At 53.3% G+C, this 141,975-nt stretch overlaps 6 protein-coding genes across 7 annotated transcripts in view; 2 read left to right on the top strand and 4 right to left on the bottom strand.

Annotated features, from left to right (window-relative positions):
* Positions 1-19,523, top strand: part of LOC119089333 (uncharacterized) — a 66,230-nt gene extending 46,707 nt beyond the window's left edge. The window contains exons 5-11 of the mRNA XM_037212005.1: positions 5,421-5,586; positions 6,079-6,166; positions 9,165-9,299; positions 9,890-9,968; positions 10,433-10,493; positions 16,470-16,651; positions 18,077-19,523. Coding sequence (XP_037067900.1) covers positions 5,421-5,586; positions 6,079-6,166; positions 9,165-9,299; positions 9,890-9,968; positions 10,433-10,493; positions 16,470-16,651; positions 18,077-18,238 — 873 coding nt within the window. The 3' untranslated portion in view covers positions 18,239-19,523. The remainder of the gene's footprint in view (positions 1-5,420; positions 5,587-6,078; positions 6,167-9,164; positions 9,300-9,889; positions 9,969-10,432; positions 10,494-16,469; positions 16,652-18,076) is intronic.
* A 5,912-nt stretch (positions 19,524-25,435) lies between these two features.
* Positions 25,436-34,855, bottom strand: LOC119094869 (uncharacterized). The gene is made up of 4 exons (XM_037217784.1): positions 34,787-34,855; positions 29,543-29,637; positions 26,419-26,582; positions 25,436-25,899 (listed from the first exon to the last, which is right to left on the bottom strand). The coding sequence occupies exons 2-4, from the start codon at positions 29,601-29,603 to the stop codon at positions 25,705-25,707; spliced, it is 420 nt and encodes a 139-aa protein (XP_037073679.1). The 5' UTR covers positions 29,604-29,637; positions 34,787-34,855; the 3' UTR covers positions 25,436-25,704.
* Positions 34,856-36,545: 1,690 nt separating this feature from the next.
* On the bottom strand, positions 36,546-43,201 carry LOC119092147 (uncharacterized). Its single transcript, XM_037215126.1, has 5 exons — positions 42,935-43,201; positions 40,282-40,443; positions 38,155-38,248; positions 37,241-37,413; positions 36,546-36,916 (listed from the first exon to the last, which is right to left on the bottom strand). The coding sequence occupies exons 1-5, from the start codon at positions 42,947-42,949 to the stop codon at positions 36,719-36,721; spliced, it is 642 nt and encodes a 213-aa protein (XP_037071021.1). The 5' UTR covers positions 42,950-43,201; the 3' UTR covers positions 36,546-36,718.
* Positions 43,202-50,493: 7,292 nt separating this feature from the next.
* On the bottom strand, positions 50,494-78,823 carry LOC119099652 (protein spaetzle 3). 2 transcript variants are annotated; one of them, XM_037222821.1, is made up of 6 exons: positions 78,395-78,823; positions 59,377-59,504; positions 57,424-57,514; positions 54,079-54,191; positions 53,224-53,349; positions 50,494-52,030 (listed from the first exon to the last, which is right to left on the bottom strand). In XM_037222821.1, exons 1-6 carry the CDS (start codon positions 78,401-78,403, stop codon positions 51,874-51,876), a joined length of 624 nt encoding a protein of 207 aa, XP_037078716.1. In that variant the 5' UTR covers positions 78,404-78,823; the 3' UTR covers positions 50,494-51,873. The 2 variants fall into 2 exon arrangements, with proteins under 2 accessions (XP_037078716.1, XP_037078648.1); XM_037222753.1 differs by having other exon boundaries at positions 56,962-57,514.
* Positions 78,824-129,562: 50,739 nt separating this feature from the next.
* On the top strand, positions 129,563-131,862 carry LOC119094265 (uncharacterized). Its single transcript, XM_037217343.1, has 4 exons — positions 129,563-129,599; positions 129,898-130,070; positions 130,623-130,731; positions 131,490-131,862. The coding sequence occupies exons 1-4, from the start codon at positions 129,588-129,590 to the stop codon at positions 131,652-131,654; spliced, it is 459 nt and encodes a 152-aa protein (XP_037073238.1). The 5' UTR covers positions 129,563-129,587; the 3' UTR covers positions 131,655-131,862.
* Positions 131,863-133,299: 1,437 nt separating this feature from the next.
* LOC119089344 (zinc finger protein 431-like) lies at positions 133,300-134,819 on the bottom strand. The gene is made up of 4 exons (XM_037212016.1): positions 134,800-134,819; positions 134,194-134,492; positions 133,724-133,946; positions 133,300-133,315 (listed from the first exon to the last, which is right to left on the bottom strand). Exons 1-4 carry the CDS (start codon positions 134,817-134,819, stop codon positions 133,300-133,302), a joined length of 558 nt encoding a protein of 185 aa, XP_037067911.1.
* Between the last annotated feature and the right edge of the window lie 7,156 nt (positions 134,820-141,975).

Below are 141,975 nucleotides of genomic sequence, written 5' to 3' on the forward strand. Positions count from 1 at the left end.
GGATGCCGCTGCCAAACGCCGCGCTCATAGTTGCGCTCACGACCCCTGATCCCTGATCAAAGGCCCTGCACAGCCCCGGTCACTCATGATGAGAGTGCGTCATGCCCGTGTGAGTGAAACATTACGTTGGTCCGGCGGCTGAGGGTCATTGGGTTAGACGAGGTCTGCAGTCTGGTACGAGTAAAGGTCGGTTTGTAAGATAAATATGCCGCACCCCAAGAGCACTGAGAGTTCTTTCGAGGCACAAGCGCAGCCAGAAGGGTGTCTGAATGTCGGACGGCTAGTCGATCATCGGCCCGAGCACCACCAGCGTCTTAGACTTCAGGGCAGAGCCCGCCGTCAGTCAATCCTGCTGAACATTGAAACTCGTCCAACCGGCCGGCTTTTCAGTCTTGTGGACTTCCAACAGCCGTACCGCGTTTCACGGCTGACTGAACTTGCCGGCAGTGAAGTTAATTTGTGACCCTTCAGCGGACACAGATTTGAAAGGCCCTTGTTGCGTTGCAGCTGCACAGCCTGTGAAGTGAGTCGGAAAGGGGACACATCACTGTCGCCGTTTTGCTGCAGAGATTGTGCTCGAAAGGGGCCAAGGCATACTAGAGGTTGTGCTTGGAAGGGGCCAAGGCATACCAGAGGTTGTGCTCGGAAGGCGCCAAGGCATACCAGAGGTTGTGCTCGGAAGGCGCCAAGGCATACCAGAGGTTGTGCTGGGAAGGCGCCAAGGCATACCAGAGGTTGTGCTCGGAAGGCGCCAAGGCATACCAGAGGTTGTGCTCGGAAAACGCCAAGGCATACCAGAGGTTGTGCTCGGAAGGCGCCAGGGCGTACTAAAGGTTGTGCTCGGAAGGTGCCAAGTATACCAGAGGTTTGTACTTGGAAGGCGCCAAGGCATACCAGAGGTTGTGCCCGGAAGGCGCCAAGACATACCAGAGGTTGTGCTCGGAAGGCGCCAAGGCATACTAGAGGTTGTGCTCAGAAGGCGCCAAGGCATACCAGAGGTTGTGCTCGGAAGGCGCCAGGGCATACCAGAGGTTGTGCTCGGAAAGCGCCAAGGTACACCAGAGGTTGTGCTCGTAAGGCGCCAAGGTACACCAGAGGTTATACTCGGAAGGGGCCAAGGTACACCAGTAGCTCAAGAACTACCTGGAGAGGGCCAAAGAACGCCTGACCAGAAGCATATGAGTGAAATGCCTTTTCAATCCTACATCACCGGCGCTCATGCTCCCGCGCGAAGGGCGGAAGACGGCTTCCTCCTTCAGCGGCACTGTTTCAAGGCAGTGCTGCCATCTTTATTCGTGGCAGGTCACCACAATTATGCCCGCTAACTGACCTGACATGTGAGACGCATGAAGCACCTTCCCTATCGTGCCAGGGAGAAGCCGCTGGTGGGCACGCACGCCTGGCAACACTCGGACAGCGAAACTGAACTGCCAGCAGATCAGATGCTGGTTGGCCATGGTCAGCTGCTGTGCCGCGTCATCTGATCGGTTCCTGTGACCGCAGCAGGCCTGCCTGAAAGTCTGAAGACTCGACTGGCTCACGACACTACTTACCCCCCTCCCCTCTCCGAAGGAGCTTTCCTGCAATCCCTCACCCCCAGTGAAGGAAAGCTAGACATATTGCCAACGTCGGTTAGAGCTTTGAAGTCTCTATCATACCGGCCGCTTCAACAGGGCATGCAGCGTTGCGTGCTGCAGCCACGACAGTTACAACACAGGCCTTTTGGCGTACGGACTACCACAAGCATTAGGGAGAAATCGCACGCTTTATCCGTTACACCGGCAAGTGGACGGACATCGGAGACAGCGAAGGGGAGATGGGTGTGCATGGTGATGCTGACTATGAACAGTAGTAGAGGAATGTGACGAATGCTGGCTGCTAGTATTGCGCTCAAAAACTCTTTAGATGTCGTGACGCTGTGCGTCAAAGGCCTCTTCGAGTTTGATAGTTGTCCTCTGATTGGCATGAAATTAGACCTCGTAGTTCGAGACAAAGCTCAGAAATTGACTCGCCACTGGTGATAACGCCCATAATGAGATATTGCATGACCATTTGTGTCATCAAGGTCAAAGGTAATTGAGCATGTAAGAAAATTAGTTGTCATTCAAAATGTCGCTGGTCGCCATCCTGAACTTCTAAAGATGATGAAGGCTGTTCAAATAACAACGCCGTTAACTTGGATCTCCTTATGATAAAAAACTTAGTTCCGTGAAGAAGGGTGCGATATCTAACGTCGCAGAGTAAACATTTCGACAACTTGACTATATGAGCTACCCCCATGGAGCTAAGAGTGACTAATTAACATATTAACCTTTACACGCGAGGGCTTTGGTATGGAGGACAGTGGGCAGGAAAAGCCGTGGTGAGGCGTGCAATATGCGGCCACATGGTATGTTAAGCTGGGACGGCGACAGCAGCAGTGAACACATACCTTGCTTTGACCGCAGCCAGACGGCTATGTTTCCCAACCGGTGCGGACTTAGCGACCGAGCAGCACCATATTAGTTGTTATCAGATCGTCCAAAGGCGTCCGGCGGTGGCTGATGTCAGCAAACATTCATCTCGGTCGGGATGTCCAGGTTTAAGCGGCTTTCGCTTTTGCACCAGACTTCTAATGTCGTCATCCTACGCTTTGTATGTGTAGACATCATAATACAGTTGTACCTGCCAACAGTGAACTCTGTTAAACTGTCAACAGAACCCCTGTTGACCGGTCAGCAAAAGCCCCTGTTGACCTATCAACGGTGACCTCTGCTGACCTGTCAACAGAAGTCCCTACTGACCAGTCAGCACTGACCTCTGAGAGTCTGTCAACAGTGCCCCTGTTAACCTGTCAACGGTGCCCCTGCTAACCTGTCAACAGTGCTCCTGCTAACCTGTCAACAGTGCTCCTGCTAACCTGTCAACAGTGACCCTGTTAACCTGTCAACGGTGCCCCTTGGTACGTGACGTATCGTCCATCTAAAGCCTCAGCGCCGGGAGCCGGGTAATCTGGCGCCGGGCCAACATGAGGCCGGCGCTGAATGCTGCGGCTCGAGACGCTGAGACGCACAAGGGCGTCCCCACGCGTCCACAAGCCACATCCGGGCGTCGGGCAATTAAACGGTACCCCACTTCACATACGCCCGTTTCCGTGTTATCGTTCATAGAACCAGCAGTGGCAATTGCAACATGGCGCAGCCGGCAGGGTCCATCGCCATTGACCCGGACGTCCTCGCCCAGACCTTCTCCCGTCTGACAGACATGCTGCAGGACCAAGCCAAGGCCTCGGCACAGCAGGGAGCGGGTACTGGCGCTGGCCAAATCAGCCAGCCAGGCCAGATTGCCGTGCTGGCCATACGGAGACGCCCCCCGCTGCTGCCTTTGGTCTAGAAGACCCCAGCAGCACGAGACGGCTGGGTGCGACGCTGACACCCGTCCACCGGCTGATGGAGGATGCCAGCCTCCGTGAGTTCGCGTCATGCCGGGACAAGCTTAAGGGATGCGCCTACCTTACCTGTTCGTGCCAGCTCCCGCCGAAGAGCCGCACCGTCGGACTCGTCGCTCTGTCAGATGACCGGCACGGGTCTGTCAGCGGACGCGAACACTCCGGCACGGCCCGGATGTCCGGCCGCTCGGGCTCTCGTTCGCTCTGGCTCTCGGGCCCCAGACGCCGGACAGGTGCGCCGTCTGCGGCCGACGCCCCCACGGCAACAGGCAGACATGGTCCGCACGGTCGGCCCCCTGCCACCAGCGCAATCGTCGCGGTCACTTCCACTGCATGCGCTGCCAGCGTGGCGCTGTGGCGCGCGGACGTCACCGTTCACGACACGACCGAAGCTGGAACAAGTCCAGCGCTGATGTGACCGACGTCCGCCTTTGTGGCCTATCTCCTCGATGTACTCCCCAGGTCCGGTCGTCAGTGATGAATCATGTAAGACCGGCTCAGCACTCTGGACGCCTCATACCGGTTCAGAAACGTCGTGCATGAGCATTGCTTAAGCTGAAGCCTTGCACATGGACGTTGACGGTCTGTGTCCGTCCGTAAACAAACTGTAAGCAGCCGGTGGATATGTACAAGGTTGCTGTGGCACAGTCACGTGCAATCTTGCCCTGGACGCAATCACAGCTGCTGTGACTGTATCTGTAGTGCAGGGCCTCGACACCGCTCTCCGGCTATGGCATAATCGCATCCCTCTCGGAATTCTGCTGCCGTTCTTCCCGACACAGACGGCGATTGTTGCGCCCGGCACCGCCGTTACTAGGCCGCCGCGCCGCCGGCACGGGGGCCGCTGTGTGACGTCAGCACAGTCGAACGAGGCGCGCTGCCACGGCCGGCGGCCGCGAGCACCTCACCGCACACGTAGGGGAGGCACCGGAACGTCCCCGCGCCGACGTGGCACCAGCAAGCACCGCACGCAGAGAGATCGGTCGCAGCACACGCCGAGTGGGGTCCAGCTCTCCGGTAGGCCTCCCAGGCCAATGTCCAGCTCAGCTGTATGTGGCGAGCGGGAGGCAGCCGTACATGGTCAAAGTTAGCTGAGAGAAAACGTAGTGGTGAATTGGCGCGTGCCGTATCGTCCATCTGAGACCGTGGCGCCGGGGATGGAGTTAATCTGACGCCGGCCTAGCATGGAGCCGGCGCAGAATGAGTAATGGTGTGACTCGAGCTGTTGAGATATCCAAAGGCGTCCCCACGCGTCCACCAGTTACGTCCGAGGCGTCGAGGAATAAAGAGGCACCGGTTCACATACGCCCGTTTCCTTGCTGTGGTTCCCCGAGCCAGCAGCAGCAACTGACACCCCTGCTGACCTGTCAACAATGCCCCTCTTAACTTATCAAGAATAGCCGCTGCTAACCTGCCAACGGTGGACCCCCTGATCTGTCAACAGTGACCCTCCTGACCTGCGAACAGTGGACTCCCTGACCTGTCAACAGTGGACCCATGGTCTGTCAACATTGCCCCTCTTGACCTGTCAACAATGACCCTTTTGACCTGTCAACATTGCCCATCTTGACCTGTCAACAGTGACCCTTTTGACCTATCAATATTGCCCCTATTGACCTGTCAACAGTGACCCTTTTGACCTGTCAACAGTGACCCTCTTGACCTGTCAACAGTGACCCTTTTGACCTGTCAACATTGCCCATCTTGACCTGTCAACAGTGACCCTTTTGACCTGTCAACATTGCCCCTGTTGACCTGTCAACAGTGACCCTTTTGACCTGTCAACAGTGACCCTCTTGACCTGTCAACAGTGACCCTCCTGACCTGTCAACAGCGGCCCCTCCCGACCGGTCAACAGTGGAACCTCCTGACCTGTCAACAGCGGCCCCTCCTGACCTGCTGACAGAAGCCGCTTCTCACCTGCTGACCTACGGACAGTGGCCCATGCAGACCCACGGCACCTGGGCTGAGACCTGCCCTGACCTTCCCACAGGGTGACACCATCTTCACCTCCTACACCCACTGTCTGGCCGGCACTCTCACCCGGCGGGAGCACATCAAGTACAGCAAGTTCTTCGACTGCACTTGCGAGCGTTGCGCCGATCCCACAGAGTTCGGCACCTTCTTCTCCGCCCTCAAGTGCTGCAGCTGCGGCAAAGGTAGAGCGGTCCGGTCGGCGAAACACAGGAACACTTTTTACCGGATTTTAGTAGTCTGTGGAATAACTTACATAACGCATAATGGTATATTATTACCAATATATGGTGTAGTACTACATACAGTATTCTATACACATTAATATCCTAAAAAGGATGCAGTAGTATTGTTTCCCAACGCAATCCTGGGGATCTTGAGCCTTGGAATTTGCATGCACACGTTCTTTTCTTATGCTTCTTCATCGCACTTCTTGAGCGTACAATGACGTGTTTTGGTGTAGATTTAGCCATTTTACACCACTCAGACCGCCCCCCTCCCCCTCCCAATTTTCCAGAGACTACGCCCATACCTTTGCCTTTTCTCCACCACTCACTTTTATACTCCTTCTCCACCACCGCTCGACTATTCGACGCCGCTCTCGTCAATCCGGCGCCACATCGCTCGCGCCCACATTCTTCTCCAGCTGCTCCAACGATCGCCGCGCCTGTTTTCAGGCACCATTCTACCCAAGGACAGTCTGGACGCCAAGTCTGAGTGGAGTTGCGGCGAGTGTTCATACGAAGTTCACCCGGACAACGTCAGGTGAGTTCAAGTTTACCCGGACAACGCCAGGTGAGTTCAAGTTCACCCTGACAACGTCAGGTGGGCTTAAATTCACCCGTACAACGCCAAGTAAGTTCAAGTTCACCCGGACAACGTCAGGTGAGCTCAAGTTCACCCGGACAACGTCAGGTGAGTTCAAGTTTACCCGGACGACGTTAGGTGAGCTCGGCGCGCGATAACGTTCACTATGCATGGCACAATGCTGGTCGCATGACCGCATGGCTAGCACCTTTGGCACCCACGTGGGTGCCCGGGTTCGAACCCCGGTGTAGCCATGTTCCCTTAACGCTAATAGGATCTCTGCAGTTGCTGGGGCTCCATTAACCGCTGCCCACCATGCGCGTCATGTTGGCTGTTTTTAGAGTCGCTAGTCTCGGGTCATCTTCTTACCCTGAGTTTTTCATAAGGAAAGACCACGCACTTCGGTGTACACTCTTTTATGGAGAACCAGCGACTGCAAAGGCCAGATGAGCGCTTAGGAGCTGTCAGCAGCAAAGCCATACGAGCGCTCAGCAGCTGTCAGCAGCCAAGGCCATACGAGCGCTCAGGAGCTGTCAGCAGCCAAGGCCATACGAGCGCTCAGCAGCTGTCAGCAGCCAAGGCCATACGAGCGCTCAGCAGCTGTCAGCAGCCAAGGCCATATGAGCGCTCAGGAGCTGTCAGCAGCAAAGGCCACATGAGCGCTCAGAAGCTGTCAGCAGCAAAGGCCATACGAGCGCTCAGGAGCTGTCAGCAGCGAAGACCATATGAGCGCTCAGGAGCTGTCAGCAGCAAAGGCCAAACGAGCGCTTAGGAGCTGTCAGCAGCCAAGGCCATATGAGCGCTCAGAAGCTGTCAGCAGCAAAGGCCATACGAGCGCTCAGGAGCTGTCAGCAGCAAAGGCCAAACGAGCGCTTAGGAGCTGTCAGCAGCCAAGACCATATGAGCGCTTAGGAGCTGTCAGCAGACAAGGCCAAACGAGCGCTTAGGAGCTGTCAGCAGCCAAGGCCATACGAGCGCTTAGGAGCTGTCAGCAGCAAAGTATAATGCCTTTCGTGAAAATTTGAAAACTCCGCCGTGAATTGGGTAGAAGCTTCAACACCTATTCGACACCATGCTAGTCACTTTTTTTGCCAGGCGCCCGATAACGAACACTTGGACTCGTATCCCATCTAGGCACCAGGACTCTCATGTCACACTATTATAACTTAAAAATGGATTCAACTTGGATACTGACTCGGTTACCGAGGACCTCGACTAATGCATTTGGCTTTCGTTACAAGCTCATGATCTTGGACACGCTCTTGGACTCATTCCACGTGAAAAACGTAGGACGCAGGGCGTAAACTGAAGACGGCAGAAGTCGGACGAGAGCATGTACGCTGGGGACGTAGGCTCTGGGCACTCGGACCCGCAATCAAGAGGCTTGGTGGCAATGGGCAATAAGTTGACTAATTAAAGACGGGGGACTAAATGTGAGATATGCAGTCAGACCACAGTTGTAGGCTCGAAACAGACGGTGCTTTGCACGACGACCTTGGGTGATATTAAATAAACGCACAGCGAACCGCGTTTTTACATAACTTTTTTCTACATACGTGTACCATACCAAACCTAAGCAAACCTTGGCTGGTATTGAGCCGGTCTTCGTACCTCTCAGTTTATCAATGACACATCATGTCAATACAGCTGCGTGGATCCTGAGATACGAGCCATGTGTGGACATTGGAATATTAATAGCAAAGTTCATTCGATTTGAGCCCGAGTGCGCAGAAACTACAGCGTGTGATGAGGTCCCGAAGTACTAGAAATAACCAAACCTTTGCTGCAATCCAGCCTTCCTGGTGTTTGCGCCAGGTGATTGATTACTTATAGAAAGGGAGCAAATCATTAGCATTCGTGATCATTTCTGCGGGGTTTCTACGTCTAAGAAGCAAAACGTATGGGGCTTAAACACCTGAACGACCCTTCATCCAACATACTTCAATCGCCACATCTCTCTAAACCCCGCACCTCTCCAAGCTCCACACCTCTTCAAACCCCGCACCTCTCCAAGCTCCACATATCTTCATGTCCCGCACTTATCCAAGCCACACAGCTCTCCAAGCCGCGCACCTCTCTGAGCCACGCACCACTCCAAGCTCCACACCCCTCCAAGTCTCTCACATCTCCAAGCCCCGCACATCCCCAAGCCCCGCACATCTCCAAGCACCGCACATCTCCAAGTCCCGCACATCTCCAAGCCCCGCATATCTCCAAGCACCGCACATCTCCAAGCACCGCACATCTCCAAGTCCCGCACATCTCCAAGTCCCGCACATCTCCAAGCCCCGCACATCTCCAAGCACCGCACATCTCCAAGCACCGCACATCTCCAAGCACCGCACATCTCCAAGCACCGCACATCTCCAAGTCCCGCACATCTCCAAGCCCCGCAGATCTCCAAGCCCCGCACATCTCCAAGCACCGCACATCTCCAAGCACCGCACATCTCCAAGCACCGCACATCTCCAAGCCCCGCACATCTCCAAGCACCGCACATCTCCAAGCACCGCACATCTCCAAGCACCGCACATCTCCAAGCACCGCACATCTCCAAGCACCGCACATCTCCAAGCACCGCACATCTCCAAGCACCGCACATCTCCAAGCACCGCACATCTCCAAGCACCGCACATCTCCAAGCACCGCATATCTCCAAGCCCCGCACATCTCCAAGCACCGCATATCTCCAAGCACCGCACATCTCCAAGCCCCGCACATTTCCAAGCACCATACCCCCTGAGTCACTGTCCATGCCTGTCAGTCGTGTTTGTCAAGAAGCTGAAGATTCCTGGCACCTTCTGTTGGACAAGAAGCGGAGCGATGACTATGATGACTTCTGACCTAGCCTTGTTCAGGAAACCGGACAGGTCCGGAATCTGAACACAACGTTCCCCAGCCCCCGATGTTTCCAGGAACTTCCGAAGGTGGTCTACCAACTCCTAATCTGTTACAGGAAGCTGAACATGATGCTGCTGAGAGAATTGGACAGTCTTGACGGCCACGACTTCATCGACCACGAGATGTTCATCAGGAAATACTCCAACCTGTTGCACCCCAACCACTTCCTCATCTTTGACACCAAACACAGGTGACTGGTGCAAGCTGCCTTGGAGCCATGTATCGGCAGCTGCCAAATTAAAGCCATGCATCGATGGCTGCCAGATTGGAGCTGTGCGTCGGTGGCTGCCAGATTAGAGCCGTGCATCGATGACTTCATTTTTGTGGCTTCTTCATGCCTACATGTATTGCACCAGCCTGCATAACACTTCACGTCACAGCTGTTATTTTTTGCCTGAGTTCTTTGTAGAAGTCAAAGTCATTCCCAAGAAATCCCAAAAAAAACTGCCGTTGTGTCATTCAAAGCCGCGTGACCTCTGTCCTGACACCGATTAAAGTAATATGACTCCCGCATGCCAGCAGACTGTATCTTTTATGTCGACCGTCTTTATCCTGACATGTGCCGAAGCCAACGCCAAAGTAAAAAACTTCATCGCCTTGGAAGCCAAAACTGACTTCGAAGGCGACGCCCGCCTCAGATCTACTAATCTACTACAATCTACGACTAATCTATTACAAATACCTAGCTCACGGTTTTGGTCGTGCCAATCCCATTCAGCGAAGTGTCAGCAGTTCTCCAGACAGCGAGCAGCTTGCTCTACCACACCGTCTCGGTTGCAGGCTGTCGCAGATGTACGGCAGGACACCGGACTACTACCTCCAGGACCTGACCGAGGTGCACCTGAAGCGGAAGGTCGAGGTCGGTGTCTGCACAGCGGAGAGATTCACTCCTCGCGGACCGGTGCCAGATCATAGACCGGTTCCAGACTGGGTGGACCTGCACTGACAGTCCAGTCTGGGAAGGGAGCTGGGCATCGCTTCCTGCGGGAAGGCCGCAGAAGCCTGTGTGCAAGGCGACTCGATGGCTACACAGCCATCTCAATTGAGAACCATTTGACAAACTCACTGTTCTTTACTACTAAGAGCCCCATTTTACTTCCAAAAGACGTGGGTGTCGGTCTAGTCTCACAAGCGCCTGATGGCTTGTTGTTGTTTTGTTCGTTTTTCGCTGCTGAGAGTCATAGTCTCTCGCTGCTGAGACCCATATTAACACTCTGCTCAAGTCTGACCCCTGCCCTAACCCTGACCCTGACCCTGACCCTGACCATGACCATGACCATGTCCATAACCCAACGGTAACGATGCCTGTTCCGTCCTTTCCAGCTTTGTCGAGACGTGCTGGCTCTTGCTGTCAAGAACGCACCAGGCATTGCTCGACTGACAGGTGGGAGGAACTGCAGGCGATCCGCTCAGGCGACGGGCGCTGCTTCACCAATGATGTCTGCTACAACATAGTAAAATTACCCTAAAGATAAGGCGATTGTAATACCCTTATTCCTCGTAGACAAAACCAAGGTAATAGAGATATAGATGCGTTGATATGTCGGCAACATGCCTTTATCGACACAAATAGCAGTAGTAAACTCAAAATTGCTTGTCGATTGATCCTATCCCATTTTTCAGGGTTTATCTTTAAAGCAGCGAGGCAAGTGTTTTTACAAGTCATCAACATTTAGGGGATTGTACGAGGAGCAATTTCCAGTCATTACTGCGATACTGTGTATATCTAAGAATAAGAATGTGCCAAAAATATGTGAGCATGCAAATGAATTAAACAGGCATGGCGCGTCACGCTTTATTGACACCTGGAAGTGATTTCAAGTAACCAGGCGTCACGCATCCCACATCAATTATACAGGCATCGATTTATACGAATTCAGTGAAATATATACGATTTCAATTAAACAGGCATCGTGCATCACGCGTCAGGCATCACACATACATGTAAACGATTTAAAGCTAGTACGCATCGCACATCAAGGCACTATCATGTTTGTACAATCGGCCATGATGAGCCCTGTACATTAAGGTCTGCTCGCCGACTTTTTATAAGAAAAGATCCCATCATTTTCCTGTCCGCATAGTTCTGCGCTCTCTAGACGACTTTGAGCTCTAAGTGTAGTATAGGGTCCATACCTCCCTGGAATTCAGCCTGAACGTGTTTTGCAAAAATAGATGTCACCGAAAGGGGCACTTCCCGTTTTTTGTTTTTAGCGTCTCACATGTGTTCGTTATATCTCAAATGAATAGGGCGCATGAACTCCCCGGCATGGACTATGTCTCTGCCATGTTTTTTCACACATTTTACACTTACATTGTAAACCTCATTTGTCGCGCGCAAACACCTTGAAACTCAGACTTGCATAACTGACATCGATTGTCACACGGGGTTCAGGCTTCGAGATAGAAAATTTCAACATAGACCGTTTAAGCTTAGTGTCCTTCTTACAAGCAATCCGCACGCCCAGTTTTGATTTCCTAATTATGCGTTTGATTTTCCAAGGTAAGTGCTCATCTATGTAAGGTAATGGTAATGTCAAGAATCCGCTGTCCGTCAGGCCGTGTTCTCGCCTATTGCTACTCATCCCACCAAGCGCTCCACATTTTTTTATCTCTTTCAACATTCTACATAAAAGTCGCGGAGAATGTCTAGTGCCCAACAGCGAAGTCCACATCTATTTATGCTCTTCCTTTTTCACTACTTGATGAGCTGTTAAGAGCTTTGTTAGACATGTTACGAGTTATATTGCGTGTAGGAGAAGCTAGATGCGCAGATCCGCAGTGCAGCGTTATGCAAGAGTTGGTGAGCTTGATAAGGAGCTCCGTTTCCAATGTTGGGAGGTTGTTTCTCCTTTCCACCGTCACTAGCATGCAACATGTAGGAACCCGTTGCCGTGTCCTGTACGCTCCATTGTGAAGCCTAAATTTAGATGCTGGTTTTTCATGAACTCTAAAAATTATTGAAGGACACGCTGCTCGTGCGTCCATAGTCGAGGATAGTTATCGATGCATCTAGCTAAGAAAGTTGGTTTATTTGGCTGGCGGCAAGGGCCTCCGTTTCAGTTTGGTCAAAAGATATTACCGTCAAAGGACTGCATCAATTCCCCATTACTATTCCCAATTCCCCATTACTATTCCCAACTTCTATCGATGGTATTCATCTCCGAACGAGAAAATGTTATCCTGGAGACACCGCGCTTTAAGACCGCAGATATCCCCTTGTGATAGCTCTAAAGCATCAATGACCGCTTGAATGATGTTTAACATGATACATAATATGATACGTGACATGAATGATCATGATGCTTGAATGACACAAAAATCACCGCTGAAAGACCGCTCTCATGTTCTAATGAAGCGTGATGCGCGATGCCCGTTTGCTTCAATTCGTTTGCATGTACATGTATTTTTCGCGCATTCTATTCTTAACAGAACATGTATTATATCGTAGTAATGGCTGCTAATTGCTCCTTGTTTAATCCTCTGAATGCTGGTGGCCTGTACAAACTGTGACAGAGAAGGGCCATCGGCAGGCAATTTTCGAGTTGCTACTGCTATTCGTTGTGACATGGCACCTTGCCAAAATATCAACACATCGATATTTCCATTCTCATATGTTTTCTACAAGGAATAAGGCTATTACTACTGCCTTATCTATATGCATAGCTGTGATGTTCCTTTCACTAACACAGGCTTATTACTTTATTCTTAAATAAAACAATTGCTTGCATTAATGCGATCCCAACAAGCTCGGCACACAGCCCGCAACAGCCCACGGTAGCCAGCCGCGCCGCACCACACAAGACAGCAACCCGTGCGATGGCCGCCGCCCCATACGCAGACTCCGCAACGGTGACGTGACCAAACACAGGTTCCTGTAACTTCCGCTAGGCGGCCGAACAACTTCGGTCAACGTCAACTACGGAAACAAACTTCCAAAACACCTGAACACTACATTCCTCCCCCTACAACAAGCGGTAATGTTCGGGAGCACACACGCTCCGTCCCGAACGCCTCAGAGCAGCGCCACGCACGTCACCGTTAACGCCACGCACCTGGTCCAGCTCATCGCCAGCGCCGCCCGTTACCACCAGCTCCGCTCCTGCCGTCGCCCCCGCAGTCGGCTGCTGCTCAGCATCTCCTGCTGGCTCTGCATCTGGCAGAGATGATGCTGATCCGGCCCGGCCCGGGAAAGCCCCGGCTCCGCCTGCACAGCTCCACCAGACGATACCGGTGCCGTAGTCACAGCTCCGTCATCCGCGACCGCCGACGCCGACGCAGCGCGACAAGGCGCTACCGCCACCTCCACTGCCGGCGCAAGGAGACCAGGCGCGACCGCCAACGTCGTCGCCGCCGGCACACGCGGTGCAACTTGCTGAGGCGACCAGGATGTACTTTCTCGGCTCCGCTGGTGCTCTGGCTGCTGTCCCACAGACAGTCAGCAGGCTGCACCGCCGGCTGATGATCAGGTGCAGCCGTCCAGCGAGTGAGGCACTCGACGTGCACCATGATACCGCAGTCCAGTTCGTAACTAGATACCCCTCGGTAAGCCGCGATCTGCCCCGGCTCGGAGAGTTGATGGCGTCCCTTCCTCGACCGGAGTACCAGGCCGTACCTGACCCCGTCCCGACGTCGTGCGAGGGTGGCCTGGCGTTCCTCGTGCGGTCAGCGTACTTCCGCTGATACTCCTGCCGGCTCCCCACACGTCTTCGTACTACATGCTGCATTTTCGTCTCGCTGTGAGGCGACTCAGTGGCTGCCGCGTGTAGCTTGGTCCTCAGTCGTCCGCCGTGCAGCAGCTCAGACGGGCCGACTCCGGTGGTGGCGTGCGGCGTGCTCCGGTACTGCTGTAGGAGCTTCTGCAGGTACTGGACGTCGTCCTCGCCACTCTGGTCCGCCGCCTGCAGTGCTGACTTCACAGTGCGGTTGGCCGGCTCCACCGCACCCGACCCTGCCGGGTGGTACGGAGTCACGCGAGTTTGACGAGTTCCTACACTCTGCAGGTACTCAGTGAAGGCTACGGACGTAAAGTGCGTCCCGTTGTCGGAGACAGACTCTTCCAGGTAGGCTTCTCGCGAATCGATCACCTCCACAAACTGTAGCGGCTTCTGAGCCCTCCACAAACTGGAGAGCGGCATCTGAGCTCGGTTCTCCACAAACTGGAGGGAGGCTTCTGAGCTCGGCTGTCCACAAACTGGAGAGCGGCTTCTGAGCTCGGTTCTCCACAAAATGGAGAGCGGCTTCTGAGCCCTCCACAAACTGGAGAGCGGCTTTTAGGCTCGGTTCTGCACAAAACCCTTCTTCGATCCACTTGGAGTTGTAGTCCACCAAACTATCGCGAACTGTTGGTTCTCGGGTGCCTCCATGTAGTCCACCCCGACCTTGTCCCATGCCGTTTGTGGCAAAGGTACGGGCTGCATCGGCGCGCTGCGTGTCCTGGCCGCCTTGTCTAGCGTTGAACAAACGTCGCAAGCTCTGACAGCAGCTTCCACCTTGGTGTCCACTCCCGGCCACCAGCAGACTTCTCTAGCTCGCTGTTGGACCGTCCTGGAGCGCAGTCTCGCTGGGACGACCTCCCGCTGCCCGCGCAGCACCAGGTCGGCCGCCAGACTGAGCTCAGCTCGGCAGCGGTAGAACGGCTGGAGCTCCTCCCAGCAGTCTCTGCACCGCCGCGGCCACCGCCCCGGAATCTGCTCCGTGAGCTTGCGCAGCACCGGCTCCTCCAGCGCTGCCTTGGCCAGCTCGTCCCGTCACACGGTCTGGAGCTGGGCCGTCACCGCTGCCACGGCCACGACGTCGTCCTCTCGAGCCTCCTCAGCCCGACCTGGAAGTCTCGATAGGCCATCCGCTAGGTCATCCGAGCCTTTGACGTGCTCGACCGTGGAGTGGTGCGCCATCAGACGTGACGCCCACCTGGCGATCCTTTGGCCGGCTCGACCCACACCTGGTGACGTCATCAGGGGCCATCAGACGTGACGTCCACCTGGCGATCCTTAGGCCGGCTTGACCCACACCTGGTGACGTTATCAGGGGCCATCAGACGTGACGTCCACCTGGCGATCCTTAGGCCGGCTTGACCCACACCTGGTGACGTCATCAGGGGCCATCAGACGTGACGTCCACCTGGCGATCCTTAGGCCGGCTTGACCCACACCTGGTGACGTTATCAGGGGCCATCAGACGTGACGTCCACCTCGCGATCCTTAGGCCGGCTTGACCCACACCTGGTGACGTTATCAGGGGCCATCAGAGGTGACGCCAAGCTGGTGATACTTAGGCCGGCTCGACCCACACCTTGTGACGTCATCAGGGTGCAGAGCGCAGCATGGTCCACTCGGAGACAGAGCGACCGTCCCCACGGGTACTCCCTCCACTTCTCCACCGCCCAGGCACACGCGAGTGTCTCCCGCTCCGTCACGCTGTAGCGCCGCTGCGCTGAGTTGAAACTGCAGGAGGCGAAGCTCACCACCCTCTTCCCCTCCGGATCCAGCTGGACAGCACTGCGCCGAGCCAGACGTCACTGATGTCGGTGTTGACGCTGGTCGGCAGGGATAGGTCGCACATGGCGAACACCCAGCTCGTCAAGATGCTCCGCCGTATCGCGTCCATCATGGCCGAAAGGTCCGGGGTGCGCTGGAACGGTGATGCCCCCTTCCTCGGCAGACACTCAGAGGCTCTACCCGTGTGCTGTAGTCCGGCACGAAGCGACTACAGAAGCCGCACAGGCCGAGCATGGCCTGGGGATCCTTGAGCCCGTCTGACGGCTGCAGCTCCGTCAGGGCCTGAATCCGCCCTAGGTTCACAGCCACATCCCGTGGAGGGACGGTGAAGCCCAAGAGCAGTCCAGCTGGTCCAGTCCGGCTTAACAGTCCTTCACCATACATTTGTCAGTGGCCTGCCGCTCGCTTTTGGTTTTGTGGCGAAAAGAGCCTTTTCGGCCAGCTCTGACCATTTAACAGACGCCGATGAGTGGAAAGCACCGGGTGAAGACCGCCGGCACCTGGAGGTTACCCATTAGTGACACTTACCCCGATCCCACGAAGCCTCCAGGGGGCATATGCGCGCGCTTGAGTGGCCTTACGCTGGGTGAGCCCGAAAGTTCTCACTGGACTAAAACCGTGAGCGGGCTACGCATGCAACTTGCGCCAGATAAACCGAGTGTTGCAGGGTTAAAGCGGCGAGTGCGGGAAGAAGGCGGAGGAAGCCGGACAGTTGACCCAGTTAGCTGCGCGTGCCAAGCGCAGCTTCATCAGTCGTTATTTCGTTATACGCTGCATTTCCTGCCATCAGTCTGAATCTCACCACAGCTTACCATGTGTCAGCCGTTAGCAGACAGTGTGATGATGTCATTTGCCGGCAGGTCTGACGTATTACGAGCTGCACGCCCCTCTCATGGTGCTCGCCCAACGCCAGTACGGCAAGGGTGCCATCTCGCGGACAGAAATGAAAGGACTACTTGATGAGGCATCCGAAAGTCTGCAGAAGGCGATCGGCATGCTGAAATATGAGCCGACCGATTCGCTCGAGGGGAAGATTCACGCGGTACGTCACGTTGCATGGATAGGATTTGTCGTAAGAGACCTGTGTCATTAGCAACTGGTAGTTGAACACTGCAACGCTACTCGATGTCGGCACTCACTGTACCAGAGACGCATTCCATGATTTGTGTAGTTGTCTTGGATCAATGGAATGAAGTGGAATCAATCAATGCAATGAAGGGAATTGGGTCAAAAGTATTGTTTTGCATTGAAACATATTGAAGCAACCATCTTATATGATGAAACAAGCTAACTTGTACCCATTCGTATCCCTTTTATATTTGAAAAGACTGCTCTAGACAGCACAATTACCTGTTTAGAAAGTATGCCTCCCAAGGTGTCATGGTTTTATTATGTCATCGTACCTTGCACAAAACAATAAAGAGCCATATGATGATCGTTATATCTGGAAATCGTGCTTACGAACGCCAGATAGGAGCGCCACAATTACATTTTTCTTGGCCTTGATCGCCGCATGACTTGTGGAATGACAGGATTTGAATGGCGTTATTATAACGTCATGAATGCCAAGGTGACTTCGAAATACTCTCCCTGAAAAATCCCCCCAATTTTCGCGGACGTATAGCTCAGAAGCTATAGAGGCTTGGGTCTTGAGATAGGCAGGTATGTGAACAGCACCTAAAGGTCTTCAAGACTGCGATTTCAGTTCAGAACACAATATAGATGTGGGGCACTCCCTTTAACCCGCGCCCCGCTGGGTGTCTGGGACAACCGCACCTGCCGACCGGAAGTGACATGTGCGTCCAGCGCCTGCTTCCTGGATCCAACCCTGCATGACTTCTCTGTTGCTTGAATTAAAGGCTTATAGATTATACAAAGATTAAAAACATATATTACCTCAAATCAAAATAAAGTGGGCTAAATCGAATGAGCCTAGTGAACCAAATCATGAGGGGCAGGCTGTAGGACCTTCGGCTCAGCCCCTCCGCCCCAACAATTTCCAAGAAATGATACCCGCCCCCCCCCCCCCCCCCCCCCCCCCAGCGCTGGGGCGGCCACTGCGCGTGTTGCCGATTTGAGTAGTTTTGCTTTGAAATGTCGTGGTTAACCCCGTCTTTGTGAACTTTGTACATGCAACGCACTCGATCCAACCCATAAACGATTATCCCCTGTAAACGCTAGGACAAAAGGACAAAGAGGAAGGGTTAAAGCGGAGCTTGGCACCGATGTCGTCAGCGTCACCACTGGGGCTTTGCGACGCGCCCAGCTGCTGAGGCTATACGGTGTCACCCGCCTCTCACTCTGACAGGAAAAGTGGGTACCATAGAGAATAGAACTCCGCAGCTCTGGTTTTCCACACGCGGTGTGGTGACACCGGTGGTAGTTGTTATCGTCATCTGGAGAAACGCGGTGAGTTTTTCTCCGCTCGGACCCTCCCGTAACCAGCGGTTTTCTCGGTCGCCAACAGGCAGCGCTGCAGAATGTGACGGAACTGGAGGATCTGCAGCGGACAGTAGAGCACCTACCCGAGACTGGCCGAGGACACATGACACCAGAGCACATCGAGCAGCTGGTGGGCTCGTTCAACGCCATCCTGGAGCTCATGGATGACTACCAGTGGCGCGTCTAGAGCTGTTGTCGGCGATCAGAGGCATGCTTGTTGCCTGAGGCTGAGTAGGACCGCAAATATGGAATTGTCTAGCTGACGTCCTCTGTCTGCGTGTGTAGGACTCACAAATGGCATCGGAAGTGTCTCTAGTGCTGAAGGAGTCTAACATTGCGCGCCTAGAGCTGGTTTTGCCAACCTCGTGCTGCTGGTGCTGTCAGAACAATAAGTGCTGGTGCTGCCGGAGCGATGCGTGAAGGCATTTGGCAGCATGTGAGAACGGAAACGACCCTCGCCTTTTGTACCCTGCCGTTTTGACCATACGTGCTGCTGATCCCTCAAGGTGTCGGCCTCTGGCGGCGTTGCGTTGTAGTGCCTTTGTAGTGCCGACGTGGTATCGGTGCACGCTGGCCAGATGTGAACGCTCTCAGTCAGCCCCCGGGTGGCGATGTTGGCGACATTGCTCTGCTGTATAGAGGCGTGCTTAACTTGAAGACAACGCTTTGGCGTGCCATTCAGATGACTAGCCTAGCTTCAGGTAAACTTTACCCAAATGTTTCCGCAGTCCCGCAGGATCTGCCATTTTTGACAATATTAAGTGATGCCGGTCAAAACGAGGCACATGTGTTGCGTAAAGACCTGCAGTGCAATTGTTGGCAGTGGTGCGCGATCTCCGACCGATTAGAGCCTCACCTATAGCTCTGATCTCAGAGTATCAGAGTCGCGCCCTCTACCAGCGGGAGCCGAGGGGCTCGTGGCCACTAGTCTGCGTCTCCCCTGGCGCCTCCCCTCCTGTCCGGTGTGCTGAGGCCGCCGAAAAACTTGTCCGCTTTTCCCCACATGGATTCGAGTAGACCTGTGCGCTGCTGTGGTCTACAGAGAAATGGGGCACGTGCTGAGCTTCTGGCCTTCAGAAGAAGAAAATCACGCTGCCAAGTATCCTGTTTGAAACCGGTTATTGTCAGCGGTGCGATCCTTAGATCGTCTCTCCTGCATCGACAAGCCTGCCTGTCCAGTCGGGGCTCCCTTGTGACGGGTGTCCATATCTGGTGGCGCCCAGCGGCCACTGCCTGCTGACGAGACAAGCCAGCTACCAACCGGCTTCTGTTTGCCGTCCCGAGGGGTATTAGGACGCGCTTGTCGTTTGATCGGAGCAGTGAAGTGCCGTTTGTGACCCAGACCTGCGTGCAGACTGTCGTCAACATGCGGTCTTTGGACTGAGCAAGCCAACTCGAATGATCCAGGGTGATATACTTCATGTTTTCAAAAGCCGCGAGTTATTTTCAAAATGATAAATACATTTACGAAGGTCAGCGTATTTGACGTCAGTGAGCTTGTGTTTTTGAACTCCGTCAATTCCCACAAGCAGCAGCGAAATCAAACCACAGCATGTTTCCAGTTAAACCGACGGAAGACTCTGCCTCGGCGAGGCGCGGTTGGCTGCCAATGCCAGTGCAGTGTGGATTCAGTAAATGTCAAAACTTCAGTGCTGATTCATGTCAGGTGTCGCCTGTAGCGTTATGCTTCCAAGTGACTGAGTCAGCAGATATGGTGGCATATGGACGCCCTCAAAAAGACAGTTTCAGTCTAAGATAGACAATCTTTCAATAGCTTAGGTGAAAAAACTGTAGTGTTTATGACCCGTTTACTGTTGCCATTATGTCCCAGTTTGGGACAACACTGTAGGTCAAAACTGAATTTCTTCGGATCGTACGCGTTCAAGCAGTGACCTCCTAGATGAATGCAAGCGATTGGTGTTTGATTTGACAGCGTGCGATGAACAAAACATTTTGAAAACTAGCGAATAAAAGATGACGAACGCTAACATCAGCATGTATAAGATCCATTGCTCATGTCATCGAAATGGTCTCTGCATCTCATTCGCCTCTCATAGGAGTAGGAGTTGTGTACATATTTTTTTCTCAGTGAGCTTTCAGCGAACATTGTACACTACCCCTCCCTCAGCACCCGGCGGCACATTTAAAGCGAAGAGCAGCGTGATGCAAGTCATTATGTCACGATGCTGTTCAGAGACAACGGTGATGTGACAGCTCACGAGCACGAAACGGATGTAAAGATGTTATCACACAGAAACGCTCTGAATGCCTAGGAGGCGGACATGTGCTGCTCGCGCGGACTTGGAGAGTAAACAACTTCAGCGTGTCGATAGCACTCTTCTACGCGGCGGGATATCTGCCCTGCTCGAGTCATTCGGCATCCGCGCTAGCACCTTAGTCACAGCCCGGTGCGGGCGGTGTTTGTTCCGTGCCCCATGTGCACATCTCAGGCGACTCTGCACAGCACTCTCGCATGTCAGGCGGCCCGCCAGACGTCGCTGGAACACCGTGCTCCCCGGAGCAGTGTTCCAGCGACGTCTGACGTCTGACGGTCCCGCTCAGCAGTCTGGAGTTGGCTCAGCGGCGACTGACCCCCGGCATGACCTTGCCATGTGAAGATCATGCGAAGTTGACATTCAGCGGCCATGGCGGGGTCGGAGGTGGACATTGCTTCGTGGAAGAATGCTTCCTTTTTGGAGAAAGCGCGGTGGCAGGCGCCTCAGCTATCATCAGCGAACTTCAGATAAATACTTCAACAATGTTTTCACGGGCAGCCCGTGTTCCCTGCCCAGGACACACCCTTGCCCCGCGGAGAGCTCTTGCGTGACCTTCGACGACCGCCAGCCCTCCCGCTGGCGTCGCCTGCCGGGTGCGGTCCGCCGCTGGCGTCACCTGCCGGGTGCGGTCCGCCGCTGGCGTCACCTGCCGGGTGCGGTCCGCCGCTGGTGTCACCTGTCGGGTGCGGTCCGCCGCTGGCGTCGCCTGTCGGGTGCGGTCCGCCGCTGGCGTCGCCTGCCGGGTGCGGTCCGCCGCTGGCGTCACCTGCCGGGTGCGGTCCGCCGCTGGCGTCGCCTGCCGGGTGCGGTCCGCCGCTGGCGTCGCCTGCCGGGTGTGGTCCGCCGCTGGCGTGGAGGTCTCTATGAGGTATTCACCGACGCTTGCCAGCTGTTGTGGTTCTTAAAGAGAGTGTATGGGGTTTTTGTCCACATTTGTATGAGGTTTTGAACTGAAATAGCCATTCTGAAGACCATCCGGTGCAGTTCACGGTCTTGTCCTTCTTAAAACACAAAACCCTCTAAATCCTGAGCTATGCGCCCGTCAAGATGTGCATACAGTCTCGTAGCGAATGTCCAAGGTTACCCAAGCATGCACGTAGCCATAATGAAGTCATTCAAATTTTGGCAATCCACTGGTTACAGGACGTTCAAGGTCAAGCAAACATAGTTGTCAAGTCGCTCATATCTGGCATTCGTGCGCACAATTTCCTGATATCAAGGCCATCAACTGGCTGTCAACTAATGTTGCATATGCCACGCAAGGTGCTGAATTATGCGTTGTTCTACATCATGCGGGAAGTTATACATTTACCAAGATATTACCGAAACGCGACTTGTAGTCGAATTAACTCAGGCCGTAACCGAGCATGTGAATGTAAGTAAACTTCTTAAACTCACGGATGGATATGCATGGTAGAGGGCTAAAGCACGAGCACACAACGATATTTGGCTCAGCGAAAACTTCAACCACGTGCTGCCATCTCTCGGTAGGTTTGAAGTGCTAACGAGTAAGCGCTAGGGTGACAGCGTATATTGAATCATTGGTGTAGTTGAGCATGACCATCTGAGAATACACCACGGGCATGGCGAAACTATCTAAAACTACTGCATACCACGCTACGGATTGATCATGGACTGCGCACTGGCACGAAGTCACGTGCATGTCCGATTGGTAGGATTGATCTGTAAGACGATCGCCTGCTCTCAAACTGAGAAATAACCCGGCACAGGGGTGTAGTTGCGCAAAATCAGCTGGACGGAGTAGCTGATTAGCCAAACACGACTCAACCTACCACGAAAAAAGCACGAACAAACGGGTTCCTCTCCGGATTTCGCCCCGTCTCACGTCGAAGTTGTAGGGACCGGAAAGTAAGTTGGGTGAGAGGGGGGATCGCTGAATGGAGTCTCGTTAAATAATGAGTTAAATAATAGATTTTAATAACGTCGTTAAATAATCTTTTCTCGTTAATTTTGGGGATGTTCTCTGCAGATTTACAGTAACAGCAACACTAAAAGTTATAGATCATAGATGTTGACTCTTTCCAGATTCCACCATAAATTCGCGGTGCTGTAAAGGCTGGTGCGTTCTTACTTTAGATCAAAATGTCGCACAGGTGAAGCTTATGACGCACTGACTATGTTCCAAACGTACAGACTGATGCTCTAGCGGGCTCAAAGATGCTTATTTTAGACGCATCATCATTTTTGCTGAGTGTTAGCCGCGGTGTCGGGGCGGGGCCGATGCCGCGCGGCCTGCAGAGACTGCAGCGCCGACTGTGGAGGTTTGTGCTGCTAAAAATTGCCAGCACGCATGCTCAAATCTTAAGTACATAACATCGTCATTTATCAATTTTGACTCAATGTTGAATAATTTCATACAAACATGGCTTGGCCACGTACTGCAAAGCTTTTTCAACCTTCTTTTCACAGGCCTTTCGCCATCAGAGAGCATTTCGTTGACCATTTATCCCCATGCCCATCCCACCCCATCGTCAAAATTCTGGCTGTGTTCCTGCAGTGCACATCAAGCAGAACATTTATGCGAGATGAAACGGCACTTTGCCAACTCCCGCACAACTTCGAGAAAAGATAGGCCCAAATCCGGGTAGGAGCCCGGAGTTTGTTGCTTTTTGCGGGTAAGGCAGAGCCTTTTTTCGCTGTTCAGCCCCTTCTCTGAATTCATCTCGCGAAACTACGCCTCTGTGTTCGGCCGTCCTCCAGTCTGACAGACGGCGATGATTTTACGGATCTACACGACCAGTCGGACACGCTGGTGACTTTGTGCCGGCGTAGTCGGTAATCCACACGTAGTGTGACCTGCAATAGTTTTAGATTGGTCATGCTTCACTACACGAATGTTTTAATACATGCGGGAAGGCAATTTCTTGCGGCAAGTCTGGCGGCACCACAACACCCTACACATGTTTCATAAGGCGATAAAAAAACGACGCGTTGAGGGGCATATTTACTAAATAGATAAAGCGTGTCATATAGAGCAGTATTTTCTACTCAGAAGCATACCAATAGTCACAACTGAGCCTATTTCAGGACATCGGGAGCTTGCTTCAGTATTTTCAAATGTCGAGCACTACCTTTCAAGCAACTCGAGCACGTGCTGCACTCGGACTCCAGCGTCGGAAGCTGGCAGTCGAGCGGCACTGCGACCGGTGGTCCGCTGTCTGCAGGCCTTTGGTGACGCGAGCCTCTGTTTGCAGGCCCTTAGTGGCGTGACCTTTGTCTGCAGGCCTTCGGTGGCACGAGCCTTTGTCTGCAGGTCCTTGGTGACGCGAGCCTCTGTCTGCAGGCCTTAAGTGGTGCGAGCCTTTGTCTGCAGGCCTTTAGTGGCGTGAGCTTTTGTCTGCAGGCCTTTATTGGCATGAGCCTTTGTCTGTAGGCTTTTGGTGGCACGAGCCTTTGTCTTCAGGTCCTTCGCGATGCGAGCCTTTGTCTGCAGGCCTTTAGTAACATGAGCCTTTGTCTGCAGGCCTTCAGTGACGCAAGCCTTTGTCTGCGCGCCCTTGGCGATGCGAGACTTTGTCTACAGGCCTTTGGTGGCGCGAGCTTGCGTGAATCCCGTGCGATGGGATCATCGCAATCTGACATCCAACAAATAGTCTCGTTGTTCGAGATCCTGACTGTAACAGCAACGCACTTGTCTGTCCGAGCGGCGGTGGCACCGACTGCGACCTGGTCCAGCATTGGGACTGCCAGCGGTGGCGCGTGGTGTCCGGTCAGCAGGCTCGAGACCAGCGGATCGAATGTTTCCAAAAGCTGCGTGCTTGCTGCCTTCTTTTAATGAATTTATGGCATGCATTTGGGGAAGAGGTTCGGTGCATGTGTATTCTGATATTGTGTCTGACATAAGCCTTCATATACATTGGCTTTTATCTAGATCAAGATGCTTCGACATGTCCCATCAACACGTCCCATATTACATTGGCTTTTATTTAGATCAAGATGCTTCGACATGGCTCATCAACATGGCCCATATTACACTGACTTTTATTTAGATCAAGATGCTTCGACATGGCCCATCAACATTGAAGCAATGATGACAACATGATAAGGGGGGCATAGCTAACTACCACAAGTTTCAAGGTGAGAATATTAATAAAGCTGAACGCTGGGTGATTCGGACGATAAGGAGATCTGCTTATATATATATATATATATATATATATATATATATATATATATATATATATATACATAGGTATATTTATAAACAGTACAGGAATATTAAACGTCCTTCTCCAAAACACCGCCATCTCCTGACAGTGCTGGCTTCACGCCATGAGTTATGATGTCAAGCTCGACGCCATAAGTCACGATGTCAAGCTCGACGTCATGAGTCATGGTGTCAGGCTGGACGTCATAAGTCATGGTGTCAAGCTCGACGCCATGAGTCATGGTGTCAGGCTCGACGTCATGAGTCATGGTGTCAGACTGGACGTCATGAGTCATGGTGTCAGGCTGTACGTCATGAGTCATGGTATCAAGCTGGACGTCATGAGTCATGGTGTCAGGCTGGACGTCATGAGTCATGGTGTCAGGCTCGACGTCATGAGTCATGGTGTCAGGCTGGACGTCATGAGTCATGGTGTCAGACTGGACGTCATGAGTCATGGTGTCAGGCTGGACGTCATGAGTCATGGTGTCAGATTGGACGTCATGCTCCTGCGTCACGTGCAGACAATTTGCGTCCGGTCCAGGTGCGGCCAACAACAACGACATGACCCCAGTTCGCATGTCTCAGCATGACTTGTTTAGACATGTCCTTGTTTCACCCGCATGTCCGCCTGCCAGTCGCAGCGCGTGACCTGACAAAACACGCGTTCACAGCGTCTGCGGTCAGCCTTTGCCATGCTCGACACATCTGGTCCCAACCACTGCGTCCAGCATTGCGTCTTCCGACGATTTTCACGAGCATGCCCACGCTTCAGGCATCCGCTGAATGTTTCCGGGTCGATTCAGACATTCGCTGGGTGTTTCCGGGTCGATTCAGACATCCGCTGGGCGTTTCCGGGTCGATAATCACCGACTTCAAGTTTGGTCAGAGTTTTGCTGAGTCCATACATTGAAGCACCAGCCAGTTGCGCTGTCGCCGGCCCGGAGCGACAGCTGTCAGAGAGCAACGACCGCACATCGGCGGCGCACCGCTCGAGCATCGCACGTGCCAATGGAAAACTCCGAAACAATGGCGCATACAACAGCGGCAAAACCTGCGTTGGCGCATAACCGCCCATGTAAGGCCGGGTTCAACCTTCCCCAAAAATAACGACGCCTCGCAAACGCGCAGAAACCTCGCAAAACCTACCGGGAACCCACACAAACATTTTCGCAAGACCGCAGCGGCGACAACGGTGCGGCGTCGCCGCTAGTTGCGCTTCTTGGATTGGTAACCGCTGCCTAGCTGGTCGGGCGGGCTGGAGTTGCAGCCGTGCTTGGTGCAGCAGCGCGTGCAGGTGGTGTGGGTGATGCCGAACCCGCGCGGGCGGCACCCGGCGTAGCAGATGGCCGTGCACTGGCGGTGCACGGTCCACAATACCCCGTTGCCCGTCAGAAAGTCCTCCTGAAACACGCAGACATACACACTCGGAGTCGACAGCGCGCCTTTAGCCGTCAGGAAGTTCTCCTGAAACACGCAGACAAATGCACATCTGGCATCACGCCGTCAGCCGTCAGAAAGTCCTGAAACACGCAAACGTACGCACAGTTGGCAACACACCGTTAGCCGTCAGAAAGCTAGTTCCCTGGAGCACACACCCAAGAGTCCTGCCATGATCTTCCGCGTTCACTTTGATGCTCGCACTCTACACAAAGCACTCAACCACACATACGATTTAGCTGGAATGGTGAGACATGTTCGAGAAATAAAGAACATGTCCACATCGGCCACGTTCTAAGCATCAACAGGTGAAATTGCCACGCCAACAAAGCGACCTTCATAGTCAGTACCCGCAGCTGGAAGTTGTAATCACAGCAGCGCAGCAACACCCACTTGCTTGACCCCAACCAAGGGGTTGTCACGCGCTCCAGTGGCTCCGCTACTCCAGCCTGGCCACGGTCGTCGCTCCCCGTGACCTCTTACCTTGCAGAAGATCTCGTTCTGCCCGCAGCGCACCAGGTTGGTCTTGTTCAGCGGCTCGTACAGCCCTAAGCAGGGATCGCGTCCGTTGAAGCGCTTCCAGCGGAAGTCCAGCGAGCAGCTGAAGCAGATGAGGTTGCCGTAGCTGGCATCCCAGATCTTATACTCTGCGGCACACGTGGGCAGGACGCCGGTCAGATGCCGCACAAATCTGGTAAGGTGCCGGACAGAGAACAAGTCAGGTCGGGTCAGGAGAATCGCCCCGGGTCGATGCTCTATCAGACCCGGAGATTTCGAGAGGACATCTCCCACAAGAAGTCGAGGTTACTAATGTTTATCCAAAATGCCTTATGCGCGGCCGGCAGGCGAAAGCGATTACTTCCGCTGGACAAGCGGTTTTCTCATTTCGTCGTCGGTCGGTCGGTCCGGTCAGCTAGAAAGTTAAGCGTGTGAGAGCCCAATTGGGTGGGTCATGGTGTAGTGCATGATGAAGGTCATGATGTAGTGCATGATGTAGGTTATGATGGAGTCCTAGTGCACCTTCGCCTGCTCAACTACATCATTAGACGCCAGTGCAAGATGTTTTTGATTGGCCAACCTAGGACATCGGACTGGAAATTGTGTACTTGGTGTGAGAAAGAAAGGGTTCAGCATTTGACTGTGAGCATCCTGAGACCGTTTTTGTTGTTTTCGAGCATTTGCCATGGGCATGAGCACCGATTCGTCACGTCAAACTTTCTCATATTAGCAACATCGATTTCGTTCGATAACGTTGCTTAAACCGGTACTTTCTGGCATGTCGAAGGAAGGTAATTTTCAACAACAAAAATAAAATAGCTCAAGTTTGTTATGGCACTATGGAAGATCCAGCAGTCACAAAAAAGTTTGTGGCATGGTCTTGAGGGAATGTTGAATCATGGAAGCAGGGTTAATGCCTAATGAGACAGTAATTGACTTTGAACGAGTGTTTAATGATGGGAACTAGGTTAATGCCTAATGAGACACTAATTGACTTTTTAAGCCCGGAATTACTTGCAGAGTTTTGTTGTTATGTCCTTAAAGGGGGCGTTCCACGTTTGCCAATATTGAAGCGAGCTCCAGTTATGATAAAATAAGCTCATTTATAACCATACTACATCATACTTTTAGCTGGAACAAACTGTTCTAGACATTACACTTGCTCTGCCTAGTAAATATGCCCCTGATGCGTCTTTTGTTGTTTGCGTCATCGCACATTGCACAACATTGTTTGAGAGTCCATTAGCGGCCCTTAAATATGCAAATCGTACTCGCGAACGCCAGATATGCTATGTAGATATCCACAACTATATCTGATCTGTGTCGATCGGCGCATGGCCAATGGATTGGCAGGATTTAAATTAAGTTATTATGGCGTCACGGATGACCGTGCGACCTTGAAATAGCTTGCACAAAATGGTGTGCACACCTTAACGGGCGCATGGTCCAGAAACAAGAGGGGGCTTAGGTCTTTAGAAGGGCAGGGCTGTGAACTGCACCAAATGGGGTTCAAGCTGACCATTTCAGTTCCAAACCCCATCCAAATGTGGGGCACTCCGTTTAGAACACCAAAGATGCTTAACAAGGACCCAGTAGACAGAGTAATCACGTGTCAACTACACTGTATTCCGATAATGCGACTAAACAGGTGCAAAGTGAGTTAACCAATGCTATCAACGCAGGGAGTATGCCACCCTACGTGTATGCTAAACCCAGGGAGTAGGTTATCTCACCTACATACAACCAGTATGCCGTGTACAACCAATATGGTTCTTTTCAGCTTTGATCGTTAGCGAAATGCCAACTGTTGTCTTCCTGAAGCACTAAATGGTGACTATCGCGTCCCCGTGCACGTCATTTCCCGGCACATGCCATGTCTCGTGAATATCGTTTCACAGTGAATGGTATGTCCCAGCGGATGTCATGTCCTAGTGATTGTACTTGCTGGGGTCGGCACCAACTTTCAAAAGGTCAAACGCGTGGCAACGTGTCAGCCGATAATTTTGCTAATATCGGTTTTTAGATTTCGCTAACTGGGCCGATTAGCAAAGGCTATATACATGTACTGAGAATGTATGTTTACTGGCTCCACAGCGAAATCAAATGGCATGACCACGTGACACGTTTGGTCATCTTTGATACGAGAAGCCAGTTTCAGATGGCATGTTCCGTTCATTTTTGTTTTCAATCGCGGGTTATGGTTGTAGAGCTAACTGTAGCTAATATTTTAAGCTATACGCCTGCTGTACCATCTCCGATACATCCATCTTTGTTTAGCATAGGACCTGCAGGGATGTCGGCATGTCTGCCAGCTGAGTATGGTTATAGCGTTTTCACCTAACTGCTCAAACAATTCAGTGAATTTTTAGCCTAACTGACGAAAAACGTACGCCCAAAAACCGACGTATCTGGTAAGCCAGACCCCCTTTCTACAAACTTTTGTTATGGAAAGCGATGTCGTGCATCTTTAAGAAGAAACAAAAGCTTTTTTGACACGACACAGTTTCTGGCAGGTAAATCCAAGCGTCTACCACGAATTCGGCACGCTTCACTCCATGCATTGAGCTACACAGAGCTACAGAAAGCTACAGCTGAGATACAGCTGAGCTACAAAGATCTTCAGTTGTGCTATATGAAGCTACAGCGTTGAGCTACAGAGAGCATCAGGGAACTACAGCTAAGCTGCAGTTGAGCTACAGATGAGCTACAGAGAGCTGCAGCTGAGCTACAGAGAAGGTGTCAAGCGAGGAATGGGGTGGGGAGGGGGCTCTGGTGCCGCCCAGCCAGGCTCCCGTAAGACATCGGCGACGGCGAACGGATGGCCGGCAGGGGCAGCAGCTGCACCTCCCGGACAGGACAGCTGATACGACATTCCGTGTTGTCAGTCCGGTTATAGCTGTGGTCCGCATGGCCTTGCGCCCAGCTGAGGCCCTCCGGTCCGGTTATAGCTGTGGTCCGCATGGCCTTGCGCCCAGCTGAGGCCCGCCGGTCCGGTTATAGCTGTGGTCCGCATGGCCCTGCGCCCAGCTGAGGCCCTCCGGTCCGGTTATAGCTGTGGTCCGCATGATCCTGCGCCCAGCTGAGCCCCTGGCGGACCAAGCAAACTCACCACGGTCCTGAGCGATCGTCAGCGTCGCCAGCTGGCACAGGATGGCCAAGAGGGCGCGCATGCTGATCCACCTGGGGCAGCCGATGCTGGAGATGCTGTGGAACAACAATAGTGCATATTGAACGGACGCGACTTTGCGCCAGACGGCAACCATTACGACGCAGTGTGATTTGCTCTTTGCCTTTGGTATCCGTTTTAGCTTTGCAACTGTTAGGTTATATAATTAATTTTACAGTCGATGTCTGTGCCAAATAGCCACCATCGAGCGTCACACCTTCCATCATACAGAGTTAACAGGACGTGTATGCCTGTGTCCGCCCCTGCAGCCGCCTCCTCGCCGCGCCTGGACTCGCTACTGGCTCCGGCGCGGTCGCGTGTCTGCGCGCCCGAGGCGGGTCACGTGTCCAGGATGGTCGCTCGATGCCCTGAGGCGGTGGTGCACGCGACGCCCCGGCGGGCCACAGGCGGCCGGCCAGAGACGGTTGCCTGCGCACGATGCTGGCCTTGGTACTGACTGTGGTATCAAATGAGCTAGGCGGTGACTTTCAGAGGCCAAATGATGGCGCGCTGAGGTTTTGCGGATGATTGTAGGCCTATCACTTAGCAACAAATCCGGCGTAAAGGGATCGATTGGTGCAAAGAGATTGTGAGTAAAAGGATTCATGACATAAAAAACGGTCCCATTCGCAGTTGGACTAGCGACGCGATGAAAGACGCATCGCCTAAGTGCGAATAGTTAAGCTGTTCCCTATTCCTAAGATTAAAAGGTGACATATTCAAGGTATAGTTTTGAGTGCGCTCTTGGGCGTAATTAGCTACCCTTTGGAGTGAACGGTTGCCGGTGCGTGCCATGGCAATGCCAGCAACAATCATAATCGTATGGTTTAAAATCGATATTTAGCCGTTGGATATGTCGTGGAGATGCGAATGGTGACCAGATGGGCGCCCAATGCGTCCGTTATGAACGCTGTGAGCAAAGCAAACCCTGAGTTTCAAAAGTTGGATGGCAATCTAGTTTTGTTGTTCTTCGTAACATCGTTCGGCGAGCATGCTGATATTTAGGCTCCCACGGACGTCATAAACTTAGATCCAACTGTTTCATTTATAGCTTTGAACTGTTGTCACCTTTTCAAATCGGGTTATTCTCCTTTGGAGCTGAGCGACCACGAACAAGAAGATTACACCGATTCAAGAAAGCCGGTATGATTTAACACGCGCCCTAGTGGCCGGTTGAGTACCGTTCTTTCGTAGGGGGGTCATTTTGACCTCCCGAGATCTCAAAATTAAGACGGCTAGAAATGCCAAATTTACAGGGTGTATATTTTGTATTTGCTGTATGCGAACTCATTAGTGTCAAACTTTGAGGCTCCTAGATCATGGCCTTCTAGTTAAATAAGGTCAAGCAACGACAAACTCCAAAGTGGCACCCAAAGTGTCCCAAACCGCATGCGACCGCTGTGAGCCTGGATACTCGTGCTAAGTAAAGTGCCACTGGTTCTCATTTAAAGCCAATGACTGTTTGGCTTCAAGATGTTCATGGTGAGCAAAATGATACAAGATTGCACTGATTTTTGCATTTGAATAAACATCAGGGCTTATGCTAGGCGATATGTTCCTATCACACCAAATACTGACCTGGGTTATTTTAGGTCAGTGACTTTTCCTGACCTTCCAGAAGTCCATGGAAGATGAATGAAGCTTTCCTCGTTATTGCCATATCAAAAATGAGCACAATAAACGACCCTAAAAAGGAAACTTTTCGCAGGTTTGTTTTGACCTTTGTCTGACGTTCTTACCGGGACCTAGGTCATAGCTTATTCAACTGTTGTGTTGCCTTAACACTCCGTGTTTGCACCTGATTGAATGATTCCCTGGAGATTGCCTTCGCTGAATCCATGGCCTGACTTTGACCTGCCATAAATCAGCAACCTTACAAGGTACATCTACATTTTTGACACCAGGCAATGCTCTATAACGATGGAAAATTTGACATGGCTAAGCGGCCGTTCGAAAATGAATTTGAAAAAGCTTCGGAATGTAAAACCGCCCCCACCCGAGTGCGTGTTAAAACGCGTCCTCCTGGTGACCGATTCAATACGTCACGCTCGAGCGGTGGGGGAGACCGATTGGCGCCCCCCGCACCCTGAGATTCAAGGCTGTCATGAAAGTCAGGAGCACCACATTCACAAGATAGGTAGGGATCTCTGTGATTTACCTGTGTCATACTTTAAGGCGCTTAGGTTACATTCAGGTCAAATAAGGCAAAACAAGGTCATATTCCAGATTGGTATTTAAAGTGCATTCAGACCTCTCATGCTGCCAGCTTTCCCATAATTCTCCTTTTAAAAGGGTCGCTAGCATTCGCATCACATCAGTGACCACAGACGACCTTTACAAGGTAAAAGGCGCCCAAATCCTTCGAAACAATTTGGATGTTTGAATTAGCAGCCGGTGCCAAGTGCTACCATTTGTGGCATGCACTCCAAAGCAATAGGTTGATCAAGGTCATTTTAGATCAGTGACCCCATCTGACCCGCATGCAAACAAAATACGAAAGCTTTGTTGCGTTGTCATCTATGAATTTGATATGAGCAACAAAACGTACGGCATGCAGTAAGTTTTTCAATAAAAAATCGGCTTGGTCTTGAACTTAATCTGACATTCATACTTAACCAATCGTCCAATACCTGACTAGAAACCAGAGTCTAATTCTGACCGAGAACTAGCTGTAAACCTAATTTCAGCAGTACGATTGTTTAAGAAAAACAATTCGCTTAACTGCCTTCCCTGACAGACATGGTCTGTGTAAAGCCTGCTGGTCAGCTAAGAAACCTTACAAGGATGTCTACTTGTTATGATGGAAAGATTGGCTATTGTATTACCCACAGCCCTACAGAGCTTAGCAAGGCTACGCCACGCCATTCATACGTTAGTTCAGAAAAAAACAGCTGTTGGAGCTCTCTCCAGACGTCATTCCAAAGATCGCTACACCAGTGTGCCACCTAGGAGGTGCTGTAAGACCTAATAGCTTCTCATGTGAAAAGACCACTTTCGAGCACGCATTGGGTTTTTAACGCAGAAACAAAAGCTGAGTGCCCGTAGCCGCATACCTCTGCCCGCTGTACATACCCGCTCATAGACACACCTGCGTCGTCCAAATGTATACAACAGCTACTTGTTTCAAACGACACGGGCAGGATTTCAGACGCTGCTACCACTTCCATCCTTCGCCGTATGCGTACTGTGATGGGCTATCTTGCCTGCAGTTCTAATGTCAAAACCTGGTAATGGGATTCCCTGACCAGCACGGACCAGCAGAAGCAACTGTTTGGGAGAAGCCATCAGCCATCAAGACCGTCTCGCTCCCAAACAGCTCACTCACCGCGACCGGATAACCTCGAGGACTCATTCAACTCCTTGCAGGCACGGCATTGGTTTGCCTGAGAAGGATGGCTTAAAGGTATGCTAATGCTATGTGTGAACGGCAATGCGAACGGGAGTGCATCCGCCTGATTTGCATCATAGTCCCATTGTGAATATAATTACAAGGAAAGTGTGTCGGGGATCACAGCTGTGGAAGGTACCATTTAAATATTCATTCGAACCATGGAGGAACATGCTTGCCGTACGTCACGAGGCTCCAAGCAAGGAAGCGTGATCGAGCAGTGTCGGCTGTGTCCTGAAGGATTCATGGATGAAATCCCAGGCGCCGAAACGTGTTTAATACTTCAACATGTATTTCCTTTTTAGCAGGATTTTAAGCCAGATTATTGGCTTTTTTCTTCACAAAACTCTACCCTTTCAGCACCGACATTAAACGGAGTGTTCCTTATATGCATGGAGTTTGAAAAGCCCTGACCTTTTTAAGACCTAAGCCATCTAGTTTCTGAGATACACGCCCGCGAATATGCGCGGATTATTTTGGGAAAACTATTTGAAGGACACCCTGGCATGCATGACGCCATAATGACGTCATTCGAATCCTGCCATTTCATTAGCCATGCGGCGATCAAGGCCAATAAGTTTGCAGCTGTCAGGTCTGTTACATCTGGCATTCGTGAGCAGGATTTCCAGATAAAACGGTCGTCAAGTGGCTCTCAATCAAATATGTGCAAGATGCCGTGACATAATTAAGCAATGAGGTATTGACCAGCGTTTGTATGAAACAGATAAATTGTGTTGCCTAGAGCAGCCTTTTCCATTCAAAAGCGTGCCGATAGGTGGAAGTGAACTTAGTTCATGTTTGATGCACGCTTTAAAATCTTCGAATGTGAAAGATTTCCTTTAAACAAAACGTGATAACGTTGCAATCACTGGTAAGACGTCTGCTGGCCCGAGCGGGAACAAAACAACGTTTTCTGCGGGTGACAGAATGCAAATTGTATTTAACAGTTTAATTATTTTTTAACTCTGCAAATCTGTGCCTCCTTCAGCCGTGGAACTGAAAATGGCAAGGATTTGTCTGTTTTAAATGCATCATAAAAATAATGGAGGTTTATAAAACAAGAGCGCTGTCTAGAGCGGGGTGACCCAGAATAGTCGTGACACCTATAGTGCTCTGGTTTGGTGCACAGAGCTATTGGCCCTGAGCGACCGCTGCACGAGTGGTCTGTGGGTTTAAGGAGGGCGGTAAGAGGTGGGGAACGCTGGCCTACTATGAACTGCATCCATCGTAGGGTACCTCCCGCTCCAGGGGGTGTGAACGTGCTGCGATGGGACTTATGATCGGGGCGGCCTCGAGCCCTCCTCTCGGCCGACAGGCGCGGCACGCCGCCAACGGGGCGCACGGAGGAAAGGAGAGAGACGTTTACTGTGGAAAAATATTGTATGTCTGTGCGTGTGCGTGTGTTTGGTCCTGTGATTTTCTATGTCAAAGCCGGCACCTGCGGAGGGTTTGCCGTCGTTCTCAGCTTTTCAAAATAGCAAACATGACGGCAACTTTTTAACCCGGGGCATGTTTGCGGCGCGATCGGTTTTATCTCAGCCCATCAGGCTCTATCAGCGGCCAATTCCTGAACATCTGACCTCAAGTCACCGGCTACCTGACCTCACATGACCTCAGGTCACCATTTTCGTAATCTAATCTGGCCTCAGGTCACCTCATACCTGACCACATCTGACCTCGGGTCACGACCTACCTGACCTCACCTGACCTCAGGCTACCGCCTAGCTGACCTAACATGACCTCAGGTAGTCGCATACCTGACCTCTTCTGACACCAAATCACCGTCTACCATTACTCACCGTGCAGAAGACCAGCACCGGAGGAGCGGAGACACCTGCTGACTCCCAGCCCCGCCGCCCCGTCCTATAGCCCCGGGCAACTGACCGGCTCGCGTGTCGTGGCCGGGCCATTCCTCGGATAATCAGCCCGACCCGTGACGTCCGCCGAGGGTCGTCACCGTAGAGGCCACGGCGCCGCGCGGGGCCGGCGGCGGTTCGCCCCTGCGGCACCGGTCGATCGGCGTACCTTGCACGGATTTGGACGCGTGTTTGTTGAAGCGGGCGCTGCCGTCGTCGGCGCGGGACGATCGTTGTGGGATAGCTGTATGCAGTGACCGGGCCAGCTCAGACACCGTTCTGCGCCTCTGACGAGGTGTCGAACGGTGTCGCTGTCGCTGTCGCTGGTGGTGCGTCTCTTCACGCTGTATACCATGAATACTGGCGCTCGTGGGTAGTCATAACGTAATTATCGATAATGTTCGCATCATAATGTTTCCTGCCTTGCCGAACTAGGGCCGAGGTAATCGGGGTTTTGGTAGTTGGCTACGCGCTCACGTATTCGGAGATGATCGACTGGACCTGATGGCTCGATTTTGTTTTTAAGCTAGTGCTTAGACCATTTCCACGTCAAGCGACGGTATCACACACCATGTATGGTATAGGTGGCCGTTAGAAAAGACGATTGCAATGTTGGACATAACGGAGCAGCGCGCACTGTTGTTGGACAGCTACATCACGTCCTCTCCCTCGCTCTCTCTCCCTGTCTCTAAAGTGGCAAAAGCCCGGGCGCAATGTTCGATTGCAGTTTATTCACACGGCGCGCATACAAATGTACAAATAGAAAGGTGAAGGCCCCAGAGAAGCTCACAGAGGGGATGATCATCGCGTTAAGCTACACAGCTAACCATACATGTTGATAAACAAAAGCTTAACAAAACCAAAAAGGCCTTAGAATCCTGTCAACAGCGTTACTTCGGATCATTCATCACCAGACAAAGGTTAAAGTATCACTTTCCCGCTTGACCTGGGTGTGTCGGAGCATCGCGGAGCGTTCAGTCTGTGACATCAGACTGTGGGTGCTACCCAGGTCAGGACTTGAGCACACGAGATTGACATGATAGCAACCATGCCCAGGACAGAGGCAAACTAAACAGCACAGTTGTTATGATTAAGTACTCGTATCAGAATGCTCACGGCACACGGTTGTTGTGACTAAGTACTTATATCAGAATGCTCATGGCACACAGTTGCTGTGACTAAGTACCCATATCAGCATGCTCACGGCACACAGTTGTTGTGACTAAGTACTTATATCAGAATGCTCACGGCACAGCAATCCGCGACCGGAATCAGTACAGAGCAGAGCAGACGCCTGCTCGGCCATTAAGGTGTTGAGTTGCCCGACAGGCACTCATGCGACCCTCAAGCGAATGCGGCATTGTTCTCCTTGACGGCATGCGCGACGTCATTGAGTTGATAGTCTGGGGTCATCAAGCCAGCACCCACCACCAAACACGGCCAAAGACTATTTGTACTCTAACGCGTTTGGAGAATTTCCCAACCAGTATTGATGCGGGCTTTTTGCTGAATGATTAATTAATTGCACTGCTCGCCATAGCGTCTGTGAAGTGTTATGCCTGATGGGCTGTTGAGGATTAACAGTTTACTGCGCTGCACATTCTAATCTGCTGCCCACCAGCCACTGGCACCTAACGCCCCCAAAGCCTGATGTATGGTCATCCGTGCACTTGCATCGCCTGAAACCATAGGAAAAAGGGTCTCTCTCCTTTTCTCTCCCTATCTTTTTTTTCTCTCTCTCTCCCTCTCTCCTTACATCTATGAACTCCTAATAGCTTACCTGATAGCTCATTCCCCGCAGCTCGCCCCGCCACCAGCTCATTCCCCGCAGCTCGCCCCCTCGCATCCCCCACTCCACTTCTTCTCCACGACTCGTCATATTTTCCCGGACAGGTCGACCTTGACCTCGTCGCTAACCTCAACGCCCTCGAGGTCGTTGAGCTCATCCAGGGCGTGGAAATCGTCGGGGTGCTCCTGTGAGCTGTTCTCGTCGGTCCTCATCATGCGCAACATGAACAGCGAGTGGCGGAAGTGGTTGTTGGTCATCACGCGACCGACCCAGCCGACCGTATACTGCAGGGTCAAAGATCAGGGATCAGAGATCAGCGGCGAGAGATCAGAGACGCATGATCGGGTCCAAAATCAGCACGGAGCACGTATGATCGGGTCCAAGATCAGCACGGAGTACGTATAATCGGGTCCAAGATCAGCACGAAGTACGTATCATCGGATCCAAGATCAGCACGGAGTACATATCATCGGATCCAAGATCAGCACGGAGTACGTATCATCGGATCCAAGACCAGCACGGATTAGGTAAGATCGGATCCAAGATCAGCACTGAGTACGTATGAGTACCGGTATCCCGGAGGTCGAAGCCTCTGGATGCGCTCAGACCTGGAAGAGGGACGAAGTGCGGTTGAAGGTCATGCCCAGGTGAACAAAGCAGCCGCCGTCCTTGAGGTCCGTGACCTGCAGCTGGAGGCGGGGTCGAAGCCAGCTGTCGGCGTCTACTGTCAGCAGCCGGCCTCGCTCGTACTCTTTTACAGTCAGCAGTATCCGGTACGGGCCTGCGGGTCACGGGGGTCACAGGGGTCACAGGGGTCACGGATCGTGGGCCATAGGCGACTAGTCACTAGTTGCAAGCCATTCTTCATCGATGACCATCAGCGGCGCCGTGCTAACAGGTCAGAGGTCACAGGTCAAGGTCACCGGCCATCGCCAGTCACTCTCTGCGAGGGCCAGAGGACAAGGGCAGAAAAGGCTCAGGACAATCAGCATTGATGATTCGTGCTTCAAGCTAGAATGACAAGCGACAAAATCAATCAAAATATCAGGCTCACGAAGAACGCCATCAGATGTAGAGAACTGGGACCATGATACTGCGCATGGTGTTCCGAGATCAGTGCATCACTTATCTGGTAAAGCCACGGGGGCGGTGACAAATGAGGAGGCAAGGAGAGAGAGAGAGAAAGAGAGAGAGAGAGAGAGAGAGAGAGAGAGAGAGGGAGAGAGAGAGAGAGAGAGAGAGGGAGAGAGAGAGAGGGAGAAAGAGCAGGATGAACCTGGTTCAGTATTATAGTAATCATATTGTTTGGCTCCATTGACATGCCCACAGAACAATTAGATGTGCGCCAGTAGAGTAAAGAGATGCAATTGTGCCAAACAAGAACGCTTGGAATGCACCGCTATTCCTTGTGCACGTCGTGGATATTGGAGGGCTCACGTCTTCGGACGTTCATGCATCATGAGCAATTCTCTTGTTCAAGGTTTCAGCTGCACGCTCGCCACAAATTCGGGCGGAGGCTTACCCAAAGGACCGACGGTGTATTGTCCAATATACCTCTTGCCCTTGGTCAGTAGCCTTCGATCGATCTGTTTCACGTTCTTGATCCATGAAAACCACTGCGTATGGAAAGGACAGTCGGCATTACTACTTCATCATGACGGCGAAGTAGACCAAGTGTACGGAGGTGTGTCTGAGACAGCACTTCACGGCAATTCGGAGGTAATTAAAGACAAGAAGAGAACATGCAATTATTACGAAATTGCTACTTCAAGCCATCGGTAACCTGTGATAAATCATGCGTGGAATGCGTGACATAGTTTTGCTGGTGAGAACAATCAGGGGATGAATTCTTTCCGCTATGGGCGGGCAGATGATGATACTTGGGCTGCTCACCAAAGCTTTGGATGAGGCCTCACAGAGTTGGGATGGAAACGGCTGATGCCCCTGCTGGGTTTTCCGCGAATCGCGGGAGGAACGTGCCTCCGTTGGCGCAGACGCGGCACCGTCGGTGCGTGCGTCATTCACCGTAGCCATCATGTCGTGCATCACTCACCGCAGCCATCATGTCGTGCGTCACTCACCGTGGCCATCATGTCGTGCGTCACTCACCGCAGCCATCATGTCGTGCATCACTCACCGTAGCCATCATGCCGTGCGTCACTCACCGTAGCCATCATGTCGTGCATCACTCACCGTAGCCATCATGCCCTGCGTCACTCACCGTAGCCATCATGTCGTGCATCACTCACCGCAGCCATCATGTCGTGCGTCACTCACCGTGGCCATCATGTCGTGCGTCACTCACCGTAGCCATCATGCCGTGCGTCACTCACCGTAGCCATCATGTCGTGCGTCACTCACCGTAGCCATCATGTCGTGCGTCACTCACCGTGGCCATCATGTCGTGCGTCACTCACCGTAGCCATCATGCCGTGCGTCACTCACCGTAGCCATCATGTCGTGCTTCACTCACCGCAGCCATCATGTCGTGCGTCATTCACCGTGGCCACCATGTCGTGCGTCACTCACCGTAGCCATCATGCCGTGCGTCACTCACCGTAGCCATCATGCCGTGCGTCACTCACCGTAGCCATCATGCCGTGCGTCACTCACCGTAGCCATCATGCCGTGTGTCACTCACCGTAGCCATCATGCCGTGCGTCACTCACCGTAGCCATCATGCCGTGCGTCACTCATCGCAGCCATCATGCCGTGTGTCACTCACTGTAGCAATCATGTCGTGCATCACTCACCGTAGCCATCATGTCGTATGCCACTCACCGTAGCCATCATGTCGTGCGTCACTCACCGCAGCCATCATGTCGTGCATCACTCACCGTAGCCATCATGTCGTGCGTCACTCACCGTAGCCATCATGTCATGCGTCACTCACCGTAGCCATCATGTCGTGCGTCACTCACCGCAGCCATCATGTCGTGCATCACTCACCGTAGCCATCATGCCGTGCGTCACTCACCGTAGCCATCATGTCGTGCATCACTCACCGCAGCCATCATGTCGTGCGTCACTCACCGTTGCCATCATGTCGTGCGTCACTCACCGTAGCCATCATGCCGTGCGTCACTCACCGTAGCCATCATGTCGTGCGTCACTCACCGTAGCCATCATGTCGTGCGTCACTCACCGTGGCCATCATGTCGTGCGTCACTCACCGTAGCCATCATGCCGTGCGTCACTCACCGTAGCCATCATGTCGTGCTTCACTCACCGCAGCCATCATGTCGTGCGTCACTCACCGTGGCCACCATGTCGTGCGTCACTCACCGTAGCCATCATGCCGTGCGTCACTCACCGTAGCCATCATGCCGTGCGTCACTCACCGTAGCCATCATGCCGTGCGTCACTCACCGTAGCCATCATGCCGTGTGTCACTCACCGTAGCCATCATGCCGTGCGTCACTCACCGTAGCCATCATGCCGTGCGTCACTCAACGCAGCCATCATGCCGTGTGTCACTCACCGTAGCAATCATGTCGTGCATCACTCACCGTAGCCATCATGTCGTATGCCACTCACCGTAGCCATCATGTCGTGCATCACTCACCGTAGCCATCATGCCGTGCGTCACTCACCGTAGCCATCATGTAGTGTGCCACTCACCGTAGCCATCATGTCGTGTGTCACTCACCGTAGCGATCATGTCGGGCGTGCTGATGGTCTCCATCATCTTCCTCGGGCTGACTCGGAACTTGGCCTCGTCTGAGGCTGCGAAATCCCGCGGGTCAACTTCCGACTGCCACATCATGGCCACCAGACAGGCGAGCAGAGACAGAACGTAGGCCAGCACCACCTGCAACACAACACCTCTGACTGTCATCTCATGACCACCAGGCAGGTGACCAGAGACAGAGCGTAGGCCAGCACCACCTGCAACATAACACCTCTGACTGTCATCTCATGACCACCAGGCAGGTGACCAGAGACAGAGCGTAGGCCAGCACCACCTGCAACATAACACCTCTGACTGTCATCTCATGACCACCAGACAGGCGAGCAGAGACAGAACGTAGGCCAGCACCACCTGCAACATAACACCTCTGACTGTCATCTCATGACCACCAGGCAGGTGACCAGAGACAGAACGTAGGCCAGCACCACCTGCAACAGAACACCTCTGACTGTCATCTCATGACCACCAGGCAGGTGACCAGAGACAGAGCGTAGGCCGGCACCACCTGCAACATAACACCTCTGACTGTCAACTCATGACCACCAGGCAGGCGACCAGAGACAGAGCGTAGGCCAGCACCACCTGCAACACAACACCTCTGACTGTCATCTCATGACCACCAGGCAGGTGACCAGAGACAGAGCGTAGGCCAGCACCACCTGCAGCATAACACCTCTGACTGTCATCTCATGACCACCAGGCAGGTGACCAGAGACAGAGCGTAGGCCAGCACCACCTGCAGCATAACACCTCTGACTGTCATCTCATGACCACCAGGCAGGTGACCAGAGACAGAGCGTAGGCCAGCACCGCCTGCAACACAACACCTCTGACTGTCATCTCATGGCCACCAGGCAGGTGACCAGAGACAGAGCGTAGGCCAGCACCACCTGCAACACAACACCTCTGACTGTCATCTCATGGCCACCAGGCAGGTGACCAGAGACAGAGCGTAGGCCAGCACCACCTGCAACACAACACCTCTGACTGTCATCTCATGGCCACCGGACAGGCGACCGGAGACAGACAAGACCACCTGTAACAGGCACCGATGTGGACCGAGTCTGAGTCATGACTATTATGTCTCGCAACACAGATCGTATGAATTCAGTGCAGTGACAGCCCAAAAAGGAAGCGTTTCGTGCACCATAGTCTCACTTCTGAGTCCTCTTCAGTCGCCCCCAAATTAACCTAAGGACAGGGAAGCTTTACATTCTGTGAAATCAAGGGCTCCGTTGGCTCCCGTCTGCGTTGGTCAAAGCTTCAGAGTAGGCCGAGATTCAGAGCCAGTGTGGATATCAACGGCAAAAAAATGGCGTAGCCTATCCGTCCGTCCCAACTGTTGACATTCGAATGTCCATGATAGAACAAAAAGATAATGATGATGTTTGGTCGGTATGCCCGTCACGACAGTTTTTAACTGTAGCAAATTTTGCATGGAAATGTTTTTATTCTGATCGTGGACATCAACAACTTTGGGTATTAATGTTTCTCCGGGCGTCAATCCATTGACCAAAGCAGCTCGAGTTTGTGACTTGTGAATGCTCTCCAAATATTTTAGTTTCATGCGCGAATAGTCAGGCAAAAGGCGAACGGCAAAAAACTAAGCTCGCATGATTATTCAAATAGTTAAAAAAACATGACATTCGGTACAATTTAGCCACCGTTATGCCGCAAAATAGCCTTAGCTTTCGACCCATGCCAAATACATGATGCATTCAGTGCGGGTTGAAATACACCCCGGGCACACCCGACAGGCCCTGAATTGTCAGTAAATTGTTACCAGCCCACGCCATGCGACCTACACTAGCCATGCCGGTTCGTTCTTACCATCGAGGCGCTCAGACCGGCAGCGGCACATTAAAAGCTGAACGTGTATTCACAGGTGCGTTCGGACTGACGCCGCCGGTCACAACCACTCAAAGGAAGGCTTTGCTGGGTGTGTTAACTTTTGTGCGGGATTTTTATGATATCGTTTGTGTTATATATCTCCTTCAGATGCCACCGATTGGGTGTGTCCAAATGAATAAGACGCTGTACATTTTGGCGACATTTTTGCCAGATGCGGCCACTCCGTGTCCCCTGTCTCTCCGACGGCATTCCCTAGATCAGGGTTTGAGTCCCGATGGATGGACCCGAATTTTCCGGGCGAAGAATTTTCTGGCGAAGTTAAATTTTTTGGTGAAGAATGTCATCAAGCTAAAAACCCACCAGTCAAATCTGGCCTACCAAGGCCTAGATTTAACCTAGATTAGAATATCCCCAAACAAATATACCCTGTCAGGTTTAACTTCGCGACCGCTCATGACGCGGATGGCCAGAAATGCGCGCAGTCACCATGCAGTACAGTGCAGTGCAGTGCAGTGCAGTCATACGAGTCAGTCGCCCAGCAGTCTGTGGCAGCCAGGAGAGCGTTGCTGAACACGGTGTCAGACTTCAGCACCACTATGCAGCCCAGTATGTGGGGTTCTCCGGGGATATCACCGGGGATATCACCCGGGGACAGTAGTGAGCCGGTTCGCGCACAGTGAGCCGGCTCGCGCACAGTGAGCCGGTTCGCGCACAGTGAGCCGGTTCGCGCACAGTGAGCCGGTGATAGTGGGGTGTTTACCTTATCGGAGGCCATGGCGTCGCGCTGATTCTCCTAAGCTTTAGCTCAACTTGTTCAGTTCCGGACAGGCTGCCAGAGTTCCCCTGCTCGTCGGCTAGACCTTCCGCATGATGGTGTCACTTCTGGCAGCGTCTCCGAGGAGAATGCCTGTCAATGTGTGAGGCTTGCGCCTTCAAATGAGGAGCATCAACGGCGACTTTGGCTGTATTCACAGACGGCGCCCGAAGCTGCACGAAAAGCAGGCTCCCTGCCCAGCAACCTAGCACACTGACCACGTCTGCAAAAGTAAGCTAAATGTATGGTCCTTTGACCAAAACTTCCGCTCATGCGCAACCGCAGTGCACCATCCAGTCAATCGGCCGACTATGCCAGTGAAGACGACGCTGCAGTGTGACGGCCGGTACGAGCCCTGTCACATAGTCGTGTTTGCCGTGCGTTTGTTTGGCCCGGTAGCCCGGAGTACATTGATCGAGCTGGGTGTGCCGCCGCTGCAGCGATACCGGCCGGGCCGAGCCGACGACAGGACCCCTCCTCCTCCGCTGCCTCCTCGGCCGCCGGCGGACCCCGCAAGTACGCCTGGCACAGCAGGCGAACCCCACAAGTACGCCTGGCACAGCAGGCAGACCCCACAAGTAAGGCTGGTACAGGAGGCGGACCCCGCAAGTACGGCTGGTACAGCAGGCCATCGGCGAGTGCTGTGCTTGTGACGGCAACCATCAGGATTCGAAAAGCGCGGACTGAATCCAGACTTGTGCTGTGTACATACTTGGAAGTACGTTTCTGGCACAGTAAACGTTCATGGAATCAGGAGAATTGCTTTCTAAAATCGGTTGGAAGAAGAAGGGGAGCTGAGCCGATAAAGACGGCCCGGCCTGCCCCAAAATTGTGATTCCTTCTTGGACTTAGATCGCTTAAATTTGCGTCCCCGATGTCAAATAAAAAGAAATAGTTGATGTTAGAACTGTGTTATCAGTGAGACATGACGTTTAATCTGGATCAGAGGTAATGCTGCATTTATGTGAAAGGGTTTAAATGGTATGCAACTTAAACAAGAAAGTCTGAAGAGATCGACCAGTCGCCATCAACAAAATTAGCCGCCGTGTGTCTTTCACCAGTGGTGGTCGGAGGCACAAACGACGGTTTTATGCAGCATGGCAAGGCCTGATGCGTACAGACGAGAGGTACATACAGAGGCTATAGATGCTACAGAGTCTACATAGGCTACAGAGGCTATAGGGGCTACGGAAGCCACAGAGGCTACAGAGGCTACAGACGCTATAGAAGCTATACAAATTCGTGTATGCTGCCGGCATTTACCTGCACAAAAATGTAGCTGAACTGCATGATTTTGGCAGCCGACACGTAGCTAATTGGAGGGACATATAAGACGAATGCGTATGTATGTGAGCATGTCCTGTGTGACCATTGAAACAGGAGCGCGCAGAGCGCTTTGACACGTGCTGGAAGTTTAACACACAAGAAGGGCCTGTGGGCCTTATTTGAACCCTTATTATTTTGGCGTTGTGATTTTGGACCTTTGAGGTTAAAACTAATTGACGTTCAACATGCGGCGAGTTTGTGGTTCTTACAACACCGGACAAAATGCGATGATTTCATTATTCGATACCATTTTGGTGGCACGGCCGGGTGGTAGGTACACCGCCGAACTTCACTTGGTAGCACGGTCAGGTGGCAGATACACCAGCGAACTGTACTTTAAGCCCCCGTCATGACATGTGCTGCGGCCCGTATCCCCAGCTCAGTCGGCTAGAGCGCACGTCTTCCGATTCACCTACCAGTAGTGGGGTAAGTTTGCGTTGCATGACCACCCTCACCAAAAAGCATTCTAAATTGGAACACACCAAGGTTCCTACGAAGCTAGTCTTCATATCGCGAACGTAGAACGTGCTATATGGATTTAATGATCCTTTGTCGTGTGAACGTAGCGCTACTAAAACATGTTTTCCTTGCGAACCGATTCTTGGGACACTGGGTGAAGCCTTCCGATTGTGAGCGAGTATCTTTTAAACGCCACCCCTCAGAGCGCCACACCGTCTTTGTCCAGATGTCCGTCTGGGTGAGCCTGGGGTGACCTCACTGGATCGATCGGGACGAGCAGTGACTCCAGCAGGACGGGCTGACGCCGCACGCGACACGGGCTTTGCTGGATCGGTCGGACAGTATTTCCCTGAAATACCCATCACCTTAACACCGCCGAGGACTGCACATGCTCGCCCAGTCGCCACCTGACCGCGTATTGTGGAGTAGCCTGAACAGCCATGTGGATAAGTCAGCGAAGCTGAAAGAGATCACGCGCCCTTCAAGAGCCTTTAGGCTTGAGGTGGGACGCATCACCGTCGATAAAATCAGCAGGGCAGCCGACCACCTGCAGCAGATTCAGCAGGACAACCGACCGCCTGCAGCAGATTCAGCAGGGCAACCGGCCGCACGCAGCAGATTCAGCTGCTGCGTATCCTGGATGATCCGTGGATAATCTAGAGCATCTTTTGTAATCCCAATGTTGACAGCTGTGGAACCTCTGACCACCGATGCTGCTGCTCGTGTTTTGTTGCGTTGAACTGACAGTCATATGTTGCTGCTCGTGTTTTGTTGAATTGAACTGACAGTCATATGTTGCTGCTCATGTTTTGTTGAGTTGATCGACAGTCATATGTTGCTGCTCGTGTTTTGTTGAGTTGAACTGACAGTCATATGCCGCTGCTCGTGTTTTGTTGAGTTGAACTGATAGTCATACGTTGCTGCTAGTGTTTTGTTTAGTTGAACTGACAGTCATATTCTGCTGAAATCCCGATTGGTCGACAAATAAACTCAAGATTGTTAAGGAACACGTTAAACAACGTTCAACAAAACGTCACAAACGCTTAGATGTCACATAGTACAGTCTTTTGTTCAGATCCACCAGTGCTGTCTCCTGAGAAACCTGCCAACTTTGGTGAACGGTCCTAACATACGGAGAAGGTAGAACGTTGAAAACATAAATATATGAAAAACTCTAAACCTATATGATGCTTTTTAATACCAAGTGAGCGTGGTACTAATACTTGTGTGTTTAGGCACCTTGTGCACCAGCAGTGCACAGAACTGTGCTGCATTTCATTGACCCAGCACTCTTTATTTTCCTCATATGCTGTAGGACGAGGCTCAAAGGAGCATAGAATAGTTCGGTTAGCAGTAGGATTGAAGACCTGAAAAAAATATCAAGCGACGCGCTGCATGAAGTAGAAAAAAATATGAGTCAGATGCTCAAAGCATGCATTCAGAAGGAAGAAGAAATAATCATGATTCCATGTGTCAGACTCATTTATTCTAGTTTCGACTTGCATGCTGCTGGCATAAGGCTAGTTAAATTATGTATTCCGCTCACCTGATGGTGTTCAGCATCTCGTGGATTATTATTTAATTCACAGATTTTAGTTTTCTCGGTGGCCCGCATCTTTCACTGATTTTTACAATCTCCGGGAATACTTAAATATGCGTACAAAAATAACCCATTGAGCGTCAGTCGAACCACTCGGTTCAAGTCAGAAGCAGCCAGAGCTGTCTTTTTCTTCCAGAGCACATTAGCCATTTTCACGAGGGATTGAAGCTTAGTACCTGTAGACATATTATGTTATCGTTACACTACGGACGATGCCAGACAGTTGGTGCTAGATCAACTATGTAATGGGGCTGCATCATGGGCTCTTTTTCCCTGAAGATGTCGATAAAAATGGCATGCTCAAGACCTGAAATAGGCAACCTTTTAGCCATTTTCACGATGGGTTAATTCAGTGAAAGGTTTTGAAAATTTGAAAATGCTTCTACGGGGTTCTAGTATATGCTAAACACTCTGAGAAAAGGAAAATGTTGTTTCACGCAATTTAATTAGCATGCAATGGGTAAACCACATGTATGCAACAAACGAAAGTTTGTTATCTTAAACAAGGCCGCTTACAATCATTATTGCAGACCATGCCTTTCGTTCACCCGAATTCCAGTTCACCTTATTATTGAATTCTAGTTCACTTTAGCTAATACAGCTGGTTGTCGGGCTGACCTGTTTTGTTTACATTAGTGTTGTGTGGAACATTTCGGCCTTTAAAGGCAATTTCATTTAGGGAGTATCCATCTTGGGCCATGCGCAGGTATGTAAGCTCTATAAGCTCCGTCAGTCCGGCAAAGAAGCTCTGTAAGTACTGCATGCCTATGGCCCGGTACGCTACAAGAATATAGATGTTTGTTTTGTCGCGTCTGCGCCAGAGATGCCACTGAATGTTTTAACAAAGTTTCAAAAAGTTTCGGCACAAGTTCTGGCCTCATAACCGTCTATAAAAACCTCATCTTGCTCACAGCCAGCTAACTGCAATTTCTTAACTTTCTAAGTTGTTTTATTTACCGTTTTGATGTACTATGTTTTACGTTGTTTATGTTTTATTATGTTTTACATTTTATCATTGTCTTCACAAACATGTTTTTAAATCTCTGGGGAACATATCTAGCCTCAAATTATTTATAAAATTTGTGTGTTCAGAAAATAAACGCTGAAAAGCTTTTCAAGTTTTAAAAATTGTCCACTATGATTCTTCGTGAAAATGACTATTTTTTTTTTAAATGTGTTGCCGGCTGGGTAACTTTCAAGCTAGGTCAAGCTCGGTGGATATGCCTTTCGCTGAACTGTCTGAGTGTTACGCATCGCGGCAAAGAGGGAAAGCGACTTTGTTACTTACGGGACTGATGCACTTACTTTAGAAGTGGTTATCCTTATATCAAGTATAGAATGTGTTGTGCTATCAAAAATGATATCTCGTTGACTGTCTGTTCACATCTCAAGGGCTTGCTCTGCTCTTATGAGAAGTATTATTATGAAAGGCTGTTATTTTACAAGCATTTATACGTTAAATATCAGTGTGTGTTATATGGACTTCCTGATACTTGTGCAATGTTTAAGGAATATTGCAAGGATGACAGCAAAAATGAAGTTTCAATTGTCACAGGATGCTAGAAACATTTCGCGCAAGCGGTCATTTCAGCAGTCTTGAGGTCAATTGCCTACGGGTGGTTATGAGATAGTGGAATGTCCTGAGTTAGGTGCATTGATCATTGCTGATATGCACGCATGCACGGGTGTATTCCACTGCACAGCGACGTCACGGCGATGATTAAAGCGGAATGTTCTGCATTTTAAGATGTGGAATCAGACCTCAGATTCTTCCATCTTACATGAAAACGTCGGATGCGAATCAAATCGTACTGACCGCGTTACCTAAGATAATGATAATTATGTTGTGCTAAAACTAAAAAAATTATGCGTAATGGTGTTTTTAAGTATGTTTTCAAACATTTACCAACAACCCGTCATTCGCTTGCCATCTGTAAAACTGACACCAACTGTTACGTTTAAAAGCTTTTTTCATTGATACATGTGTAGACTAGCACGGCGCATAACATTAAACATTGGTCCATCGAATGTATTTTCGACTACTGAGGCACCAGTACACGGTTTGGAAAACTGGAGTGGCAGACTGCTCCACCTGCACGGGAGGTCTTCAGAGGGCGGGTGCACCCGCAGTAAGCCGTATTGAACGAGTAAACGCACAGAACGGGACCAATCCGCGAATCTAATGGCCTGCTATTCAGATATGAACTGTCAACTGAAAGATTTTTGGTATGTGGTGCTAAAAAAATTAGCTTTTCTGTAACGACATTCAGAGATATAACTACAAAGAAAACGCCTGGCATGGCCGTCTCGCATCGACCTTCGCACCACAACCAGGGTTGGTATGCATAACACACCATCTGACACGCATCGGCCTCCGCACCACAACCAGGGTTGGTATGCATAACACACCATCTGACACGCATCGACCTTCGCACCACAACCGGGGTCGGTATGCATAACACACCGTCTGACACCCTCAGGGTTCAAAGATGTCACTCTGAGTCGGGATGTCCACACCATCTGGCCGTGAATCTTGTGATATAGCACGTGACGTCACTAAGCCACCGAACCGTGACGCTATCAGAGCCCGGCTGTCCGGTAGGTCATCACATGAAGGGCATGACGCCATCAGAACACAACTGCTGCCACAGTGTAGCGTCATCCGCGCCGACTCCGTGCGACAAAGGCTGCCAGATTGATTATCTTCCCCGGACGGAACGATGCAGTAGTGAAGCCGGCAGTAGTGAGAGCGATCAATCGATTTTGGTGACAAGAGCTCAGTCAACATCAGCCGACGTGTCTGCAGACCTCCGTCAGTGTGATCCGTGGTGATCTGACACCCGTGGCATGCGTGGTGGTCTGACACACGTGGTATCCGTGGCGTTCTGACACACGTGGCATCCGTGGTGGTCTGGCACCCGTGGCATCCGTGGCGGTCCGACACCTGTGGCATCCGTGGTGGTCCGACCCCCATAGCATCCGTGGTGGTCCGACCCTCGTAGCATGCGTGGTGGTCTGACATTCGTGGCATCCGTGGCGGTCTGACACCCATGGCGTCCGTGGTGGTCTGACACACGTGGTATCCGTGGTGTTCTGACACACGTGGCATCCGTGATGGTCTGACACACGTGGCATCCGTGGAGGTATGATCAACTGCTACACGAACTCCATCACGGAGGGGAGGGACGTATTCCTCCTCAACCTTGTCAAAATTGACTTTTGTCTCCCCCAGTTTTGGTGGTAAAGTGTTGGTTTCGATATGTTGCCTATTACAAAGCATTTGATTGATTGTACCATTTAATCAACACCCAGACGTCCATTGATTCGCATAGGAAAATCTGAGTTGGTGTTGCGCTAATGAACGCCGGGTACTGTTAAGCGTTGATTTTAGTAAACCACTCTGGTGTTATTACGTGGATTGGTTCACCATGTCATATTGTTTGGTTCAGCTTCGGTCAAGAAGTCCAGGGAATAGTGATAAGTTGATCCCATAAAGAATAGCAGTGCGTTCAGCTTTGCGTCGAGACGTCAGCCATGAATGACGTCCAGCTATGCGTCGAGACGTCACGCCATGAATGACGTCCAGCTATGCGTCGAGACGTCGCACCATGCATGACGTCCAGCTATGCGTCGAGACGTCGCGCCATGAATGACGTCCAGCTATGCGCCGAGATGTTACGCCATGAATGACGTCCAGCTATGCGCCGAGACGTCACGCCATGAATGACGTCCAGCTATGCGCCGAGACGTCACGCCATGAATGACGTCCAGCTATGCGTCGAGACGTCGCGCCATGAATGACGTCCAGCTATGCGTCGAGACGTCGCACCATGAATGACGTCCAGCTATGCGTCGAGACGTCGCGCCATGAATGACATCCAGCTATGCGCCGAGACGTCACGCCATGAATGACGTCCAGTTATGCGTCGAGACGTCGCGCCATGAATGACGTCTAGCTATGCGCCGAGACGTTACGCCATGAATGACGTCCAGCTATGCGCCGAGACGTCACGCCATGAATGACATCCAGCTATGCGTCTAGACGTCAGCCATGGATGACGTCCAGCTCCAATGGCAGACAGCTAAGCATCCGTTCGTCATTATCACAACGCAGCCGGCCATCACTTGGTTTGGCGGTTTGTTTAGGCCAAATATGCTCATTCAATTTCATGTTTTCACTTTGAATATGGTAAGATTTTAATAATGTCCGATAACAATTGACATTCACGCAACACTTCCAAGGAAATCGCCACAATATGACACCCCGCAAACGTAAGGAACCAGGCGCGGCACCACACGCGCGTACATAAAACACAGTATTTCACTCGGCTTCTCATCCCACTATGGCGCATATATTTCCTAAGAAGCAGCCAAAATAATAAAAACATAACATGTATCCTAACACTGTTCAAAGAACCATTGACCAAAAGTTAACCAATGTATGGCGCCGAGCGTGCGCTCAAACCTAAAACAGAACATTCGCACCATGGTCCATGTCGAAGCGCAACTACACGCAAAATGCACTTCCTGAATATTCCAATGGCATGAGTTGCTCGATAAACTAGCGCAAGTTGAATGTCTCAATCTGCATCGCACGTTGACGCAACTCATTCCCCCAGACCTTACACGTGTGCCGCATTCTCCGGCACGGGACGACTGTGGCGATATCCCTTGGAACCACTGGTTCTCCTGGACACCGCTAGAGTACCACCGCACCCAGCGTTCAGCTCGTGCCCGCCGGGCAGTAACGTTCGCTTCAGCCGGCCCAACTCGCGCCGGACCATCACAAACAGCCCAGCGACGCCCTTCCATCACGACCCGCGGATCCCCGCGTAGGGGGGGGGGGGGGGCGCCATCCGCGCGGCACGCACACCCCACGCTAAAAGCGCGCAGCGTCGCACTTCCGGCACTGATCCGTCCCATCGGGACGTCGCACAGCGGCGCTGACAGCTCCGAGGCTCTGAGTCTCTCGCCACAGCTGGCGATCGCGAGACCTCGGTGCCAGTCCGGCGGGCCTCGGCCGACCCCGGGCAGGCGGCGGGCAGCACGACGGCGGCGCCAGGACAGTGGGCAGCGCGCAGGGCATGCGGCCAGAGGACCGGGGCCGCTAATGTCACCGTGGCTTGGTTCAGCTGAGACTCTCGGCGGACGAGGCTTGGCGCCGGCGGGAGAGGTTTGCCGCCGGCGGAAGAGATTTGCGCCAGCGGATTTGGCGCGAACATGGCGGGTTTGGCGCCGTCCAGTGGCAACCACGATGGAAACGGCCGGCGGTGTGCAGCCCGCGCGTGGAGCAGATGTATAACATGTGGGAGAGATATGGGACGCCTATGGCGGACATCCACAGCTTAACGCCTCGTGCGGGCAGCGGCAGGCGCAGCCGCACAGCCGGACGGCGGCAGGCGCAGCCGCACGTTTCAGGCGGACAGGGGCAGGCGGACGTCGGGAGCGGACAGCGGCGGGCGGATATGTACGCCAGACAGCGGCGGACGCGGTCACACGTCTAGGGCGGGCAGCGACAGGCGCAGCAAGACGGGAACAGGAACCAGTCGATGAAGATACCCTTGCAGTCGTTGTCCGGGTCGTAAGCCAGCAGGCGGTGAAAGGTGTACTTCTGCTCGCACATGCAGCTTCCGCCGCAGTGGCTGGTGGTGGTGCCCCTGCAGCGGCGGGCCACTGGTTAGCGGGACGTGGGAAGCAGGGCACGGGGCCATGCCCTCGTGAGCTGACAGCCTCACGCCTTGTGCTGGGGTGGAGATCTTTCCAGGAATTCTGTCCACGTTTACAGAAATTCAGAAAAATCAACATTTGCCCACACCAATTCTTTGGCAATAAATGGACGTTCGGAAAACATTGGCTGCGCCCTTGCTGGTTCGGCCACTTCTTCACGTTTGAATTGGGCTAGACGTGGAGAGATCTTATCTGAGGAGTGCCAGCAGATGCAGGTATAGGGCACTCCTGTCTCCAGCGGCTGTGGAATAGTGGCGTGCCAAATAGTGATAATAATAGTGATAGAATAGAATAGTGATAGTGGCGTGCCGAGCGACTGACAGTGACACGTGACAATGACACATTGACAAATGGCACGTGACAATGACACATTGACAAATGACACGTGACAATGACATATTGGCAAATGACACGTGACAATGACACATTGACAAATGACACGTGACAATGACACATTGACAAATGACACGTGATAAGGACACATTGACAAATGGCACATAAGCAGAAATTATTAAAGCAAACGTTACAATCGCCATCGGTTCTCTGGTGGTCGGACATCGCTAAACCTTCTCGGCCTCATCAGCGTCCTTCCACAGACACTCTTCTCAGTACAGATTGTGTCAGTGTGGCGATATTGTACTGGAACCGCCTCGGTGCAACCCCCTTTCTCATCAAATGGGGTAGCGTACCCCGCGTTGGTGGAGGGGGGGGGAGGGCGGGGCAGGTCCTCGTGGAAAACGATGTGGGCTCTGGGCCGCCATCTATCGACGACCGGCGGAAACAACTCCCAGCGCGACAGAACGAATCAGAATGCAAGGCCACGCGAACGCTGAGATAAGTCCTGGCTTGCCCCGTGAGCCGGCTGCGACACAAGCTGACTGTTGCAGCGATCAGAAAGCGCCCAGAGGGCTCGCAGCGTCCACGTGCGTCGCATTCATTCTGGCTCAACCGTTGCGCCCCCCCCCCCCCCCTAATTTTCTATCTATCACCAGCCAAAACGACATGCAAATGCCCGAGACCCATGAGAGCGCACGCCGACTGCCCTGCCCGCCGCAAGCGTGGCCGGTGACGAGCGCCACTCCGCAGCGCTGGCGAACCAGTGACGTCATCACGTCAGACTCACTTGCAGATCTCCTGGTGGATGGCCTGCGGGAAGTGTTTAGTGTTGACCACGGCTCTGATCTTACCGGCCGAGTTGGCCGCCCAGTACGGCGTGACGAGCTCGATCTTGGACTCGCAACTGTCCACGCTGCGGACACAACACGGGTCACCGCCGTACACGAGCATGCTACCGCTGTAAAGGCTGCAGCGTTTGCCGCGGTGGTGTACATGACGCCGGTGTCCAGCCCGTAAACAGTGGTCAGAAGCACTCATCTGTGGGCGCAAATGGCCTGGACGCTGACACGCGCTTAAACACCAAGCCACCACCACCGCTCTCATCTGTGTGCAATGTAGCGGATTCGACATGGCACAGTTGTCTGCCCTGGAAACATATGACACGGCGTGGTGGTGCCGGCCTGGGACTCACAGCCATCCGCACTGCCGATTCACCGTACCCTATCTGTTCGCACTGCAAGCAGCCCGCCCTGAGGCGGCGACAGTGACAACTCACCGACGCCCTGGTCAGCAGGTAATAAGTGTTAAAAGACACCTCAGTAACGCTAAGGTAAGTACTTAGCGAATGTAACACGGCACCTCAGTGACTCTCAGGTCAGTACTGTATCAGTGTAAAAGAACACATCACTGACACTTGGATTAGTACATAACAGGTGTAAATGACGCCTAATTAATGCTTAGGTCAATAATTCACGAATGTAACATAACACCTCTCTCACACTCAGGTCAGGAAATCAGGACAATCATTGACAGAAATCCTTCCACCGAGGGGATTTGCCTCTGGATGCTTCAGGAGCCGCTGTCACATTGTGCACTCGCAGCTTCGTCACAGCCAACGCCAGAAACAGGCCATGCAACTTACAGGTGCTTGCTTCCTTTCTCGATTTTCGGCGGTGGCGGCACAGACTGCCGCTTATGTCGCCGCCCCGTCGGTGCTGCGCCCACCGTGGCGTTCGAGGACCGCTTCACTCGCGGCTGCGGTCACCGTCGGAGGGCGTCAGGGTGCGGCAAGTGACGTCACAGAGCGAGCCAGGTGAGCGGTGTTTCTAGGAACCAGCCTCCGTCACGTCCAAGTGACGAGTGTTTGAACTAAGAGAATTGGCCAAACACATTGCATCAGTAGGCTGATCTTTATAAGTCAATATTTTTATTTACGCATGTAAAGGCCTCTTTGAAGGTGTCTGAACTTATTTCATTCCATTTAATCATTGGAAAACCGAGGGATTAAGTAAAGCTATCAGCTTTCAAACAACGTGGCAAATAGTGGAGCTTAGCCCACGTGCCAAGACTTACCGCACGAACAAAGTGAGATATTTAGACCGACAATTACTTAACGGCGTTAAATCCGAAAAGCATCGAGGCTAGAACGCCAGTGAGAGGGTGAGGCGAAGGCATGGGGCGGTTGTCGACCAAAGCCGCGCCGACGCCGACCAAAGCCGTGCAGAGACGCGAGCTTGCCCCGAATTCGCGCGGCAGAGCCATGCAATGCGGTACGACAGATGAGCGACTCGTCGCACAGAAGCGTCTAATCAGCGAGCGGTGGCATCGACAGGGGTTTAACCTAGTGTGCGACCTCCACCCAAAGCGCCATGTCAGCTGAGCGTGCTGTTCACGTGACCAGCTGGACAGAGGTCGGCGTTAGCGGCAGGAAAGGTCAGGCTGCCACCGTGTCAGGGCATCACACACCAAGCCAGAGCGTCTGAGAACACGGCCGTGTCCTGACATCACCTCCAACCCCGTTGCGGCAGCGATCATGCGGTTTGTTGGGAAACTTGGCTAGCGTTACCTACAATGACATCACCAGGAGAGCGGATGTGGAAAGACGAGGGATAGCATCGCGGCAGGGCCGTGTGACTGCCGGCTTTCATCGGCTCAGTTAGGTGCACTCGTGTTGAGACACGGACGCGTCCGATTAGACGCGCCTCTCCTCTCTCGCGCAGCGTGCTTTTGGGAGGACTTCTAGCTTCGCGCCGGGAGTCTGAGGCCACCGCTCTGAAGCGTTTCAGGATGTTGTGCACCGCGCAGGCAGGTGCACGCAAGGACGTCGGAGACTCGTTATCAGTATTCCTAAGGAAGGAATGCACGTAAGAAAACCGTTCGTATTTTGGCTCCATTATCCAGCGGCCTGTGATGTTTACCAGCCAAAATTCTAGAGGAAACAAAACCGGACGTAATGCATTCAACACATGGAATGCGGATGTGCGCATTACTTTTTGACTCCGGTCTGGAAATTTTCAAGCCAAAACCGTTCGCAACGACTGAGTCCAGAAATAAGGCGCGATTTAGAGATTTCGTGAGCTTTTCTGACAAGCGTACTGCACTTCAGTGAACACCAAACCTGGCCTGGGATTGAGGTCGTGCGGTGGGACTGCCCGTCGGGTCAGCTGCGTGACCTGCGGCTCAAGGGTTGTGGTGGGCCCATGCGCATATCAGACCAAACACACTCTCACGGGCACATTTTCCGTCACAGCGTGACGGGACCCTTAGTGGAATGATCAGCTGCTGTGCCTGGCTTCACCACCGTTGCTTGGGAACGACAATTGGGTGGTTTATGCTCTCTTCAAAGTGGAACCGGCAAAGGGGAAACATGAGTTTCTCCCTTGCTCTGACGATGACAATGGTCTGTTGTTCGTGTATGCAGGAGAACACGGTTTCCGGCAATAGTTTCTGTGCACCGAGAAGTTACAACCGCTTCCGGTCACAGTACCAGATGGTTCCATTCAATTTAGCAAATTTTAAAAGTAAGGCTACTACGCCATTGTTTTTACGCTCATTGGAGGAACATCCCCCGGGCGAGTGTTGCATGACCCGCTCATTATGAGGGCGTTCTGCGGAACAGATTTTCGGGAGGAAAATGTTTTTGAACATCCCTCCTCGCTTCCAAATCTGCAACTGACACTGATGCAGCGTGACGCGGTCACTGAATCAACCGTCTTTCCGCATGCTGAACCCTGGCGTCTACCGCCTGGTAAACCAAGCAGTGGAATTACAGCCACGAGCATCTAAACCCTTCTGCAGATTGAATCGAGACTTTGCTCGGGTTGGTCAGGACTTGAGCTATCTCGGAACATTTTGCGTAAAACTCGCAATGTTTTGTACCTGTTCATCTTCAAAATACTAAAATCCAGTGAAAACAGCAAACCAGACATGAGAGCTAAATTCGTTATCGAACTGTCAAAGTTTGTGTTAATACGTATTCATGCTTTGCTTCGCATCAAACAGAGCTGTGCCAAAGAGACGCAAATAATCCTTGACCAACGCGATCGAAACATCGATTCGTGCTGACAAAGGCGTGCTAGACTACGCCTCACATCTAGACCCGGATGTTGCCTTTACACGCGGCGTCTAAGGCACTACGTGCGACCGCAGCGAAGCATCAGGCGCCGGACTCCCGAAGGGTCGCTCACCGATGCAGAGTCTAGGGGAAAGGGACTAGTGCCTCACACCAAACTGATGTGACATCTGGACACAAAATGCACGCGTGAGTAGTGTTTGGTCTGACAAACAGCCACGCGAGACCACGCGAGAGACCGCCGTGGTCGGCACGTGGCTGTCTTCTCACCTGCACGCGGGCCTCACCCAGCGTGAGAGGGGTGGCGGGCACGGGGTAACTGTAACGCTGCAAGCCGCCAACAGGTGGCGCCGTCACCACACAGCCCCGCCCCCGCCCGCTCCCGGCGCCGCCGATTGGCGCGCAGGCCGGGCGGCGGGCTTTGATTGGCCCGGCCGGCGTTGAGTCGCCCACCCCGAGTTGCTGATTGGCCGAGGCTCGCTGACGGGGTGCCAAGCGAAGGCCGCCGAGCGCCGATTGGCTGGCAGCGACCTCCAGCTGCGCCCCCTGGTTCAGGAACACGTTGTTGTAAAACGGCGGCCGGGAGGGAGTTGGCGTGGCCAGCCCCTGCGCCGGCGGCCGCGTAGCAACACGCGTCGGCCGCACATTCGTCATCGTTTGCTTCGTCACGTTCGCTCGCGCCGCGTTCGCCCGCACTCGCGCCGCGCTCGCCCTCGCTCGCGCTGTGCTCGCTCGCTCCGTGTTCGCTCGCGTAGTGTTCGCCCTGGTTCGCGTTCGGCGTCGTGTGCCGCCGTCCCACCGCGCCGGGGCCCCGGTCTGCGCCGGCTCGTCGCGCCCCGTGCGCACGTCGGCGGGCCGCAGGTGCTCCGGGAAGTCGACCGTCTCGAAGTTCTGGATGTTGGGGAAGGTCGGTACCTGGTCGAAAAAGTAGCCCGGTGGCTGGAATTCGCCGAACATTCGCCGTGTCAGCGCCTTGTTCAGGTCGATGAAGCTCTCAATGCGCGATCTGAAAACCGCGGCGGACGGTTAGCGCAGCGCTGACGAGGAAGAAAAAACCAGGGAAAGGCAAGGGCGCTGACCGTGATCATCGCGATGATGCGATGCCATGCGCTCCTCATTACCCTAAAAAGCGACTATTAGAGAATCATTTACAGGTAGTTTTGTGAGCAAGCAATCCGTTCAAACACCTGTAGTGGATGCAAGACGATTGTGACTGAGATTAACATTGGAATTTTGATTTTGATTGGGATTGGGACGAACTCCCAGTGCCCTCGTAGGCTTCACCAACGAAGTATTGCACAGATTCAGAGTGCACTCCACGTGCTGTCCTTGTCCTTCAACCCAATGGCGTCTTGCACAATGAACCAGCGGCGGGGATAATGGCTGCCCTGGTTGCGATGGGTTACATACCGAGCATCGGTGGGAGCAAAAAAAAACACTCAGTCCGGTTCCCATTTTTAAACTTGGGTGGAGCCATAAGTCCATCGAACTTGCGTCAGTCTAGCCCAAGTCACGAACCTAGGGCAGTGAGTTTAATTCCCAGACAGGAGCGCGAGCAGCTCGTGCGTGATGCCTAGGGCTCTGGAATGGTGTTAGATCTACGCCTTTCGGAGGAGATGATTGTGAATCAAAACGCAGTGGTACAGGACAAAGACAGCAATCCAGGCCTAAGCCTTGCATGAATTATGCGTTATTATGTCATATTCTCACTGACGTCACCTCCATTTTTTGCAAAGTATAGTCAGTGTGCAAAAAATACGATCTTGATCAAACAGCTGATTTTGTAGTTGTGATGCTCGCCTGCTGTTCTGCTGGCCTAGAAGCTCTTCTACGAGCCTGAGTCTGATTTCATGCGTCTTGCCCTCATAAAACATGAGATTTACGATCATCCAGGCTTCAGTTCACTGAGTTCGAGTCCTCATTCTTTTGAGTTGCTGAGTCCGAGTCCGCGATAGCCGTGGGTTCAGACTCGCTGCGAAGTCCAGCCTGAGCCTGACACCCGCCTGTGATCTCTTTAGGGGGTGCGTGTCCAAACTACTGCGTGGTGAGGAAGCCAATGATTATTTGTCGCACATTGTACACTGTTTATTACTTGCTTGATTCTGGTTTTTACTCACACGTGGTACGTGTTGTCCCGGATGTTACTTACACGAAGTACGTGCCGCCCTGGTTGCTGCTTACACGAAGTACGTGCCGTCCTGATTTTCACTCACACGGGGTACGCGTTGCCCTGGCAGTTACCTACACAAAGTACGTGCCGCCCTGGTTGTTGCTTACACGAGGTATGTGCTATTATGTGCTATATGAGGTATCTGGTTGTTGCTTACTTTGCGTTTTCATTGCTACTTGCTACTTTGTTACCCATCTGGAGCACATCAGCCCTGATCGTCAGTTCGTTTGAGTACGTGATGGAGTGGTCGTTACTCACTCGGGGTACGTCAGCCCTGATCGTCAGTTCGTTTGAGTACGTGTTGGCCAGGTCGTTACTCACTCGGGGTACGTCAGCCCTGATCGTCAGTTCGTTTGAGTACGTGATGGAGTGGTCGTTACTCACTCGGGGTACGTCAGCCCTGATCGTCAGTTCGTTTGAGTACGTGATGGAGTGGTCGTTACTCACTCGGGGTACGTCAGCCCTGATCGTCAGTTCGTTTGAGTACGTGTTGGCCAGGTCGTTACTCACTCGGGGTACGTCAGCCCTGATCGTCAGTTCGTTTGAGTACGTGATGGAGTGGTCGTTACTCACTCGGGGTACGTCAGCCCTGATCGTCAGTTCGTTTGAGTACGTGATGAACTGGTCGTTCTTACGCGGAGTACATCAGCCCAGGTCGTCATTTCGTTTGAGTACGTGATGGAGTGGTCGTTACTCACTCGGGGTACGAGTCGCCCCGGTCGAGGCAGTGGAGCTGGTTGAGCCGTTCGATGCAGGGAAGGCCGCGAATTGCCCCCTGGCCCCACGTCTGGTAGACCAGCGTCAGGCCCAGCACCGCCCACGCTACCTGTCGGACAACGGGGGCGCCAGTCAGCCGACGAAGACCGCAGGAAGGAGGGGGTGACTGAGAGGCGCCGGTGGCGGCGGCGCTGGTCGGCTGACAGATCCCGTAGCTGGGGGGGGGGGGGGGGGGCGGACGGGTAGCGGCGTGACGCGGGCGCACTGGCCGCATGGCAGGCCCCGATCAGTGGGATGCGGACCGGAGCTAAGCCAGTGCAGAGAAAGCTTAAAGCACGCGGTCATGGCCAGACCAGATGACAGCCAGAGCTCGTTTATCGTTTCGAATGTGTAGAATCCGTGAAAAAGGATGCGCGTAGAGAGCGGTTCTGGCTCTGCCTGGCAGAGAGGACGGGAGAGATGGCGATGAACGGCGGCGGGGAAGCGGAGAGATTTTCTGTCAACATGCTCGCCATTAAATAACACCACTCTGTGGTTAGAGCCGGTGACGCACACGCCCTGCCATAAGTGGCGCGCCACGCACCAGCAAACTCTCCGCCACAAGATCATTAGATCTGTCTCTACAGACACCAAGAGCGAATGCCCTTCGGCCGGCGTTAGAGCCGACACCGCAGCGTCCGGTGGGTGTCGCCGGCGTTAGAGCCGACACCACAGCGTCTGATGGGTGTCACTGGTGTTAGAGCCGACACCGCAGCGTCTGGTGGGTGTCGCCGGCGTTAGAGCCGACACCACAGCGTGTGATGGGTGTCACCGGCGGCCACGGGGAGGGTAGCGGCGTCTCCAGCCATCAGCGCTGGTATGTACTCGTGACAGGACCCAACGGATCTGCCATGCACCCAATCTTTATGGCGGAAAGACAGTTTACATATTCTGAGAAACAAGCTGTCTCGTTGGCTATCTTGCATATGAAAAGGCTGTCAATAGAATGGTCACTCAAAGATCGCAATCAAAGCGTGTCTTAGAGATTAGCACTGGTGTCGTTCAAGAATTGCAATTACTTGGCGATTTTAAGTTCTGTTGGTACTAAAAGTTTCAGTTGCGCCGTTTACAAGTGGGTTCAAGGGTTTATACGTTGATGTTAGCTATTACGGCCTTGCATATCCCACTGTTCACTTAACCTTCAGCTAACTTGGAACCAAATGCCAATGCGACAGCAAAACATGAACTTCATTCGATGTACGTGACCTTGCCATTCAATATCATATCGGACGCTAAAAGTTGAGCTACATTGGGTGTTTCGAGCATATGAGGCCGCGTAAACCTGTAGCTTTCAACTAGTGTTATGGTTCTAAAACGGTTTCAGAACAGGGAGGCATTTTAAGATTCTGTTTTATGGAAAAGTTAGTTAAAGTGTGTTAATTATAAAAGGCCGACATCACGACGCTTCATGCCATACCTTCCACGTTGTCAATGTATTGATATTGATAGTCATATATCGATATCAGCACACTGATGAAACATGTATAGATATTTTTACATATTAAAACCAATACGCTGACAAGAAAACTGTTCTCAATATCTACATAAAAACAATATATTCCTACAAAAACACTGACCCAGTGTAAGACTAACCAAGATGTAGCACCACCTAGGTCTTTCACAACTCAAACACACTGACCAACTCCTCCGATAGTGAAAGGGAGGTGACCATGTTCCAGTGTTAAAGAAGTGCCCCTCTAAAAGCATGCACTGGATGTCTGTGCCCATAAGAGCCGAGTCCGGGATGCATTGGCGAGTGGCGTCGTACCCACACAACCACAGGCGGCACCTGCGCCAGGGCCACCCGCCCCACGCCCCGCAGGTGTGTGTGCCGGATGGATTTTGGCCGAGGTTGACGTTTTAAGGCTGACGTTCCCATGGTTACGAAAGCAGTGAACATACCGCATCACTCGTAGTTGAGCTGGATTACTGATAAGTGATGGGTATGAGACTAGACAGGACAAAGCGCGGTTACTCTGATGTATTGAAACCGGTTCACCTGAAAGCTTTCTCGCATGCAAGCAAGCACCGGAAACAAACATACAAGCAGACACTTTATTGGGACGATGTCCATATCAGTGGGCCTGAGTTCCAGCCTCTTGCGGGAGGCCAGGTGCCCCTCGGGTGACATCTCCAGAGGCATGTTTTCTTTAGAACTTCCCCGCCAAGGCCTTTGGTCCTCTGCTCATTGCTGCGACGCGGTTGATGGTCGTTCTGTGCCAACCCTCCTTATGCACCTGCTGCTTCACTAAACCCGACAAGTCCTACATGGTTCATGATTGCAACCAACATATTTTGGTGTTATTGCATTTATAGATTACTTATTGTCATTTTTGGTTGCCCTGTCGCATTGAGTGTTTGTCGCTCTGACTATTATGTCCTCCTATTGATGCCTTGGAGCCTTTGTCTTAACAGGCTCAAGTTATCTATAGATAACTTGAGAATGTTTTAGTGTTTTCTTCGCATACGTTGGACTATTTTGAATCTGCGAGCAGGTAACCGAAATAAAATAAATCATCTGCAAACTTGATTTTGTTTCGACAGACATGTCCTCATTAAGTAAGTTTTGAAAATTATCATGCACAGATGACGTCATCTTTATTACCATGAATGGCAAAATTCTCCTGAAAAGGGGATGTCTGCCGAAATATCACAAATTTTGCGACTTATTTGTTGTATGTTATTGGAGTTTAAGACCACAGTCAATAGTTAACGTTATCATATAGATGAAGATGGCAGTTTCAGAGAGAATGTCCATCCATAAATCCATCCAATAGGACCATCCACAATGTCCATAAATGGTACACTTAAACAAAAAACCTTCTTGTGTTTTGTTGTACCCTTTTCATACCTTGCTCCCTTCCGTCCATGGGGCCGCTGATTTCCTTTGGAACGTTGCCCTTCACATGCCACTGTCGAGTGCGGCTGGTCCTCGGCTCCGAAATGGCGTGAGTGGCTGTATTTCGGCCATGAAGTGTGGTTCTGGGGTTTTCCGACACTAGGTCGGGGCAGCCTGCAAGAGTGATGGTGCCCTGGCCAAGGTCACGGAAACAGGCCCCGGCCCCGACGGCTAAGTGAAGCGGCTAGGAACCTTTCCTTACATGGGCTTAAATCTTAACCCACCCCTAATCGAATCAAAGAAAGACATCCGCTTCCGTTCAAGTGACGCCTGCGCAAAGACATCCACTTCCGCTTAAGTGACGCCTACGCAAAGACATCCACTTCGGCTCAAGTGACGCCTGCGCAAAGGCATCCGTTTCCGCTCAAGCGACGCCTACGCAAAGACATCCGCTTCCGCTCAAGTGACGCCTGCGCAAAGATCGTCGAATTTCACGCGGTTTGCGCCGTTGCAGAATGCCTTTGATTTCGGTGCCAATCTGATGTGGTTATTTAAGTCTGACACAAATCTTAAGCGCCGCTCAACGCCGGGAAATCTGAGATTCCGTGGGAGCGAAAATGGTTCGCCCATACAGACACGGACACTTACGTAAGTATGACTGGGTAATCTGTGCTAAGTAAAACTGCGCTGTTCTTGTGGCTTCGCCACCGGAGACTCCCGAAAAAGCCGATCATTTCTATACATTTTTTTATGAAATCTTGAAACGTAACAAATCACGTATGTTTGTATTGCTTCCTTATTTAACAATGAAGCTCGTTATACGTTTGTCTTAGAAATGAGCAACGTGCCGGCTGATGGCGCCGCACCACCCAACATCAACCCCCACTTAATCCCAACCCACACCTGACCTCAACCCAAATCAAACTGTTTTAGCAAAACGGTGCAATGGGAAAGTTTGAGCGCGGAAGCCTATGCCTTCCGCTGTGACAAGGGACCGAGTGGTGGTGCATGGAATGTGCACGTTGCGCATGCATATCTGGAGGTGGGTGCTTTTGCCACGGAAATGTAGAAGGCGCTGCCATTAGGACACAGTATCAATAATATTTTCCATGGAACGTCTAGACGGATTGTATGATGACGGTTTGACCACTTTGAGCTGCCGAGGGCTTTCGAGCCTGTGGCATGTACGTGGGAATGCGTCAAGCCTACTCAAACACTTCTCAGTACCAACAAGCACCTGGCCACGGCCGAAAGATAAGCCGGCGGAAACGTCATGCAACAAGACCAACGCCGACGGGTAAAATATTCCAGCCAGCCATTTTATCCGAGGTTCATACACTCATTTCCCGTGAGCGTTGGCTTAATATACTGCGCAGCGGATGACAGCGGTCTTCTGTCATTTTGAACTTTAAATCGTGCGTGCCATTGCCTGCTGTTTAACCGCAGATCCTGAGCAACAAAGATCCGCGTGAGGAGGGCGCCACGTGCAACGCGTGTTTTAAAGTGAAATAGAACGAACTTCCGCCCATGGCCAAAATGACGTCACAATATACGCTCGGCGGCCCGTAAGGCCCTGGAGCGGAGCCGGTTTCCGCACCGACAAACAGCTCAGACTTTGCAAACAGGACGCGGCAGGTACGCGGAAGCATTGACGTCTGTGACGCTCCGTTCTCAGCGCACACCTGACCCGATAGAGTGCATGACCTTGGTCCGGTTACCCGCCACCTGCGACATCCGTTTGGGAGCTGTCTGTCTCGCCGTCCAAGGATTCATGGCGCGTGACAAAATGCGCTTCGCAGCTCGGCACTGGGCTTTTCCGAGAACACGTCCCCTGTCCGGGATGATGCAGCCGCTGGCTTAAGGCCGGTGCCGCGCCAACCGCGCTGAAATAACCAGATTTCGAAAAGACGACTTGCCAGCCACTGGTGGCTCGCGTTTCTCCGGTCGGGATACTTAGTCATCGTGGCGAATAGGACGTGACGAATACGCACACAATTCTGCAAAGTCATCATAGGTGCATCCTTCTGAACACGTGGGAGCACTCGCGAGGCCAGATTCGGCGCTCAGCATCACGATGGAGATCCGCTGCTCTGCTCATTTCAGAGAACAGGTCCTATTGCTCAACTGATGCATAACCAGGAAGGCGGAAAATGTGCAGTTGCACATGCAAACGGATAAAGCAGATATGTGTACCGTGAGAAAGGTACTAAAGGTACTAGAGCATTTCACGCCAGGCACCACGCATCGCTCCCACATTAGGTTCAAGGGACTAAATTAAGCGTAATGCTGATAAGCGATGTGTTCATATTTTGGGCAGGCCGCGGTGTGACGTCACTGGGGACGACGCAGTTGCCTCCTGCGGTATGAACGGTAAATTGGTGGGCGGATTGCAGCTGCCGGTGGTCTTCTGCTACACTTGGATGATTTATATGCCGCATAACAGGTGTAGCTTCATGGCGAAACTGAATCCAAAGCACTACTCAAATAAAAGACCGCATGCAACGTCAGCGCAGACTGGAGAATGTAGTTGTGCACTGTGCAGCTTCCGCCGGGCAGACGAGAGCACACACAGCCTGGCGCCAGTTGTATGGGGAGCGCGACGAACGCAGCCCTTCCACACAGACACACCTTGATCGCTCTCCGCGGAAACTTCCGCGAGACTTGCATGACGGAAGCGCGAGACTACAGGTATGTGGATGCTCTGATCGTTGCATTGAAGGAAATAGGAAAGAAGATTCGATGGAAATCTAGATTCACCTGTCATTTGGAGTTCTCTGATGCTGCTGAAAACATTCCGCGTTTGTTCTCCAAGTTCTGCCTATTCCGATAAATTATAGACGCTTCATACAGTACGATTTTAACGCGTGAATTGTACGTCAGTTGTTAAATACATTTGCGAGGAATCTTATACATATCGATAAGACGGTTCTAATTGTCGTTTTCCTGGCAGAATAACCAGGGGAATGGAAAGACGTGCATTGACATCGCGACATTGCATGTTTTTATCGAAGCAAATATCAGTAGTCACTAACGATTTTCATTTCCATGAACTCATGTAGTAGCCGAAATATCAATATATACGCATCTCCATTATCTTGGTTTTTCTACGAGGAATAAGGCTATAATAATGTTTAAATGAGATTTCCTGTCTTGTCTAGAGGTGCAATAATCTGGTTGCCTCCAATCGGGCTTACTTGTTCATTGTGTGAGAACAAATCCATGTAGACAACCCTTCCGGGCGCCTGATTCTATCTCGCATCGAAGCAAATCGCATGTGGGCACGTCATCACTGAGCATTTTCGAAAGGAAATGGTTGCCTGCCCTTGAACGTTAAAAACAGATTGGAAAACTCTGCGTGATTTGTCCCGTTTCGTGTTCCTGCTATGACGCGTTTACGGCAATCACAAATGCTGGAAGCCGGCGAGGCGCTGCCAGATCCCTCACAGATCATCTGGGCTGCTAGATCTGAAGAAGTTTTACATGTCGAGGGATATGATGAGCCACTTGTTCAGTACGGTGGGATGCCGGTCCGGTCAGGCAGCGCGTGGCAGTGTGAACCGGTCTCGCGTCCGCTTCACACCGTGGCAGCCATGCCGGGCTGGACAGCCGCCCCAGCGACTTTCTGTTCACATATGAGGTCTACAGCGGCCGACCTTTCATGCGACGGTATAAGCGAGGGGGAGGGGGACAGCTGCGGCGGCTATGGGGCCGGCTGGGGCGCACTGACAGCCTGGCCGAACTTGAGTGATGTTTTCACTTTTGAACCGTTCTCTGTCGATTAACAGTACAAATGATGGATAGATGTATTATGTTTCGGCTAAATGCCTTTCTCAAACGGACATGGTCAGCAAATTCAGCACATTAAAATTGCATTTTAGATTTACTGCCCATAACTATTCTGACAAAGGCACGTAGCTCAAGTATTGGTACATATATATCTTCTCTCTCCTGGTTATTAGACGAGGATTACGATTCACAACACTTATGTATGTGGTATGTTTGTATGTGGAGTCTTTTGTATGTGGCATGTTTCTTGCAAATACATTAAAAGGCAACGATCCACATTTAAATATATCGAAGTGAGCATAAAGCAAGCTCGCTTATGACTGCTGGTATATTTTCTAAGCAAAAATGCCTGTTCTAGATAGCACGATTCTCCGTTTAGTAAAAATGCTCCTTAATGCGTCATGGTTTCGTTACGTCATCGTAACTTACACAATACTAATTGGGAGACAACTGACGGCCGTTATATCTTGAAATTCGGATCACGAACGCCAGATATGAACGCTTCGACAACAATTTTTATTGACCTCAATCGCCGCATGGCTTATCGAATGACAGGATTTGAATGACGTTATTATGACGTCGTAAATGTCAAGGCGATTTTGAAATACTCTCCCCGAAATACTCTCCCCATTTTCGCGGATGCATAGCTCCAAAACTAGATTAGCTTAGGTCTTAAGAAGGGCAGGGTTGTGAACAGCACCGAAAGGTCCTGGAGATGGCTCTTCTAGTTCAAAATCCCACATAAATGTGGAACCCTCCGTTTCAAATCCTACGCAATTTCAACCGTTCCCTTTAGAGACAAGCAACCCAGAGCCATTTTCACAGGCACTGCGACAAAGGCATGCATCACACACAGACATGTGCTGGTCACTTCTGGCGCACCACGTGGGCCATATGAATATTCTCTAGAACCGCAAGGGCTCTTAAGTTTTGCCGTTTCGTCTTGTTTTTCCCAGTTTCACATTGTATGCAAGTTTAAGTTTCAGATTGTACGCAATCCGAGGAGTTTACGTCGGAGGCTTGGTTTTTATAACACTTGGTGTATAATACGGTATGCCAGGTGCAGCATGTCATCGATCTCACCACCTTCCATTCAAGTAAGCGAAGTTGCATTGCTTGCTCCTGCAGGCGGTGTGTTAAGACCGACGTCAGTTATTTCCCTGCCGTGCAGGCTTGGTTTACCATTCGGGGCTTTCTTACCGCTGAAATCATTTTGCCTTCGCACTCCAAGTGCTGCCTGTGCAGGCATATCACGATTCATGTTCATTATCTCCAGGGGTCATATCTGGGCTCCTTTCACGTGGTCCACTTGCTGCACATGGGCAACAAGTGTGGCAAACTCGCCCTTTCTCAGCTGGCTTCCCAGCGACTCTGGCATCGAGGCAATCATCTTGTGGTTTACGACATTAGAGTACGGTCAAAAGAAGGTATTAGGCAGTTTCAAGACATTCATAATGTTAAAAGCAAGTTGGGGAACAAAGTACCACTCGCTCGCCCCTCTTTCGTCGTCCTATTTCAGATCGCCAAACTCGCCCAGTTCGCTCAAGTGCTGCCATGTTCTCTGAAGAACGTCTCGTCCATCCGATTTGATGATTACCTACCGATCTACAGAAATGCAATTATAATATATTGTAGTATAACATAATATAATATAATAATAGCAAGTCCCCTGGCATGGTGCTAGTTCAATCCGACAGGCAAGTCACGGCATAAACCTCGCTTCAGTACCGTTTCGCCAGTCTTCGCAAGTCTGCTCGAATACCGCAAACACTTTCGACATCCCGGGAAACCTTTCTTTCACCACGCAAACGGGATTGGTCATATCCTTGTCCTCACAGGCGACTTTGTCATTGTCTGAGCTGTTCCCTTGAAAAGCAGCAGGCTTGCAGCATTCTTAAGAGAGAGAGTCTACACCAGACGCACATCACCGCGCAATCCTTGCTGGAGAGAATCTTCACCAAACGCACATCACCGCACAATCCTTGCTGGGGGTCAGCAAATACGATGGTCACACCAGTGCCCAGAGGCAGAGCGTCCACCAGGTATCGCAGCCGCGTCTCCCACGCGGAGATCAGGCACCGTCCAAGCTCAACCATCCTGCCCCGCGGGAGCTTACCGTCAGCTCTCGAAGCACATCCATGGCGGGCAGGACGTCGGTCCACCTCGCGCCACCTCCCACGACTGTGCACGACCGTGTACTGGCGGCGAGGTGTGCACGAGCGCAGGACGGAGCCCCGCCCTGCGGGGCGCCACCAGAGGCCGGCCAGACCGGAAGATCTGCTCCTGGTCTCCTGGTACGGTGACGCATCCGGGGCGGGCCGGTAACTCCCTGACGTCCGAACCAGCCTCCGCACTGTTCCGGGAGGGCACGGGACATGTGGACTGTTCCGGGCAGGCGCGGGACAGATGGACTGTTCCGGGTAGGCACAGGATATAAGGACCGTTTCGGGCAGGCGCGGGACATTTGGACTGTTCCGGGCAGGCACGGGAAAAAATGAACTGTTCCGGGCGGGCGCGGGATTTATGGACTGTTCTGGATAGAAGCGGAACATATGGACTGTTCCGGGCAGACGCGGGATTAATGTACTGTTCCGGGCAGGCGCGGAACATATGGGCTGTACCGAGAATAAGCGGGATATATGGACTATTCCGGGTAGGCACGGGATATATGAACTGTTCCGGGCAGACGCTGAATAAATGGGCTGTTCCGGGCGGGCGCAGGATAGATGGACTGTTCCGGGAATGCGCGGGATGTAGTGACTGTTTCGAGTAGGCGAGGGTTGAGTAGGTCGTCCGGAGAGAGCACGGGCTGAACGAGCCGATATAATGGCCGAACATTAGGCCCTCGGATCGGCAAGCTTTCCGCGGTTTCAGCGGCTATTTCAGCGGACTCAGCAGTCAAATATCGTTTCGATGGCTAGTTCGTCAGCGGTGATCCTTCCTGAGTAGTGCCTCCAAGGTGAGTCACAGCCTTCCGCCAAGAGCGTGGCATCGACGCTCTGTCAAGCTCAGGCAGCTTGCAGACGGCATCGGTGGAGTGAGCAGTTGTCGGGTCTGGAGAACGGGCCGCGGGGTGCCTCCACCAGCTAACGGGGAAGAGCCACAGGGGCTCCAATCTGGAAGATGTGGAGGCTCCAGTGCAGACCCGTTTGAGCTCCAGGGCCCATAATGTAGTGTCATGCGAAAGTCTGGATATCCCATAGTGAGGGATATAGGGATTACGACCCAAAACAAAGGGGCACGACTTCGACTGCCAACTTTGGTCGTGATCGGGTGCACTGTTGCGGTGCACTGCTGCGGTGCACTGCTGCGGTGCGCTGCTCCGGTGCACTGGTGCGGTGCACTGCTGCGGTGCGCTGCTGCGGTGCACTGCTGCGGTGCAATGCTGCGGTGCACTGCTGCGGTGCGCTGCTCCGGTGCGCTGCTGCGGTGCACTGCTGCGGTGCGCTGCTGCGGTGCACTGCTGCAGTGCACTGCTGCGGTGCACTGCTGTGGTGCGCTGCGAGGCTCTGCTGCCGTCTGTCACGTGGTGAGTGCAGTATGAGGGCCAGGGTGGGACAGAGACGAGCGCAGGCCCAACGAGCGTGACCGGCCCCGGTTGAAGGGAAGATGGGTCGGTGGCGTGGAGCTGGTACATGATGGGTCGGTGGCGTGGAGCTGGTGCAGGATGGGTCGGTAGCGTGGAGCTGGTACAGGGCATGTAGCTGCCCTGCGTGCGAGCGCAGCTTCAGCTGGTCATGGGCCTCGGATGACGGGAGATGATCGCGATCATATCCGGAGATCACACATATCCTGTCTGGAGGCCGTGCGGTTTCATGAGCCGGACGAGGATATCAAAGAGGCCGACGTGACTCAGGTTCGCATGCAGCCGATCAAGGTGGATTGCATAAATCAGCACATCTAAACGGCATTCTGAGGTTTGCTTTGGTTGCAGTCAACAGCAAACAACTGAAATGAAAAAACCAGCTATCTTTTGCCTGCGTATTCGACGTTTCAACCTATTTACTGGATGTTTGTAAATGAACTGATATCTGCCACTCACGGTCAGTCCCCAATCGGCCGCAGCTTACAGATCGCAATGTCTTCCCACTGAGCCTGTTTCAGTTGCACAACAAAGGAGTCTGCGTTTGCACAATCTCGTTCCGCCCGTCAGTCACGCCGCAGCTGGATGTTCCAGGTTCAAACTCCAGTCCTCGACAGTCATACTATCGTCACAAAACGAGCTGAACGTCACGTCACGTTACAAAGTGCACCGGGGGCAGGAACATGACGACGAGGCCGCCGTTATGCAGCAATCAGTTACAATCAGGCCGTGGCCATTCGTTTTCGATCCAAGCAGATGCACTCGGCGATGGCCACAGGCCATGTTCGGTAACCGCCCCGCTCGCGTCCGCCAGCTATCGTGAGATGCTAATAGACCGCCGGGCGCTGGCTCACGGAAGCGGTCGCCGGAGAATGGGAGTCGCGACTTACAAGGCGATGCCTTCGTCCTGATCAAACCTTATCAAAGTCCGCACGACTTCACAACATCACGTGGATAGTGGCCGGCCTCCTCCGCTCGCATGGGGCCATTTGCCTGCCGTCTTCCCCAGATCTGAGGGCGCTCCGAGCACCCGGATACTCGGATACTGATACCCCGATACTCGGATACTGCTGCGAGACCGCGGGATCAGCTCCGAAACCCGGACACTGTCCCGGACGGCCCCAGTCAGACGCCGCCGCAGAGACCTGCCTCACGCACGCGGAAAACGGCTGCCCGCCCGCAGGAAACTCTCGCCTATCTCGCGACGATCTGCCGCTGTGGCCGCCCCGCCCACGTGGCACGTGACGTCGCACGGTGCCCACGTCTGGACGCCCGCCGGCGACCGACCTCTCCGAGGCGGTAGCATGTCTGCAAGGTACCGGAGCGCGGGCGGTGTCGGGCGCCTCCCGGTCCGCCACGTGTACCACTCTCCGTCCGCCACGCGAACCGCTCTCCGTCCGCCACCCGCGCCCCTCCTCTCCCCATCGCCCCCCCCCCCCCCGCCCTCGTGCCATCGGTGTACAGCACTGGCGACGTGCGTCATGGCCTGCAGCAGGGCGGGTTTGAAGGTATCCCCGGCCGGTTGTTTGCGACATGGCTTGGATATTTACAGGCGGATGCTGTTCATCTCCCACCCGCAGTCAAGTAGCTACTCCGAGTTCACTCCATCAGATAACTCTTGCTGTCGTCACCAGGTCAGGTATGGGTACGTGGTGAAATTCCTTGTGTCCTGCACCGCGCCGACGCAGCACAAAGCTCGACTGCACTTAACTGCACCGGTCTAAGTCGCCAGCGTCTGGCAGGGAACTGCACCTGACTCATAACCTGACAATGACGGCCAGTGCGAGGGCCATAGACCACCGCGGCGTCCGAGGTCACCGGGTCATCAGCAGACCCTGGTGCGGCGTCACAGCGGGCCAGAGCGGGATCTGTTGAGCGAGGAGGGAGGCACGGACCGGGCCATTCCGGAGGCCACCGGAGAGGGGGAGCCGTGCGGAACAGGCCGGGACCGGGACCAGCCCGGAGGCCGCCGGAGAGGGGGAGCCGTGCGGAACAGGCTAGGACCGGGACCATCCCGGAGGCCGCCGGAGAGGGGGAGCCAGGACCGGGACCAGCCCGGAGGCCGCCGGAGAAGGGGAGTCGTGCGGAACAGGCCGCGATCGAGGCCATCCCGGAGGCCGCCGGCGAGGAGCCCTGTGGAGCAGTCACGCGTCGGGGGCCGACCCGAAGCCGCCCCTCACCGCAGGTGAGCGGGTCACCACACCTCAGAGGCGCCACCGGCTCCGGCCGACTCATTGAGATTCCCTGGGAGATGCCGCCTCTCACCTATGAGTCGGAAATGGACATTCCTGCGGTGCATTCATGAGTCTGCAGATGCACTGTGCTGTATGCACATGCGCCGGCAGGGGGGAGTGAGAGGTCGCCAAGGTCGTCAGGGAACGGTCAGCAGGCGTCAGTGGTTGAGCCTACGCTCGGAACGGAACTTTTCGCTATGGCTGCGATGTGCGCCGCGCGCAGACTAGAGGGCTTTAAAAGTGTGATGTACGCTCACGCCCCTTTCGTGTTGTGTGTTTTTCCCATGTATTGTGTACTACCGCACACTACGTCAAGCTCCTCCGGAAAGATGCAACACAGGAGCCCAGCCATTTCGCCGGGACTCAGAGACTTACCAATATTTCTAAAGAAAGGGGCACATTTTGTTGAGAAGAAAGGATATTCCCATTTTCTATAGGGTAGATATGACAGTCACTCTGTCACACAATGTGGCGTGAAAGCGTCTGTCGAAAAAAAACGTGAGATGTACGATGGAAGCTATCATTTGAAGCGATTGAAACTGTGTGAAGGTTGCGGGCTCACTTTGCCTTACAGTTCTACGGAAGGACTGAGACGCGGTACTAGTGTCACGGATGGAGTAGTTATTCGGACTATCGCCCTCATCTTGCGTGTCAGTACGCACACCACCCGCCGGTCAGGCAACTCTCCGGCCGTCACCAGGTGCGCTGGTGTCCTGAGAAGGACTGCACGATGCTCGGCCTTCAGTCATTTATGCGTCACAACCCAAAATTTTTCATTGGAATTTATGGAATCCGAACCGAGGGCTTCTCGAGTCCAGCGCTCTACCACCTGAGTTAACCGGCAGGGGCAGCCCCGTGGTGGTATCGGGATAACCGGCAGGGGCAGCCCCGTGGTGGTATCGGGATAACCGGCAGGGGCAGCCCCGTGGTGGTATCGGGATAACCGGCAGGGGCAGCCCCGTGGTGGTATCGGGATAACCGGCAGGGGCAGCTCCGTGGCGGTATCGGGATAACCGGCAGGGGCAGCCCCGTGGTGGTATCGGGATAAACACACCCCCTGCGCATAGCCGGTCACCGATGCCTGATCCTCGGAGCAGGAATCTGATCCTGATCCTTCCGGCTCAGCGGCGGCAGCACCAGCAGATGGCGGGGACGCTGGTGCCAGCGCGACCGCTGGTCAAGTCACGACAGGCAACACGATAGCGTCTTGCTTGTCTGTCTAAAAACTCGGTCTACATGTCCAGTTTCTCCATCAGCACTCCTTTAAAACAGATCTTATCATCGCGACGTGCCTCAAGCGTATCTGAAAAGCATCTTAATTCATGATCGGAAGGTGTATGCAATAAACAACACTGCAAGTAGGATGCCACCGACACCGTAGTGAGCCCTTGGCCTACTGACAGCCCCTTGCGTCATTCAACAGCATCCCGATGATGGAGCAAGACGTTACTCTGCAGATTATTGTAACAACAGAGTCAGATGAAAAGATACTAAACTATTCGTGGAGATGAGGTTTCCACATGGAAACGTTATGAAAGGCCACTGCACGTCAAAATTGTGTGAAAATTGAACAAATGTGCGGCTTTTGAAGGTGTCAGGAACATAAGTGTCCGCTGTCGTCAGGAATAAGGCTATTGGCCCTTGGTCGAAAAGCTGGCGCTGAGAGAGGGTCACTTGATGTCCATGTCCCATGCACTTCTCGTATGGCGCTAAACTAAACTCATGACTACAAAGAGCACGATGGTCAGCATTTCAAACTGGTTTTGTCCGCTAGGGACGGGATGGGCATTTTAAGAGTGCTGCAGGAAATGCGCCGCATGGCGTCGGGGAGCTGGTAGCATCTGTACACCACAGCGCCGCCAACTCCGTCAAATTTCTGTTCCATTAACCTCCCCAATGGCTGTAATGTGTACGCTCGTAGCAGACTGCAGCAGTCGGAGCCCGCCTGCTGGCTGCTACACCGACCAGCATCGCTGGGCAGCTGCAGCTAGAGCTCCAGCTTCACCACGGCAAGGTCACAAGCCGGCACACACCGGCCACAGTCCATGCCGTCCGTCCATCGATCAGGCGGTATCGCTGCCGAGAGCAGCGGCTGTCAGCCGCCAACAGCCGGGAGAGTGCCGATGACGCAACAGGAGTGCATGTGTGGCCGGCCGGGTGAAAGGCGTGTGCATATTTCCCCTGCAGGAGCAGAAGAGACGCTGCGCCTTCTCAGGTGTCCCCTTGGTTGGCACAGATGAGCCACGAAGCATTCTCAGGTGTCCCCTCGATTGGCACAGATGAGCCACGAAGCATTCTCAGGTGTCCCCGGATTACCGCAGGTGTTAAGAGCCAGGTGTTCCCGGCTTGCCGCAGATGAGCCGCTAAGCCTCCTCAGGAGCCTCGCATTGCCACAGATGAGCTGGCTCGTCGCGTCGTGTCCCTGGCCACCGGTGGATAAACAGCCCGACAAGACCAGCTGGTCCATCCTGTGCATCTTTGCTGACCATATGCATGCCAAATTGGCATAATGTACCTTTATTGGCGACCTGTGCAACTGTATAGCGGTCAGGTTACCTCTGTGGTATGGTGGAAAGATGCTGGACACGTCATCCAGCGGCGCTGGACATGCACTTTGGACCGTCTTGCCCGAGTGACATGGAAAGACCAGCTGGCAACTGGCCAAACAGTGTCAACTCAGACCAGCCGCGGCGGCGTAGCAGCAATACACGGCACTTGGAATCCTCCGCTGTGCCGTCTGGCAAAAAGACCGGTGGCAAAGTTATCTGATGAGCTGGATCCGTATCACTTGGGTGGTGGCTCCGAAGTGCATGCAACAAACTATGTTCAGCCAACACTCTTATCCCGGCGCAATCCGTACATGGAATTCTAGGAAAACGTCTAGAGAATACCTCTCTGTGCTTGCATGACAAACGTTCGTGAGCGAATCTGAGGTGTGACCCCGACAGGCAGCCTGCGGCTATGTCGTCAGCACAGCTGGTGTGAGCCTGGGCGCCGTCGCCGCACCCGGTGGCATCCGGAGGTCACCGGCGAGCGTCTCGCGCCGCCCGGAGCCGTCCGCTCCCGTGGGAACGCCCCGACCGGCGGTAATCTTCAACCCGTTACTCACGATCGTCGGACGACGGCATGCCGATGGCCGAGCGGAGGGGAGGCTGCGGCGGGCTCCTCGTGCCCGCAGCGCACACTGCTCCGTGCCGTCACCGCCCGCGAAGGAGCGGCGGACGTCCTCCATCCGGCTGGCCGACGCCAGAGGTGGGCAGAAGCTGCTCGTGTAAGCTCGCGACGTCGCGCGCCCCAGGGCGGGCGTGTGACGTCACGAGTGGCTCGTGACGTCACGAGTGGTCGTGCCCTGAGCATTCTCGCGCTGGGTGGTCTGGCGATGTTCCTGGATGCATCGGGTTACTCATGGAGAAGATGAAAGACTTCCTTCATTTCTCGGCATGACCTCAGCGATGCCTGGGTATTTCCCACCTCCCACCTTCCTTTCGCCGGTGGGAGCTTTGAAGCTGCCGTTCGCCGCGGTGCGAGGCCGGAACCGATGCAGAGATCGCACCGATCGAGACAGCAACCGCTACCCTTGGATGGCACGACCCTGGCCGACGTTTTCTCCGCGAGCGGGTCGCTCATGACTTGGCGTGTCAGATCACAGCCCGATACTGCCACTGGCATCTTCGGCGAGGCCTCTCAATCGATTTGTTCGCACGGAGTCAGCAGCACGGCTAAAGCCTCCTCCGGAGCCGGTCCGGTAGCCGGCACGGCACGTGACATCCGGTTTCCGGATTATCAAAAGCCCCCTCCATACCCCCACCCGCTCTGGGTGGGGATGGAACGTGAGCGGACTAGGCAGTGTCCGGGTGGGCATTGCACCGACGGGGTCTCCGAGTCTGGCGCAGCGGCGTCCGCTGTTCGGCTGCTGCCAGACGGACGTCGCTCGGGGCGGAGCGTCCCGCCCCACCAGAGCGGAGCGGGACGGTGGACAGAGTGCCGAAGTTGCAGATTTGTGGATGGAAAATGAAGCCTTCCGCCGAACGACTTCGGGCACTCGGCTTTGAGCGTCGCTCTCAATTTTGGTCCTTCGTCCGTGGACATATCTAATCAGTTGTGACTGAGGTCTCATTCGAGACCTCAGCAACACCGCTTTGGTTCCCATGGGACATTTGGCTGAGACGCATTTTATACGCTGGTGCTTGGCGTTGTGTTACCGGCTTTGATGCATCACTAATGTATGCAGTGGAAGGAAAATAGTTTGGGAAGGGACCAGTGGGTGCGGCAATTATAGCAAGAAGTCATTCGGACATTGACAGAATCACCGAGTCACGAGCTGCGGCTGCACACATACATGACATAACATGGGGCATACTTAGTTTATCAGCATTGTGCACTAAGTCAGGGACAGCAAAGCATCCAAAATGTCGTTGGACGGGTAATGCGGTGTCTCCTACTGTCATGCCACTTGACACCACAGAGTTTATGCTACATTTGTCAGTGTCGCGTATTGGATGTCCCTTCCCCCCCCCCCCCCCCCCCACTCGCACACAGCTCCACAGTGTGCCACTTTCCTGATCAGCGGTCATGCGCTGAAGACAGTTGAGTCGAGACAGTTGCCCGTCGAGTTCACAGATTTCCAGACATTTCGCAAACATGTCGAATCTTGCTAGGCATGTGACAGCCCAGGCCGTTATCTGATGTTTTTCCCCACAGCAGATTCTTCTCGCCCTTTTCTGAGAGACGCCATTTTTGCAGCCGATATCTTTATCGCCATCGCCATCAAGATATCCCCCAGAAGATTACAGTCGAGACTGTATTTGATCCGCAACAAAGCGGATCCAGAAGCAAAGAAGAACGCGGTCATTGATGGTGCTTGATTGGATCCGGCTGCAAGCGGCGACAGCCATTCAACCGCTGTCAACATCAGTTCATGGCTCGGTTTGGGAAAGACCGTGCTTGTAGGTGGATGCCAAGAATTATTGTGAGACCAGTGAGATGCCTAATTTCTTTGAAGCTGGTCATCGATCCCAATGCCTGACAACTCACGACAAGAATCAACGTGTCAAACAGGACTTTAAGCCTTCCCACCCGCTGGGACGTTCCGAAGCCCGCGCAGAAAGCTCTCTCGGTTCTTCTCTTTCGGATCAGGTGTGCAAAGGCAAAGACATGACCTTTTACATTAAAACACGATAAATACCTTTTGCCTGAAAAGGCGTTGCAACATCAGCACGTTCGCCCTGTTCATTTCGCTGAGTAAATCGCGGTTGGTGTCAAACGTGGCGCCCAGTTCGGTTTCACATTCCCGTATCCTACGCGCTTAAAGCTGCGCTTGGGGATGATCAAGCCGTCTCGCAGCGCCGCTGCAGGTTTCGCCAGCCGCAGTGAAATGACACAAACAGCTTCATAACGAGCCGTATCCATCCCCCAGAGTTCATTGGCAAGTCTAGAGAGCTGTGCGGCTGGATGACTGGTGCAGTCATGATTATAAATCTTCATCCGATCGCTCAACGGCTCAACTAGCACCAAAGAACACATGAAAGGAAATAGTAAAGTTGTCCATTCCAACCATCATAGAAATAATTCATTCAAACAAAGCTTTTGCAGAATCGAAAAGCAAAAAGCAAAAACTATTGGGCAGAAAATACTCAGCTTCGTTTAAGACAAATGCAGTATATATATATATATATATATATATATATATATATATATATATATATATATATATATATATATATATATACATGGATATGGGTTCATATATCTTATTTCCCAGCTGAGAAGAAATGATGTAAAATGTAAGTTGTTAAACGCATTAGCGAGGAACATCATGCATGTAGGTAAGACAGTAATAACAACCTTACTCCTCCGGATATTCTCTTCTGCTATTTGTTTCGATAAACGCATGTTGACGAAATATCAACGCATCTATACTTCCATTTTCATGGCTTCTCTCCGAAGAATAAATATATTATGAAGAATAATATAGTCTTATCTATAACATGTTCCAAAATGTCCGCTAGAGTTTCACATCATGGTATGCCATGTTTTACACTCAGGCTAGCATGCTCACTCACATGTTATGTTTGTGTAGACACGCTCTTACATTTCAAAGCAGAATACAGGCCATGGTGACAAGGCCCCTTCGGAGAGCGAAAGGTATTCGAAATTTATGGCATTCATCCAGCTATCTTTGGTACCTCAACTCTACTTGTACCGAAGTAATGTGATGTTTCACCGATGTTCAGTGTTCATTCAGTGCTAATTCATCATTGAAATTTCTGGCAATAATGAGATTGTTGTTTGGTCACACAAACTAACATGAGCCTTGACAGTAACCATTTGGCACAAGCTTGAAAAATCAGTGTGACGCGTCAAATGCGATTTATTTCAAAGGAAATTCTCGCCCCAGAAACGTCCAAAACACTTGCCTGTTACCGACCTGAAAAACACTCGTTTTATATCGGTTTCGATCGAACAATGTGTTAGACTTGACTCCAGTTAGCATCACTAACATCAGCGTTGAAACTCACCAGCGTCATTATGGCAGTTTAGCTGTGTCGCAGTTCCCTCGATCTGTTGCAGATTTCTCGCAGGGACGGTCCGAGTCCTGCCGTTTCACTCTGCACACCACCAGGTCAACGGACTGCTGCACTTGAATTGGGCGAGGAGCGGCACTGCACGATGTCGTATCTCACACGCCATCCATCGCACGAAAACTGGCACACACGCGCCACTCACACATCCCAAAAACCGGGCGCTGAGCCTGCACGGTTCCCCCGACCTGGAAGATCCCCGAAAACAATAAGCACGTGCGTGCGCGGAAGTCAGCTGATCAGGCGCGAAATCGGAGCATCCGTCGTCACGGGCGTATGGAGGCGTGACCTTACCCTCACTTTAGGGGTAGAAAGGGCGGGCGAACGAACCACTACGAGTGGATGAGCGAGCGAGCGAGCGATGGAGCGAGCGATGGAGCGTGTTCGGCGAGCGGCGCGCGCTGCGAGCGGCGAGTGGCGCGCGGCGGGCGGCGAGCCGAGCGGCGGCGCGGCGGGCGAGTGGCGCGGACGCACGGCCCGAGCAGCGCGCCCTCTCGCTCAGTGACGTCACAGGGATGAGCCAGAGTAATGACGCGATGCCGAGATAAGGCGGCGCCCACGGCCGCAGCCCAGGAGGCGACCGCGCCGGATGAATTGTTGCCTGGCCAAGGCGAGCCGGTCGGACGGCCATGGGCTGCGGTGCTGCAGTGTTGCAGGACGGACGAGCGGCGACCGTGCGCCGGGCACTCATAAAGGTAGTCAGCGCGGAGGAATTCGGTTACAGTAATGACACGATGATGGTGGCTCACGCCGAGGGGTGGTTTGCCCACTTAGCAGCGGCTAATTTATGGGAGAGTTATCAGTCGCCACTTGCGCTCCTCACCCAGATAAACGCCTGTTTTGAGAGCTACGTGAACGCTCGGCAGTGTCCTGGTGATAGTTCTCCAGTTTTGTCCTTCACACGGACAAAGTGAGAGAGTATCTGGTTGCGACATCCACCGTGTCCATGTTTCTTAATCTACAGTGCCGAAGCCAAAAACAGCGCAGCAGTGGAGGCTTTCAGTTGTCCATGATTGTCACATTTAAACAACTGCTTTTGGAATGAGACCGTGGACATCAGGGGAACATCAGGATACGGGAAGAGGTCCCAGGGGCCATGGTCATCCACTTTTTTAGAATCTGAAACGTTGACTCTGCACCAGGGCCTGGAAAGATCTAATTCAAAATTGGCATTCATCCAGCAATTTCTGGGACGTTTCTAGGTGCACCTATGAATGACATCATTCTGCTCATTCTGGGAAAAGACCTCCGGTAAGCAAATCCCACCACCACGCTCATTCAGCAGCCAAGACCAAATGACTCATTCCTATATCCAGCCGGGTGACTATGGTTGGCTTGTGCCTCACCCTGTGCCCTCAGCCCCTCGCTTTCCCCGCTCCTCTCGAGCCGGTGATTACGGTCGGCTTGTGCCTCACCCTGTGCCCTCAGCCCCTCGCTTTCCCCGCTCCTCTCGAGCCGGTGACTACGGTCGGCTTGTGCCTCACCCTGTGCCCTCAGCCCCTCGCTTTCCCCGCTCCTCTCGAGCCGGTGATTACGGTCGGCTTGTGCCTCACCCTGTGCCCTCAGCCCCTCGCTCTCCCCGCTCCTCTCGAGCCGGTGATTACGGTCGGGTTGTGCTTCACCCTGTGCCCTCAGCCCCTCGCTCTCCCCGCTCCTCTCGAGCCGGCGACTATGATCGGCTTCTGCCTCATTCCGCGGCTCAACCCTCCGCTCTCCCCGCTCCCCTCGAGCCGGCGACTATGGTCGGCTTCTGCCTCATTCCGCGCCTCAAGCCCCAGCTCTCCCCACCCCTCACTCGAGTTGAGGGCCAAGCTGTGGAGAAGAATACTCTTTAAAGGATGCACTGCACTGGCCAATGATTGTACTTGATTCGAGCAGCTAAGAAGAGGTGCTATCAGTTTTTTCCTCGCTTCGAGCCCTTTCTTCCGTCTAACAACAGTCGAACGAGCAAGGTTCGTTTTCGATTTAGTTTGTCTACGTTTTTTTCGAGCCCCGTAGTTCGCCTTAATTCGGCTTAGGTGATGTTTGTGCCAATTTGGACGCTGCCACGACGGCAGCGGAGAACCTCGATCGCGCCAGCACCCTTCTATTCGACGGACGACCGAGCGTCTAGGTACCGCCGTCTTTCAAGCCTGTTAACGCCATTGCATAACGAAGGGCTTGCCAAATTTGGAGGACTTTGTGTCGTCCTTGAAGTCACAGTGGACTGCGAACACACAATAGTGCTTACTGCCGTCTCAAGACCACACGGCCTGCTCTTTGAGCGCGGGTTTCCACGTCGCATAAGAGCCTCAGCTACACGGGCTGCAGCGAGCTCCTCGCGTTTCCACCGCGGCCGAGATCTGGCAGCTCTCCGCCGGTCACTGTTGCGTGCAAGTGTCTTCCGCATCAGCCGATTAAGCCGGCCGGTTGGCCAGCACGCGGTGACTTTCGTGACGGAGAAGCCAAACGGCGCTGCACGAGATGTTGCACATTCTCTTAAGTACTTCACCGTTCGGTTGCAGGATACGGCAGTGAGGCAGCGCACGGCGTCGAGGTCACGGCCGGCTGGGATAGCCGGGCCTCGATCGTACAGTTTCTGAGCCGACCCTCCTCCTCCCACCCCCTCCGTGACCCCGCACCCCGCGTGGACGGCAGAGCTAGATTACCGACAGTGCCCTCGCATGCATCTGACAGCAGGTGATTTACACATCTGCAGGCGCAGGTTACTTTCAAGTCTTCATTAAAATGTGCTTTTCCTGAGCTGTTCACCTGACAGCCTGGTTGCTTTGTGTGGTTTGAGCTGAGCGTAAGCTCAACGAAAACTGTTACGCCACAAGCTCCATCGAAGGCTTGGCTTCGTGCAAATGCACCGGTGACAGGCTCAGTATCCCGTTAAAGGAGGGTTCACACTTTGCTGGGGTGGCCCCTGCCAGTTGGTCCTCCCCGCGCCACCACCAGATTCTGGAGTCCCCAGATTAGTGACAGTTTATTTTCGTAATCTAATTGCTTGTTGGGACAACTGTCCCCTGCACATCATGGAGAGCTGGACGTAGCAGCAAGGTGCATGACGCGCGTCCAGTTTCTCTGCGACTTGAGAATCCCATCATTCTAAGCTAGAGCGTTCGGAAAACATCTGGCAAAATGAATGGAAGCTAACTGCTTTGAACCATGGAAATCACGCACAACTCAAGTGACTAGCTATGGTTAGCTTGTTTAGCCACTAAGCCAGCAACACGCTGCATTTGACATGTCGCTTACCTTAAAGTAAGTCACTAAAAGCGAAAGCAGTAGCTTATACATGAATTTACGTAGTAATGACAAGTGCTATCGCATCAACCCAAAAAAAATGTCAGTTATGGTAGCAAAAGCCGGCAAATGCAGCAAATTCGTAGGCCTTCCACGTGATGTACTTTCAGTAGCCTTCCTTGTAAAGGCGGTTGGCTATGCATTTGTATTGTAGGTTGCAAAATATGTGTTTTTGGTACAAATATGCATCATAAAGCAGATATTACAAAGCCGGGTAGAAATTACAGATCTTTACCTCTAACATACACAAATCAAGGAATATCTGGAGGAATTTTTACAAATGTACATTGGTATGTTACATAAAGACCAGCTGGTTTTCCAGTCACCGGGCATTTGTAAACATGAGTGTACAAATCGTGAGCCTAAATCAACGATGTTGCTATCTGTGGGTGAAAAGTTGTCATAAGCTGAAGCGGTTGTGGGTGGGCTGTGGGTTGCGGGGTTTGGAACGGTTAAGTCACTGAAGCTCACAGAGGAAAGGAGGCATGGCAAAATCTTCCGGGGCAAAATAATCAAGATCTCAGAGGAAGCAGAAGGATGAAGAAGCTCTCAGAGCGACGTTCTTAGAGGGACTGGAGCAGTGGCGGTGTTGACGGGGTTATTGGTCGCCAGCTGCGTATAACTCCCGCCCAGTCGAGTGCGCAGCATGTTCCTTGTCGTTAAAACTCACCACCTTCGTTCACCTTGGCAGCGACAACCCACACCGATCCGATCCAAATATTGCATGGACATGTACTTGCGTGTTAAGGGAGTGCTAGTGTACTCATACGAAGTTGATTACTTCCGCGATTAGTACCCCTGCATCCAATTTACTGTCAAGATGAAGCTGCCATGAGGTTATGAAATGTATTAATGTTTACTATAGTGTATGCCCATACAGGCGGAAAAAGATATGCTACGCTTGTGGATCTGCAAACAGGCCACGCCACTCGGCTTATCGCCAAACAAGGACAGCTGCTGCCGGATGTAGATACGCCATGGATAGCTGCTGCCGGATGTAAATACGCCATGATTCTCGTGTCTGTGAGTAGGACATGGATTCTTATCATGGCACTAGAACGCTGGCATTACGTTGGATTCTTATCATGGCACTAGAACGCTGGCATTACGTTGGATTCTTATCATGGCACTAGAACGCTGGCATTACGTTGGATTCTTTTCATGGCACTAGAACGCTGACATTACGTTGGATCAACGAAGCGCTGGCTCACCGACACTGGCTCCTATGACAGTGTCAATGTTTTGCTTCTTTGTTTTCCTTCTCTACGACCGGCGCGGCGAAATCAATGGCAAATGTTCTTAGTGGAAGGTGTTTGAGTGCCTCATATCACGTTTCGTTGCACTTCCGATGCATTGTCTTTTAATGCCGTATCTGAACCACGGTAATTAACAACTCCCCATTGCATCAGTGATGTTTTCCCACGCTCGTCGGGTATTTATGATGCTAGCTGGCGAGTAAAATGCTGGAGGGAGGGGAAGGCATCGTTGGATTTCCTTTTAGTGGGATCCAGTGCGATTCAGTAAAAGGACAATGACGTTGCTGACACCCTGATGTGTCATTGGTTCTCTAAAATTGAACCCAGCTCAGTGAATACCCTCTCATTTATCCTCCGCACGTCACCTGCTCACCACTCTTGTGCACCGGACGGTTATCGCTTGGATGGCTGCCAGCAGATTCGCGAACTTGGCGTCATCCTGAACACCAAACTCACCTTTGCCAATCGCATATACTCGACTGTCTCAAAAGCAAACAGGATGCTGGGCCTTCTCATGCGAAGGGTGCAAATGCCGCCGTGTCCTCGCCAAGCGCGGTCCAATCATAAGGCTTCGTCGCTGTACCTGCGATGCCCATGTGAGATCGTTACTAGAGCACGGAGGCGTTACTTGGAGCGGTGCTGCCGTTTCCCACCTCGCTTGATTCAGACGACTGCAATACTGCTTTCTCATGTGGTTGTGTTCGTTGTTCCGTTGTTCCCAGTCCCGTTGTTCTCCGCTGGATTATGAACGTCTCGCTGCTTTTTTAAACAGCATCTATCAAGACGTGTTTTACTCAGCGTGACATCGTTTCTATATATAATCACAGGCTTGACTACACCCACCTGGCACCACTGTTCGGTCTGGCTGCACCCGCGTGGTACTCTCGGCATACCGGCCTTTTCCACGAGCCATTTACAAGGGTCGACATGCTAAAAATGAATATGCCACACATGTGCCCGTTGCCCGCAATCGTTCCTACAGCATTCTCCCTCAACTGACTTTTTCTAGCTAACAAAATCCTTCCTATCTGATTTCTTTGGGTTTGCCGGTACTCGTGGTGCATTCCTTTGGTGACCGTTGTGTGTGTGTGTGTGTGTGTGTGTGTGTGTGTGTGTGTGTGTGGTGTGTGTGTGTGTGTGTGTGTGTGTGTGTGTGTGTGTGTGTGTGTGTGTGTGTGTGTGTGTGTGTGTGTGTGTGTGTGTGTGTGTGTGTGTGTGTGTGTGTGTGTGTGTGTGTGTGTGTGTGTGTGGTGTGTGTGTGTGTGTGTGTGTGTGTGTGTGTGTGTGTGTGTGTGTGTGTGTGTGTGTGTGTGTGTGTGTGTGTGTGGTGTGTGTGTGTGTGTGTGTGTGGTGTGTGTGTGTGTGTGTGTGTGTGTGTGTGTGTGTGTGTGTGTGTGTGTGTGTGTGTGTGGTGTGTGTGTGTGTGTGTGTGTGTGTGTGTGTGTGTGTGTGTGTGTGTGTGTGTGTGTGTGTGTGTGTGTGTGTGTGTGTGTGTGTGTGTGTGTGTGTGTGTGTGTGTGTGTGTGGTTAGGTTTTTCATTCGTGTATGCATCGTATATTTATTGTTTTTGAAATTGGTCTGCCTCCGCAATTTGGCTTTTGCCTGCGGGCTGTTCATACGCAGAATAACCAAACAAATGAACACACGAAAGTGTGGTGACTGCAGACGGTGATATGAGGAAGTCTTGTCAAATATATCGAAGGGATCAGTTACAGGTAAAACACGAAATTCTCCCACCGACTTGCGCGTGCGAGATCGATGAATGTGATAATATCACAACTGCAATAATACAACAATGCGCGTCATGCAGCAATACACTCGATGTACAGAAATATGTTCGGTGGAGGGCCCAGTCGCTCACGGCGAGCTCTCCAAAGACAAGTCATCCTGGAGGCCCAGATGGGCACCTAAGGTCCGAAGATCAATGGCTCGAATGGAGGGCCTGAAGAGCCCGAAGAGCTCGCAGGAAACTGTCAGTCAGGGGCCGGCTATCACCGAGCGGGTCCCTCTATCACCAGGCAGGCCCGTCTATCACCGAGCGGGCCCTCTATCATCGAGCGGGCCCTCTATCACCGAGCGAGCACTCTATCATGGGGCGAGCCCTCTATCACCGAGCGGGCCCTCTGTCACCGAGCGGGCCCTCTATCACCGAGCGAGCCCTCTATCACCGAGCGAGCCCTCTATCACTGAGCGTGCCCTCTAACACCGAGCGGGCCCTCCATCACCGAGCGGGCCCTCTATCACCGAGCGGGCCCTCTATCACCGAGCGGGTCCTCTATCATCGAGCGGGCCCTCTATCACCGAGGAAGCACTCTATCATCGGGCGAGCCCTCTATCACCGAGCGGGCCCTCTAACACCGAGCGCGCCCTCTAACGCCGAGCGGGCCCTCTATCACCGAGCGGGCCTTCTAGCGTCGGGCGGGCCCTCTAACACCGAGCGGGCCCTCTATCATCGAGCGAGCACTCTATCATCGGGCGAGCCCTCTATCACTGAGCAGGCCCTCTATCACCGAGCGGGCCCTCTATCACCGAGCAGGCCCTCTATCACCGAGCGGGCCCTCTGTCACCGAGCAGGCCCTCTGTCACCGAGCGGGCCCTCTGTCACCGAGCAGGCCCTCTATCACCGAGCGGGCCCTCTATCACCGAGCGGGCCCTCTGTCACCGAGCAGGCCCTCTATCACCGAGCGGGCCCTCTGTCACCGAGCAGGCTCTCTATCACCGAGCGGGCCCTCTGTCACCGAGCGGCCCCTCTATCACCGAGCGGGCCCTCTATCACCGAGCGGGCCCTCCGGACAATGTCTGCCGGTACGTCGGTCAGCGATCACCCGTGCCGAAAAGTCAGCCCGTGTTGACCTGGGATCCCATTTCTCAAGCCGGGACAAGGCTGAGGCCTCGTGAATGTCAGGCAACGTTTCTTTAGCATTGACCAGAACCCTGGAGAAAACGAGTGCTAAAACGGGTGCTAAAAACCCGGTCAGCTCTACCTCGCATACGACGTTGGAAACGCTCCTGATTGGCGGTGACAAATTTCTCTCGTTGTCGAGTTTCCCTTCTTCGATTCTGCATCGCGCGATGGTTTTAGGAAACGGTTGTAAGCTGTACTTTGTAAACTTAAAATTGCAAATTTCGAACGCAAACGGTTTGTAACAAAAATTTATAAGAGAGCTACTGGTAGTAATTTAAAACATAGTCAACTCCCTCAGATATGAAGGTAAAACAAGCTTCGGTGCCCGGCACATGGCAGGTGATGACAGGCGCGCAGCCACAGTTTGCGACGGGAGATAGGCTACCATGTTTGGCGACGAACGGGGGGTGCAATATTTTTACGAGCCATTCCCAGCCTAGTTGACAGCACCTGCGTACCGCGAACAGATTAGCAGACTCCACCAACGCTAATAAGCACAGTACCCTAGCGTGCGAATGACCCATCGATGCTGGTTCGCCCTGGTGACACAATTGTTATTACAACACAATTATTTCAACTGCACGCCTTGTATATTCACTCGGTTATTCGCTAGTCTTGTTACTAAATTAAGAGCGTCAGGCTCTATATGTCGGTGTCCCTGTGCAGTGTGGATGAGATTAAAAACCAAACTATCTTGTAATATTACCAGATTCCAGAAGTGTATTAATATTGTCGACATGAGAAGTGTATTAAATATTGTCGTAATGGCTAAACAATCTTGCGGCAGCCTCTTTTTAAGACCCATCACTCAATTTGCGCTTGTGTCGCTCAATTTGCGCTTGTTGCGCTCTACGGGTCGTTATCCTCTGGTTCTCGTACTAATCGGTCTCTTCGGAACCGGAAGATATCAAATCGATTGGCACGCGGCAGCCGCTATTCTTTGCTGCTCTGATGAGTTTCAAATGACGAAGATTCCGCTGTCTTGGCTATGCCTTCCCTATAGGGCAGGTTTTCTCGCGTTTACGTCATACGTGGTCCAATCTGGGCTGCAATGTCACATGAACATTCACCTTGTCATGCCGATTCTGCATATATGTGGTTTTGGGTGTCTCCTAGAGCCGCAGCTTTTCAACCCGCCAACCCACCAATATCCGAACCGCAAGGATCAGCGGGCTCTTGACTGAGCTTTAGTTAGACTTGGCGGGCTTTTGCGGGTCAAAAAATTGAGAAATAAACTAAGGTGTAAATTTTTATATTTCTTAAGTTGCAAAATCATCAAAATATTAGATTGTAGCGCCAAACACCATTTATACCGCCGAATACCGCCGTTTGTTTATATATGTCTTAAAAGGATGCAATGGAAACCTCGACAACAGGGCACTTGCATGCAATATTTTCTTGCGTTGCTCAATCGCTTTTCAGCAATTCTTATTAGGGCTTGTATTCTACCTAGTTTGTCTATTACTTCTGACTGCATCATATGTAGCTCTATGTGAGAAAATAAGCTCAACATACGACGTTAATGAAACATTTGATAAGGATCTAAACTTGCAGTCAGCAGCCTACGTCAAATGTGAAAAGATTTCCTGCATTTTTAGTGACAATTTTTACGCTGTAATTTTTGTTTTGTTCTCATCCAAGCTTTTTCCTCAGCCTGTAACAATAGGTCACGTTTCTGTGATATTGCTAAATGTCAAAGATGTCACTGGATAAGGAGACATTTGTGCGCGACATATCATTGCTATCCTTGCTTTCACGCAGCTTAACACAATAGGCGATGCGATGGTTGAGGGGTGGCACATAACTATTGATAAAAGAGGGATGCGCATCATTTCAAAGCCACAATGTGGTTTTATTTGGTGTTGTTGCGTGATGTATCCACTCAAGAACAGTAGTTAACCATGTAAGAGACTGGCTCTGGTTCTTAATTGCGGGTCAGGGATTGTGGCAACTGTGACGCAGTCGAAGGGTGCCAGTAATATCCACAGCAACTTGTGCTTATCTGCAAAGCAATGAACTAAAGAACCTTTTCATGACTTGAAACGCTAATATGGTGTAATCTGTCCGCGTTAAGTCATCAATTGATGCATGCCATTTTAAATGACATGTTCTGTGGTTTTTTAGATAAGAAAGAAGGATGAGCATTTTGGTTCATTTTGTTGATGACAAGGCTAATCTACACCCTCTTCCTTCTCATTTGGAGCTGAAAACTGCCGTCACAACATTTAAGACCCCTTTCGTGCACTAAAATTCAATTTTCCAGATACGTTGATTGCTTCTCTCTGAGCAAATTCGTTGATGTTCGCCAAACATTGGTGTGTGTTATATGACACTGGCATGCCATTGCATGGACACTTTAATGTAATGGTCTAAAATTAAGGTGAAATGGTTCAACAGCTTGTACTTGCGGGCTAATGGCGGTTCAGCATTGTAGCACAGTGGGCTTCTGAGGGTTAGATTACTTACTGTGCCGGACGGGCTGGACTGCGGGTCGATATTTTGGAGAAAATTGCGTCTCTAATGTCTACCACCGACGGCTGGCGAGAAGAGGCTAGCAACAGAGTTATCCATTCATTACATAAGATAAGCTTATGTAGGTCGTTAGCACAGCAATCAGCAAATCTCGTGCTGCTGTATTTGGGAAGGGTACAAACAATGCCAGATCGTGTGCTACGTGTTTTGACTACTAGAACAGGTACGAAGGTTGTTGACATTCAAACTGAGGAATGCGACTCCAGCGATGCAAATGTCACATGGCTTCCACAGATTAACACGCGCCCGAGTAGCCGGCCGGATACCCTCGCCCGGCAAGCGGGGTCAGTTTGAAACCCTTGAGATCTCGGGAATTAAGAAAGCTATAGACACGAAGTTCCCAGGGTACATTGATCTGTACGTGAACTTACTTAGGTCAAAGTTTGAGCTTCCGAGGTCATGACCTTTGGGTCAAATTACAGATTGATCTCCAAAGTACCCCAGAACCTAGATAATTGTTTCTAAGCAAAAGGTTACGTTCTCATTTAAGGTCAGTGACCTTGTATTGACTTGAAGGTCATGGTGGGCAAAATCATACATAGGCCAATGGCCTATTCTGACCTCTAAGAAGTCCATGGTAGAATGCGGTTCCTGCTATCAATAAATTCGAAATGAGCACCAGAAACTCTCCCATACAGCAAACCCTAGAGTAATAAGATAGGTTGGTTTTGACCTTGTCTGACCTTCATACCCGACCTTAGGTCAATGTTGTTTGCTTATTCAATTGTTGTGTTGCATAAGAAATCATCTCAGAGATGTATGGCTTCGTCTAACGCTCCGTTGTTGCATCAGATTGAACGATTCCCTAGGAATTTACCTTCGCTGAAGGCATGGGCTGACTTTGACCTGCCATAGGTCAGCGACCTTGCTAAGATACATCTAAACATCGGACATCACACGATCCGCTTTTTAATTGTCTACAACTATGCAAAATTTGGTGGGGCTACACTTCACCGTTCGGAAACTATTTCAGAAAAACTTTCGGAGGGTCAATTTGCACCCCGCCCGAGCGCGTGTTAAACAAGTAGGGGATAAAAAAACATGCTCCTGAGCCGTTGGCACGTCAAACTATCTCCCGTTTGGATGTGAACATGAATGAATATTCGACTGCTGTTATCCGCGGCCGAGCCGCCACGAACAAGACGCCATGCGTGTATTTGGAACTTTTGGGCCTGCATGGTTTTGGTTTGCTCAGGAACCTATCAAGTAAGTCAGGGAACACGCAAAGTCCTGCGGCAAAGAAGCATTTTTACTGGCAGTGTCCTTAAGGGTATTTATCGTGCGCAATGTTTCAGTATACCAAAAAAAAGACTGAAATGGCTTTTAGCCAGCTACACATAAGGTATATCAAATGTTTTTTTTCGGAGGTGAATTGGCTAGCCAGTGAGATACAAGCCATCGCAATCACAGGCTGTTACCGAATTCTCTCGGGGTCATACGAAGATAGTGCGACAATAGTAGTACAATAACAGTAGATAGTATGGATTCCACAACAACGTAGATCGAAATAGGTTGAGAACTTTGCAGTGATATGTCCAACCTATGCTTGCCAGGGGATGTTCATTCTTTTTTAGAGTCCATCGACGATCATTTTTTTCAAATGTTCTCGCACTCCAGGAGAAAGAACACCAGCATCCGGCGTTGCAGTCTCCATGGGCCGAGCGGCGTCGGTTTCGGGCAGCTAGCATGCGTTGGTGATCAACGGGAGGGCGAAAACGACCAAGTACCGGAAAGCAGTACTTTCGAACACTTCGTGAAACCAACCTAGACGTGTGGAATGTAGTCTGAGCCGTACATTTACCAGTGCGACTGCCAGATGGAAACGATATGGATACGGATATGGATATGGATATTCCCAGATGGATACCTGGAACGGATTACCACGCACCTTACCACGAACTCCTGACGCAATCGCGTGCTCCCCATCGCTCGTCCTGCCGTAACTGCTAATCCGTTTAGAGAATCAATCTCGGGAGGCCAGAGACGAAATTTTCTGCTCAGAAGGTGAAGAACGCTTTTGTCCCAGTCCGGGGTTCTTAGCGACTGCCATTCTGGCTTTACGGGGACCGGGGCCTCGTGGTCGATCCAGAGGCCTTTAAAGAAATCCATCAAGCAGCAGGTCTCTCTCTCTCTCTCTCTCTCTCTCTCTCTCTCTCTCTCTCCTCTCTCTCTCTCTCTCTCGCTCTCTCTCTCTCTCTCTCTCTCTCTCTCTCTCTCTCTCTCTCTCTCTCTCTCTCTCTCTCTCTCTCTCTCTCTCTCTCTCTCTCTCTCTCTCTCTCTCTCTCTCTCTCTCTCTCTCTCTCTCTCTCTCTCTCTCTCTCTTCTCTCTCTCTCTCTCTCTCTCTCTCTCTCTCTCTCTCTCTCTCTCTCTCTTCTCTCTCTCTCTCTCTCTCTCTCTTCTCTCTCTCTCTCTCTCTCTCTCTCTCTCTCTCTCTCTCTCTCTCTCTCTCTCTCCTCTCTCTCTCTCTCTCTCTCTCTTCTCTCTCTCTCTCTCTCTCTCTCTCTCTCTCTCTCTCTCTCTTCTCTCTCTCTTCTCTCTCTCTCTCTCTCTCTCTCTCTCTCTCTCTCTCTCTCTCCTCTCTCTCTCTCTCTCTCTCTCTCCTCTCTCTCTCTCTCTCTCTCTCTCTCTCTCTCCTCTCTCTTCTCTCTCCTCTCTCTCTCTCTCTCTCTCTCTCTCTCTCTCTCTCTCTCTCTCTCTCTCCTCTCTCTCTCTCTCTCTCTCTCTCCTCTCTCTCTCTCTCTCTCTCTCTCTCTCTCTCTCTCTCTCTCTCTCTCTCTCTCTCTCTCTCTCTCTCTCTCTCTCCCTCTCTCTCTCTCTCTCTCTCTCTCTCTCTCTCTCTCTCTCTCTCTCTCTCTCTCTCTCTCTCTCTCTCTCTCTCCTCTCTCTCTCTCTCTCTCTCTCTCTCTCTCTCTCTCTCTCTCTCTCTCTCTCTCTCTCTCTCTCTCTCTCTCTCTCTCTCTCTCTCTTCTCTCCTCTCTCTCTCTCTCTCTCTCTCTCTCTCTCTCTCTCTCTCTCTCTCTCTCTCTTCTCTTCCTCTCTCTCTCTCTCTCTCTCTCGTCCTCTCTCTCTTCTACTCCCTCTCTCTTCTGATCGGAGGCCTTCTGACCAATGGGGGCATACAACACAGAGGCTCTCACTTAGGCAAGAAAATTCCTTTCCGCCGTATGTAAACCAATAATTGGCTTTGGAACCCCAATTCGGCTAATTGGCCCCCGTCTGCAACGGGACGGAGGGCCTCTCGCTCGGTGCTTAAACCTCTGAAGAACCCAGAGGCTTCCCAATGTCTCATTTTGAATATGATTACTTGCATCGTCATTTCGGTCATCTCGCTCCATTGTCAAGATGGTCGCAACGGGACCAACGCGCTAAGCCCTCTGTTGTTGGGGATCCCGCGGGGTCCGATGGTGGCGCCCATGGAATTGGGGTGCTCGTGAAAATGACGATTTGGGCCATTTTGGTACCCTTGGAATTTCTTCCCCTGTAAAATTGAAGGGTTTGTTGCCCGTTAAGGGGCCTCTTGGAGGTGTTGGTTATGATGCCCCCAAATTAAATTATTTTTAATATTCGTTCCAAGTGGTGACCGATCCATTATTTTGGCAGGGTGGAAGACACATCAATTGAAATAATTTTGTCCCTGAATTTGAGAGGCCCTTGAAAATGAAGCTTTTGGGTCCCTTTAGATGGCCAACCTGAATTTAGTGATGTAGTATACTTTTGGTTCAAACATATCCCCTATTTTCAACATAAGGGTTTTGAGGCCCACAATGGGGGCACCTATATGAGCCAGATAAGCCAAATCATGGATGGGCCAGGGAGGCATGACCCAATGGGTCCCCTCTGGATCATCCCCTCCCCCCGAAATGTACCACAGGCCTGGGAATATCTCCTCAAAGAAGTGCTCATGGTCTTGTCAGTTTTGAAAATAAAGATTTCATTCCATAAGCTCAACATCAAATTATGCGGAACCAGGTGGGCCCGACTCCAACCCAAGCCTCAGGGATCTCCGGTCGTTGCTTGAGCGGGTGCACCTGGTGGATCTCCTGAGCGTTCGGTCGCTCCTGTAAGGGCACTGGAGTGTGCAGTGGGCGGTGCGCTGCTCGGCCGGATTGCCCTGCCCACATGATTGCGCTTGGCTATCACGCACGTGCACGTGGTCTTATCGCGTTCAGTAACGGGCCCGGCAAGCCCCGGCTGGATGTGATCGCCTGCTCATCAAAGAGCGTGATTGTCAGTTGCCTGAGCACTCTTGCTGGCTTTGCCACACCGCTTAAATATTAATTTTGCGTGATATTCAGGTGATGGTTAATTCTGCCACCTTCGTGAGGGTCATGCAATTTTCACGGTTCTTGATGTTTCCGGTAAGTAGTTTTCGTGTACAATGGAAGTTTCTTCGTTGTGAAAGGCGTAAGCCTTGCAAGTTACACCTTATCCTGGAGCTCAGTCCATTATTACCAGAGGCAGGTTAACGGAAACTCATATAATGCGGGGTATTAAACATAAGTGATATTGCAAACGTGTAACATAAATCATTGTCATGTTCTTCAACTTTGAGCACGAACCATATAGCTTAAGAAATTATATTTCCACATTACTCATCCCGAGCTTTCCTATCCGAAATATCACATTGGGGACATACAATTTGCAAACGTGGTCACACGCTATTGGTCCGCAAAAGACCGAACTTTACACTGAGTGAACACCAACATTGTTTGCATGACTTGACGTCACGTGATTGGATCCGTCGGGATTAAGGCGGGACTTCTGAAATGCGAAGTGGTTTTACGTCGTCAATGCATGCGATTTGCATGTGATTTGCAGCACAGATTTTTCCACCTCCGTTCGTTTACTTACTAAATGATGCAACCAAATACCGTGGTTTGGCAGTGAGGCGCCGTCAGAAATACGTGGGAGTACTGAACCAATTTTTTCCACGCATGACAAATGTGCAAGCTAGCCTCGATTGTACAAAATGGCTGTTATGTGTGGGAATCATCACTGCCATCCATTGACCACCATGCGGCGCCACTGTCGCCATCAAACAAATGATCGCGGCTTACGTGCAGCGCAGGAAAAATAATTCTGCGTCCAACCCCGGCGTCTCATGGATTTGATGATAGGGCACTCTTGAGGATAAGAGATTATCTGCAGCTAGGTGCGGCAGTTTTCAGCTCAGTTTGGTCTCTGGCAGCTGAGCTGCGGTCGAGACTTTACGACGTACCAGGGGCCACACAGCATGCCTGCATTAGCGGTCTGTGTCGTCTATGAAACTGCTTAAAGACACAACACTGCTAGGCTGATGAACATAAATATTGCCGCCTATTTCTGACTTTCATCTTGTGTTTTTGTCATGTGTTCACCTTGTGACACTGTGGCCTTGAATGTGGGCCTAGCATAGGCCGAGCTGCGAGGAAATGTGCATTTTTCAGCTAAGAATGGACCATCCGCAGTTGGCTTTTGTTGGTGAAGAAAACTGGAGTCGTTTTTGTATTGCACTTTTAGAGCATTGTCCTCACTTCATTTGTAAGCATTTTTAATGTAATCAACTGATGAATACGTATAATAATTGCCTTATACAATTTTGATCCAACCGTGGTTGGAAGTCAGTTTGGTCCTTGAAAACTGTTTTTGCGGTTCATAGCCCAGCTGCTATATCGGCAACCTAGCTGCGGACTCGGGAATTCACGCGGGGTCGTGGAATGAATAATGCTACTCGGTGGTGGTTTCTCGCATGGGAAGTGTCTGAGCGTCATAATTTGTATTTGCCATAAGACATGCCGCAGTTTCGCTTCTCCGCTTCCATAAGACATGCCGCAGTTTCGCTTCTCCGCTGCCATAAGACATGCCGCAGTTTCGCTTCTCCGCTGCCATAAGACATGCCGCAGTTTCGCTTCTCCGCTGCCATAAGACATGCCGCAGTTTCGCTTCTCCGCTTCCATAAGACATGCCGCAGTTTCGCTTCTCCGCTGCCATAAGACATGCCGCAGTTTCGCTTCTCCGCTGCCATAAGACATGCCGCAGTTTCGCTTCTCCGCTGCCATAAGACATGCCGCAGTTTCGCTTCTCCGCTGGCATAAGACTTGCCGCAATTTCGCTTCTCCGCTTCCATAAGACATGCCGCAGTTTCGCTTCTCCGCTTTCTGTTTTATGTTCACGTGGTACGGCCTAACGCTACCTAATTTGACAGTGAAACGGTAAATGAGTCTTAATTTGCACTCTGCTCAGTGGATTTAGCCAAACTTTTACCTGAAACCGACACTCTTGCAGAACAACTACCAGCGCGTTATTGTAAATTGTTATCAGAGTTTCATCAAATTAGGCATTTTTCCGCGATGAGCAATTACACGTCATCATTGACTACATAAACAATTGAATTATTAAGGGTCAGTCGGTACCAAAATGTTCAAATGACAATACAAATATTATCCTTTTCGGAAATGAACGTCCCGCCTGATGCGTCTTGTGGAATGTCTGATGTCATAAACTTCAAATGTTTTCATATAATTTGCGGGAGAGCAAATGCAACATTGAGCGTGTCACCTGTAAATAAGTGTTGGTCATAACTTGGTAACCGTCAGTCGGTTACCAAGTTTACCAAGTTATTAAAGGCCGAGCCAAAAACCGGATACCTATGTCTCGAAGCTATTATTGTGAAGCGAAATGCCGCTACTGACGGCACCATCCGTTCAGGTAGAATAGCTGACGGCACCATCCATTTAGTTAGAACAGTTTACCATTATAAAGTAAGTAGCAGAGCGAGCTGGCTAAACGGATTAGTAGTTCAATGCAATCCTAACTGTATGTATTTTTCCGAAGTAGCCTTTAATGATAAATGACGCCGCGTTATGTGGAAGAAGCGTAGTGATTGGAGTTGAAAGGCTCAATAATTTCCCTTGGGCAAACTTCTGTCGAATGACTTGCCTGGGTGGCTTTGGGTTCAAAGTACTTGTTAAGCATAGCTTGTTGCGTGCATCCTGAACCCACCAGCCAAGTCGTGCCATCCAGTTTAAGGGATAATTTTACCTCCGCCCTTTCACCAAGCAGGAAGGCGGAGGGTTTTATGTGCAGCGCATTGCTTGGCACGGCCACCCCGGACATGGGATGACCCTTGGTGGTCAGTTGCCAGTTGGCTTTTTCGTTTAACCGACCAAGTCATGCGCCCGTTGTGGAGCTCGTACCTAGTACCGCGGGATTACGGTTCCAGCATCTTTCTCCTAGATCATGGAGACGAAAGATTACAACAGCACCGTGCGAAGGATTCTTCGCCATCGCTAGGGTAACAGCATAAATTTTTCTTTCGGTTGGCGCATTTTTTTGTGAAATTTCGTTGCAGATAACTAAGATACCTGCCGTTGTCAGTTATGGATAGCACGGCGTGTGACAGTTTTATGATCACGAAATAATTTGGCCTCATTTTTTAAGCTGGAGAAGTTGTGCACTTTCTGACTTCGTGACTCGTCATATGGGTATTTCAGAATCAAGAGTTTTCAAAATCACATGTAAAATAACATCTGACATTTTCTGAAGATATGTGCTAGGCTCAAAACAAGGTTAAGAGTGCACCAACTTAAGACATTCCAAATGTTTTCATGGAGCTCGGACTCGATCTGGACTGGCACAGCCAACCATACAGTCTGGGCGTGTCAAAATGGCACGAGCTCTGACGCCATCATTGTTGTTCTGATGGCGCTAACGGCTCAGACAACTCACGCACGGCTCAGATCATCGCATGGTCACGGTCACACACAGTGACGGCTCATATCATCGCATGGTCACCGTCACACACGGTCACAGCTCAGGTCATCGCATAGTTACGGTCACACACAGTCATAGCTCGGAGCATCGCATGGTTACGGTCACACACGGTCACAGCTCGGAGCATCGCATAGTCACGATCACACACAGTCACGGCTCATATCATCGCATGGTTACGGTCACACACGGTCACGGCTCATATCATCGCATGGTTACGGTCACACACGGTCACGGCTCAGATCATCGCATGGTTACGGTCACACACGGTCACGCGTTTTCGGCTAAATCTAAGTGATGCGGATGTTAGCTTTCCATTCACGTTTTCCATGCGCGGTGGAGAGCTCTAGTCGACGCATGGGCAAGCCTGCAGTGGCTCCAGAGTTGGCACCAAAGTGAATTCGTCGTTGTCTCAACTCCTGTTGCATCACCCGCATCCATCTATGACGTTCCAAGACCATCCATACACGTGGTACACAGTCAGTTCTGATAATCTGATAATACGAAAGCCCATTACGGCCAGACAGTGATGTCCAGTAGCGATAACCATTCTGATAATGCTTTCATGGAGCTCGGACTTTGTCGTCGGGATCTCTTGTATCTCTTCATCTATCTCTCACGGTTTGCAGCTGCAACCGCAGTCGAAAAATCTCTGTTAGGTATTATTACAGCCGCCGCCTACCAACTTTTATGATTTGCAGGCAGTGGTCGACGCATTTGCACAGTCTCGAGGGCATTTATTCTGTAAAGGAAAACACCGCATGTGCCAGCCAATGCAGCGTCTTCTCGGCAAGCGCCAAATCGGCTTTTTGCAAAAACCAGTTCTCTAAAACCAGTTTGAGCTAGTTTTGTAGAGCTATTTCGTCTGACTGTCTCTCCCCTGGGGGATGCACTTCATGCCTCCGGAGCAGCAGGTGGGCCATCACGGTCATCGCCATCCTCGTTGAATGGTTGGCAGAGGGCTGTAAGCTCTAGTGCAGTTGGTAGAGGGCTTTGCATCGGGCACCAGACCTCCGGTGGCAAACACGAGTGCTGGGGTCACTAAAACGATGTCCCTTTGAAGGTTCCTTCGTCATCTCGATCATCCTGCCACCATCCTGCATCTAGCTGGCTCGTTGCAAGCCCTGTCGTATGGGATGTATGCTGCTCGTTACGAGCCCTGTCGTATGGGATGTATGCTGCTCGCTGCAAACCCTGTCGTATGGGATGTATACTGCTCGTTGCAAGCCCTTCGCCTTCTCCTGGGCATATTTGATCAAGCAAATAATCTCATTGGTGGTAATCTGCGCCAGAGGAACGCGACGTACTTCGCCGACCAAGGCTTTTTAAAAGTTATATTGTTCGTTCAATTTCCTTCACATTCCACGACACGTCAGCGACTGTAGCGGTCCCACTAGTGTCCCGGTGGCCTCGGCCTTAAAACGGATTTATCCCCCCAGGGAACATCAGCCTAGCTGTCGTCAGACCGTAAGGCCACCCTCCCCCCTTCAGGTGGAAAGGTTCGTGAACACTGAACCGTTTTTCTGGTATGTCATGGTAGTGTGCTTCTGCACCGCACTGTGCTTAGCAGTCTGAATGTTCGCCTCATCCAAATCTCCTGGCACGATTGTGTGTCCCTGGTGGCTCTCTACAAAGATGACTTCCAAACCGCCCATGTCTCCCTGGTGGCTCTCTATAAAAATTGCTTCCAAACCGCCCATGTCTCCCTGGTGGCTCTCTGTAAAGATATCTTCCAAACCGCCCGTGTGTCCCTGGTGGCTCTCTATAAAGATGACTTCCAAACCGCCCGTGTCTCCCTGGTGGCTCTCTATAAAGATGACTTCCAAACCGCCCGTGTCTCCCTGGTGGTTCTCTATAAAGATGACTTCCACACCGCCCGTGTCTCCCTGGTGGCCCTCTATAAAGATGACTTCCAAACCGCCATGTCTCCCTGGCAAGATGACTGATGACTGATGACTCTGTAAAGATGACTTCCAAACCGCCTGTGACTCCCTGGTGGCCCTCTGTAAAGATGACTTCCAAACCGCCCATGTCTCCCTGGCAAGATGACTGATGACTGATGACTCTGTAAAAATGACTTCCAAACCGCCCGTGACTCCCTGGTGGCTCTCTGTTAAGATGACTTCCAAACCCTCCATGTCTCCCTGGTGGCTCTCTGTAAAGATGACTTCCAAACCGCCTATGTCTCCCTGGCAAGATGACTGATGACTGATGACTCTGTAAAGATGACTTCCACACACTCGTGACTCCCTGGTGGCTCTCTGTAAGAATGACTTCCAAACCGCCATGTCTCCCTGGCAAGATGACTGATGACTGATGACTCTGTAAAGATGACTCACAAACCGCCCGCGTCGGGCAGCGCTTCACGGCTCAGCTGGTGGCGCTGATCAGCAGATCCGTGACATTGGCTGCTAGGTGGGAGACGGCTCAAGCGCGGCTTCGGGTAGGTCTGTGACACCGGCTGGCAGGTGGGAGACGGCTCATGCGCCGCTTCTGGCAGATCTGCGACGCTGGCTCGTGGGTGGGGCACGGGTCATGCGCGGCTTCTGGCAGGGTGGTTCGATCCGCGTTCCAGGCGAGAAATGCAGGCGAAATTCTCAATAATCGGCTCAGCTTTAAACAAGGCGTGCACGGCTGAGACCAAGCGTGCACGGCTGGGACCAGGCGTTTCGAACACGGTATGCGCTTCAGTTCCAAGCGTTGCGGTTCTTGTGGTATCGCCCGACCCGTTTACAACAATGCAGCGGCGCATTTAGCTGCGGATTGCCTTGGGATAGCCGCAGAAAGTGCAGTCCTTGCTCCTAGATGAGTTTTCCGACGGAGCAAATTTGACCACAGCCCCGGCGCGATAAAACACTTATGTGGTTGCTGGTCACGACAGTGGCTAATTAGTGTCATGCCTGTTTGTTGCATAAATCTATAGAGACGAGCAGGCTTGGGATTTTGTGCAGCAGACATGTGACCAAGAGCAAGGCCCGTAACTCAGGCTGTTTTGACACATGTTTTCCTAGGGCAGGTTTTGCCAGAAGTCGGATATTGATGAAGCGGCTTAGCTATAAAATGATGCTGCATATGGACATAGATTTATCAGGGGCCGTATGGGTTTTTAAAAAATTCGAGTGGAGAGTGCATCTACATTTCGTGTGGAAAATTCGTGTCGACCTACCTTTTACGTAAGTTGTTCAGTGCATTAGCGAGGAACATTAGTCACATAGGTAAGACAGTACTATTAGCCTTATTCCTCGGAAAAACCAGGAGAATGGAAATATATTTAAGTTGATATTTCGGCAACATGCCTTTCTCGAAACAATAGCAGGAGTGAATTGAAAATTGTCTACCGATGATTTTTCAGGTTTTTTTAAAAGAGCAGGCCACAGTTTTTACAGGACACCAACATTTAGGAGATTAAACAAAGGGCGATTGCCAGCCATTACCAAGATACAGTGCCTGCCTAAGAATTAGAATGTCCGGACATACGTGTACATGCAAACTAATTCAAGCAAATAGGCACCACGCATCACGCTTCATTCGAACATGCAAGCGAGTTGACATAAGCAGGCATCAAACATCGCGCACAAATTATGCATGCAAACGATTTCAGTTGAACAGGCATCGCACATTACGCGTCAGACATCACTTACACGTGTAAACGATTTTAAGCAGGCACACATCACACATATACGCACAAATGACGTTCGCATAATTGGCCATGATGGGCCCTATACATTAAGACTTGGTCGCCGACTTTTGATAAGAAAAGCTTCACTTATTCTCCTGTCTGGGTAGCCCTGTGCTCTGTAGATGACTTTGAGCTCTAAAGGGGCATAGGGTCCATACTTCCCTCGATTTCAGCCTGAGCGTGTTTTGCCACAAAAAAAAAAATGGTCACCGAAAGAGATACTCTTAGCAGACCTGTGACCAAGAGCAAGGCCCGTAACTCGGGCTGCTTTGGACACATGTTTTCCCAGACCAGGGCATGCCGGAAGTCGGATAATGATGGAGCGGCTTAGCTATAAAATGATGTTCCATGTGGACATAGATGTATCACGGACCTTACGGGTTTAGAAAGTTCGTGTGGAGAGATCCACCTTTTGGTTAAGACTCACCTCAAAGGCACAGTCATCTTTCGTGCCTAGCAGGTCACTTGTACCGTCCTGCGACCGCTGATGTTAACCATCACCGGATTCGCCGTTGTTCTTCGCCTCCCGCCTGGTGTGACCTGGGGTCAAGCTTCCTATTCATTTGGGGGAAGACAGGGGAATGCCCCATCCCTTCCAACTTAGGTTCCTCGCCCTCCCCCCTAATTTCAGAGGAAAGTGGGCCAATTCCGGGAGAAACTCGTCAGTCAGATTATTTGAGGTAGGAAGGTGGACACATTTTTCGCTGTCCGTCGCCCAACCCATATTGCAAAGTTACTCCCCTGCCGGCCACCATACGGTGGCGTTTGTTGACATATCCCGTTCCGCGGATTCCACGTCCACTGTGCTGCAGCAGGTATTTAAAAGCGAGGTGGCAGGCCGGTCACAGACTGCGATTGTCGTCAGTGCCTGCAGTCTGCGTCAGTCAGCGTCAGCCAATGGTCCGTGAGTCCGTCAGTCCGTGAGCCAACGTCAGCCAGCGTCAGCCAGCATCAGTCAGCATCTGCCGCCGTCAGCCAATGTCAGCTAGCTTCAGCCAGCGTCAACTAGCAGTGTGCGAGCCAACATCAGCCAGCGTCAGCCAGCGTCAGTCAGCGCCAACCAACGTCAGTCAGCGCCAACCAGCGTCAGCCAGTGCCACTCAGCGTCAGCCAGCGTCAGCCAGCGGTCTGCGGGCGTCAACCAGCGTTAGTCAGCGTCAGTCAACGCCAACCAACGTCAGCCGGTGCCATTCAGCGTCAACCAGCGTCAGCCAGCGGCCTGCGAGCCAACGTCGGCCATCTTCAGCCGGCGTCAGCCAGCGTCAGCCAGCGTCAGTCAGCGTCAGTCAGCGCCAACCAACGTCAGTCAGCGTCAATCAGCGTCAGCCGGTGCCACTCAGCGTCAACCAGCGTCAGCCAGCGGTCTGCGAGCCAACGTCGGCCAGCATCAGCCAGCGTCAGCCTGCGACCTGTGAGCCTGCAGGCCACTTTACGTTCGTTGACAGTGGACTTTTCAGGGTCCGCCAAACGTAAACAAATCGCGTGTTTTGTCGTCTTCATACGACTTTTTCATGTCACCATATTCAGGTTAAGCTTGGTTCAAGTTAAACCAGCAAAAGAATCACCTCCGAAGGGCAATGCAAGATTAAAAAAGGCTATTCAATGACCTTCAATGAGTTTACCTAGGAGTACCACACTACTCAAGCGGCGTTAGCCAAGTCGAACCAGCAACCTTATCACATCCGAGGAGCAATATGAGATTATTTCAATGGCCTTCCATGTAATTCAATGGCATTCCCCAAATTCGATCCTGGAGAAGCAGCTATTACTTACGTGGCGTTAGGGTTTGACCTCGGCTTTCATTGGACTTAACGGCGCACCGTTGAGGGTTCCTACGCCTGCGCTTTTTTGGTATCCAGTGTAATGGGTCTGGGGTCTAGCGGGAGACCGACTTTTGAATGTGACCGATGTGCCCTGACCTCGAATGGCCCTACAAATGGCAGCGGTTCTTGATCATCCACACTGCATCAATGGCTTCACATCTTCTGAACCCCTGGATAAAAAGTCAATGTCACACTTAACAAGAATGTGTCACAACGTGACGCATGCTTTTATTCTGATATTTGTATTTGTCTCATTTACAGTGGCCATGTCTTGGCAAAGCATACAGTAGGTCGCGATCTGACATGGCAAGAATGCAAAACTGGCAGGTCAGGTCCGTAGATCCGTAGGTCAGGTCCGTAGATCCTCAAATTATAACTTAATTCTTTGATGAGGAAAATCACATCATGATGCGTTGGACTGGTTTGGACATATCTACCAACAACTTCACTATGTGTGATCTTCCACCCCAACCCATAAGTCTGTATGTGAACTGCCTCGTCAGCTGTCTATGTGGACAGCTTCCCGCCGCTCGGCGCGCCGGCCAAAGCCCATCGAGATGCTGTGAAATCCGACCGTTATAGATGGCAGCACCAGCATGGCCTAGCCTCCATGTGCCACTACGGGGCATGAATCCAAAATACGGGTCGCCGCGTCATGGCCGCAAGACTTGCGCGGGGATGTTCTGTCGTGCCGGCAAGGGTTACGCAGGGATGTTCTGTCGTGCCGACCAGAATTACGCGAGATGTTCTGTCGTGCCGACCACAGTTACGCGAGATGCTGTGTGGCGCCAACCAGAGTTACGCAGAGATACTCTGTCGTGCCGACCAGAGTTACGCCGGGTTGTCCTGTCATGCCGACCAGAGTTTAGCGGCATGCTCTGTTCTGCCGACCAGAGTTAAGAATCCAACATACGGGTCGCCGCGTCATGGCCGCAAGACTTACGCGGAGATGTTCTGTCGTGTCGACCAGAGTTACGCCATATGCCCTGTCGTGCCGACTAGAGTTACGCGGAGACGCTCTCTCGCACCGGGGGGGGGGGGGGGTGGGGGGGGGGGCACCGCAGGTGGTGTTCTGTTGTAAACACGACGGGCCGGCCGCCAAATGCGTCTGGCCCTGTAAACCGCCACTGACGAGGCCAACAGACTGGCCGCGGCTCAGGTAAACCTGCGGCCCGGAATACCCGGCCGCTGGCAAAAGGCCGGGCAAAGGCTGCAGGTGGCCGCCGCAGACGACGACAAACTGTGGGCGAAGAAATGGTAGGAGGTCGTGTGGCCAGGTGTTTTGGCGCGTATTCGCCTGTTCCTCAGACGAATTGCACGACATTGATGCATGCCTTTTATTTTTTTTTTTTGCATTACCAGTGCACTATTACGCACCATTACACATCTTTTGTCGATTAAATCGCGCTTCCTTTCAAAGAACTTTTGATCAAGTTCTGAAATGGTAGTGTTCGGTGCCGTGAAACCATGCTCCGATGGGTTTTGTATTTGCTTTAACTGACGTTTCTGCGTGCCCCCACGCTTTACGTTTCATGAGATGCTTTCATAAAGATCAGTTAATATCTAAAATGATCGCCGAGATTTTGTTTAGAGTCCTTCGCACTCAGAACCATTGCTTGACCTAGACTTAAATTTTACCGGCATGGTCAGAGGTCAGCTAGAACTGTGCTGGATCATTAATTATACCAAATCACTTCAGCTTTCATACATTCAAACCGACATTTCATCCGCTCAAGACATTTGAATGAACCTCTGGCAGAGACGTTAACAAACACAGATAAATGTATGAAATGTTGAGATCGTCAGTAATGGCAGGAAAGCGGAGGTGAATATGAATGAAAAAAGAAATGGAAATCGCAGGTCATGGATGTCACCGTACATCAAAGTAGTCCTAAGGCTCTGACTCTGCACTGGGCGAATGAGCTTGGTGACCTAGTTACCTCAGGTATGGGCGGGTGCACAGCTTTGGTTTGCTTGCCGTGTTCTCAAGCCATTCTGGGTGACCAAGGGACGATAAAGCTTTTGATAGAATCCATTGACCGCTGGGAGGAACGCGCGCCTTGCACTCCATTGATGACTTTGGAGAAAGCATACGAAACGCACTCGGTAGGTTCACCTAAGTTTCAGAATCTGACGGGTGAACATTTCGATTCACATTGGAGGATAATCTTTGATGCTGGGTCAGGTCAGAGAACTATCGATTTATCAGTTCATGCTTGCGCGGTTTTTTCGCCACAGCATGCGGTGACTTGAAGCAGCCTTCCCTTTTTTATTGCATTAATGCTTTTCGGATTCATTTAGCGCGCTGCGTAATTCATCGAATGGTTATGTTGTTTGTCATTCGGAGTCCGTCACACCAATTAAGGCCACTGGACACCAGCATCAGGGATCCATGTATGGCAGCATGCGGAAGTTAAGCCAGAAAGCGTTAGACACTTATTCTTTAAAAATTTTGATCTCATTTAAACTTGAAGCTTTACTCACAGTATTCTGGAATGATTCTACAGTGGAAGGGCGCATTTGTTTGCGGAGTTTCGCAACCAATATAACGGGCGTTAGATGGCCATGCGTGTTACCCTCCCCCTCTCAGGGGGGGTAGATTTTCTCCGAAAGGCGGCATTGGGCATTGGGGCTTTCTAAAGCCCTTGTTCAATTGTTCTGTGCTAATATAAGCCTCTTGACTCAGGCGGGTGGATGAGTGGGAGGGGAGGAGGAGGGGAGGGGAGCGAGAGCATGAGCCCAGCTGCCCACCCCCTGGCAAAGTCTCCGTAAAATCTGCTGTACACGCTCAAAAGCTTTGATGATTTGTAAGTTTTTCGCATGATCTGAGAAGTCCTAAGTCACGCGGCAGATGTGGGTTGGACAATTCCAGGATGAGATTGACCGCGGTTATCGAAATTCGCACGAAATTTTTCTGACTCTCTGATAAGATCGTGAGGCACTAGAAGGGTCATTCTTAACTCTCCAAGCCCCCAATGTGACGGCAAACACACCTGCACGTGCCGGGAAATCTTAGGTGGTGACGGGTCTAAATTTTTTGCGTTCTATGCAACAGGAAATCTACTGCACCCCCATTGCTGGCTCAGGGCTCGGACTGACCGCCGGAATTAGAAGCCTATTGTGACCCAAACAGCCTTAAAGAGGCTGCCAAAGGTGCACCAGGAGGGAAGAGCGGGGTGGCAGCACGCTAAGAGGTGACGCACGATAAGCGTCCTTGCGCCTGCCTCCGCTTCGGTGCAGTCCATCTCAGCAGTGCCCCACAGCACAGGATATTGATTCGAACTGTTGCTCTAAGCAGCTCAATGCGGCTTTAGCTTGACCTCGATTTCATCTCATGGAGATGCGGCTCAATTCTGAATCGATTTCGATGGTACCGATTCCGGTGACAAAGGTTTGAAGGGATTGTTCCACATTTATATGGGGTTTGAAATGAAATAGTCATCATGAAGATCTTTCCATGCTGTTCACAATCCTGCGCTTCTTAAGAGTCAAGCCCCTCTAGTTTCTGAGCAACACGCCCGCAAAAATGGCAAAAGTATATCGGGGAGAGTATTTCAAAGCCGCATTGGCATTTATGACGTCATAATAACGTCATTTAAATCTTGCCATTCTATAAGCCATGCGACGATTAAGGCAAAAAATATTGAGCGCGATTTCCAGATGTAGCGGCAGTCAGCTGGCTCTCAATCAATGTTGTGCAAGCTATGATGTAATAGGACTATGACGCTTTGAGGAGCACATTTACTAAACAGGGAATCGTGCTGTCCAGAGCAGGGTTTTCCACTTCAAAAGCATGCGTGTAGTTATGAGTGAGCTTGTTTCATCCTATCTGGTGTTTGCTTTAATAGCTCCAAACGTGAAACATTCCCTTCATGAAACTTCATGAAACTTCATGAAACAACTGATGTGTCGATCGACGGGCAACAATAGAAGACTGTTGACCTCAGATTGCGTTACTGTAGCCAGATGCGATGACCGAGACGAAAGATGTTGCTTGAAGCCGAGCTGAGGGCAACAGTGCTCTTATAGATAATTGCAGATGGATGCAGTGACGGCCACAATCCACCGCTGTCGCCAGCTGATCCAGCCATCGCAGAGTGTGTGTTCTCTCGCTTTACGTTACGCAGTGTGTGTTCTCTCGCTTTACTTTACCCAGTGTGTGTTCTCTCGCTTTAGGTTACCCAGTGTGTGTCCTCTCGCTTTACGTCATCCAGTGCATCCTCTCACTTTACGTCATCCGGCGTGTGTCCTCTCGCTTTACGTCATCCGGCGTGTGTCCTCTCGCTTTACGTCACCCAGTGTCTGTCCTCTCGCTTTAGTCATCCAGTGTATGTCCTCTCGCTTTACGTTACCCAGTGTGTCCTCTCGCTTTACGTCATCCGGGGTGTTCTCTCGCTTTACGTCGTCCAGTGTATGTGCTCTTGTATGACGTCGCCCATTGTATGTCCTCTCGTTTTACGTCACGCAGTGTATGTCCTCTCGCTTTACGGCACCCAGTGTGTGTCCTTTCGCATTACGACACCCAGTGTATGTCCTCTCGCTTGTAATAGTGTATAAATATTATTATTGCACAATTTACAGCTTGTTTACGCGATTTGATTGGGGTTTATTTATAATGATATCCGGCATTTTCAAACAGGTGGAACCGAGATCTATCACCAATATTTAAAGAAATGCTGCCTTTCACTACCACCATGAAGGAAAGACATCAAAGCTGGTCACAGCACAACTTGCAACTATTCGATTGTCCAAAGACTGCCTGGTGAATCTCGTTAGCCACGGGCGACAGCGTTTGATGAGCAAGGGACTTAAAGTGCCACCTGACCTGCTGTGGACAACAGCAGAAGAATGTTGACTGCTCTTAAACATGCAATCAGATAGCCAACAGTATATTTTATATATGGTAACATCATTTATGGCCTTAATATAAACACTTATATGACTTTCGTCGACTTTCGTAGCTGTGTGGTTGTGCATAAACATAACCTGCTGCTTACAATGCTACAGGAGCCGATCATTGAGAGTGAAGGCATTGATTCTGCCCTATCACTAATGCCTTTTTTAGTTTTGATTTTTCCGTCTCCCCGCAGAGCACTGCACAAGGCCGTTCTAGATAAATGGACCGAAAGGACGCGCTACCTAAATACGGGCTTCAAGCGCATATTTAGCCACTGCACGCCGGTTTCGTACCCGTGACATGCAGCAATATGCATTTATAGTAATAGGTTTCACTTTTGGTTGATGTTTTTCAACGTACTTTACTGGCTTTGTCTACAGTTACTAGCGCTGCCTTAGTCTGCTTGGTTATTTGCCTAGCCTGTCTGAGCTGCTTTCAACGCGTTTTGTTCACTGTCAAACGTGCTTCTCTTGCTTTTCTGATCAGTATTGAGCACAGTCAGAAATGACACCTGTACTGTAAACAAACAGCCAAATTATCTTGTGGTGCCGAAACAGTGAGGAACGGAAGAGAATGCTTCCTCAGAATGGTTTGCATCAGTGTGATAACTGAAGGAGGTTAAGATTGCCAGTTCTTGGCAGACATGCATATGAATACCATGCTTAGATCGCTGGCTTTGAATCTTGAGCACTGAAGCCCGGATAATCTCGGAGCCAGGAAAATTGAAAAATAGCTCCGAGGATTGTTTAAGATGCTGGATCTTTTGCATTATGTACTTCACGTAGGGTATTTAAAGCCCTAGTGTGCATTGAAAATGCTCTGAAGGGTTCTTCGAAGTCTAGAATATTTTTCATCGAATTCTCATTGTTTACCAGGGTCTTGCTGGCAGTAGGAAGAAACTTTCTTTGCTGTAATTGCCTTTCGGCCATTGTTTCTTCAGGAAACTGTTCAACACATGCAATCGCCGTTTGGAGGATTGCAACATCACGCTTCGTGTCCGGCGCATTGCAAGCCTGCCGCGCCCAACAAGCGAACGTTTGCTTGCGCCGATGCCGCTAACACAGTATCTCAGTTTGCCGCGTTCTAAAACACCAACCCCAACAGGAGGGTGGGCCTATAGACACGCTGAACGTTTGCCGTTGTTTCTCAGTCCGATTCCGGTGGTTTGGTTTCACCTGTTAGCGTTCTGGCTGCCCGTGATTCGTGTGTTGACGTGCTGGCAGTTCCCGTTCGACCTGTTGACGCCGGGATGTTTTCCGCTCCTCCTGTTGATGTCTCTGTGATCCCTGTTCCCTCCTTTGGCGTCGCGATGCGCCCTGTACCCAGTCTGCTGATATTCCGATGTTGCCAGTGCCGTGTCTGACCTCCCGTGCTCCCCGTGACTCCCCGTGACTCTCCGTGACTCCCCGTGACTCTCCGCGCTGACCTCCCCGTGTCCGCTGTTTCATCTGTTGCCGCCCCGTGCGGCAGAGGCGGCCTCAGCGCGTGCTGGGCTGCAGCTCCAGCGCCGGCCGGGTGCTGGAGCTGTGCCACCAGCCGGCCCGGCGGGCGGGGCCGGCCGGCGGGGACCCGCCACCTCTGCCGCCGCCGCCGCCAGTGCCAGCCGGCAGCTGCCAACACCTGCCGACGCCGCTGCCCGGCGGACTGCGGACCGGGCGCTGCGCGCTGCGAGCTGAACTGGTGCCGAGCTGGGACGGAGCTGAGCTCGTGACGCGGTGCGGTGTGACGCGGCGGTGTCGTGGAGGGGAGTGGGGTTTGCCGAGAAGTTGCTCGGAGCGGGTCAGCGACATGTTCTCGCGTCAGGTGAGTGGGTTTGTCCGTGATGAATCACTAGTGATGCTTGTGCGGCAGCTCGGTGCCTGGGCTGTGTTGGATTCCACTGGTCTGGTAGCTTCTACCTCGCCGTTTAGAAGCGCTCGCTCTGGAAGAATGCGGAAGAGGTCAACGATCAAAGCCGCGAGTGGCCGGCTCCTGCGCGCGCCCTTCCTTTTGCATCACATGTATCATGCCCCCGAGTGAGCCACACCCAAGATAATATCGACCCTGCAAATACCTGCGCCCACTTTGCAAAAAGCAGCCGGCCAAAGCCGTCCATAAACCCCTCGGCTGATGTTATACATTCAGCCCTGCGCCCACTTCGCAAAAAGCAGCGGTTGAAGCCGTCCTTAAGCTCGCTGCCTGACGTTATCCATTCAGCCCCAAATCATGCGTGCGCTCGTGTCACACAGAGCAGGCCCGAGCCCATCGCCCGTCAGTATGCGCAGACCGGAATAAACTGAGGCCTGGTGTCCTGCCCTGGGAACCACTGAGTCTTGCCCGTATTTTTAACTCAAAGCACGTGGTGTTGTGGTATCAGAACAGTCACTAAGCCATTATTACGCTTCTACAGCTTTCAACCCGAACCGTTTTTACTTACTTGAGACTACTAGCTGCCAGACAGAATAACGATTCACCAAATGTTGAGTCTAGGTTGTGCACCTTCGTGAAGGACGGCAGGGTGTGTGGCTCAGACCGGTGGTGCTAAGATTCCATCCAGGTAGCGCCTCAGATCAGGTATGGGCTCAGATCCAGGTATATGCGTCAGATCCATATGGCTCAGATCCAGGTATGTGACAGATCAGGTATGCGCTCAGATCCAAGGCATGCGCTCAGATCCAGGTATGGGATAGATCCAGGTATGCGCCCAGAGATTCAGGCAACTGCGATCAGATCCAGGCATGCGCTCAGATCCAGGTATGCGCTAGATTCCAGGCATGCGCTCAGATCCAGGTATGGGATCAGATCCAGGTATGCGCTCAGATCCAGGCATGTGCTCAGATCGTGATTGCTCATAGCGTTGGGTTTCCCCTATCAAGTCTGCAAAAGACTGAAGGCCTATGTAAGGCCTACATGCCTACAAATGCTGTGATGGTTTTCTGGGCGCGTCTAAAAAGCAGTTGTGCTTCAAACGAAACCAAAATGCTTAAGTGGTTTATAGTTGACGTGGTAATGAACTCAATAAAGGTAAGAAAAGTACAACACCAAGGTGTAAGATAACCAGCACAGATTGCTTGCGGTTTTGGTCTATCAAGTAATCAAACGTTAATACATGGGCGATTCCAACAGCTTACGCTGTGTCGAGCCCGGAGCCCCGCTGCGTAGGTGCATTTACTGCACTAAATACCCGTATTGACCAGTGACAAGAGCTGCCAATGCCGTGGTGGAGTGAGGATCACGCAGAGCTCTGAGTCCGGCTAGACGCGGACTCGAGTCGAACCTCATGATGAAGTCCGCCTGGACTCGGACTCCAGTCCAAACTCATAACTTTTGGAACTGACCCGAAGGAATTGATGTTTTCCTCAGACGAAGCAAACTTTGATTACCAATATTAGAGCAGTTTTCTTGCCTCCAGCTCATATATTCGAAAAGAGTAATATCATACCCCACTCATTCATTTTACAAATACTGAACCCGGATCCGAGCGCAAGCACAGGCCTGTCAATGAAAGCTGGGGACATGCTGAGACGCGGACTGAAACAGCTGAGGAACTTAACTCGCACCTAATAAGACTGAAACATGCGTAAACATAATCCGGCTCGGTGCTAACATCTGTGATTATTTTACTTAACACGCGCTGGGGGGGTCGAATTGCCCCCCCCCCCCCCCGAAGGTTTTTCTAGAATGGTTTCCGAACGGCGCGGCGTAGTCGCGCCACATTTTGCATGGCTGTAGACAATTGAATAGTGGATCGTTTGGCATAAAAAAATGTAGACGTACCTTGTAAGGTCACCGGCCTATGACAGGTCAGTCACACCACGGTTTCAGTCAGGGCAATTTCTAGGGAATCCCTCCATCTGATCCAACGACGGAGTGTTAGACGAAGCCACACATCTCTGAGATGCTTCTTAGGCAACACAACGGTGGAATGAGCAAATTGTATTGACCTTAGATCAGATATGAAGGTCACACCAAGGTCAAACCCAACCTGTTTTGTTACTATAGGGCTTGCTGTATGAGATAGTTTCTGGTGCTCATTTTGAATTTATTGATAGCAGGAACCGCATTATACATCTTCCGTGGACTTCTTAGAGGTCAGAATAGGTCATTGACCTAAAATAGCCTCGGTCAACGTTTCGTTTTAGGAACATATTGCCTAGCGTAATCTTTGTCGCTCGGTCAAATGCAAAACTCATAGCAGTCTTGTATGATTTTGGTCACCTTAACGTTCAAAATGGTAAACAAGGTCACTGATCTTGAATGAGCATGTAACCTTTTGCTTAAAAACGGTTGTCTAGGTTGTGGGGGCACTTTGGAGACCAACCTGGAACTTGACTTTGTTTGACCTTTTTGGACTCAAAGGTTATAACCTAGACACCTGATACTTTGACCTAAGTGAGTTCATGTACAGGTCAACACACCCTGTAAATTTGGCGTCTCTAGCCTTCTTAGTTGCCGAGATCTCAGGGGGTCAAATTGACACCCCCGCCCCCCTCCCCCACCCGAGCAAAGGGTATCTAGCCGGCCACCCGGGAGCGTGTTAACCTTTGTTAATCGCGTATAAAGCGGATCCGAATAAGCTTGATTGTTATTCAAGCTTAATCACTGTGATTCTGGATATCTTTTAAGTCATCAGCCAGTGCAATGTTGATTGCTATAACGCTGACTTAACAAGTTAAGAGAAATAGGGCAACGCCAGCTGATCCGTAATTTCGGCCAGGCTGGGCTAGGATTACAAATTTCAACGATTGATCCAATGCAAGTGTATCTCTGACGATACTCATTGACGTCAATGGAATGTGGAAATTGGGTGGCTCATAAGGATCCTATGCGATCCCATAAGGAATTAATGGATTCAGATTCAATTATTTCGGACTCCAGCCAAACACGGGCTCAATCTACTACGACTCGGCTTCCAGCTGATATTAATGCACCGTAAAATCAAACCAACTCGAATTTTGACTCAAGACCGTAGGACTCGGAATCGGATACCTGTTGCGAACGGAAAATAAGCTCGGCCTTGGATCCAGGACCCAAGGACCTAAGCTTTGCCTTACTTACGGCGTAGGCTCCAGTACTCAGATCCGTGCCTGGGGGAGGGGGGCATGTGGGGGGGGGGGGACATGTAAGGCTGCGGTCATGTGAAGGGGTGCTTCCTCGCGGCCGTGTGATTTCTGCGGCCATCAGGTCATCAGGTCATCAGGTCATCAGGTCATCTTCCATTCTTGTCCTGTCCTGTCCTGGCATGTCCTGAGAACCGTGGAGTCAGCCTATGCTGTTAGGTATTGGCTGTCACGCCCAAGAAACGAGCGCTCGTTTATGACCAATGCACAGAACACACACATAGAAAATGTTCGAGCGGATAGGCCAAGACAACTTCCTCAGAGTCCACATACGCCGCAATGACTTGGCTGTTGAGATCAAAGGATTGACACCACGCGACCGTTTCCTGATGGCGTGCTCTCCTGTTGGTCGATACGAGAGATCGATAGAGTATGAAGTTGTATGTAACATCTGTGGGTGGCTTCGATCAGCACTGTCGCTCCTTCTCCTGAGCGCTGCTGATCTCTCTCTCCTGAGCGCTGCTGATCTCTCTCTCTCCTGAGCGCTGCTGATCTCTCTCCTGAGCGCTGCTGATCTCTCTCTCTCCTGAGCGCCGCTGATCTCTCTCTCCTGAGCGCCGCTGATCTCTCTCTCCTGAGCGCTGCTGATCTCTCTCTCCTAAGCGCTGCTGATCTCTCTCTCCTAAGCGCTGCTGATCTCTCTCCTGAGCGCTGCTGATCTCTCTCTCCTGAGCGCCGCTGATCTCTCTCTCCTAAGCGCCGCTGATCTCTCTCTCCTAAGCGCTGCTGATCTCTCTCTCCTAAGCGCTGCTGATCTCTCTCCTGAGCGCTGCTGATCTCTCTCCTGAGCGCTGCTGATCTCTCTCTCCTGAGCGCTGCTGATCTCTCTCTCCTAAGCGCTGCTGATCTCTCTCCTGAGCGCTGCTGATCTCTCTCTCCTAAGCGCTGCTGATCTCTCTCCTGAGAGCTGCTGATCTCTCTCTCCTGAGCGCTGCTGATCTCTCTCTCCTGAGCGCTGCTGATCTCTCTCTCCTAAGCGCTGCTGATCTCTCTCCTAAGCGCTGCTGATCTCTCTCTCCTAAGCGCTGCTGATCTCTCTCCTGAGCGCTGCTGATCTCTCTCTCCTGAGCGCTGCTGATCTCTCTCTCCTGAGCGCTGCTGATCTCTCTCTCCTAAGCGCTGCTGATCTCTCTCCTGAGCGCCGCTGATCTCTCTCTCCTAAGCGCCGCTGATCTCTCTCTCCTGAGCGCTGCTGATCCCTCTCTCCTAAGCGCTGCTGATCTCTCTCCTGAGCGCTGCTGATCTCTCTCCTGAGCGCTGCTGATCTCTCTCCTGAGCGCTGCTGATCTCTCTCCTGAGCGCTGCTGATCTCTCACCCGAGCGCTGCTGATCTCCCTCCTGAGCGCTGCTGATCTCTCTCCTGAGCGCTGCAGATCTCTCACCCGAGCGCTGCTGATCTCTCTCCTAAGCGCTGCTGATCTCCCTCCTGAGCGCTGCTGATCTCTCTCCCGAGCGCTGCTGATCTCCCTCCTGAGCGCTGCTGATCTCTCTCCTGAGCGCTGCTGATCTCTCTCCTGAGCGCTGCTGATCTCTCTCCTGAGCGCTGCTGATCTCTCTCCTGAGCGCTGCTGATCTCTCACCCGAGCGCTGCTGATCTCCCTCCTGGGCACTGCCGATCTCTCACCCGAGCGCTGCTGATCTCCCTCCTGAGCGCTGCAGATCTCTCTCCCGAGCGCTGCTGTTCTCCGTGCTTAGCGCTGCTGAGATCCCTGCTGGGCATCCTTGATCTCTGCTTGGCGCCGGTCAAAGGCTAAGAGATTGTTTGGCGCTGACTAGAGATTGCTTGAGGCGAAGGCAGAAGTGATGCTGACATAGCGCCGGTCCAGTAGGTGCCCTGCTGTCGTTCAGTGCCGTGATTTTACTCGAGCACGTGTGTCAGCCGGCTTGCGATGGAGCTGTGTACTTCGTTGGAAGTTCCTACCCTCAATGCTTGTTTCTCCGCCATCTTTAAAGTTAAGTTCGCTCCGCTCAGCCGATCACCCAGAGTCATGACCTGACAACAGCAAATGCCCGTCTGACGTCACCGGTTCAGCTCCTTTCCCACGCGCAGACGGCGTTCAGTCCCCCGGCGTGGTGTGAGGCATGTGGGGTCCATCAGCTCCGCAGCCCCACCGCTTGCGGTCTGCATCACTGGACCGCGTGTTTGTTCTTCGCTCAAGCGGTCACGAGGAAGAGTCCAGCTCTGCATCCGGACGGCAAACTGACGCGTAATGACAGCCTTTGCCGCAAGTAAATTTACGTAATGCTTGATAGTTATGACTATAAGTGAGCCATTACTGATTTATCGTGATTTAATGAGTCTCATTTGCATGATTTTCACTTATAAATGGATTATGACACCTAAATATATTCATGAGTGTCGGCAAGCCACCTCCGACGAGATAGCGGATGTTTCGTGCTAAAGGAACTAGCTTTGATGGTACTGCCTGCATCATGAATTGTGGCCGGAGTGGTTTGCACAACTCACACTGCTTCAACGGCTCACGTCCAGCCTACTCGACCCGAAGTCGTAGCAGCGAGCCGGTGAGACCGTTGGCAAAATCTCAGCAATGCAGCCGCGCCTTCGCTTCCGAGCGGTCTTGACCTCCGCTGGACCCTGCAAGCGCCGTTCTCACAAACCGCAGAGCTTAGCCAGGTGTTCCTGCAGCCCCGCACGGGCCAGCGGCCACGTGACGTCACGCCGCGCGGCATGCGCGACGTGACCTCCAGCGGCCGGCGGTGACGTCAGTGTGTGACGTCACACACCTGCGGCGGGGCGGGTGGCGCCTGGTGAGCGCTGATGGATGCCGGCGTCAGCCGTCACGGCTGGTGCGGCCCCGCCGCGACACGCCGGCCGCCCGGTATAAACAGCGGCCCACGCGGCCCGGCCCGGTCACGCGCTCACGTGGGACGCGCCGACAGCTGATCTGTCACCACCCCAGGCGGGGGAGGAGGGGGGTAGGAGGAAAGGAGGGAGGCAGAGAGGCAGAGAGGCAGGGAGGCAGGAAGGCAGGGAGGCAGAGAGGCAGGGAGGCAGAGAGGTAGGAGGGAGGAAAGAGGGAGGGAGGGATGGAGGTAGAAGGGCAAGGAGGCTGGGAGGAGAGAGGGAGGGAGGAGGGGGAAGAGGGGGGGACAGGGGAGGGAGGATGGAGGAGGGAGGATAAGGGTAGAAAGATGTGGGGTAAACGCTGAAGGAAGGGGAATGACCGATATAGTTAGGATGGAAACCGGAGGGAGGGGCTGATAGCCGAATGCACTGGGCATGGATTCTGCATATTCTGAACACCAACACAAGCCAAACAAACAGTTGACCCAATAATGACCGCTGCTAGTCGGAAACTGCCAGTCGCTCTGCGACCATCGGAGGCAGGAGCGGACGACATTGGCATGCGCTCACCCTTCGCTAAGAACCAACCCCATGACGACATCGCCGTAGCTCCAGCTGAGGGCCGTCCGAGCGTACCTGACGAGGGCGTAATGTGGCGACCCCGCCAGCACGCGGTCCGGGTGACCTCCAGCCCGTCAGCACGCGGTCCGGGTGGCCTCCAGCCCGTCAGCACGCGGTCCGGGTGACCTCCAGCCAGCCTGCTCCCCGGCGTAACCCGGCCGAGATGGCTCCGGGGCTCCAGCTAGGTCAGCGCCGGCGTTCCACAGCACAGCCGTCTAAAGGTAGCCAGGATGTCGGTGCAGAGATGGCCGGACGGATCGCCGCGCGGCACACTGTCCCACACTGTCCCGCACTGTCCCGCACCGTCCCGTACTGTCCAGCACTGTCCCGCACTGCCCCACACTGTCCCGCACTGTCCCGCACTGCCCCACACTGTCCCGGACGGTCCCGTACCCTCCCACACTGTCCCGCACTGTCCCGTTTCGTTCCGCACTGTCTCGTAGTGTCCCACAATGTCCTGCGCTGCCCTGCACTGCTTGTATGAGTCGTCAGCGGCTCGCACTCGCCGCGAGCAGTCCGGGCCGGGTGGTGCGTGGGATGCGGGCTGGGCCGGGCCGTGACTGAGGGCTGCGGTACTCTTGCCAAGCGGCAGGCGGCCTACGGCAGGCAGGTCCTGATGCAGACACAGATATATAGTGGATAGGCCACGCCAGCATGTCGGTCAGGAAGGGCCGGACAGTGTCGCCTCTTCAGCCTGCGTCGGCATATGTGAGCACATCACCCTCGGCCGGCCCCACCCCTGCGCCGCGTGTACTACACTTGCGTAGTGCGTAGTAGATGCGATATGCACTGCGCTTCGTGCGCGGCGTTAGGCGTGGTGCACGTCGGGCTGGCGGTCTGCTGGCGCGCGCGGGACACAGCTCGAGCGCGTGAGCTGGCGGTGGGAGGGTCCGTCCCGCCCCGGCGCCGCGCCGTCCTCGCGAGCTGAGCTGACGACGCTGGCGGCCGGCGGCGGCCTCAGTCGTGACCGGCCGGCGCACCTGAGCAGCCTCCCGGAGTGGCCAGCCGGCCCCGCCCGTCCGTCCTCCCTGACGCCTCTCCTGACCGGCCGCGCTGCCGCCTCTGATTGTATTCAATTAGACGACGCGGCCGCCGCCCGCCGCCCCGGGCGGCCTCACGAGCTGCGGGCCGTTCGGCAGGCGACGCCCTGTGCGGCGCCGGAGACGCCCCTGGCGACGGGCTCCGCTCTCATACCTCCCCCCCCCCCCCCACACACACACACATTACCACCACCAGACCGTGCTGGAGGAGAGGCTGGGAGGGGTGGAGGGCAGGGGGAAGGGGCAGCGCCGCTCACAAGCCCAGGTCCAGAGCCAGGTCAGCACGTGCGGAGGAGGGGGTGTCATACCGGACGTGAGTGTCCGCCGGTCGGCGGAGTCTCTGCGCCACCGCACGTCCGCCTGGGCGTGCTGCGGTCGGCGGGGCCTCTGCACCACCACACGTCCGCCTGGGCGTGCTGCGGTCGGCGGGGCCTCTGCACCACCACACGTCCGCCTGGGCGTGCTGCGGTCGGCGGGGCCTCTGCACCACCACACGTCCGCCTGGGCGTGCTGCGGTCGGCGGGGCCTCTGCACCACCACACGTCCGCCTGGGCGTGCTGCGGTCGGCGGGGCCTCTGCACCACCACACGTCCGCCTGGGAGCGCCGCGGTCGGCTGCGCTGTTGAGGCGTCGGTCCCCGACCGATGCCTCACTGGACTCCTCGATCATCAAACGTAGGGCTTGGGGCGCGACCTGCAGCGCCTGGACGGGACTTCCGTGGAGCGAGGCGTGCGCGAGACTCGTGGGCAGGCTGGCGAGTCGAACACATTGTCATGGTGGCCGCGCACCCTGGCTGCACCCGTTCCACCGCTCGTGGACCATCCGCCGGATATTTGGTCTCAGTGGCAGTAGTCCGGTAGCGTTGGAGCACGTCTCACGCGTCACGTGGCAGCGGCTCGGAACACTGCAGAAACACGTTTTCAGTTCTCGCCTCGTCGCAAGCTCGCTGCACAATTGTGGGGATGGCGCTTGTCCACAGAGCGGCTGGCGATGGACCCAGAGAATGGCGCGATGCGAAGGTGTGCTTGCGAGCCTAAACAGCCGGTCATGACCGTAGCTAAACAGCCAACCATGACCGTAGCCAAACAGCCAGCCATGACCATAGCTAAACAGCCAACCATGACCGCCAATGAAGCGGCAGCGCTAACAGGCTGCCAAAGGCAACATCCCTGTCCTGGCGCTCGCGCGAGGACTCCGACAGAACGCTTCAAGGTGTGCGGACGTGCGCGACTGCTGTCGAGGACGTGCGCGGCCGTTAGCGTGGACGTGCGCGACACGGTACCAGCGTGCGCGGTCGCGACCGACCGTGCGCCTTGTCGTGCGAGGCCGCTATCGAGGCCTCCCTGTTGAGTATTCTGTATTAACAAATTGTGCATTAGCATACAATGACGCCCCCGAGGCATCAACGGTGCACCAGGGTGTGCAAAGCACGCCGCCGTTAAAACGACGGGCGCGAAGGCTTGCCAGGGACAAAGAACGGCGCCTTCGTACACCCAACTTACCGAACGGTAAACAGCCAGTTATAACTTGCTTGGGCTGCTTAGCAAGAGCAACTGAGTAATAGGCAACATAAAGGGTTGGTTATTCGCTGCAGGCTGTCTCGAACAAATGGAAAATCACATGATCTTTTATTAGTCGTGCGCTCGAAGCTGAGATTATGTTGCGTGAGAAGTACATGTGAAGCTGCCATAAAGCTCGTGTGTGTTACTTGTGTACCAATTTATTCATTTCAGCTCTTAATCCTCCAACCCGAAGCCCACAGACCTGCAGCGGGGGACCGTTGAGGCCGCCGCCAGAGTCTACCAGCTTTTGATCAGCCGTACAGGTGCCCATAAGCAGGGCAGACATAATCCGGGGCGCACATAAGCAACCAACAGCTTCAGGGCCTGACTCTGGAACGCGGGACCTCTTCAGGGCCTGTCTCTGGAGCACAGGGGCCTCTTCAGGGCCTGTCTCTGGAGTGTGGGGCCTCTTCAGGGGTCTGTCTCTGGAGCGCGGGACTCATTCAGAGCTTGTGTCTGGAGCGCGGGACCTCTTCAGGGCGTGTCTCTGAAGTGCGGGACCTCTTGAGGGCGTCCGCCAGGACCTGACTGTGGAGCACGGAGGCCTCTACAAGACCTGTTTCTGGAGCGCGGGCTCCGGGTTTCACTTGTAGCCGCTGGAGGACTCCTCCAGCCTCATTTCTCTCTATCGCAGGTAGCAGCATGACAATGGGCACGGTATTAGTCGGCAACAATTAATTGACAGCGGCTGCTGCCGCACGCAGGGAAAATTCCGGAATCGTTTTGGTTCTTAGATGGAGAGAAAATGCTTGGAGGGCATTTTAATGTTTGGTTTGGATTGTCTGATTTGGTTCGAAATGCCACAGCATGGAAAGGGAAACGGAAAGGAAACAAAAACAACGGAAATGCTTAAGGAAGGTCACTGCGTTAGCACGTCAGCCGTCAGCCGCGCTTTCCCAGTTTGAGGTCAGATGCGAAAAGAATAACTTTAATAATAATAGGCTCTTTATTAACCTGTCACCAAAGCTGAATTAAAAGTAGCCAAGATGGCCACTTGTGCCAGATTGGATGAATCGCAACCAAATCAAGCACGTCACTACTGATTCGATTATTGTCATCAATATGGACCTTTTCACCAATGGTTTAACGAACTTGTTGACCATAATGCCTACTTAAGTCACCAAAACCAGACTGGCTGGGGCTCTACCAAATAGGTGAAACAAGTCACCAATATATAGTATTAAATCAATCATTTGTATCAAAATCTAGTATATTCAACCCACCAGCAAAAAACGACCAAATTTTAAACCAAATTGGCACCAGCTTGGAAATGTTTTGGGACGCAGACGTCATCATTAACCTTGGGGTTGCGTTGTGAGAGCAAGTCGCTGACTAGCACTGAGTTTCGTAAATATCTACACATCCAGAGGCGTAGCCAGCTGGTGGTGTGGTGGGAGGCCACAAGAGACATGTCCTCTCGCTACGCCCTGAGCGACTTTCGGGACCATCGGCACAAACTATCAAGTGCCCGACTGGAGGGTCCGATGGGATGGCCAGGGTAGGACCCCGGGGCAAGACCTGGCCTTCAAAGGTCAAAGAGACTCGTCGCGCCTTCGGGGGTTCTCGGATGACAAAGGTGTTTATGTAGGTCCGAGACCACCAATGCTGACCAGCTGACTCCGAGTCGGCTTAGACTCTGGGGTCCCAATTACGAAGCACGGACAAGGCCAGAGTCCGCAATTGTTACTGAAGGCCTCCTGCGCTGACCGGGGCCCCTGAAGCAAGGTGGCTTTCTGTATCAAGGCACAGAGTGATTTACAGGGATTATGTGCTGGCAACGGGCCCCTAGTCGACCAGAGGCACATTTTGCTGGAAAAGGGAAACGGCGGGAATCAGAACGTCAGAGAGATACTGGCGTTGGTCGAGTTCCCTGTTGCCTGACATGGAATGGAAATACGAGAAATTTCAATGAGTTGGTCCACAATAAGACAATAGAACGGTCTGGCCAGACACGGGATCTGGGACCAAAAAAGGCTCTTCGGGACTCCTTAATTTAATTAATTATGGTGACTGTTGCCTCGCCTATGTCCTTGCCCTTGCCCTTGACCTCGCCCTTGTCTTTGTTAAAGCCCTTCCACCCGTGGTCGGTGGTTATAGCCGTGATATTTGGTCGGATTACTAAAACAGATTTTAACTGGCACCACTGGCGACGACTCAGCCTTCAGGACATAAACTGGCTGTCTGGGCTTGCTACTTCAGTTGGTGATAAAGGTGTGTATTTTGGCGATGGAATTGGCCATTCTGGCTGTCCACTTAATAATACACACAACCATAATGAAACACGCAACTGCAGTACATGGTAAACTGCGTGCAGTCAAATTGTACCCCGGTAAGGATTCTTGTGAGGCCGTGGTTCATGATATTACACAATATGTATGTATATGCATATATATATATATATATATATATATATATATATATATATATATATATATATATATATATGTATATATATATATATATATATACATATACATATATATATATATATATATATATAAGTATATATGTATGTATATACAGCTACATAAATACAGAACATGGTTAACTGCCTACGGTCAAGAGCGCCCTGATAAGCTTTATGATGGGGCCGTGGCTCATTATATTTCCTTACGCGGTCCTGGCATGCGTGCCACGTCACTGCAGTACGGCGCAGCTCTGTGCAGCGTGGTCCTGCCGATGTAGCACGGCCACGGTCGAGCTATTGTGTGGCCGTTGGGAGTTGGCGGTCATTTGTCTCAGCTGCGCACCATGAAGGCCGAGCGGAGGCTGCAGAGGCGCAGCCAGAGGGACGCACAGGCGCTGGGGTTGATCCAGCTGCCGCCCGGTCCCTGATGTTACGCGCGTGTCACCGGGAGCAGCAGGCGCTACACCTTACGCGACTCCCTCAGCGCCTCACGCCGTATGTCCCTGCGCGGACAGCGCAGTTTACCCGACTCCTCCAGCGCCTCACGCCGTATGTCCCTGCGCGGACAGCGCAGCTTTCGCTAGACGGTAAGATGCACACCCGTGTGTCGCACGAGCTGACCTCGCGCTGTATTCGGCGCGACGAACATGGGTCTTGAGAATTCCACAAAGCTCTCGTGAAAGTCGTGAGGGGGCTGGCGCTCCGGCCAGAGGTCGTGGGCGGCGGTTATTCCGTGGCTGATCCATTCCGGCCGGAACGGTCAGGTATTCAGAGACCGCCGCAGGATTTCTCCAATCATTGAAATCAGCTGGGTCGAGAAGCAGCGCATTCCCGTGGGCGGCGGGCATTGGTGAACCGAGGACAACGCTGCATGCCTAAGTGAATTTACCGTCGGATGCAAATGAATGTCACGTTTCAATGAATACACACCATCGCCGAATACCGGCAGCTAGTAAATCACAGAAATGCATGAACACCAGATACATAGCGATCAGCGGAGAGCCACAAGCAGAGAACAGCAAGCCCCAGTGCCCGGCAGACTGAAAGGACGAGGATAGCCTACAGCGGTCTGGACCCTCTGTTAGTCCCACCATCCGACAGCGGTCTGGACCTTCCGTTAGCCCCACCTGCCTACAGCAGTCTAGACCTTCCGTTAGCCCCACCAGCCGACAGCCATCTGGACCTTCCGTTAGTCCCACCTGCCGACAGCCATCTGGACCTTCTGTTAACCCCACCTGACGCGGGAGGCAGATCGTTGCTGCGGCGGCTGATCTGCGGATGTGTTCGCGCGCGGCGATCCAAGCCAAACAAACGGCCTGCCGCCTGCCACCCAAACGGCCGGCGGGGCTTATTTACGGCGGCGTCTGATGCTCAGAGTCTCGCCAAGACTTCTGCGCTCGATTGATGCCAGATTGATGCCAGAGATACCAGGGATGCCAGGGATGCCGGACGGGGGTGGAGGGAGAGATGAGAAGCCAGCGGAGTGTGTGTGGGGGGGGGGGGGGGGAGAGGAGATCGGGGGACACGAGCACGTCTTTCGTAGAAGGGAAATGAATGTGAACCCGAGCACTTTTAACCTCGGAGCGAGTTAACACTCTGACGGAACCGAACGTTGGCCCGGAGAAATGCAGCGCGTGTCAGGCGCCTGGCTTGGTGCCTGGTTTGGCGCTTGACTTGATGCTTTGCCCGTCGTTTGGCTGATTAAATTTACACGACCAGCAAGTGTAAATTTACTCCACCGGGACATACAAATTCGATCTCCCTTTGCGACCGCGTGAGCTGGGGCACTAACCACTCGTTTGCTTGTGGACTTGCTGCTTGCATACGACCATGTGCTTTTTGCGACACGAAAAAAGTTTGGCGTGGTCCTATGGCCATTGACGTGGCATGTGGTGACGTTAATGAACACGATGAATGATAGCCGCCAAAGCTGCCGAGCGGAGCCATCAAGGCTCCTTCGGGCCGCCGAAGTTGATCCATCGATAATTGCTCCATTGATAAATGATCGAGCGAACACGTGGCTGTCGGTGGTGCACGACAAATTAACTTGCCCATGCTTGTGAATTTAGTGAAGCGAAATCTTCAGTGGGAGTGACCTGCTCCTGAACGGTTGGCATCGACGAACGGCACATCGGCGGAAATTGCCAACCGTATTATCCAGGGCGTTATGAACGTTATGAACGCGCTCGCTGGTTGAACCCTTGCGCAGGGAAGTCAAGATTGACTGATTAGTGCACTTGTCCTCCACCTTAGGGGGTTAGGGGTCGAATCCCGGTTACGTCATGGTCTCTTGGGGCTGATATAGCCACTGCGATCGATACCGAGCCGTCAAAAGATGCACGACGATGTCCAACGAGTTCGCCTCTTAAACAGAGAAAGAGATGGGAGATGATATGTAAGATCATGAAATTGATACTCATATATAATATATATTATATAATACGCAAGTAATAAAGGAAGTAATGGCTGGTTTTCCCTGGCGCTTCAGCGGGGCATGGTTGTGAAGAGTCTCTCTGTAGGCTTGCAGCGCTACAAAGCAGACACCCTGTGTCACGTCACCCGCTCTAAAAAACAGCCACCCTGTACCATGTCACCCACTCTACAAAACAGCCACTCTGTACCACGTCACCCATTCTACAAAACACTCACCTTGTACTGCGTCACCCATTCTGCGAAACAGATACCTTGTACCACGTCACCCATTCTACAAAACAGTCACCTTGTACTGCGTCACCCATTCTGCGAAACAGATACCCTGTACCACGTCACCCGTTCTACAAAACAGACATCCTGTACCACATCACCCACTCTACAAAACAGCCACCCTGTACCACGCCACCCATTCTATTCGATTGTCAAAGAAGCTCCCCCAGCACCAGCCGCCGTCAGCCAAGCGTCTTCTGGTGCATAAAGTCCTGCCGTTTGATCGCGGCACAAGGCGACCAGCACAGCCTGTCGTGTGCTGACCGCTTCCGTGCACAACACAGGGCTGGCGGCGCTCGACAGCAGTCGTGCGGCTGGCGACAGCCGCGGTGCACGCCTCCAGTGTGGCCGATCACCGGACCGGAACTGGTCTCGTTCCGACATTCGCCGAAGTCTTTTGACTCCTGCGATTGGTGCTGGGACGACTGTCCATTCCTTCACCAGGTTCAGTGACGGTCGTCCCCTCCTGTGACAGGTACCGACGATGGTGATGCTGGTGACGGTGCTACTGCGCCCCGCGGTCTGCCCCCGGCCTGAGGTCAGCCTGTCAGTGGTGGCAGCTGACCTGACCTCACCAGATCACGTGCTGCTGGAGGAGGGCGAGGACGGCCGCTTCAGGAGGGCGGCACCGCCGGAGGACACTGATGGTCAGCCTCGCCATGTGCTGCCCACCAACAAACAGGTGTCAGCCTTCCTGCCCGGCGGCCAGTACAAACGGTGGGTGGACGGTTGGTTATGATTTGGTGTTGTTTGGACTCGGGGTGACCTCGTGCTCCGGTCTTAGGCCATTCTTAACTCGGGAAAGCTAAAACAGTGTGTGCTTTGAGTTGTTTTGGTACGTCCCAGCGTTTACCTAAAGTTGTTAAGTATAATGCTGCTCTTGCCTAAAAGGTAAATTCTGGGTAACTTCGGCTTTAGTTTAGTTAGTGCTCTGCGCTGATATTCGTTGATATCTGCCCGGTCTGATTTTTTTTTTTTTTGGGGGGGGGGCGGGGGGAAGAAACGTTCAGAAACTTGCATCACATCCCCCATGAAGAAGTGCGTTCCGTCTTTATCACAGCACCTCGCAGTGGTGGAGATAGCCACCAGACGAAGAGAGTTCAGAAGACTCCAAAATGACTCACGAGGCCTCTGAAATGATGGCTGATCCTGGCTTGTGACCCATGTCCGACAGGTTCCTGTATCGCCAGAGCCAGGAGCGGTCTCCGATCTCCCTGGTGGTGACACCGTGCTCATCAGCGCTCCGGGGCTCCATCAGCTTCTACCCGGACACGGTCAGAGGTCTGTGCTCCGTGTCGCGAGAGACCTGTGTGTCGTCGGAGGCCGGTGTTCCGTGCCACGGAATGCCTGTGGTCCGTGCCGTCATAGGTCTGTGTTCTGTGCCGTCAAAGGTTTGTGTTTCATGCCATCAAGGGTCTGTGTTCCGTGCCATCAAAGGTCTGTGTTCCATGCTTTCAGTAGGTATATGTTCCGTATCATCAAGGGTCTGTGCTCCGTGCCGCCAGCGGTCTCTGTCCCGTGCCGCCTGAGATCCTCGTTCGAGACCATCCCACCTGGTCAGATACTCCCCGAGCCGCCCGGCCACGACAGGACCGGTCAGCGCACGACCCCGCGTACGCACAATGGTTAGACCACTTAACGCCGCTTGCGACGCGGCCCGCAAAGATCAGCAGCCAATCACAAGCGTGCTCCGCAGACCAGCAGCCAATCACATCGCCCGTCAGTTTTAACACCGCAGCGTGTTCGCCGGTGTGGTCCACACCACCGCTGCTGTATGTCCGGCATCCCGCATCCAGCACAGACACACGTCTCCTCCGCGGCGAGCGCACCGGCGGCGGCATATCTCACCCCTGCCTGCCATCCCCTACGGCTCCTCCATCCCGCCCATGTCCACGCGAGCCGACAAACCAGCAGGACCCCGGCAAATGTCCGGTAATCCGCCATCGGCGTCGAAGGTCGGCTCGCGGCGGCGATAAAGTCGGTCTTGAGTGTCGCCCCGGCGCCGGCGGCGGCCGGGGCGGCCCGTGCCCATCCGAGCGCTCGGTACCGCTCAGCCCTGACCTCGCTGACCGCTGGCCCGGCGCGACCTATCCCACGCCCCCGCACCATCCATCAGCGTCGCACGTGACAGCCGGGCGTGATCAGCTGTCCCCTGTGACAGGTGGGTGGGCTCCGACGTCTTGTGCTGCGGGGTAGGGCACCGCCACAGCCCGATGACTGGGTGCTCACCGCGGCGGACGGCGGAGTGATCCGCGCCTGGGTCGTTGGGGTCGCCAGGGTCACCGGGCGGACCTGGACGGGGCCGGGTCGCCCTCGTCACCGGGGCTGGACGCTGTGACGGGGCGTGTAAGGGCACCGGCATGTCCACGTTTGCTCGAGGCGGAAGCCTGGCACGGCAGCATTGGGACACGACTCACCCTGGCATCGTCACATAGAATGACTGCGCACCTACAGTTTGTCAGCTCATATTTCAGGGACTCCTAGACCACAAACAACTTTTGCCCACAAACGTGCCATATTTATCAATCACTAAAACATCGAAAGACTCCGTCACACTGGCTTGATTCCCGCTTGTGTGCTCACACGACGCACCTTCTTTAGAAATGTACGAGTTCTTAGCTCCACCTCACGAGACCAGGCTCAGAACACCGAGCTGAGCTGAGCTGAGCTGAGCTGAGCTGAGCTGAGCTGAGCTGGGCTGAGCTGGGCTGAGCTGAGCTGAGCTGGGCCGAGCGTGAGAGCAGTGCGGAGCAGGCAGGCAGCCGGGACTCACACCAGCCATGTGGAGCCCCCCCCCCCCCCATGTCCAGCCGGGAGGGGGAGGGGAGACCGTCGCGGTACGTGGTCCGCCGGGCAGCGGTGGCACGACAGCGTGCTCAGGGAAGGAGCTCTGAGGGCTAGCTGTATAGATACTTGTGCGCTTTGCGAACAGTATCTGGGGCCCCTGCAATAGCGTGTCAATGGCTGTTCCACGTGTTGGAATCCGCCTGTCAGATGCGAGTTCGGGTCCCAGTGAGGGCGAGGATTCCAACAAAACCCTGGGACGTAGACGATGCAACGGGATTCTTAAACGCCCACAAGCTGCGAGCTGAAACAACATTCAAAAATCCCTGCCTAGACTCCATGCGAACGTTAATTCCTGTTAGCTTGTGTGTGACAATCGTCCCGGCCGTTGTGTGACGAGTGTTCCGCCCGGCCGCCGACAGAGGGCGGTAAGAGCCGGCTGACCGTGCAGCGGCTGGCCGGGCCTGACCAGGCCATCTACTCGGAGCGACGCGGCCAGCCCGGCGCCTACGACATCAACATCACCGCCCTGCGCGACACTTACGTGCACTTCCTGGCAGCCGACCAAGATCTGGCTGGACTCAGTACGTGTGCTGGCTGGCCGCTGGTCGACCAGGATCTGGCTGGTCTCAGTGCGTGTGCTGGCTGGCCGCTGGCCGACCAGGATCGGGCTGGTCTCAGTGCGTGTGCTGGCTGGCTGCTGGCCGACCAGGATCGGGCTGGTCTCAGTGCGTGTGCTGGCTGGCTGCTGGCCGACCAGGATCGGGCTGGTCTCAGTGCGTGTGCTGGCTGGCTGCTGGCCGACCAGGATCGGGCTGGTCTCAGTGCGTGTGCTGGCTGGCTGCTGGCCGACCAGGATCGGGCTGGTCTCAGTGCGTGTGCTGGCTGGCTGCTGGCCGACCAGGATCGGGCTGGTCTCAGTGCGTGTGCTGGTTGGCTGCTAGCCGACCAGGACCTGGCTGGTCTCAGTGCGTGTGCTGGTTGGCCGCCCGTCGGCTCGGGCGCCTCTGGGCGCGCGCCCTCCGCTGCGGCAGGTGCTTTCCGTCTCGGGAGGGGTGGCGACTCGAGAGGTCACGTGCAGTGAAGTCAGAGTCGTCAGTGTTAAGTTAGAATTTGTCCGGTTGAGTTGGCAGTTGTCGCTGATGCTCAATCAAGCCCCGATGTAAAGTGTGGTTGCAATTACTTATCAACTCAACTGTGTTGACTTGAGTGCTCTATCAAACCTCTAGTGCACATCGACTCTCCATCTGAGCGGTCTCACTATCTTGCTGTCCGTCAGCCCGTGACTCCTTCCGCACTCTCCACCTGAGCGGTCACACTATCTTGCTGTCCGTCAGCCCGTTACTCCTTCTACACTGTCCACCTGAGCGGTCTCACCATCTTGCTGTTCGTCAGCCCGCGGCTCCTTCCACACCCTCTTAATGCGCACAGTGCGCCTCGGGCCCCGCTTGACGTTCCTCTCCCGATGTTTCCCCGTGCCCCAGGTGCCCTTCAGACGGCGGTCAAGGTCAAGAGTAAGACCCGGCACCGGGCGGAGATCCGCTGGGCGCCGGCCTCGTTCGGCGGTCAGGCGCTGCACTACTGCCTCATCACCTCGCCCGGTGGTCACTTCAGGTAAGGACACTGCAGACTGGACACTGCGGACTGCACACTGCAGACTGCCCCTGTGGACTGCACACTGCGGACTGTCCCTGTGGACTGGACACTGCAGACTGCAAACAGCGGATTGCACACTGCAGTCTGTCCCTGTGAACTGCACACTGCGAACTGCACACTGCGGACTGCCCTTCTGGACTGCACACTGCAGACTGCACACTGCGAACTGCACAATGCAAACTGCACACTGCGGACTGTACACTGCGGACTGCACACTGCAGGCTGAACACTGCGGACTGCACACTGCGGACTGCACACTGCTGACTACGCACTGCACACCGCCTCTGTGGACTGCACACTGCAGACTGCACACTGCGGACTGCACACTGCCGACTGCACACTGCCGACTGCCCCTGTGGACTGCACACCGCGGGCTGTACATTGCGAACTGCACACTGCGAACCGGACACTGTGGATTGGACGCTGCGGACTGGGCACTGCGGAATGCAAACTCAGGCGGACACTGTGCTCTGTGGACTCGAGTCATCGCCGTAGACAGCCGTGAGGAGGCACACTGGGAGACCACCGGTGGAGCCAGCCTGACGTCGACTTCACCACGTGCTCGATCTGTCTTTCTCCGCGGTGGCGACGTGCCAGTGCCAGCGTCATGCAAGTGTTATCCGGCGCCTTCTGTCGCCTCCCGACGTCTGGCAGATAGAATAGGGTGAGCATTGCCGTTATCATGGGCTACGTGGTCAATTTTGTATCTCTGCTGCGGGATATGACGAAAGTCTATCGAAGCCAGGAGGCGAACACTAAAGAATGAAGGGTAACTATAACCACCGGCTCAATGCGCTGCTGATGAGTTCGCTCGGTCGAGGCTCTCGCCGTAAGCTGCTGAGACAGCTGACTGCGCCCGGCCGTGTCGCCGGCCAGCGGAAGGCCGACCGTTCTCCGCTGTGAGAACCTTATCGTTCTCCGCGCCTCCCTCAGCACGGTCTGCGGCGCCCTGAGCGCCAAGTTCGGCCAACAGGCGCCAGATGCCACTGGGGAGCGGCGGCGTCGCCAGCAGGCGGCGCCACCGTCGCGCCGCCGGCGGAACCAGGCGGCGCAGAACCGGACCATCACCGTCGGCTGCGTGGGCAGAGACACGGCCTACACGCTGTATGACCTGGTGCCCGGGCCGCGCTACCACGTGACCGTGTTCGGGCAGTACATCAACAGCAGCGTCAGCTTCCAGTACGGCGTCGGCGAGTTCAGGTGCGCGTGATGGCGTAATGCCCGCAGTAGTGTGCAGCGGGCAGATCTGGCGATCGGGGTCGAGGCTGACACAGGCACGCGGCCCAGGCAGGCACGCGGATCTGGCGATCGGGGTCGAGGCTGACACAGGCACGCGGCCCAAGTTCCCCTCGTGAGGAGGGCACCTCACATCTTATCCCGAATCCTGCTAATCCGACCAGACTCTTGAGAAATCTGCTTTCGTAAAGCCGCCCAGTATCTAGTGTAAGCTTCTTGGCTCATGGATGGAGGAGACCTTGACCCTCTCCTCTGACCTTGACCCTCTTGACCCTCTCTTCGGCTGCCTTACTGGGCTCAAGTCAGGCTCGAGCTCAGGCCGTCGTTTGCTTTCCACGACCAACCTTGGCCAACTTCACCTCAACCAGCTTTGAGGCGAGGGTAAGCTCAAGCTGGCAAACCAAGGGCAGCAACATTGACGCCGCTAGTGGAGGTTAGCGTTCGTAGCGCGCGTCTGACCGCTTTCAGCTCGGTGAGCTACGCTCCGCATTCCAATACACGCCCTGGCCACAAGTGAAGAAAACCAATGATTACAGCCAGAGCACATCGTGCGAAAATCAACACATCACAGCGGCAGTGACGCCCCCGCCCCTCCCCGGGCGGCGTGCGAGCACCGGCGACCCTCTGACCCGTCGCTGCCGGTCGCTGGCAGGTACTCGGACCTCTCCGACGGGTCTCTGACGGTGCGCCGTGGAGCCGTGACGCGGCTGCGCCTGACGCCGTCGCGCCCGCTGCGGCGGCTGACGCTGCGCGCCGGCGGCAGAGGCGCCAGCGCGCTCCACTACTACGTCGTCTCGTGCGGGGGCCCGCTGCGGCTGCGGGTGCTGCGCGGCGGCGGCGGCGGCGGCCCTGTCCAGCTCCTGGCAGCGGACGTCAGCGGCGTCGGCCTCCTTGCCGGCAAGCTCAACAGCACCGGCCGCGCGCGCTATCAGTTCGAGCTGCGCGCGACAGGCGGCGCCACCAGCGCCGAGTTCCAGGCCACCCGGAGCCCGCGCCGCCTGCGGCTGGCCGCCCTGCCCGACCGCGTGGCAGTGCGGCCGGCCGGCCGCCGCCGCCGCGCCAGGCTCGGCCTCAGCTGCGGGCAGATGGTGATCACGGTACGTGCCGCGCTGCCGGGGTGGGGGGGGGGGGGAGACACACTGAGTGAGTGGGTGGGGGAGGGGGGGAGACACACTGTGTGAGGAGGGGGGGGGGGGGGAGCTGTCCGTTATGCTGAGGTTGGTGCGGAGATCTTCATTCCGGAGTAATACGCAGGCCTGGACCACGAACATACCGTAGCGATGTGGGTAGCGTGAGGTTCAGAGCAGCAGTTTTGTGCGTGGTTTTCACGGTCTCATGAGGCCCACTCCCTCGAGCAGCGCGCGTTCCTGTTTCTGACAGCAACTCCGGCTCCAGATGGCGCGCTCGCAGGGCCGCCGCCTGGAGTACTGCGTGCTCCTGGAGGAAGACAGGAGCAGCCAGGACGGCCGACGCTTCAAGCCCCCCTCGGTGTGCGGCCTGGAGGCGCGCCAGAAGCGGAGCCCTGCCAACCTGACCCGCTGCGGCTCCAGCCGGGAGCTGAGGAGAGGGTGCGCTCGCGGCGGCGGCGGAGGCCCCGCCTCCCACCGCCGGTAGACCCGCGGAGGGAGGCGGGGCCTGGGCCAAATTGCTCCTCACCCGGTCAAGGCTGCGATGAACAGCTGTTTGTACCCATGGTCAGGGGCGGAGTTCCACAAAATCAGCTGAGGGGTCTACGCAGGGAAAATGGTAAAGCTGGACCCCCAAAATATGACAAAAATTGTTTTTTCTTCCAATGCCAGGCAGTTTCCTCTAAAATACGGGGAGTGTAGTGTCCTCCAACTGACACCCACCATCCTCCTAAAAGCCTTGGATGTTCTTCCGAACCTTGTTACAGCGAGGCGCGGCGGCAGTATTGGCGCCGGCCCATCGCCGATGCCGATGCTATGCTGGACCGACCGCCAGCCATGTGAGCCCCGAGCTGGCCTGCTGCCGCCACCCATGTGCCATGTGCCAACCATGTGTACATGCGTACACAGCTGGCCTGCTGCCGCTGTCCATGTGTCATGTACCACCATGTGTACATGCGTACCTGTGCCGACCACCGCCTCCGTCTGTTTCAGGAAACGGGTGGAGGTCATGTTCAGTGACCTGCCCCCGGGCCAGAGGTACATTGTTCGCGCCATGGTACGGCCCGAGGGCGGCCGGTTCCTCCCCTACAAGCTCAGACAGGTCAGTCCCCTCCCCGTGCAGGCTGGCCCTGCAGACTGAGTCAGTTTGTGCTCGTTGCTGGTGGCTGGGACGTCAAGAGAGCATAGGCCGTTTTCGTTGGTATTAGGCACGAAAAATGTTGGCACAAAACGCTTGGTTTTAGTCGTCTGCTCGCAGAAGCTATTCGTCGCGTAAATCTCACCCGAGTGCCAGCTTTTATGGAAATTAAAACCGCTAAGAGCCTTTAGTTCTTCGTTACCCGGCATCGGTGAGCAACTAGTCTGATAACCGGTGGTAGCCGTGTGCTCTACCTTGCTGGACGACAACGGTCGGATGACATACGTTGCCAGGCGACGGTAGCGCACATCTTACGTTGCCAGGTGGCGATGAAGGTATGTGCTATGTTCGCCAGAGGCGGTGACGGTGCTGTGTTGCTAGGAGACGGTGGCGGTGCTTACTGTGTTGCTAAGCGACAGTGACAACGCGTTCTGCGTTGCTAGGCGACAGTGACGGTGCGTTCTGTGTTGCTAGACGACAGTGACAGTGCGTACCGCGTTGCTAGGCGACAGTGACAGTGCGTACTGTGTTGGTAGGTGACAGTGACGGTGCGTACCGTGCTGCTAGGCGACAGTGACGGTGCGTTCTGTGTTGCTAGACGACAGTGACAGTGCGTTCCGCGCTGCTAGGCGACAGTGACGGTGCGTACTGTGTTGGTAGGCGACAGTGACGGTGCGTACTGTGCTGCTAGGCGACAGTGAGGGTGCGTTCTGTATTGCCAGGTGAAGGTACCCGCCTGTCGGGACCAATCACAGCTATCCAACGAGCTGACGGAGACGAACGCGCTGCGGCCGGGACCGGTCCCAGAGCAGCTGTACGGGGACACGGCCGCGTCCGCCGACGAGCAGGCCGAGGAGGCCGACAACAGGCTGACGGACCAGCCCTGACCCGAGCCCGTGACGCCCACGGACCCGGACCAGCCGTCACGGACCAGCGGCGACCTGAAGCTGTGGAGCCCCGCGGCGCTGAGCCACCTCCAGGGCGCTGCTGACCCCCGCGGTGCGCATGCGCGGTGACCCGGGACAATCCGTCACGATCGCGCGTAGGCCGCGTCGCTGATCGCCGTCACGAGCGGTCTCGACGCCGCCGCGACAGCTTGTGTGAGCGGCGCGCGAGCCGTGTGTATGCGCCGAGGGGAGGGGAAGTGTGTGGGGAGGGGGCGGATGGCGGCTCTCGAGGCCTGTCTGCACGTGCCAGACTCCCGGGGTGGGGCCGGCGGGATGACTCCGACCGGCCGACGCGCCACTACGGCAGCGGGAGGCGCCGGTTCACGCCGAGCCGGCTGACGTCAGTGCCAACAATCGCGAACGTTCTGAAGAGCATTGAACAACTAACAGCTCTGCGGCAGCATCAGCGTCAGGAGCAGAAGCAGCGGACCTGGCCGACCAGCCGCCGGTCCCGTGGTCTCGCACGCACCGAGGGCCGCGGCAAGGCAGGACATCTGGCTCATCACCGATCATTAATTACGACGATCAGTTGTCTGGTCTGTGCGAAGGCGGATGTCATTTGTTTGGTAAAAAAAGCGTAACGGCTGGTTTGGTCATCCTGAACGGCGTAAATTTATCCCGCAAACTTCGGAAAGCTTCCGAAAACTTAGTGGAAGAAACTCATCAGAAAACACCCAAAGCTACCTGTCATGGACATGCTATCTGGACATCACATGCGCGTGCGTACTCCGATCACATCGCAACGTCAGGATCTGTTTCATTATCACACACGCAGTCATCTTCCACGACGGACGTGGTGACAATTCTGCCGGCATTCTCCATGCCCCGCACGGAACAACGTACACTTCCGGCCCTCCAGCGGTGGGGACAGGCAACCGCATGTCAGCTCTCCGGTCGTCCGGCCCCCCCCCCCCCCCCCCCTCGCACAGCCGCCATTCGATGGTCGCCGCCCACCTCTCTCGATGCTGGTCTTTAAGCACCCGTCCCGTTCCGGTCGCATTGTTAGCATCGGGTTCACAGTGCGGGAGGTTGCTCGTCTCTGTCCGCGAATCTCTCTATGGCGAAAGACGACAGAGACGCCCCTCCGCCTTCGTCTGAATGTGACCACACCACCGGATGCGCGCTCGTGATCCGCCTTCGGAGGACATGGCCCGCTGCAATTGCATTGTTGCACACGTGCTGGGTTTGTTACCGTTCAGCCGCAGGCCTCCCACAAAAGCTATACCGTTCAGTTGCAGGCCTCCCACAAAAGCTATACCGTTCAGCCGCAGGCCTCCCACAAAAGCTAAACCGTTCAGCTGCAGACCTTCCACAAAAGCTAGAGCTTCAGCAGACACTCGCCGCGAGCATGGACCGGACTGAGCATCAGAGGTCTGCTGCCCTGGTCGAGACAGCTGTCGGGGCCGGCAGTCTAGCAGCTGTTCTGTCCTGAGGCCACCGGCAGCCTCGTAGGGCCGCCCGTCCGAAGGAGGGCGCGAGGACGAACGGCACAGTCAAACTTGAGCACCGGCAAGGCGTCCGTCGCACAATGTATTCACCCTCCCTTCGTCGCGCAGTGTTCCTCCCTTCGTAAACGAAATGAGGCTCACACTAGCACGGCACTGAAAGCAGAAACACAGCCCAGCGACACAGCAGCCCACCGAAATCCGCGGCCTTTTCAACAAAACTCATCGACACACGCGCGACGAAGCTGCAGCTACCCGCGCACATTACCAACAACGCGACTCAGAGGCCGCTACCGCACCTGCTGGGAGCCCCCTCCGCCCAGTGCGCGAGGGCATGAGCCCGCCGCGGCCGCCCTCGCGAGAACGCCCTCTCGCACGCCGCACATCAGAACGGCTTGGCGCCGGCGCACGGCGCACGCCGGCGCTCGCGCAGAGACCTGCTGTGCGCCAACGTCCTGCCGCACGGCTCTACGGCTCGCATCGGAACGGTTTCTCGCTGGGTGCGTGCGCACGTGGGCGGTGATCGCCGAGTTCTGCACGAACGACCGGCCGCACACACCGCACGCGGTGGGCTTCTCGCCGGAGTGCGTCCAGCCGTGCAGCTGCAGGCGGACCTTGCGGCGGAGCGACCCACCGCACACCTCACAGCCGTACGGCCTCCCGCCCTTGTGGACGCGCGCTGCCGCTCGGAGCGAGGAGTTGAGCGCGAGCGCCTGGCCACAGACGCGGCAGCTGAACGGCCGCTCGCCCGTGTGGACGCGCGCGGCCGCTCGGAGCGAGCGAGCGCCTGGCCACAGACGCGGCAGCTGAGCGGCGGCTCGCCCGTGTGGACGCGCGCGGGCGCTCGGAGCGAGGAGTTGAGCGCGAGCGCCTGGCCACAGGCGCGGCAACTGAAAGGTCGCTCGCCCGTGTGAACGCGCGCTGGTGCCGCCTGAGCTGGTACATCCTCCTGGACGCCCTGTCGCACGCCCCACAGCTGATCGACCTGTCCTCGGCGTGCGACTGCGCGTGGTCTGTCAGCTCCGAAGACCGACCGAACGCATCCCCGAACACGTCGCACTTGAACACCTCCGGCTCTGTGTGAGCACGCGCGTGAACGTCCAAGAACGCCTCCCTGAACGCCTGCCTGCACGCGTCACAGCGGAACGACCTCTGGCTGGCGCGCGCGGCGAGGTGTCGGCGCAGCGTCGCCGACACACGGAACACATGCCCCAGAGGCGGCACGTCAGCCCCCGGTCGGCGGCGCTCCTCCGGCCGCGCTGCGCCGAACACGCGGTCCCGGCGGCATCGCAGCACGTGCTGCACCTGGCGCACGCACGCCGTGCACTGGGAGCTGGCGTGCAACGGGTTCACAGCGCGGATCTAGGGGAGCATGGCACAGCCAGGATTTGAGCCCAGAATGCCCAAACATGTACCCTGAAGGACCTGATTGACCAGGTTTGAGTCCAGATTGTTCAGATTTGAGCCCAGATTGCCAGATGTGAGCCCAGGTCGCCCAGATTTGAGCACAGATCAGTATGTGGTAGTAGGAGGCACTGAACTATCAACCCTTTCCTGTGTACTGAGAGGATGCAGCTGGTTGTGTTGAGAAGAAAACAGGTAACCCACAAAATTTGTAAGGAGATATACTCGCTTCTAACCTCTCTTCTTTCAGCACCATTGCTTTGGGATTGGGTTTGACATTGGGTGGATATGGTGGCTTGTCTGTAATAACAAACAATCCCTGGCTAAAACAGTGTTCATGGCAAATCATTGAGCAATCAGACAATGCACACCTGTGACACAAGCACTGCATCTGGTACAGACACAGCTGACTTTTGCATAGCAAACATTTGTCTGGAAATGAGAGGACTGTTATTCCTTCCTTTCCTCATCAACCAAAGGAAGGCTTACAAACAGTATGCAGACATGACCCAAACACTTCTAGGAGATACAAAAACTATTTCTGGCCTTGATCAATCAGACAATAAACTTGAAATTCCACTGTTCTTGGCTGCAGTGTTGCAACATGTCTTGTATCTCTGCTAAGCTATTGACATGACACATGACCTCTCCAGTCCTGCAGACACATCAGGTTTGGCTGCTGAATATCCCTGTGGATCACCACCACCTTCAGTCCTTCATGCCTTCATCATCATCTACATCATCTTCACACCAGGAGCCTGTGCTTTGGAACCCCATCTCCTGAGCAAGAAACAAGCATGATGGCTCAGATTTGTTTATATTTCTCCATACTTCATTGTGAAAGACAACATGCTGTAAAACATGATACCTAAATTTTCATTATCATGCTCTTCACACCTAACCTTTTTATTTCCCACAGTGTCAGCATGCTATCAAAGTTGGTGGGATCTGTTGCAACTGCACAGGATATGCTACAGCTACATCACATGATCTGCTGCAACACCACATGATCCACACATGATCATACACTGTATGATCTGTCACCTGATCAGCTCCACAGCATGCTTTATGAATATGGTTTACAGTACAGATGTCAAGGCAGGTCAATTTCCACCACCATTGGAGTTCCACATCTCTAAAGATGTGTTGCAGTCATGTGGTGACAACAGCTACTTCAATGACAGAACAGTCTTGTTGACAGCTTATAAACATTAACATTGTTTACATGCAATTAGCATGTCACAATATCAAGGTATCAAATGGTCAGGGTTTATATCAGTACCTTAAACTACAACACTAAACTGTTCAATAAATTTTTAGGACATAACACACCAAATGTATTGAAAAGTATTAATATGTAAGTCAATTGTGATCAAATGATAAATCTTCAAATGCATGCCTACCATTTGAATGCGCTCTGACTGCTGGTCTTCCCTCACATGGTTATTCCAATTTGGATGCTGAGAAGCACAGCAATATTTGAATGAGTGGTGCTGAATCACATGTGCATGTGTCACATTGCAACCTAGTGTTTTACACAGTCCATTCAAATGTGTTGCTACTACCCAATTCAGGTCCTTTGATAGAATCCATTTAGGTGACTGATAGTGACAAATGTTCAAATAAATTTATCTACTAACTTGATTTATTCAGCGATAGCAATGGTCTTCAAAAAATATTCCCGTGAGCCCACTCTTTCCGCTGAATCAACATTGTCATTTTCATGAAAATTTATATTCCAAATCAACTCAGATATCTAGCCTATGCACAGAGACCATAAGGACGACATCTGAATAATGTTTGCCCTCCGTTCCACAACCCACCAGTCAATAAATGGAAGATGCATCCTGACATGATTAACACCAAGGCCATATACCACCACAACAATAGCGTGTTGAGCGGCGTGCGCACTTATCGCCGCAGAACATCAGTTTACAAATACTGCATTCGGGGCCACCAGCTTTGCAAACGGTGAGTTAAAAACTTGTTTTTGATTGGTCACAGTTTCGCCTTTATGCGTGTGACTGGCTTACACAAAATTAGCCTTTGCTAACCACTGGTCCCGAACGTGCCCTGAAATAGTTTTAAGATCACTGAACGCCACAACGATCGGGTTCGCGGAGGGAAGCCGACAGACGAGAGTTGCTATCGTGATATGTGGGAGAGCGGGACTTCAGGGAAATACTAGGAGAGGACCATCCAGGGTCCGCCGCGTTGAGCTGTAAGTGCGGAAGGTGATTGTGAGCTTAGTGTCTTGATTTTGTGTCGTGTCACAATAGTTGTTTTAGGCTTGTTTGGAATGTTTGCAGGTTATGATTACGAATGTTTCTGGGGTTACGACTTACGAATACCCTACTGTGTGGTGTTCTACTTTATTGTGTGATCTCCGGTAAACGTCGCATGGTTTGGCGTCAGGCCGTTGGGTAGGACGGGTTTATGGTACATGATGTTGGTACAGTGTGCACTGCAGAGTGTATGACTGTCAGTATTACAGCAGATTGCCAGAAACAACTGCTTCATTTCCAACTTTACTGCCATTTTCACCCTGTTATCTGGCAGTATTCATTTTCTATCCATATTCCCAATCCCTAACTCCTCCCATTATCCTACTCCCTAGTTAAACACACTGTAATAGTGGGCATGCAGACATTTTGGCAATGAGGTAGCAGTGTCGTGTTGATGATGACAGTGTTTACAAGACCACATACAAGAACCTGATAGCATTTCTTTTGGCAGGCAGAAACCATGTGTCCTTACAATTTTCATGTTGTATTTATCTCAAGCTCCATACACCTTTGTGATGGGAAGTGTAAAATTAGGCAACTTTTCACGGCCCCCTGAATGGCTCGAGGTCATATTTGCTATAATATGGGCACAGGCCAGTGAGATATTCTCTTAAGTGCATGTGTATCTAACCTTGCATCCCAGATGTGGTCAGTTTAAAGTAAATAATTGTGGCATGGAAAGATGTTGATAGCCAGGCTCTAGGTTAGGTGGGTGTTTTGGGCCGGGGTTGAGCTTTATTTGTCTATGGTGCACATAGCCTATGTCCAGTGACATTTATTGCCCCAAAGGCAGATACAGGGGACCATTGAGTGATTTTTCTTCCACCTTTGTGATGTACAGTCACTGTCATGTGGAAGCCTTAGGTGCCAAAAGTGGGAACAAAAGCAGCATGAATGTTTGCATCTTTGAGGTTGCTAGGTCACCTTCATCACAGTCAGTTTGTAAATGTGCTGCTGTTGTCACCTCCTTTTTTATTTCCTGTTCTCCTAGGTCTTCTGGACATTGTTCATACTCCATGTCATCCCCAGCATGGCTCACTGTTTCACACATCTGCATCAGCAGTGTGCCAAGCTGGTGTCGGGCCGACCCGACCCAACCGGAGCTGACACAGTGGTCTATCCCACAAGAGGTGCCATGAGCCAGCCGCGGCGGGGGCGACCGGGCGCCGCCCGCCGCCGCTGGCCTCGCTGCTCGGCGACGCCACCTGCCGGCCGTTCCGCGTGCGCCCCGAGGCGCGCCAGATCTGGCAGCAGCACACAGGCGGCTCGGTGGGCGCGCTGCTCGGCCAGCCATTGCCGGGCGCGGCCTCGGCCTCGGCCGCCGCCGGCGCCACCGCCGCGCTAACGGCTGTTGTGTCCGGTGTAGAGGACACCCCCTCCCCCCCTCCCCTCAGGCCCCGGCAGAGGTGTGGTGGTGTGCCAGGTGCGGTCACGCGGAGACGCTAGAGAGATGGCGGTGGGCGCTAGGGAGAGCAGGAGATAGCAGGGGCACCAGGGGAGAGGCAGGAGATGGCAGGGGCTCCTGGGAGAGTGGGAGATAGCAGGGGGTGCCTGGGGGAGCAGGAGGATAGCAGGGGGCACCAGGGAGAGCAGAGATTGGCAAGGGGCACCAGGGAGAGCAGGAGATAGCAGGGGCTCCTGGGAGAGTGGGAGATAGCAGGGGTGCCTGTGGGGAGCAGGAGATAGCAGGGGCACCAGGGAGAGCAGGAATGGCAGGGGCACCCAGGAGAGCAGGAGTTGGCAGGGGGCCAGGGAGAGCAGGATAGCAGGGGCACCTGGGAGAGTGGGAGATAGCCGGGTGCCTGGGGGAGCAGGAGATAGCAGGGGCACCAGGGAGAGCAGGAGATGGCAGGGGCACCAGGGAGAGCAGGAGATAGCAGGGGCACCAGGGAGAGCAGGAGATGGCAGGGGCACCAGGGAGAGCAGGAGATGGCAGGGGCACCAGGGAGAGCAGGAGATGGCAGGGGCACCAGGGAGAGCAGGAGATAGCAGGGGCTGGGAGAGTGGGAGATAGCAGGGGTGCCTGGGGGAGCAGGAGATAGCAGGGGCACCAGGGAGAGCAGGAGATGGCAGGGGCACCCAGGAGAGCAGGAGTTGGCAGGGGTGCCAGGGAGAGCAGGAGATAGCAGGGGCACCTGGGAGAGTGGGAGATAGCAGGGGTGCCTGGGGGAGCAGGAGATAGCAGGGGCACCAGGGAGAGCAGGAGATGGCAGGGGCACCAGGGAGAGCAGGAGATAGCAGGGCACCAGGGAGAGCAGAGATGGCAGGGGCACCAGGAGAGCAGGAGATGGCAGGGGCACCAGGGAGAGCAGGAGATGGCAGGGGCACCAGGGAGAGCAGGAGATAGCAGGGGCTCCTGGGAGAGTGGGAGATAGCAGGGGTGCCTGGGGGAGCAGGAGATAGCAGGGGCACCAGGGAGACAGGAGATGCAGGGGCACCCAGGAGAGCAGGAGTTTGGCAGGGGTCCAGGGAGAGCAGAGATAGCAGGGCACCTGGGAGAGTGGGAGATAGCAGGGGTGCCTGGGGGAGCATGGAGATAGCAGGGGCACCAGGGAGAGCAGAGATGGCAGGGGCACCCAGGAGAGCATTGGGGATGCCAGGAGAGCAGGAGATAGCAGGGGTGCCAGGAGAGCAGGAGATAGCAGGGGCACCTGGGAGAGTGGGAGATAGCAGGGGTGCCTGGGGGGAGCAGGAGATAGCAGGGGTGCTAGGGACAGCAGGAGAGAGCAAGGAGTGCAAGAGAGAATGGGGAACTGGCTTTGTTTTGACAGCCCGGAGCCCTGCCGGACGAGTTTCGGACTAGGCCTGATTCGATGCGAAGCATGCCTAGTCGCAGCTCCCTGGAATGTGTTATCCAGCATCAGCAGTGCAGATTTTTAGGCCTCTAGTGATTGGTGGGTATAGTTGCATCTGTGAGCTGTGGATGAGGCTCTCACGTCACTTGGGACGCCTGGTTGCACGCTGAAACTGCTTTGGCCAGGACCATTCGCTGATTACCCCATCTCTTCCTAGCAGGCTCGGATGGGGTCAACGCCCGCGAGAAGCTGCGGACCAATCGCAGCCTAGGACGTCAGAACGGCGGTCATCGGCAGCCAATGAGAGCGTTGCCCATTAATGGCGTCACAGAGGTGAGCGCCAACGGGCTGCACATATATCCGGAAAATCGGGAAAGCATAGTTTCGAGTGACACCGTAGGTCCACGAGCTTCGAGACTGGCGAGCTCAGCATGTAAGAGCGCCGCGTAGCTCAGCAGTCGGGATTCAGCTGTCGGCGTAACTTGACGCTTGATTACGCTGTGGTCATTAAGATCGGTACAATGTTATCACTATTCTAGATAGCTTCCAAATCAGCAGTAGCAATGATGGTTGCGTGAAACAAGCAGTGCCCAGCTGTGCCGCCGCTGACCGCCGCGCGCGCGCCGCCGCCAGGAGGCGCTGGGCTGCTCGCGCTCCTGCTCGTCGGCTGCCTCCCTGTCGGTCAGCCCGCGCTCGCCGCGGCGGCAGCTGGACCTGAGCCGGCCAGACGGCGCGCCCGCCGCTGTGGAGGGCCTGCACGGCGTGCGGCTCCTCTCGCCGCCTTCCCCGACCGCCGGCGCGCGTCCGCCGAGAACGGCCGCCGCTCGCCAGACCGCGACGGCGTGCCGGCGTGCGGCCAGAACGGCGGAGGGATGCCTGCGCTCGGTGAAGGAATGCCTTTATCGGATGACGGAATCCCGGTACTCGATGGAGGAATTTCGTTATCTGGTGACAGTGGTAGAGGGATTTCTTCACCGGTCGAACTGCCGACGCGGGGCGTCGGCAACGGCCGCAGCTCGTCCCCCTCAGACGCCGGCCCCCGACTGCCTCCCTGCGTGGGCTTCGACATGCGGCCAACGCTGCGCGGACCGGACAGAGCCAACTGGCCCGCATGCGCCGCGCATGGTGACTCGCCCTCCCCGCGCTCCGACGGCGGGCCGATGACCTCGCTGGGCAACGGCAGCGTCGCCGAATCAGACCGCTCCGACGCCGCCGAGCGGCGCCGGCGGCTGCGCGCCCTGGTGGACGGCCTGCGGCGGACGCCTGATCACGTGACCGCGCCCGTGACGTCAGGCCGGGGGGCCGCGCGGCGACGGGCGGCCGGTCCGCCGCCGCTCGCCGTGACCTCAGACTCGGTGATGACGCGCTCTTCAGCGACGAGACGCGCGCCTCAGCTTCCGCGAGCTGGCCATCGAGCGGGCGGCGGCGCCCTACCGCGCAGCGCCATCGATCGCCTCCAGTCGCGACTTCAAGTCGTCGGAGTCGCTTCGAGGTGGCGCGGCGGTGACGCCTGGCGCTGGCCGGCTGCTCAGCAAGCGCAAGTCGCAGAGCGTGACGCGGCTGGCACCGGCGGCGCCGGCGCGGCTGGACAAGGCGCGCAGCGTGACGACCCTGGCCGACCGGAGCGGGCCGGACACGGCGATGCCGGTTCAGGGTCAGGGTCAGGGTCAAGGTGAAGGCCCTCAGCGGGAGGACCCGGCCGAGCGACTGCAGGCCTCGCCCAAACCGTCACCAGCCTCGTCGGAGACCAAGGTCAGTGACGCGGAATGCCAGGACTGATGCATAGGTGGGCCTGGGTCTCCCGCACCTGGTCTGCGCATGGGTGCTCTTGTTATTCGGCCCCGAGATGGGTCACTGCCAAATGATAATGTCGTTGCAGTTCCGTATTTCTGGTTCAAACAGGGGCTCGCTTTAACCTGAAATCTTAAATTTCCGTGGCTTGCATGGTTCCTGGTTGGCACATGATGCGCTTTTGACATTATTTTTCTTATGTCACGTCACTCGCATGCATGCATGGTCAGGCATTTAATGTTCTGCTGTGAAGCTTCTCCACAAGTGAGGTGCCGTTGTCGCGGGCTCAGATTTGGCTGTTGTCGGTGAAGCGCTCTGGGGCTCTGGTGATCCGGATCACTGGCGCTCTGGTGGTCCGGAGCGCTCTGACCCTCTTGTGGTCCGGGGCGCTCTGGCGCTCTGGTGGTCCGGAGCGCTCTGGCGCTGGTGATCCGGAGCGCTCTGGGGCTCTGGTGGTCCGGAGCGCTCTGGCCCTCTTGTGGTCCGGAGCGCTCTGACCCTCTTGTGGTCCGGGGCGCTCTGGCGCTGGTGATCCGGAGCG

The sequence above is a fragment of the Pollicipes pollicipes genome, unplaced genomic scaffold (genome assembly GCF_011947565.3).
Source record: "Pollicipes pollicipes isolate AB1234 unplaced genomic scaffold, Ppol_2.1 Scaffold_1600;HRSCAF=1878_pilon_pilon_pilon, whole genome shotgun sequence".
In the NCBI taxonomy this organism is placed as follows: domain Eukaryota; kingdom Metazoa; phylum Arthropoda; class Thecostraca; order Pollicipedomorpha; family Pollicipedidae; genus Pollicipes; species Pollicipes pollicipes.

What these genes read in the sequence shown, in the direction of transcription:
- LOC119099652 (XM_037222753.1), bottom strand. An exon ending in CGGGGCGACTCGTACCCCGA is followed by an intron (nt 57,515 to 59,376) that starts GTGAGTAACGAC and finishes CGCGGTTTTCAG; the next exon opens with ATCGCGCATTGAGAGCTTCA. An exon ending in ATCCACCAGGAGATCTGCAA is followed by an intron (nt 52,031 to 53,223) that starts GTGAGTCTGACG and finishes CCGCCGCTGCAG; the next exon opens with GGGCACCACCACCAGCCACT.
- LOC119092147 (XM_037215126.1), bottom strand. An exon ending in CGCCCGACATGATCGCTACG is followed by an intron (nt 38,249 to 40,281) that starts GTGAGTGACACA and finishes TTCCATACGCAG; the next exon opens with TGGTTTTCATGGATCAAGAA. An exon ending in GCACTTCGTCCCTCTTCCAG is followed by an intron (nt 36,917 to 37,240) that starts GTCTGAGCGCAT and finishes TTGACCCTGCAG; the next exon opens with TATACGGTCGGCTGGGTCGG.
- LOC119089344 (XM_037212016.1), bottom strand. Translation starts at nt 134,819, where the DNA reads ATGGTGCTGAAAGAAGAGAG. An exon ending in ATGGTGCTGAAAGAAGAGAG is followed by an intron (nt 134,493 to 134,799) that starts GTTAGAAGCGAG and finishes GTTGCACGCCAG; the next exon opens with CTCCCAGTGCACGGCGTGCG. An exon ending in CGTGTTCGGGGATGCGTTCG is followed by an intron (nt 133,947 to 134,193) that starts GTCGGTCTTCGG and finishes GTCTGTGGCCAG; the next exon opens with GCGCTCGCTCGCTCCGAGCG.
- LOC119094869 (XM_037217784.1), bottom strand. Translation starts at nt 29,603, where the DNA reads ATGCGCGCCCTCTTGGCCATCCTGTGCCAGCTGGCGACGCTGACGATC. An exon ending in GACGATCGCTCAGGACCGTG is followed by an intron (nt 26,583 to 29,542) that starts GTGAGTTTGCTT and finishes CGTGTGCCGCAG; the next exon opens with AGTATAAGATCTGGGATGCC. An exon ending in AGAACGAGATCTTCTGCAAG is followed by an intron (nt 25,900 to 26,418) that starts GTAAGAGGTCAC and finishes TGCGTGTTTCAG; the next exon opens with GAGGACTTTCTGACGGGCAA.
- LOC119094265 (XM_037217343.1), top strand. An exon ending in AGCCGGGAGCTGAGGAGAGG is followed by an intron (nt 130,071 to 130,622) that starts GTGCGCTCGCGG and finishes CGTCTGTTTCAG; the next exon opens with GAAACGGGTGGAGGTCATGT. An exon ending in TCCCCTACAAGCTCAGACAG is followed by an intron (nt 130,732 to 131,489) that starts GTCAGTCCCCTC and finishes CTGTATTGCCAG; the next exon opens with GTGAAGGTACCCGCCTGTCG.